Below are 137,603 nucleotides of genomic sequence, written 5' to 3' on the forward strand. Positions count from 1 at the left end.
TTTAATTGAGCTTTTCTTTCTTTCTTTCTTTCTTTCTTTCTTTCTTTCTTTCTTTCTTTCTTTCTTTCTTTCTTTCTTTCTTTCTTTCTTTCTTTCTTTCTTTCTTTCTTTCTTTCTAATTCTACCCACTGATTTGTTTTTGGCTGCATTCATTACAGTTGTAGTTTATAGGAAGCGTAAGAGTCCCGGGACCACCAATCTGCAACTGCTGGGCCTTAGAAAGGAAGGCCCGTAACCCTCAACTACTCAGTTGTCAAGTCACTCTGGATATAAATGTACATAAGTGCCAATTTGTAACCCAGGTCCTAATTATTGCCCCTTTATGTAAAATCTCTAATGTTCTATATATCCTGACTTTACTCATTTCACTAAACAACATTCACTGTAGTATTTAGATCGATGTGTGATTGGGTGAAGACATATTTCCCATGTAGCGCTGTATGAGTCCTCAGGTTTCCTTGAATTCTTTTTTTAATAGGTTTCAATCCAGAAATTATAAAAATTAAAATGTTCCAGGAGATTTTGGACAAACTGTGAGCCACAACCTGTGTAGAATCATGACTGATTTGTTTTCTGAGGTGTAGGAATGCATGCAGGGTGCTCCTGATGACAGAGTACCACTGACTTATTAGTCATTAAAGTGTAAACTCAATAATGTATCACAGATAAGACATTTATTATTATTATCCACTAGCACTAACTCTGTAGATTTCAGGAGGAAGGCAACCGGTACTTTCTTGGCCAAGCTGGAATTTGGTTTATGACATTTATCAGTTTCTACACACACACACACACCCTAGCTCTAGAATCCTTGACCATGATCTGCCACGTAGACCAACACTTTTATCGTCCTGTTTTAAAGCACTTTTACTACCGTAGAAGATTAGCGGATTAGATGAGTTCTCATGTCTCAATATATTTAAAATAGGACTTTTCTAAAAAAAAAGAAAAAAAAGGTTATAGACTGACTTTGTCACAGTTTAAAACATTTTTTTTGCAGTTGATTTGCCACTTATAGAAATCAGAAATCTTGTTTAGATGGTGACATATTAATTAAGTAACTGTTATAAATAAATAAAAAAAACACCTAATGGAAATAAATGAATAGCTGAATATTTTTATGTAAAAATATAACCTTGACATTTAATAGCAGTTTGCAAGACCCAAGTAAGCTTTCATTTCTTTTTTTCACCAAACCACAAATTGTATCCTAACACACTGTTTCAGTTAAACACATACACACTTACACACTCATACGGCTGTCAGCTACGATGACTAGCATTTAAAAACCTGTCACCAGTAAAGTGTGATCAGTCTCATGGACAAAATGAAATTGCTTCTTAGTAATGGAGTAACGGGTTATAGCAGGACAACACTTAAAAACACGTGGAACTTGTCATGACAAATATATCATCGGAAAGCAAAAACCAAAAGCATGAGAAGTACATTTTCCTATGATACATCAAAGAACAAAAATAAATGAACAGCTCATGATGGTCACATTGTATTTATGCACATTGTAAGCTTGTAAGGCACAAACAGTGTCACCTATTCCTAAGTACTTTAAAAATCATTCATATTAACTCATTAAAATACTGTACAACATACACACCTGATTTTTTTTGCCAGATGAAAGGCCTGTTGTAACATTTATTTAATCTTAATATAATAATATTAATATAAACTTTACTAATTCTCTGTTGACATGTTGAAATATGAATTTCTCCTAGGGGAGTATAAATATGAACCACTGAAAAAAAAAACATCAGCCTATAAGTCAGGTTGATTGAATAAATTTAAAAAAAAAGGATGAAAGAAGGGGGGGGGAAGCCTATCACAGTACATCTACTGTACAATCCTGAGGTTTCTGCTCTTTAGGTTTCTACATATCATTATCTATGACTGGGGGCTTTCATTTGAAGCTCACTGTAATGTTTAAACAAAAATAAAAATTACAAAATAAAAATGTACTTTATACGACACCACTTGCAAGCGCTCCTTATCCAGAGCAAATGGTTTACCAATAGACCAATGGATTTTTAATGACTGCCTCAAAATTATAACTAGTCAAAACATCTTGTACTACATTTTCCAGGAATCTTTGAAGTAAGCCAGTTGTCCATGTCTAATTTGTTTCAGGATGTGGATTCTTTTTTTATTTTTATTTGTTTTGAGATAGTCAGATACTTTCTTGCTTGGTGATTGTGGGTTGAGGGATGGCTGATGGCTGTTTAGGCACCGTGGCTATGACGCCCTGAGCCAGTTTGTAATGTTCAGAGCTGGAAGCTGGTGGAGGAGATGGGATTGGAGTTTCAGGTGTGGCTGTGTGCACATAAAGTAAGAAGATGCATTAAAGACATGCCATAGGTTCAACAGAACAGCATTGCCAACATACAGTACGTAGTTAGAGGTGTGACATTTCTGAAGGCATTAGAAATTGTAAAAGAGAATAAGGGCTTTTTGGACCGAGTAAGCCTGATTAATTCATAAAAAGGATTACTACAGGAAGCATGTTTGGCTCTACCAGACACAAGGGGGTAAACTGTAAAAACGTGCTAAGGAACCTAATAGTATAGGTATTGCCTCAAGAACTTACACATTTGTCCGTTGTGAATTGGAGTGGCCATGCTGGTGGTCACAATGACATTGTTGCTGAGGTGCTCGTGGACCAGGTGTGGATGCAGAGATGGGGGGGCATGGGGGGCCTCATTAGCAGAACCTACAATTAGTACAAGAAAAAGTCAAGGCTCAAGAAATGTTTCAAATCAGTCCGTAGTCATGTTTTTGTTTTGTTTTTTTATTTCATTTATTTTTTATAACCTCCAAGAAGCATCTCCTGCAAGAGGTTGTCAATCTTGGCCATCCCAAACAGCTTAACAAACTGGATTTGCTCAATCATTTGCCAGGTGATGCTCTGAAGTGTGGGTAACAGAAGCAGCAGCTCGCCGAATCGCCCCCGAGAGTCATACTGCCGGTCATTGATGTAGTCTTCTAAACTGACCTGCACCTGGTAACGCATCCGCTTGATCTTGCTTGGATCACTCAGACCTTTAGCATCTACCAATCATGAGACAACAGGAATATACTCATGGCTTTATATACTCCAAGATCTGGAATATACATCTAGGTAAATATAATTTCTGGGATCATATAGGTACCTGGATCAAAGAAAACAATGGCCTTCAAGCAGGCATATTCATTATCATCTATTTGGAGCTCCTGGAAAGGTAGGACCAACTCATCGAGGATCCTTACAGCTACCCGACTCACTTCCAACTCAGGGCAATTCCTAGGAATTATATGGTCATTACCTATGGAAAGGAGAATCCAACACAACCATTAAAATGTGCAGAAAATCCAGTACCAGTATAAACTGTCATGGTTCACTGCTGAACACCTTACCCAATAGCAGAAGGTCCTTGTAAAGCATTGAGCGCTTGGCAGCTCCGAGCAGGAGATGTTCTCCAGCATGAGCTCGTAGCAAGGCTACCTGAAAAACAGACAAAATATAAAAAATGTCCAAGTCATATAAATTCCACATTCTCTTCACACCTCCTTTAAACCCTGTACATACACTTTGAATGAGAGTTGTGTGTCTGGGGGAGGAGGTCTTTAAAAGGTTAAGGTTTATATCATCAAGCCAGAGGTTCTCACAGATTTTAGGCAAGGAGCTGAGAAAGTATGTTTGCAAGAAGATGCAGTGTCATTCATGAGCAACGTCCACAAATCAGTTACCACATTCTGGTGCTTACATTGTTAATGATTCTGTAGGTCTTAAGGAGCATGTAAGTTTTCAAACCAACTCATCACTTTCTAACCAGAGACATCAAAACACATTAACCTCTTAGCATTCAGACCACCCCCACCAAATCCCCCACCCACCCCAACTCCCCCTCTCATTCTATTTCACTTTAAACCTTTTAAACATTGTAGACATATTTTTGGTTAAAAAATGACAAGAACCCACCTGAATGAATGCTCATTACAGTGCCTCACTGTTTCTATCATTACATTACTATCAATTAGATGAAATTTTGTGATAGAACCCAATAGAACCCCTTGCCCTGAAGACACACCAAGTCTGCGATTTAAATGCTTTAAACTCGATGTTGCAGATTCTTGCTTTTAGTCTTACCTGGTCGTCCAATGGAAGGTCACAGAAGGCTGGAATATATTTGGCCCATTCTACCAGTACCAACAGTTGCTGCTTCATAGATTCACACACATCTGTAATGGTGGCTATCTTTTTTGTTCTGATGTCACCGTTCATGATCGGAACCGGAGAGGAGATCTAAAGCATATCAAATGTTTCGGTTAAAACCTGCATAGAACAAATGGAATAAATAGCTTATGATATATCAAGAGTATGGGCCAACCTGTCTAGAGAGGACATCAGCCTGGATGAGTGCATTGATAGAGGGAAAGCTACTGTCCTCATAACTGGACCTTCTGGTACTGATTCGGTCTCTTTCATTCTGTACAGCTAGGGTAAATAAGAACAAAGTAGTGAATGACTTGAGTCTTCCCTTATTTGAAATGAGGAAATACTCATCACATAAATTCAATCGCTGTAACCGAGTCGCTCTCGACCAATCAGTCACACAGTAAAGGGAGGCGGATTGCATTAACATTGCCACTATTAGTCAAAAGGGGAAAATTCTCAAGGTTGGCCTGTTTATCAGTGTGTAATTATGATGCCTCTGAACTGTTTGCTCAGCACGAGTTGGCCATAGGCTTCACTGCATTGTAGAGTGAACATTAACAAGTTGTCTGTCTCGCTCTGATGTTGCAACATGCTCTGCACAGCCGACTTCTCTCAGTCCGATTAGGCACATGAGCTTGCTTTCAGTCTTGCTTTGCCATCAGAGCCTCATTCATAAGTCATGAAACAACATGAAAATGACATGTACCTTCTTTTTTCATTCCGGCTCGAAAGCATTTCTTAAGCCTACAGTATCTGCATTGGTTTCTCTTGTCTTTATCCACTATGCATTGTCTGTTAAACCTGTAAACACATAACATAAGACACTAGATTTAATATTCTTAGTTTGGAAGCATTTGAGGATATAACTAAAAGAGATCTGAGAAATGGTGATTATAAGACGATGGTAATCTATTGCCAACCTGCAGGAGTACATGTGGTTTTTGCGAACACTGCGTCTGAAGAAACCCTTGCAGCCATCACAGCTGGAGGCTCCATAGTGTTTTCCTGTTGCCCGGTCACCACAGATGGCACACAGTGTCCCTGTGCCCAGGTGATTGGCAGCATTTAGGTTGGCACCCTCAGCTGGCGAGGAATCTGAAAGAGAAGATTGATTGCTTATAGACATTTTGCAAAATTGTAATTTCTCCAATACTAAGATTTGCTTTTGCTTTTGGCCTAAACTTTAATACCATCTGCAACCATAGTTAGTTTGCAAGAACAGGGTGGCATTATACTTTCAGTATTTAGACCACAAGCATTGCTTAAGGAGCAATCATTTTATTATGTGTTGTATATGTGTTATATACTTAAATACAAGTGATGAATTATTCAGAATTCTTGTGCATTGATCAGACATGTCTGTTTCTTACTACATACTCAGCTAGGGAAAAAAAAAGATTTTGTTTCTCAGCTATAGAGATGCAATGGACAAAAGGCAAAATGGAGTAAAATGGTTTTTAAAAAAACTTATGCTACAGTTAATTAGGAATAAATCATTTAAAATAAAGTATTTTAAAAATATAGTGCTTGCTTCAGTCATCCAGCAGTGATTATAGCTGAAATTTGTACCAAGCAAATAGACCTTTCCAAAACAAACAAACAAACAAACAAACAAACAAACAAACAGATAAATAGATAGATAGATAGATAGATAGATAGATAGATAGATAGATAGATAGATAGATAGATAGATAGATAGATAGATAGATAAATAAATAGGCAAATAAATAAATAAATAAATAGGCAAATAAATAAATAAATAAATAAATAAATAAATAAATAAATAAATAAATAAATAAATAGTACTCATAGATGCACAAGTGGACTATACATCTGATGTGGACATTTTTCAAAGGTTTAGGAAAAACAGTTTAAAGAAATATTTTTGTAATTTACAACTAATTGGTCAAATGGACAAAAAATTTTAATAAGTAAATTATTAATCATTAAAAAAATATATTTAGTTGTTTGCTTTTGTGTCAAATAGTCAAAGGAGCATTGGGTGATTGCATTAAAGCCAAACAGGGCAAACAAATTTCTTCATTTGATCAAAGGAACTCATGCTACATGATAGCTCTGTTAATTGGCTCCTTTTGAACTGATTCATTATCTGAATGGGGTTAACATGTGACAGATTTGGAAATCATTTTCATCAACATTTAAATGATGCTCTCATAAATGCAACTAATCAGTTTGGTTAAATGCACCATTAAATAGCTATTTAAATACACTTAAAGCTGTATTCAATTTAAGTGCAGAAAAGATGTTCAAACATGACCCAGATTAAATACAGAATTTAAATTAAGATGCCGGATCAAGTTAAGGGTATCAGTTAGATTTCTCATAAAAACAAGCCATGGGAGACTAAACCACTGAACGGTTCAGTGACATCTTTAACAGTCTGGGTCCATTTATCTTGTATGTCAAACATCCCTGGAAATACTACTCTGAACGGACATCTTATCCTCAACCGACCAACTTCAGGTAAGAAGAGCTGGATGAAATCACATTGGGATTTCTGCCTATGTAACTCTTGGGATGAAACACAATCCTAGCTTGCCTACAAGACAGAGCTTGTAGCCATAATCTCTCTGTAAGCTTGTTGCATTTCAGTCTCATGTATGCTGGCTGCCCTGCTGTCACAATCGCAACCAGTTGAATGTGGAACTTTTAAAATAAGCCAATGCTGGCACACCATGAATCACTCTGAAAAGTCTATAAACGAGTGTGAAACCCATTAAACCTCATCATCCCACACTTGACCAAACATTCACTAACTGATATAAACTCAGAGGACTCAAAGTTCAGCTGGGAGGAGGACTCACCTGTGCTCATGGCGAGCACTTGCATGTTCTCAAACTCCAATGTGGTGTAGGCCGGGTCCAGGGCCTCGCTATAGTCTGCCATCTCCATGTCTGCTAGTGCTTTGGACAAACGCATTCTCAGCTACCTGACACTGGGGGCAAAGACTTGTGCTCTTCAGTGGAGTTTGAACCCCCCCTTCTCTTAAAGCAAGCCCCGCCCCGTTTAGAGAGGTAGACACCTCTGAGTGACATGTCTTCTGGAGCAAAGATGAAACTGAATTTGATTGACAAGTCAGACCTCCCCACTCCAGGCCACGGCCAGTTGTGGAGTGGGGTGGCCCTTAAGTTAATCATTTTCTTGCTTTTCAAGTGCTAAATCAGAATTGTTTTTCTTTTAGATATGGACAAACATATCTCTCTCTCTCTCTCTCTCTCTCTCTCTCTCTCTCTCTCTCTCTCTCTCTCTCTCTCTCTCTCTCTCTCTCTCTCTCTCTCTCTCTCTCATTATCATGATCCGTAAAGGTTTAGCAACTTGTGATGGCAAGTACATTCCGTCCCTGCCATTTTGCTCTACTTACATTTATTGGCCTATTACACAAATCTGATCCAATTTTCAAATAAATACCTTGTATTTTTATCTTTTTATCTCAATATTGTCCTTGTCAAATTCGAAGAACACTATCACAGATAAATAGATAACTGATACCAAATATCGTTTTTAGTATTATATTATTAAGTCATTAATTTCAGACTGAGAGGCAGCCAGCCTTGTTTGCAGTTTTTGGTAAGTGTATTAATTCTCACACAATAAACAACAGCAGTAACTCTTGCAAGCAGCAAATTCTGACCTTTATGTAAAAGAACTCATTGTTCACTGAAAACCCATATGCACATGATCTGTTAATTTGGGTCCAACTTTGGAGAACAGTACACTGAGCTCAACATTATGCATAACTTCATCATCATTAATATGTAGTGTTCTAATGACTGGTCTGTTGGTCTAAGATATGGGACGACTAGTGGCAACAAACCCAGCGAATTATTTCCCCAAAAAATATTGTAGCAGAGATGCTAAATGTATTTTTAGGAAAAGTCTGTAGTTCTTTTAGTCTAGTTTTCTAAACATGAACCAACATGGCTTCCCTATCAGATCCTTTGTTTCTGTTTATCCAGTCACATGTAATTATGGAAATTAAATGATTTACCTGAAGGCAGCTCATCAGACCAGAAACTAACATTTAATTCGCTCTCTGTGGTTGGATTATCAACAGGACGACATGTTTGATGATGGTACTGTACCTGAGTGTTTAAACACAAATGAACAGAGAAATACTGTATGTTTTAATCTCCACTTCAAATTAAAAATAAAAAAGATGTTTGCTCACACACCATGGTGCTGGTCAAAATTGGTAACATCAAGCAACACCAAATGAAAATAGAAACATTATATTTCACTACAATTGTCTGATTTTCAGTCATCATTTTATTGTTAGTGGTTCAGAATGAAAAGCGATGCAGTTTAGATAAAAATACCCCTGATCTGTGTGGTCTTTTAGTCCTTGTCTGTTTGCTAAATGTAAAGTGATATGACGGAGTCAATTAACATAACAAGACCAAAAAAGTGTTAAAATTCAACAGCTCCTTTACTATTCAGGACACAGTTTTTCAAATCCAATATATCTCAATTAGATAATATTGTGGAAAGTATGACTTGAATCAATAGTGATACAATCATACAACAATCCTTTATCCTTAAACTAGTTTGCAAGTGATCGTTATAATCTGTTTGAAATACATATGCATGGTAGTATCATTACATTTTACAGGGATGTGCTAATCCAAAGGGAGAGTATTAGTTGGGCAAACAAGCACAACGAGTACATGAGTGTAAGGGCATGGGCAAACACAGAGGAGGGTATATTTGTAGAAGAGAAAGTGACAGTACAAAGCGATGGGTCAATGTTCCCCAGATCAGAGAGTCAACAAGGGCAGTAAATGTACTTTCATGAATCTCATCTCTCTCTCTCTCTCTCTCTCACACACACACACACACACACACACACACACACACACACACACACACACACACACACACACACACACACACACACACTCAAACAATGTCACAATCCCCACGGTCTACAGTACATGCTAACCAATGGAACTAACAAAATGCTCAGTGAACTTGGCACCAACTTTGGGACTCCCCGGTCATTCTACACACAACTAAGAACTCACATCATTGTTTGGTTAATATCAAGATGCATATGGGCATCTCCAAATTGCTCTTAGTTATCTATGACTCTGGTATGGATTGGTAAAAAGATCTGGTAAAGATCTTTATCTGTGTGGGTTTTTTTTTATTTTTATTTTTTTATGATCTTTGTATTACTAGCAAAAATGATGCAGAACTGAGGCAGACTAAATTAACTGTGTTGTTTGGAGTAGCCTGGAAAACACCTAAACTTACTAGGAAACTGGCGATTTAGATATGGACAAGGAGCACATGATGTGGTATGGACTGTAGGTTCAGAATCGTACTGTGAGTTATGCATTAAAAAGCCAAATGAAGTCAGAATATCAGCATAGGTTATTAGTAGAAAATTAGTAGTAAAATTTATTTTACTTTTTATTCTATCTATCTATCTATCTATCTATCTATCTATCTATCTATCTATCTATCTATCTATCTATCTATCTATCTATCTATCTATCTATCTATCTATCAACACACACATTTAATCCCATTCTATCATCTCTGTGCCATGTTAAAAGCACATTTTCTGAAATCACTTATTTGCTCAAGAGCTTTCGTTTAACCACACTGACAAGTAAATAACACTGCAAATCAGTGACTCACACTGTGCAAATCTTATCTGGCTTACCATTACAGTTTTTATCATATCTCACATCTTCCAGCGTTGTGTGATCTCTTCCTGCTGGCCCTGAATGCCTCTATAAAATCTAATCCACAAGGTTATGGCTTTCTCCGTCACATGCAAAGTCAAGGTGTTTAAACCTGCAAGTCTAGATCGCTATCATTAGCAATTCACTTGAGGTGGGAAAGTAATCCTAGTAAATCTACATTCTTAAAGTTTTGTTAAAATTGTCTAATTAGTAACCCACTCAGGGAGAACTTGTAAAGATCAACGTACTGTAGGCAATAACCTGAACCCGAACCCGGGGACCCTTTGAGGAAGCTTAATACAAGATGAATAGAATATTCACAATTTATACTTTGGCTACTGCGGTGATGAACGCACATTCATGGAATAATAATACAAGGAAAAAAAAATGTTTTTATGGCTACTCGTATGCTTTCTGATTGGGGCTTTAAAAGAATAATTAAGCTAATTTTTAACTAGTCAGCTAACTATAGACATGTAATGTTCTTATCTATTTGAAGCACTACAGCAGGGATTCGCAAACCTTTTGTAAACCTTATACATTTTTCTATTCCCAAAGTTGACTTTGGAAATTTACTTTACTGGGGCTGCCGATTGCCTTCATTAATAGTCCATCAACCGGTTAACAAGTGAATTATCCACTCTTTCATGAATCGATCACTTAAACGATTCCTCGTTCTCAAGGAGTTTTTAAGCAGCTTAACACCCTTGAGTGAATGTAATTGATTTAACTTTCACCTCATTCTTCACTGATCACATCACTCCAGCTCAAAGCACTAAGAGATACTCTGACTCCACTACACAGCTTTTCTATCTTAAAATATAAATCACTAGTGCTGCCCTCAAAGAAAGATGTTCTCAATGCGTAACATCTTATGTTTTCTGTTCCATCACTTTTGATTCACATGCAGTCACAGCGTGGAGATGTACTTTGAAACTAATTATGGAGGACATCCAGATGATCTCTCCTTCCCTAATAGTTCCCATGTCCATGTCCTATAATCAGTCACCCATGCCGCCCGGGGCTAAAAGTCAAAGGACGGCTCCGAACTGATGTAACTCTGCTGCCTATTTCCCCCTATGAAACTTCAAACTCCAGTTTGTGAACAAAGTCCTGTCTATCTTCACAATAGGGATCTCCGACCACTGACCAAACTCCATTTGTAACCACTGCCTATTTGTACCTTCTCTTGAATGCGTCTTTTTCATTTCCACCAAACAGGACATGGCGATCAGAATCGCCAGCTTTTCGGCCTACATGGAATAACGTGCTCTTGGAATAATTGTGGATAACTTTGGAAATACATTGGTTACTCGTCTCTCTTTGGATGCCTGAAAGGGTTTTATGGTGCTTGGCTGCGTTGATAAGAATGACAAGAGAGTGGAAGATAGAAGGAAATATGCTTGCTCCAGCACATCTGAAGCCAGTAAAAAAAGCCAGCGTGGACTCACTGGGGTAGATGGCACAGGTACGTAAGAATAGTGACATGTGAAGACCTTGTCAACAGATTGCTATCTGTTAACCACACAGCTTATGCAAGCCCCCTCTGTGAAAAACTGGCTGTCAGAGTGAAAGACCATCAGAAGAAATGTAATAGGATGTGCTGAAAGTGATTTGATTTTAGTTTTAATCCATTTCTCATGTATAATTATCTCACAAGACTGAAAGAGAGCATGATCAGATCATTCATATCACTGTGTATGCTATGAGGACTGATAAGCATGGTCTACGCTCCTCCTCTGCATTAAAACCAGATTAGTGCACTTCAAAGCAGTCCTATATTCGTGAGGGCTTGAACAGTGAAATCAATGATAGTGAAGAAAAAAAGAGCAGACTCAGCGAGTATTCAGGTCAGAATAGGTGAGACTGATAAGACTTTTGCATGTAATCCCATCTGTTCAATGATTTTCCTCCTAAAACCTGTTTTAGCGGGCAGCATGTAATGGTGTCTTGTTTGTTTACTGTCAAAAGTGTCATGAAAGTATGTAAGAAAATACAAATCCATAATTTCAAATAAACTGATTAATGTGTTGTAAACAAAAAACAGAAACAAACACAGCTACTGTACTTATGATAGGTGTAATATTTGTGCTGTTGTATTAAAGGTAAAAGGATTACATGGCATCTGGCCACATGATTGGGAAGTTTTAATTCCATGGGGGTCTCATATTTAATTTAGTGTCATATATTTCAAGTGGATTGATCGTATGACAGATGAGATACGATGCTCACGGGACAAAGAAAGAACACACTCATTAATGCGAACATGAGCAAGGCCAAGGCATTTAGCGACATTCATAAACAGTGTTAAATCATTCATCCTTAGTAACTCCCTGGACAAAGTCACAGTGATTTAAATTAGACTGCTAGACTTTTGTTTATATTTTGTGGAACAGAACCAATTAGAAATTGAAACTATTATGTACAAAAACAGCCTTGTGTAGATATTTATTTAAAAACTAGTTTAGATCCTGCTTTCTTTGAGATTAAATATGAAAAAACGTAGAGCTACAATTAATCGGAGTGTTAAACAGATACAGTAAAAGATATCATCATTGCATTTTACATTTAACAGACTTCTATGGACACTGTCTTTCTGTAAACAATAGATAATGATTTTATATTAAAATATCAGAATGTGAAAGCATTAATCAAATCAAAATTTATTGAAAACGTTCATCAATAATTACAAATCAAATTCACACTATTATTTCTAAAAAAAAAAAAAAAAAAAAAAAACCTCAGGTAACACTTTACAATAAAAGTAGATTAATAATCCTGCACTAATACCTGAATTAATACTAACAAAGCGCTAACCTTAACTCCGACATGTGTCTAATGAATTCATGTGTGAACAACGGCTACCTTAAGTGAACCAAACATGCTCTAGAATAAAGAATATGAATGAAATGTGTATCATTTCAAACAATTTGCTATAGCTGGATAGCACTGGATTACTTTCATAATTTATACTGATCTTTCTTATCGAATGTGAAAAGAAGCATTACTAATATACACCAAGAATTTCACCTCAACCCACTTTATGTCATTCTCCTCCATCCATTTCCCTTCACATCTCATTGTAGTACTAGTACATGCTCTGATGCTCTGATTGGCTCTTTAACCATAAACCATCTCCTTCTTTATCCATGTGTTTAAATAATGCTTGTTCACTGACAATCATGTACTAACATGTAAATAATGTGGTCATTATTCACGCATGAATTCACAATACTCATTTTAGGTTAGCTCTGTATTAGGCTGTGATAAATATGTGACTCAACTCATCATTAGTTCATATTTAAGTACTTATTAATTCAGGTATTTTTGCATGATTATTATCATGTACTGTTATTGAATTTAAATTTAGGCCTAAAGTCACACGTCATTCAATTATTACATCACTAGATACCTCTGACGAGCAAAAAAGGCACCTTTGCTAAGCCCCTCTAAGAAGCATCTCCAAAAAATACAAATACACTGTAAAGGGGGAAAACATAATATCATGCCCAGACATAACATAATCCGTGCATAGACATAACATCAGGTATCGTTTGTGAGCTACCAATACAACTCTTAAAATTATTAGAATTTACACCTGCAGAAGCATCGATTTCACAATGTGGGCAAATATAAAACAGAATTTTAGATATGATTGGTGATTTTTCTAACAAATGACCACCTAAGGAAATATTGGCTTCCAAAGATTCATCCAAGACAGAAGCAGCCTTTTCCATAACAATTAACAGTTATCTGTGAATTTCCCAAAGTCCTTAAACATCTTAGTATTTGGAGTCTGGGTAATCATAAACCTCTAGGGCTTAATACTGCACCATAAAGTATTTCTGTTTAAGCCTCAACATCACAGGGTTGTAGACATTTGTAGGTGTGGGGGAAGAGAGGTGAAAATGTCAGGATCATCCATCCCGCTTTATTGTTTCTGGAATATTGCAGAGATTTTTATTTTTATTTTTCATTGAAGAGATAAAGATCATCCAATGTCAAGTTCCTTTAAAAAATGATGACACAATTTGCTATATGTACTGCAAATAAGATGCGTCCTGACACCTTGATTAACACTTGAGTTGTATTAAAATCTAAAATCTATCTGTTCTAGTTATTTTCTCATAAAACCATAAACGGCCCAAGAAGCTACCTGAACATCAAATAAGTAAACAATTGCATCAATACACATTTAACGCAATGCTCTTTGTAAATCAATCATGGCCTCTGATAAGGTTCTTTCAATTATTAACCATTGTTTTGCTGAGAATTGAGTTGGCTAAATCTAGTTTGCTGGCTCAGGAATACCGAGTAGACACTTATCACTTTATCACTTTTTTAAGTCATCAATGAAAGAATAATCATTTCATCTGAACCAATGGATAACCAACCTATGGATACAAGTTAAGCAGTTGTTATAGCTGACAATGATAGAGTCATTAAAGTACAGTATCATTTGACTCATAAGTGTAAGATGTTTATTCATTTTACTATAATCATTTATGATTAACCAACAAGTCCTGTGTCATTCTCAATCTCTGACCATGTTATGCAATGCAGTTTACAAATATTAAGCAGCTTGAAGTTTTTTTTCTGAATTTTTGCTTGGCCAAGGAATTGCTTTAGCAAGGAGTTTGCTTAATACATTAAATTGCACTCAAACCTTAACTGTCAATATTAATGGAGCATCGGTTCTACAGGTAAAGTATTAAAGGATGTAAAAAAAATTAAGAAATAAGACACATTTATGAATTGTGACTATTAACCACAACAAATATGATATTGGTTGCTATGAAAAAATTTCTATTTGTGTTTTTATTCCTAAATGAAAAATAATTTTCTATCTTGTTGGGTCAATTAAAAAACAAACAAACAAACAAACAAACAAACAAACAAACAAATAAATAAATAAATAAATAAATAAATAAATAAAATACTACTACTACTAATAATAATAATAATAATAATAATAATAATAAGAAGAAGAAGAAGAAGAAGAAGAAGAAGAAGAAGAAGAAATTGCATGATGATTGATGACTATTCGCTGCAAAAATGACAGCAAGTGAAAATATCTTGAAAATGAACAAATTTATCTGATATTTCTTATCATGATTTATTTTATTTTAAATCAAAGAGAGTTTATTTTACAGTCAGATTTTTCATGTTTTTTTATGAATTGTTATGGATAGTTGGACACTCGAGTTGTCGAGCAGCTCCACCTTGTGGTCTTCTTGTGTAAGTGTTTACAGGAAAAAGTGAGTTCTACACGTAAGGTGGACATTGGTTCATGGTGGTAGTATTTTGCAAGTTTTAAAAATAGTGTATATTTTTTTTAAAAAAGAAAGAAAGAAAAAATGAAGAAGAGAAGAATGTGGTGTGTCCCCTTGGATGAACCCTTAATGGTTTTCATATTCCAGTGACAGAAATCATGAAAACAATGAGAACTTGCACTTCTGTTATACTTTAAAACGGTTGCTAAACTCCTTAACCCTCCTGCAGACCTCGTCTGAATTCCTATGCAAATTAGGAGCTCCGAGTCAACTTGACCTTGTCTGTTTTGACTGCTTATAAAAAATTAAGTATATATGATAGCCTTTTTTTTCTTCACCTTTTTTCTAACTTGCTTACAACATATTAACATATATTTTGCAAAAAAATTTTAATATTTGGTATAATAAACCTCATCAATATGCAAAAATGCCTAATTTTCTAGTAAAAAAAAAAACAAACAGAAATTTTTAATTATTTTCACTCTAGAGGCACAAAAATTAATGCACAATTACAGGCTGGTATATTTCAAAGCCAGGAGATTGTTTTGAAACCATTTTGACCATTTTTAATGTCAGTAAATAATAAAACCTGTTTTTTTCCAGGTGAAATTGACTTGAATGCTTATAAATCAAAAATTCTACAATGATCACCATCCTATGTGATCAGCTTACATTTGTGAACATTTTACACTTGTTATGTCTATTTTGCCTACCAGATGCCATCTGATCACCCAAACTCGGGCTACAAACACACACACACACACACACACACACACACACACACACACACACACACACACACACACACACACACACACACACACACACACACACACACACACACCACTCAAAAACATGGCATAATATGATTTGAATATGAAAACACAACATGTGTGTGTGTGAGAAGATATTGTCCCCAGCTAGGCAAAGGCATATCAAAAGTGTGAAATATTTACAAATGTGTGGCTTTGTGTATGCAAAGGCCTAATGAAATGCAATGCCCAATTTGTGTGTGTGTGTGTGTGTGTGTGTGTGTGTGTGTGTGTGTGTGTGTGTGTGTGTGTGTGTGTGTGTGAGTGTGTGTTTTGGGTGCGTGTGTTAGTGGACATTTTGTGTGTGCATTTTTGTGTATGTGTGTTCATTGCGCTGAAAAGGGCAAAAGTGTGACCTATTGCCCCACTAAATGTGGCCGAGTCAAATTGACTCGGGAGGACTTGAGGAGGAAAGTATTTCTTTTACGAACACATAGTTCAACAAAAATAGACAAAATTAATTTTTCTTGCAAAATTCATAATTTGGAACAATCCTGGTAAATTTCAGGCATGTGGAAGGAAACCGAAGTTATGACACATTAAACTTTCCAGATGAGTCAAATAGACCCCAGGTCTGCACAAGGGTTAATACACTCACAACAACAAAAGCACAAATGGATAACTACATAAACACAAATCACCCCCATTTAAGTCTTGAAGCTAACACACAGACACATGTATTAAAAACACAGTATATGAATGTAGAATTCCTTGGACCCATATGCAAATCCAGTGCTTAAGCCAAACCCCCTGCTGTTATTATTACACTGCAGAACCCTAAAACAGAGGGTCGAGCTAAGATCCCATAACTAATCACGAGAACCCCCAAGAAACCCTTTCCCAGAAAGACTGTGTCACTATTTATATGAATGACAAAAATATTTGTTATGGAATGGAGAATACAGGAAAGCAGCTGAAGTGCTTCGTTCTCCTGAGTAATACGAGTAGGTAGGAGGCGAGCTGCAGCACTCCTACATGATGCTATCTTTAAAAATCCCACAGGCACAAAATATTCATTTAACTTATCCATATTCAGTTCTCAGACACTTAAACACCTTCTCACACTAACCTAGAACTTTCCTTAAAACTGCCTAACAGCAAAATGGCTTGTAAACAAATCCAGAACAACAACAGCCTGTTAACTATTCAGGCATCTCCGGCATCTGTGAATATGCAGTGTGTAAATGGGAGTGTGTTCCAGCAAGTCAGTACCTGGATTCATCGAAATGCCATGTTCTCCGTACATCCTGGGCTCTAGGTCTGCAGATGCGAGCCCAGCGACTTCAGGCTCCTCTATGGAGCAGGTTGCCCATTCAGGCCTCACGTTGTGTGCGTGTGTGTTGGGGGCGCAGAATGTGTGTGTGTGTGTGTGTGTGTGTGTGTGTGTGTGTGTGTGTGTGTGTGTGTGTGTGTGTGTGTGTGTGAGAGAGAGAGAGAGAGAGAGAGAGGCTCTGACTCCCTGCAGCACATGCACGCTGACCGCCAGCGATCCTAATCTCTTAATGCCTGTCACATTGAGATTTCATAGGAGTCTTGGGTTCACAGCTAATACTGTCAATTGTGTAGAGTTTGTAATTCCACTTTGAACACCTCCACTTCCAGTTCAGGTACAAGTCTATACAGCATCAAGGCAAAATGTTTTCCTTGTTATTTCCCATTTTTGACCTTGGGAAATTACCTTTTTTTTAAATACTCATTTTAAAAATCAAAAAGAAACTTAAAAAAAGAAAAAAGTTCCTTAGCAAAGAAAAACAAAAGCGTTAATATGGTCAAGTTTCTTATAAGTAGCTGTTTGTTTAACATTTATAGAAGGAGTCTCCGATGTCAGCATTTATCTAATGGTCAGAAAGTTCACGAAAGAGAAAAGAGAGGATCATTTATAGCTGTTAAATTATGGATGGCAACATAATCACACTATCTGTTGTCACCCACATAAAATGGTTCCATAGAATATTGTAATGCAAATTGAAAAGGTCAAACTTTTTATACACAGCACTTATTATACTATTTATTATATTACAGACCTTCAAATTTTTTACTAAAGGTTTACTTTAGAGTCATGGTCCTTATTAAAGTGTTTAAGCTGTATGTCTTTGAAAAATTAAGCAACAAAGGTGACAATACAATACAATACAATTCAGGAGAAGGAAAGAACAGGAATTTAATGGGTTAAACAAAAGTTTCAAGAAATACCTCACATAGATGATTCTTTCTTACACACATCAGATCCGTTAATTAATCACAAAGGAGAATTAATGTTTCACCCATGAAAGCAGTGATAAATGATTCATAAAAAAAAAAAAAAGATGACTAGTCACCACTTAATCACAGACAGGCAGTTGTATCACATGAAACAATGCAGAGTTTCCTCTCACAATATGCTATCTAGCTGCTAGCAATAAAGTAGCGAGCTGAATAGCTAAGATTATGTCTTTATAGATATTATAAATGCATTATATGACCATGTTGATTAAAATAAATTGGTAAATTTATGGATAAAGTGCTTTTGCACAGCTAATGCATTAGCCTAATCTTGTTCTTAAGACTAAAAGGGCTCACTTCAGGCTACAGTTAATCTCTCTGCATTAAGTGGGCCCTCATGGTCTTAAGAACGCATTAACTGTGCTGCAAAAACACTTTATCCATACATTTACAAATATATTTTAATCAACATGGTCATATCATGCATTTATAATATCTATAAGGACATAATATTAGCTAGTCAGCTAGCTACTTTATTGCTAGCAGCTAGCTAGCGTATTGTGAGAGGAAACCCTGCACTCGCTGCTTTAAGAAGTGTTTCGAGAATATCGTCATGCTAGTATCAATAGGCCAGGGTTTTTCAGCAGACTCTCGAGCTAAAACCTGAACCGAAAGGCGTTACTACAGGACGTTTAGCGCTTTCACTTTTGCTAAGATGAGAAAATGAAAGTTTTTAAGTGACACTTTCACTTTTGGTGTGTAATTCTGACTTAAGTCTTACTCTAAGAGGAAAAAAAAACAGTACTAAATTGCACTTTTGCTTGTCACTGGAGATTTTGTACCCTTTGTTGTACCTTTAATGTGTAACTTTCACCTGGAAATGTGGAGTACTGTAAGTGTACCTTTAAAGATCATTTAATGCATGTAAATGGACCAGAATTATTTTTTAAATGTACACTTCTTTAGTATAAGATGCATACCAATTTTACAGAAGGAGTTAGTGTGATGAACAGCACAGTTCAGTACATCTATTCTGAAACTGTTCTTCAATATTTAAGATAATTGTAATTTAAGTTCTGAAATCTTAATGAATTGCAACATGACTACACTTTTATTCGGGATTGTGAGCAGACCGAACAGTACAGATTATTTATGGCTCTAATGACCAGAAACAAATATTTCAAAATCTTAAAAGCAAGGCATTTAGAATTTAGCAATCAAAATTTAGCAGCATTGCTCAGGCTTTTCTCAGAAATCCTGTGATTTAGTTGTTTTGTCTTCTGACCTCGTAGGTTAAAGGTGCTTGAAGTGTCGATCGGTAGACCTTCTCTTTAGAGTAATTTGACTTTTTCAGGGTAAATAGAACTTCTCGCTGCAGACCTGTTCAACTGCTCGAGTTGTGTTTACTTTTAGCCAGAGATCCTACTAGGTTTGCAGTGGGGAGGTATTTGTCCAGGTTGTAAAGGCTGGACATTAAATCGAAGATAGTCTTTGTAGCCGGAATCTTGTTGCAGCAGCAACAGTGTTATGTATTATTCTGTTTTCAGAGACATCTTTTTACACTCATATTTAATTTACTAACGATTAAAAAAAAAAGTGAAGTGACATACGGCTAAGTATGGAGACCTATACTAAGAATTTGTTCTCTGCATTTGACCCATCCAAAGTGCACACACACACCGTGAACACACACCCGGAGCAGTGGGCAGCCATTTATGCTGCGGCGCCCGGGGAGCAGTTGGGGGGTTCGGTGCCTTGCTCAAGGGCACCTCAGTTGTGGCCAACCCAAGACTCGAACCCACAACCTTCGGGTTACAAGTCAGACTCTCTAACCATTAGGCCACAACTGCCCAATTTATTTATTACCCTTTGTGATTTTTTAATGATGATTGATTATTTAATCGAAATTTAATTCTACTTGGGATTTATTTTAATGGTTAATTTATTTCCCCATGTGATTAGAATTTTTCATCCATTTTTTCCCCAAAGGAATTTAAAGAATGTTATATTATTTTTCCATTTTCCATTCATGTTTACAGGAAATTATAGACAGGTTATTTTTTTATTGAATATAGGTGTCCTAAAGGCGTACCATTGTACTGCATCATCTCCTGTACAGTGAAAGCATTCCAGTACTCGACTGTCTGGATTCCTCTAGAAACTTCTTCCGGTTGCTATTAATGAAATTTGTCTGACCCTCAGGTATAGTTCACATGATGCCATTTGTTTAATTGATGTCACACAAGCAATTCCAGTGCATTTTCTACACAGGATCAAGTATCATCTCATGTTAAATGTTTGCTTTGTATTTTTTCCTGCTGTTGTTGTTGCTGTTTAACAGCAGGACCTGGCACTAACACTAATCTGAAGCATTCTTTGATTGTGAAACCAGTGTACAGTACAATGCAATTATTCTTAGTTTCTCAGTGCCAGAAAGAGGCTTAAAGGGCATTCAGCCAAAATGTAAATGTTACAATTACTTATTTGGCAGTTTCTTTTGTCCAAAGGGGCTTACAAGTGAAGCAGAAACCAGTCATGTAGCTGAATGGTTAGGATTAAATTCTCCAATCAAGGGCCCAAATGCGGCTCCTGGAATTTAAACCCAGAAGAACAAACATATTTAGGCTTAATCACTGTAATAACTCTTCTATTATAACTCAGTATCCTTTCAGTTAAGTATGTCATATACGCATAAAGACAGCCTCAGATTCTGAGGAAGTGTGTTCTTCTGCCTTTGCACATCCAGCTCAAGCTGTGTTTAATGTGTTCTGAAATGCTTTTCTGCTCATGACATTTGTAAAATGTGGTTATTTGAGGTTCTGTTGCCTTTGCATCAGATGAACGCTGACTTCTAGATGTTTCTATCTGCTGAACTGATGCTTGATTGCTGATTTTTGTTTGTTGATGTGAACTGTGAACAGCGACCGAAGCGCTTGACTAAATAACAAACTGCATGAATGAGAAGGTTCTAATAAACTGGATAATGAAGAGGTATAATGACTGCTTCAAATGCTGTAAATGTTATATGTAAAACAGAAGTAATATCAAGTCTCACACACACACACACACACACACACACACACACACACACACACACAGAGAGAGAGAGAGAGAGAGAGAGAGAGAGAGAGAGAGAGAGAGAGAGAGAGAGAGAGAGAGAGAGAGACTTTTTTTAAATAGATAAAATTGTCTAAATATTATGACTGATCTCATATAATTCAAACAAAATTTTCCAAAAAGATGAAAAGGTGATTTTGGTGTCAAACAAAAGACGTCAAAGTTTTGTCTTGACCCACTCATGACAGCATACTGTATATTAAAAATATATAACAAGGAGAATGGGTAAGGATGGGTGAAGCGATCTGGCATGGGTGCAAAAGGTATGTCATGAACAATGAGTCTTGTGGGTATACAAACTTTTGCACCCATACGTACTATTGACCACCCAAGCACATGGTGCATGTTTTGTCCAGATCACATTCACTATGTTAGACTGTGTAATAATCCACATTAAATCACATCAAATGTCTCATGGTTTTAAATGTTAAAAATGGAGATTCGCTTCCATTAGGTTCAGGTGTTAAGACTCGATTCAGGTGTCAAATACATTCTTCTTACAATGAAATACTGATCAGCTGTGTTTATGTATAAAAGATCTTTTCACTCTATATTTATTCCTCAACCATATGCCATATTTACTTTGTGTAAATATTTTCCATCAATGGTTTGTTAAAATATTACACGTTCCTAAGACAGAAGAGGAAGTTCTCTTGGCATCATTCACCTGTAGCTACATGAAGGCCCTGTTTACCAGCCATCATGGCTCTGCCACACCTCCCAAACACAACAAACCTCCACAAAAAGCTTTCACGACGCCAATGGCGGTTTTCACGCCGACTCTAACAAGTCCCACATGGCTATGTTTCTCTACCGAAATTCAACGGGGAAACATCTGAACCTGTTCACAAATACACAGACGTCCTCACCAAGCTGTTATGACGGAGTGAGAGGAAGATAGATAGAGAGAGAGTGAAAGAGAGAGAGAGAGAGAGTGAAAGAAAGTGTATCTACTCACCATACGGAAGCTCCATATTAGTGCTGGTCTGATTGTTAACATTGACCATGCCGATCCTGGTGTTCTTCAGCTCTCCTTTTTGTTGTTGCTGTCCTTTTTCTGAATACGTATGAAAGTTTAAGATGTGGATGGAACAGTTTGTTGTAGCGTACGGCTTATTTTTTTAGAGGAAGGTGCTGTCGGCGCGCTGTAAGGCCGGTACTCTTGTTATCTTATTGATTCTCCTAATCTGGGCAAATGTGGGTGGGGAGGTTAAACAGTAACCAAGCTCATATAGAGGAGCAATCTATATGACAGCTGTAGCCATAGCAACAGGATGATAGAAACTCAAATAGACAATTTGTGTTGATTTTTTAGGCCATTTTTTTTCCTTAAAAATGTAAATTTTTCAAGGGTTGTCATAACTATTGACCAAGAGAAAAAAGTTTAAAAAAGAAAAAAAAAAGAAAGAAGGGGTAAATACAGAGAAAGAGTTCTGGTCTAGGATCTGTTTAACTAAAAAGTACTAAACAAACAAACAAATAAATAAAGGGGGGGCACGGTGGCTTAGTGGTTAGCACGTTTGCCTCACACCTCAAGGGTGGGGGTTTGATTCCCGCCTCTGCCTTGTGTGTGTGGAGTTTGCATGTTCTCCCCGTGCCTCGGGGGTTTCCTCCGGGTACTCCAGTTTCCTCCCCCGGTCCAAAGACATGCATGGTAGGTTGATTGGCATCTCTGGAAAATTGTCCGTAGTGTGTGAGTGTGCGAGTGAATGAGTGTGTGTGTGCCCTGTGATGGTGTTGGGCACCGTCCTGCCTCGATGCCCGATGACGCCTGAGATAGGCACAGGCTCCCCGTGACCCGAGAAGTTCGGATAAGTGGTAGAAAATGAATGAATGAATGAATAAATAAATAAACCTTCCTCAGCATAGATTCATTAAATAAATACTTAAAGAAAGTATTATTATTATTATTGTTGTTGTTGTTGTTGTTGTTATTAACAACAACAACAACAACAATAATAATAATAATAGTTTTTTAAGTCACTCATGGTCACTATGCAAATGCAAACAAGTAATAAATAATAAAATAACAGCAAACAACAATAAAACAACATTAAATAACAGTTATATGACATTAATATTGAATATATGAATATTACTTCCCACTTACAGAACACACCAGGTCCAAGCTGACATAATTTATAGAAATATTGGTCTGTGATTAACTAAGGTGTAGAATAAACCAGTTCAAGTCAAGTGACCAGATGAATTCAGAAAATTCCCAAATTCCAATCAATATAATTCCTTTTAAAAAGCAACATTGTCTACTTTTGCATTATGTTTCATGCAGGGGTTTTTATTCGTTTTTCCTCTCGACAGGTTCGGTTTTCAACCGACATTTAGATATAAGGAATGTGATATTCTCATTAAGCGTGTGGAAGATGATTCAGTGTTTAGTTTCCCATGACTATAAAATGATGGACTCGGTTAAAAGCATCCAATTACACAACATGGGTTTTCACTTTGGAGTGTCTACATGAAACTAACTACTATTTCTCTCTCTCTCACACACACACACACATATTCTCACACACACATATTCTCACACATTCTCACACACTGTCACAGTGAAAGTGATGAATGATGAAGTGACATAGTAATCGTAATCATCTGTATTCATCAGGCAACACTTGTTAACTTCTGTTTCCTTCTCAACACTGACTTAAAGCCTACATGAAAACAAATAATAATAATAATAATAATAATAATAATAATAATAATAATAATAATAATAAAAAAAATTCAGCCAGAACAAGTATATCCTTCTAACAAACTGAAAGATTCAGTGTTTGTCCTCACTGCTCAGTATTACACTGCTGTCAACACAATACTGTAGCTAATTCAGTGTATGAACAGGAAGTGGTCTTGTTCTCGCAGTTTATGGTTTTAAAAGCCATTTTCCTCCTGGTTTATAGCACAAGTGGTCCAGCTGGATGAATAGAAAGCATTATGAAGGTGATAAAAGCCTGCTTTCACTCTCTCCCTAACAGCAGGTCCTGGATCAGACAACACTATTAACTGATCGTATATATGTATTGTATTGTTTCATACGTAATCAGTTAGGATGCACTGCATGAATTCATACAAACTTCATAAAATGTAATGTGTAAATGTAAAATGTAATTTTTTCTGTTAATTGCAGTTCGAGTTCATTCTTGAGTAAACGTGTTTGTGCACTAATGCATTGACAATGTCAGTTTGTCCGTCCCTCTAATAAAAAAAATAGAGTTAAAATCAGTTTTAAAAGCAGACAACATACCAATATGTTGTTTTTTCTGGTTCATTTTCTCTAATGTAAATTTTTAATCAAAGATTTTTAATGACATTTTTCTCACACTAGTCTTTAAAAATTTCCATAGCAAGTTTGAGGTTTTATCCAGGATTTGATCACCAAACAGAAGGATATATATATATTTTAATCAATGCAATTATAACATTATAAAATTCTATATATTTGTAATCTAAACTCAACACACTTTTTTATTTATTTTTTTAAAAATTAATACACAAACACAACCATGTTCTTTCGACGAGTCCCATTTGGATCACCTTTGGAGAAGACAGTAACTTAGATACAGTATGGTGAACTCCTTCAAAATTTATTGGGTGTACACAAACCATAAAAGTGCTTAACTCTCAACACGAACCTAACGGCAATGCCACTCTTACAGTAATGCAAACATAAAAAAACAGTGCAAACAGTCCAGGGACAGGACAAGAGACAACAACACAGCAGTCACAGGACTGACTCTTGGGACGACTACGACAATGGTTAGGTGTTAGTTCGACTGCTGTATAAAATGTGAAATAATGCAATATTTTACAAAAGCAATCAATAGTGGTGCAACACAAAAATGTGCTTCCACAAAAAGTTCTTGTGTCAGTCACAATTCATTCGTTTCCATCAGCGTGACTAAAAGCGTTCAAGCTTTTTTCTGGGTCTTGATGTAACACACTGATTCTTGTTACAGGATCCTCCGTAAATAGAAGGACAAGCCGAGCACGGCTTTCCTGTCTTGTATGGAGCTTCTCCTACCCAGTTACCTCTGCAAAACGAGCAACAACAAGGCGTTCACTATAGATTTAATACTTAATATGATGGTTTTGTAAAATGATGCTGTTTTGGATCCGTTGGATTTAATCTTACTTGATAGAGTAGTTGCAGACCAGTAAAGTGGCCTGTTTCCATGTAGCACCAAACACGTACATGTTTGAACACCTGTTGATGGCACACCCAATCTTATTGGTGCTGGCCCACACCATCTGCAATCCAAAAAGCAGCAAGATGCACTGTTTAATAACATACAGCTTATAATCCAGTTCATACTTCTATCTAGCAACGTCTGCCCATGTTTTTTTGGTTTTCTCTTTTTACACTACCTGCAGCCGATGCTACAGACCGGGGGTCTTTGGACAGCGAAGCACGTCACGTGACATACATCACACATACACGTAGAAGTTTGGTGCTGTTTAGTTTATTAGGTAAGGAGAGAGTGCCACCCTGTGTATTTTTGTTCTGGCACTTAGCGTAGCATGAGATAGCATACTTTTTGTTCCTCATCCTTCTCTTCTTTCACAGTCTGATTAGGATAAATGGGTGGCTGAAGTTAGAAGAGTTTGGGTTTGTTGTTTTCTTTGAGTTAGCAACACTCTTGTTGTTTGAAGATTGTTTTTCCATACATTGTGGTCAGATTTATAATTCCTTTCCAGTTTCTTCTATACGGTTTAACTGATTTTAATTGATTTAGTATCCACTTAAATATAAATAGGCTACTTTACCAAAATGCTAATTAAATAATCAAAGCATCTTTTACTCACACAGTAACTTTTACCTAGTCTAACTAGTGTTTAAGCCACATGTGCTCCAAAATACACCTTAAAGGACATACACCCATCCTACCTCCTGAGAATTTATACAAACCCACTGTAAGTCTACAATTGTATTACATAAGCAGCAATATCGATCCTGTGCTATACAGTAGAACCAATAGCATCAACAGTCAGTTTTGCCATTCACATGCGACCAGATCATGTCTCTTGAATCTTTGCAGCACTTTCTCTTTCACATGACCTTCTCTATATAATACTGATGTTTATTTAGGCCAGCTGCCAAAAAAAGATGAACTACACCTACAGTTGGATTTGTGTATATATATGGTGTGAGACACATTGTCGAAATAAAGCTCTTGGGTACACGGCTTGAGCTTTTTACTGTTTCTGATTTTTTTTAAAATGGTATCAAATGATGCATGTTCTCCTGTATGACTCTGTAGGTTTCCTCCTGGTTCTCTGGTTAAATTCTACTTCCCATATACATGCCAGTAGGTGTATTGGCTCACATTTGGCTCAAGGTGTGAATATATGTATGTGTGTGTGTTCACTGTGACCCCTAGCAGGACTCACAGGGTTACTAAAGATGAACGAATAAAAAACATGTGTTTACCTGTAATGTGATCAGACATTTATATTCTTTGTAGTGAAAAACAATGAAAATGTGCACACAGTTTCTAGGTTATCACTTCTATGCTTTTGGGATGTTACTTTACAAGTCGTACCTGTGTGTAGTGAGTGCAGACAGAGCCGGTACATCTGTTGGGGTAGGAGAAGGAATACTTCTCATCGTGCCATGATTTCACCAGCTCAAGGACCGATCTATACCTACAGGAAAATAAAAATCAGCACCTTACTGTCTCCTTTAGCTTTTGGGAAAACAATTTCTTTTACTAAATTAATTTAGCAAATAAATTTATTATATGTGGGGGAAAAAATATATGTTTTTTTAAATACAAAACCACCAAAAATTACATTTACATCATTTAGCAGATGCCCTTATCCAGAGAGACTTACCTTTTTAATACAACTGAGTAATTGAGGGTTAAGGGTCTTGCTCAGGGGCCCAACAGTGGCAGTTTGGTGGATGTAGGAATCGAACTCACAGCCTTTCAATTAGTAGTCCAACACCTTAACCACTAGGCTACCACATCATGTCGCACATCATGAGTTCGAATCCCAGATCTGCCAAGCTTCCATTGCTGGGCCCCTGAGCAAGGCCCTTAACCCTCAATTGCTCAGTTGAACAAATTAAAATTAATTAAAAGTCACTCTGGATAAGGATGTCTGCCAAAAGACAAAAATGTAAATATTCTAAAAAGCAAAAAATGTATAAATAACTTCTATTGTTAAAAACTATATAAACTATGTTAAATGTTGTTTATTAATAAATTGAAATATATATATTAAAAAATGTATTCTATGAAATGAATAACATCCTTTAGTCATAGGCTCAATTTTTTGGGCCAGTCCTTTACTAAGTGGTGGAGAAAAGAATCAACCATGACATGAAAAAAAAAATTTTTTTGTTAGAATTTTTTTTACATGTTGCCCTGGCTTAGATATCTTGATCATATTGTATATGAGTCTAATTTTAATTGACCCCAGCAAGGTTTTCATACCTTCCCGTGGTGATGGACAGGTTCTGGCCCATGTACCTCATGACATGGGATGGGCCGTGATCCCATATACACTGTGATGCCCAAGATTCAGCTGATCTCGCAAGCTTCTCGTTCCACACCTTTCCAAATAGAAAACAACGACTTTTTAAAAACGATTTTTGGAGGCATTGTTTGAAACATTTCATAAGGAGGCGCATTACCATGTACTCCATGTTCGCAGCAGGTGGGTAGACCTGAGAGCGCACAAGGTTATGGTGTTCCAATAAAGCCATCATATCCCTGGAGGAAATATAGCGCTTTCTCCGGCTGTGAGGCGCATCGCTGCTGTTCCTCCAGTTTAGTTCAATCCCAAACTCAGGCACAGTGATGGGAAAGGGCTCTGTGGTGTTGGTCACAACCACAGCCGCTGTAGTGCACGGCATCGTCCACAAGATGGCAGCAAAAACCATGTGACTGCAGCGCGCACGCATGGCACTGATGTGGAATAGGATTCTTAGGGAAAGTCTTGATACTGTGGAAGAATGGGTTCATTTTTTTTTCATTTACATAATGTTTGCATCCATGGATCTTATTGCACAAAGCTTCAGACAAAAGGTAAACATACAAATGCAAATGCATAGTAATAAGGTTTATTCCAATTCAAAACACAGCATCACTAGTAATAATCATATGTCTATAAAGAAAAATGTTCATATACAGTAAATAATATGATTTTTTTTGTAATAAATTAAAAGCTCTTACCAAAGCACTCAAAAACCTTATTACAGTACAGCAAATATACATGCAAGTGTATTCTCACTCATGCACACACACACACACACACACACACACACACACACACACACACACACACACACACACACACACACACACACAGAGAGAGAAGCAGAGAGAGAGAGAGAGAGAGAGAGAGAGAGAGAGAGAGAGAGAGAGAGAAACAGAGAGAGAGAGAAACAGAGAGAGAGAGAAAGAGAGAATGTGTGTAATTATAAAGTATTTTTATAAGTATTAGTAAGTATAAGTATTAGTATAATTATTAAGTAATTATAGCAACATTGTATTAATTAAAAAGTTTGTTAATAAATCCGTTTTTGAAAACACACACAAATGAACTCTGCAGCTAGACGAACCCCAGACGAACCCTTATCATCAGCCATTATCTTCAAACATACAGAATGTGAGCATCAGATTTAGGTTTTTCCATATAATTAAGCCCTACAATCCAGCTAGCAAAAGTGTGAGGGCTCCTCATTTTGCATACCTTCAGTCAGGATTCCAGCACTTTGGTGCAGCTGAGCCTGGCAGTGAGCAGAATTCTGAGCAGCCTTTGCAAACAACACACCGCTTGACAGTACTTAACAGGACGTGTGGTGACTGAAGCCATCTGACGTCGAGGAGCAGAAGCTCTGAGCTTCTTCAGCCCCCACTGGGATGGTCTCTGAGTTCACAAAACACAATGATGGGAGTTTTTGCTTTTTCAGCACACATGCTCGGCATGAGCGCCAGGCTTCCTGAGGTTCCTCAGCCAAAACCCACAAATGCTCCTTTTCTTCTAAACAGAAGTAATCGATAGGAATGTAAAACTTCACCTGGGGGGTTTCTGAGGCACCAGTTGATTGCTTTTTAACTGGTGGATTTAAATAGCTTTTACCTCTTATTATAAAAAAGCAATGCAATCATTTGTTACTTAGCAGTAAATCCATAATTGACAAAAAATGCACTATTATGCACTATTATGCACTAATATGCTAATTTCATTCCTTGATCATTTTTTTTTATCAACATACCATATTGTGCACAGTTATCCTAACACCTCACATATAGTTCTGATAATAGAGCATGATTTCTAGTTTGATTGTGATTGTTGCAGGCAAAAGAATTTTGCTGCCACTTTTAAAATGTGCAAATCAACTAGTGAAGGTTTTTTTTTTTTTGCTTTTTGTGGAAAACGTCTTGAATTTGCAAGCACATGATTCTTCCTTTAAACTAGAACTACTGAAGCCATATTACTTTCTATGCTAGCTGTACTCATGCTCGATGCATGTGTAACAAAGAGGGCTTCGGCTGAATACCTGTTGTGATAATGTCACACTTGATTTTTGTGTTAGGTAAATGTGAAATAAATAACCACTATACCTTTATATGGATCTTAATCTAAAGCTTGAGGTGGATTAATTCTCACTCACAGCTAGATTAATAACGTGAGAAAAAAGGAACATGTTAATCGCATGGTTTGGATGAAACAACAAAGAAGAAGAAACATCTATCAGAAAAAAGCCAGTGCACCAGATGTCCAGGATTCCAGGAAGACTTGAAGGAGTCATGCCATGTGCAACACATCTCACACTAGACTGCTTACAGTGCCAAGGAACTTGCCATGGACTGGCACAGGTCCACTGCATGGGGTCATTGAGAGCATCTGTAAGAGAACTGTAAGAGAATTAGCTGCTGGAGATACAAATACTTATGCATGTATTCATGTTGTGAACTCGGTCATCTTTCCCTTTATGATTACAATAACATTACTGACTAAAGGTTTTATTTTCTTCTATAATTTCTACAAAATAAACGGACTGAACGTATAGCAGAAGTATGACATCACTGAAGGAGCACATAGTTGTAAAGTGCATTCTCCACCGCTGACACCCCTGAGGATTCCTCTAAGGCTTACGTTGTTTTAGCGTTTACTGCACACGCTGTGAACCTTTATGGTATTTGCTAAGGCTGTGTATTGCCCCACTCACTGCCCCATTCGCCCCTCTGTTACTATAGTGAAATGACAGGTTTTAGTTTCTACCAGACAAACAGACATCCCTGTGGTTCGTGTAGAGCTAGCGATAGGCCAATAGGATTGAAAAAGGAAAATCAATCCTATTGCTGAGGTCATGGATTTGGGTTTGCTTATAAGTGAAGCCTTGCAAGGTCTTCTCATACAGAACCTCAGTTACAGTAGAGCTGGAATAACAAATACAATATACAGCTTGGGGGAAATGTAAAATCTTTGAAAAAAAACCTTGAATTAATAACATAATGATGCTTTAATTGAGCTAGCATGGCCTCCACATGTTTGTGCAAAGTCCTTACAATACAATTTAGAACAAACATTATATGACATTCTTTAGTTAAAGAGATTGTCCATGAGGACAATCTGAGCTTTTTGTACAAAGCAGATAATAGTGCAGAATATTCAAAATATTCAATGTTTACTCTCTTTCTTTGAAAAATGTCAAAATTCTAAAGCTTTCTCTTTATTTCCAATAGAATTAATGGAATTTTTCCAATTTTAAATGGAAAAAAAAGTGTGATTTCAGACTTTTGGACTCCACTGTATATTAAAAGAAGAACACAAAAACAAGGATGTGGAGCAGCATTTAAATCGAAGACACACCAGTGGAAAATGGAATTTATATATTTTCATAAATGGCAAAAACAAGAATTCCACTCATGATTTTTTTTAATCTTACATGCACCTCTAATGGGATCCAGTAGGTTGTAGGAGGAGTGTTTAGCGCTACCTCGTGGAAAGCTGCTATTGTAATGTTCACCTGATCCCTTAAATACTGTTAAACTACAACACTTTTGAATTCTCAATTCTGATTGGTCAGACAATGTTGATTAATTTTCTATAAACAGCAGCAGTGACAATAATGGGGGATGTTGTTGCCTAGTGGTAAAGGTGTTGGACTACTGCCCGGAAGGTCATGAGGTCCAATCCCAAGTCCACCAAGCTGCCACGGCTGGGCCCCTGAGCAAGGCCCTTAACCCTCACTTGGTATATAAAATAGATATTTGTTGAACAGATAGTGTCAATATGGTGTCCTAAACATTACAAAGAAACCTGATTGTTCTACGGACGATTCTCCTTCATAAAAAGAATCGTTTGTGGAGCAAAGTTCTTTCAAATATATTGCATTTTGCATTAGAAGCAGGAGGCTGTGAGCGGCTTCACAATGAACAATACACACGTACACTGCCAGAACTGGCACGGAGTATTATGGGAATTATTTAACCACAATATAAACTGTTTATAATGAAGATGAGGTTCGTTTTAACCAGGGATTCTGTGTCTGATGGACATGCTGTAGCCTGTTAGAACTCATTTTCAGATAGATGGTTCAACGATCGACATTTTTATTGCTGTACGATGATCTGAACGCAATCCAACTCAATTTTATTTGTATCAGCTTCACAAAAAATATAAAAATATTGAATAAAATGACAAAGTGTAAAATTTAATGAATATTTATCTCCTATGAATCTCTCATAAATCTCTCCTGTGCACAAGAGTGTATTTAACCTCTTCATCCCTAGGCCTATTTTTGTGCCTCATGCTCGATATAAAATAGGCATATCTCCAAAACTACAAGGTGTATATGGATGATTCTGTTACCAAAATAAAGGTAACGTGTGAGATTGCTTCAGAAATGGAAATAATTATAGAATAAAGTATATATTACCAGGTCAGACTAAGAGAAGTTGAAACACTCACTCACTCACTCTCACTCATTTTCTACTGCTTATCTGTAGATGGAACACAGCAAAATAAATAAATAAGTAATTCCACCTGACGAAATTTTTACAATTTTAGAGAGTACATCTCTTTGAATTCATGCAGAAGCAAGCTAAAAACTCAAGAAATCTATTTAACATCTCACTACGAACCGATTCAAGATACAATATCGTAATTAACAATTGTATCGAGATTGAGATATTTACATGATCAACTGAATAAAATAGATGAATGGATATCTGGAATTATGTCAAAATTGAACGCACTCTTTTAGTGATTTTTTTAAGCAGATTAATTTATAATTAGGGAACAGCAACATTTGGATTTCTGTCCAGCTGCTATATTGTTGAAAGTTTCATAGAAATAAATCTGAAATTTAAAATGTAGTCAAAACACCTTAACAAGAATTACTTTGCAGTTACAAGAACCCCGTCTCTTTGTGATTTAAGGTCTAACATTCGTGTTGTTTTCTCAAAGACTTTACTGAAGTTCCCAGAGTCAACCTATAACTCCTGGGTCAAAGCTCAGGAGCAGCCTGGTCACATCTGTTTATATACTGTAGCTTAGTTTTTGTGCGCTTACAAAGACAAAAGCACTTGGAAGTTATCGGGTTTGCTCAGAGATTTTTTTTATTATTGGTCTCAGTAAAAATCAGCTCCTAGCCTGTTGGATGTGTTAACATGACGGATGTGTACGACAACCTACTGTACAGTACAGTGCTCCACATTACAAAGTGCCCTTGTGAAGCATTTATATTTAGCAACAGACACATCCATGTCAATTCTGCCACATACTTAAGAGTTCTGTCATCACATGTAAGCCGATAGGGGGAAAAAAGTTGTGAGGAAAAATATCAAACAATCCGTGCAGCCAGAAAAGAGGACGTCTAGAGGACGAGTGAGAATTTATAACCAAGGGTGAAGACAAGGCTAATCGATGAGTTTGACTCAATGGAGGAAAGCAATCAATAGACAGCTTGACAATGAAAGTATTAGATATGATCAAAATAAAGTTATATTGACGTTTTAGACTAATGAAAAGGCTGAATGATTATTTATAATCATACCCTTCAGTGTCACCCAAATAAGGATGAGGTTCCCTTTTGTGTCTGGTTCCTCTCAAGGTTTCTTCCTCTTCCATCTAATGGAGTTTTTCCTCACCACAGTCACCTCAGTCACCTCAGGCTTGTTCATCGTGGATAAATACATACACATTTAAATATAAGTCCAATATTAATCTTGACCTTTTGTATAATATTAAATTTTTTTTTCTATGTTTTTTATGTTTTTTAAAATTGCTTTGAGATCATTTCCATTGCGTTACATAAATAAAATTTAATTGAACTGAATCTATATTGCTTTTTTTGTTACAGAACAAAATCATCCACACATGACTGCCACTGATAGGCTGCATGAATCTACACTCTTAGCTAGAAAGGAATCAGCTCCAGCCTCAGTTCCTGCTACCTTTCAATAGTTTTTCTCTGACTGAGGGTTGTTCTGTTGCAAAACAATCCACTTTCAGACATTTCATTTCTTAACTATAAAATCTTAACAACACTACGGTTCAAAATAGGGACCTTGATTACTACAAAAAATGATGTAAAGCACGAGGGAGGACAAGACAGAGCAAAAAAGTATAAATGGGTTGAAAAAAGCTGCACAGCTGTGCAATTATCCCCTTGGAAGAAAAACTTGGATGAGGTTAAAAGGTGCCTACAGTAAACTGTATATCACTTCACTTTACATCTGAACTTTTCATTTGAACAGCACAAAGAGAGCTCACACTTCAAGAAAGAGGTAGGAAAAAGGGCAGAACGGGCTGAAAAAGGTGCACAGCTGTGTGATTATCCCCCTTCACTGCAAAAGAAAACCAAAAGGAGATGAAGCTGCAGTGTGTCTTTTGGTCTCTGTGTGAAGTGTGTCATGAAGCACACACACACACACACACACACACACACACACACACACACACACACACACACACACACACACACATACGCACACACAAAGGTCTCTACTGTGCAGTGATCCATTTCTCATGTCAGCAGTCCAAACTTTGTTTTGGCGGCCCAAAAAACAAATTTACTGAGTAACGAAGCTGCTTGCTCTGATGGATTGTTTGAAAGGATCGCAGACAATAGGCTCATATTGATCGACCATTCCTGGAAGAAAACTGCAGATGAGACAGTGGAAGGTTTGATTGATCGTAGGAGAGCCACGAACACACTGTGTCCAGGTAAAGAAAAGTTGGCGCAAATATTCAGCTCTAAACTGACATTTATGTTCGACTTACATAGTGATAGTATTGTAGTTCCAGCTTAAAGTGTACAGAGATTCATTAAAAGCTTTGGTTAGGATTTCTATAAAGCCCATATTCATGTATATAATCTGTATATAAATAATGCCTCAGAAAGCTCTTATAATAGTCTATGAATTATTCCTTTATGAGATAGAAGTTTACACAAATAACTTAAAGAACCCGTATGACTGGACATTCAGAAAAACGTTCAGTTGTAATAAACCTGATAACACAAATACACTTTTTCTTCACTGACAGGATGGAACCCCATGTGGTCGTCTGTATCTGTAGTTCCACCTGCCTCAAAATTTGACATGCTGCACATTCAGAGATGCTTTTTTGCCCACCACGGTGGTACAGAGTAGTTCTATAAATTACTGCAGCCTTCCTGCCTACCTCATCCTATTGGTGCTTTCTGGTGGGTGTTTTATTTTTTATTTTGTTTTGATCCCAGGATATTAGCTGTTTCTGAAACAGTCAATGAGATCAGATTTTATCCTTTATCCTGTTGTTTAATGTGAAGCAGCTTTAACCTGTGATGTCATGATTTTAGGTATTGAGCTGCTGCTACATGATTGGCTGACTTGTTAATTGCATGAATGAATGAATAAATTAATAAATTAATGAATGAGCACAGGTGATTCTTCTGGTTACTTGAAGCAATGCTACTGTATCTGTCCTAAAATATTCAACGATTTTCTATAATCTATTTATATATATATATTGCTTCATAATGATTCACATGTCATCATTATTAGTAATAAAGGAGGGACAGAAATCCACATGGTGTTCAAATAAACAGTGAGGAGCATGTTTATGTGTTATAAAGGATTGTTCATAGCACTAAATTATAGTTATCATTATGTAGATTTAAATGCTTACAAGGATTCATTACTAATCAACTTGCAAAGACTTATAATTAAATTTATAAGGATTTATAAATAAGGGCTTTATTATAGGTTTTATCAAATATTTTTCATTACCCACTTTTCATTTTTCAATACATGTTTCACCCACATATATTTATATGGATATTTAAAAATCTGCTTTGAAAGCAAGCTGGATTTCCACTCACTAGAAGTCTCATAAATCCTAGCAGGCTTTAGTGCAGGATGAGGCTAGAGGAAGCACCTCAAGCCAGAATCAATCTCACTTCCTCTGCTACATGACATCACTCTGTCTAGACACAAGAATACAAAAGCACACTGTAACGCGGTAGCTCTCATGACTTTTCAGCAACTTTAGGAGTGAGATATTGCCTGCTGAACTTGGAAGGCATTAATTAAATGCGTAGTGGAAAATTATTGTTTGCAAAATGCTAATAAGGGTTTGCAGAACTTTATTGGTGAGAGAAAAATTTGGCAAAGGGACAGGTTTTGAGAAATCTGACACACTTAAAGACATTCTGAAACATGAATGTATCTAACACTAGATACATTTTTTACATAAATTGCCATTTAGTTCTTATGTGCTCCTCGTGTCTGTCTAGGTTTTCTCAAAAACATACTTGAAGATGAGAAGAATGAATCTCCCTTAGCAATAGCCGAACATTCTGAGTACATTTTAAATCTTTGCAGTTAGAATGAGTATTTTGCTGAAATCTGGCAACCCTAGCTTCATAATCAGCATTTAACTAAAAAACTAATGCTTGTGGGACTTTTTGTTTAGGCCCTTGGGGTACACTCAATGTTTAGCTTTCTGGCAAGCTTTCTGAAACAAACAAGTAACATAGATCAAAATGGATTAAATGTGAATAGAGCACCTCCTATCTGAATCTGGATTTAAAACAAATGATCAGTTCAAGCTGAATAAGGAATATACCTTTATTCATATTCGTATTTAACGTGCATAATGCTTATTTTCCACTATTATTATTTTGCCAAATCTTTTAAAGGGTGCCAAAAATTCTGCCACATAAGCCCACCTTCAGCCATTTAAAAAATCAGGGATACAGAATGGATTCTTTCTTCTGACAGACTTATTTTTTATTGTCACTCCATCAAATATGGTGAGAGGAAATATTGTGCCTCGACTGCCACGGTTCTAACAACCAGGACAAAAACTACACAGTTTCTTCAAGGTCCAACTAAAAACATATGCACTGCTTTCTCTCTGAGCCAGACAAACAAATGTGTTCTTGTTTTTTTAAACAAAAAAAATGGTCCATTGGACTACAAAAACCTCACAGTCCCAAAATCATAAGAATCACATTTCTGTGCTTTAAACCCATTTATTAAAAGAGGCAGGTGAATGAAGACATTTAGATAAAGGAAGTTGTATCAATCTAGGCAAACATAAACACAAACTTTCCAAACAAGCTTTGGATTGGACATCTTCATTTTATTTTACCACTATGCTTACGTCTTTTTCTTAAGACTCAAGTAAATTGGAAACCGTGCTTTCCTTGAAATGCCCAAGCAACATAAATGTACATTAAGAAAAGAAGGGCAAAAAAATAAAAGACAACGAAGAAGATCCAAATGCACCCTGTGCACCTTCACCACATCCAAAGTATACTCCCAGCCAGACAACAGTAAAATTCATGGCCATCTCTTGTTAAAATAGAGCTACTTCAGACAGCACCATCTGGCACGACACTGAGAAGAGCAATGGAGAGACAATGAAGCCAAATGTGAGAAGTTTTCAGGGAACCAGACTCTGAATATCCACATTCTCGCCAAGAAAGAGTGCACTGAGGGCAAAGCGTGCTTGCATTTGCAGCAGAGAAAAGAATTTGGAAAATATCATCCAGCCAATATAATTTTGTTCAAGGTTACTTCCACATGCACAGTGAAAGTCTCCCTTATCCAAAAATAATATTAGAAAAATGTGGAAATATATTGGAAATATGTACCAATATACAACTTTAAAGATAATCACCTGAGTTAAGTCAGTAAGGTGCCGTGTGCATTGGGCAGACATACAATCAGTCTAACCATCAGTTGGAGTGATGGGGTGTGATGGGGTTAGTGTTAAATTCCTCATCTTGGCACAACAGATTTCATTTTATTACAGAGGAGCCTTTACATGGCCCTGGACACTTTTCTCTATATCAATGACCTACCTTGTGTTGATTATACTGCCCTCTACTGGATATTATAGACTTATGGAAGCTTTTGTCTTTAAAAAATTATTTATTTAATACATTTAAAAACTTGGTTTAGATTATAGGTGAGGCTGCTTTCATGAAACTCTTTTAAAGTGTGTGTGTGTGTGTGTGTGTGTGTGTTAGAGAGAGAGAGAGAGAGAGAGAGAGAGAGAGAGAGAGATGATGAATTAACACAGGTGTTTTCAATCACTAGCTGTGGACTGAGTCAGTGTCCACATAACCATTTTATTTAAATGTATATTTGCTGCCACAAAAGACGAATTGTAAGATCTGTTTTACTCCAATAAATCTCCTTTCAACAAGTGTTTATCTACCTGCATTAATATATAAATAGTTAATATATTTGATATAATTTTATTTATATATGTAAATTGTTGTCTTCTCTTTGTTGTTTTTTCTTCTTCTTCTTTGCAGGTCATATCCATGGAAGTTTATTTATTAAATGTTTAAATAGTCATGAATATTTTATGGCAGTGGTTCTCAAGAAGTCAAGTCAAGAAGCTTTTTTTTGTAAGTAAGTTAGTCCTAGATACATGAAGTGCAGGACAAGACAAACAAGACAGACAAGACAGTGCAAACTAAAAATATAAGCCAATAAAAAAAAAGACAATGCAAAAAATCAGGGCTAACCAGTGTACATACTGTATGTACTGTATCTCTCCGCCCTGTGAAGAACTCGGAAGTGACGGTTATGATCTTTCTTGTCATTGATCTTGAAGCTGGTTGTAATTGTTTGCTCTTTAAGTAAAATGTCTGCGTTAAGTTTCGTCGTGAATAAATCGCTTCCTTTGTTGCCATTTAACGCTACTTATAGCCGCAGGTACTTGGCGTTGTTTTTCTTTGCTGTTTGTTGTGTAGGATCTTTATTAAAGGACCTGGATGTTGTTCCTAAGTCGCACTTCAGCAGCAGTACAAACCCGTTAAATGTGTGAGTACAAACTGCATTAACACACTGGGGCACAATAAACACACGCTGTATCTACCTGTCTATCTGTCTCTGTCTGTTTATCTGTCTATTTATCTATTTATTTATGTCTATCTGTCTGTCTATCTATCTATCTATCTATCTATCTATCTATCTATCTATCTATTTATCCATTCCTAGGTGAGTTTATTATCATTCAAGAAGTGCTCTTTGAGTTATTAATTTTTTTATTCTGCTCTCTCTCTCTCTCTCTCTCTCTCTCTCTCTCTCTCTCTCTCTCTCTCTCTCTCTCCCCACCCCCAGCTATTTTGTGAAAGTCTCCTGGGGATGGAACCTGGTCCTGTTGATACCGTTTATATTTCTGTCCAACTCCCACTACAGAAACCTCACCTTCGCGTCCAAACGCCTCACATCTCTTGTGGTAGCCACAGCCTATTGGTACATCTGCACTGAGATTTTTTTTTACATTGAAAATGTCACAGGTGAATGCTACGAGTCACACGACATGGAAAAGAGCCAAGAGGGTTACGGCACAAAGACAGAATGCAAAAATGCTGGCAACTATTGGGCAGGTTTTGACATTTCCTGTCATTCCTTTATTTTATCTTACTCAACACTTCTAATCATGGAAGAAATGGTTCCAATGCTTCACCTTGTGAAACAATGCAGAACCAGAACCATAATCCTTGATGCCCTGTACCTCGCTCTTAGTGCTATTTCACTTATCTGGGTGTGGATGTTTGCCTGCAATTCAGTGTATTTCCATGACATGATCCAGAAGCTTCTGGGCACTGGGATCGGTGTGTTTGGTTGGTTTGTGACCTATAAGCTTTGGTACTTGAAACCTTTTTCACCTGGACTACCTCCTACCCTGAGTTACCATAAACTATATGACTAGACTGAAATCTTGAAATAAGCACAGTGGAACAAACTGATAGTGATGGCGAAGTGAAGCTTTCTTGAAGCAGTGAAGCTTTCAACCCAATTGTATCGGAAAAAGGTTTATTACTCGAAGCTTTTCAAATCAGAGCTCGATGAGGACCTCTGCTGGTGAAAGCTCTATCACAGAATGTTATAAACAAACAACATATTAATTTTAGAAGCAAAATGAATGGATTGACAAATTAAGGATAGATTAATAAATAAATGAATCAATATATTAAATACATGACCAAAGCATGTTCCATTGCATACGCATGGTAACTCCAAACAAAAATGTAATAAATATAACCTTTTGTATGGTGATTGTGGACATTTTGACTGTTTTTAGAGAAAAATCAAACTCATGAATGTTGAAGGTACATAAGTGCAGACACACTTTTACACGATTATAAATCTTTAGCTCTCCCTTTCCCCCCCATAAACTTTTTCTACACTATTGTCTTGTGTTGGCCTTGATGGGAGTGTAATGCAGGTTTTCCGGTAGCATGTTTGAAACATTAGCTAAATACCTACATGTAAATATCATACATTATGACACTTTATTGCCGCATTTGGGACTAAAAGTATTGAATGCTCTTTTAGCTATTTGTATGTAACCTAAGTGGTTTGTCTTGATTGATTAAAACTTTAAAGTTGCAGTTGTTCATTATTAAGCATATTATTTGGTCATTATGAATTATTCCGCTGTAGATAAAAGACATGAGATATTAGATATGTTCCTGGGATGTACAAGGGTTAAACTATTTAGATGCATATTAATCATAATCACGAAGTGTTTATGAGGACGTATATTGGGGACCTGACTGATACAACATTGCCATGTAAAATCTGCACATGCATTAAAAATCATCTCTTTTTTTTGGCTTAGTGCATTGTTTGTTTCCTTTACTTCTAAACTTTCTGTACTTTGCTTCTCTCTAATTTACCCTGTATGTATTTAATAAATGCAGTGGGTGTGAAAAGCTCATGGTTTGATATCCTATACAACACAACCTGTCCCAGGGGACTTGGAGTACAAGGCAGGGAACATCTGGGATGACCCTATTTAGGTCACACTCACACAATATGGACAATTTAAAGATAGCATTCAGCATACAAAGCTGTCTGAGGTTTGGGGAGGAAACCTGGGTTTTATATATTATTGATACGTTAACATTGAGACTAAAATTACAACCATCTAATTGGACAGCATTAGCATTTTATCTACAGTATGTTCACAAAGCATGTCAGATAAATGGGATAATCAAGTTATGCTAAAAAAAGATTCTGTTAAGAACAAAAGTCCTGGGTTTGTACAGTAACCGCAACCTCTTCACTTTCTCTCTCAGTGCTGCTTGATCATTCCATATCTCTCTTGACCATGACCGTATCAGTAATTCACAGCTGTTAGATGTTCCTGTGACTATAGTTGCACATACTATTCAGAAATTTAAGATCCATGGGACTGTAGCCAACCTCCCTGGACATGGCCGCAGGAGGAAAATTGATGACAAATCAAAGAGACGGTTAATCCAATATATCAACGATTATACTGCTCTCTACTGGATATTATAGTCTTAATTTGTGTTTAAAAGATTATTTAAAATAAATCAGAAGCTCTCAGACCAATTATAAAATGAGGAAGACAATTTTTTTTGCTCAAATTGTAAATAAATACATTTAAAAACTTTGTTTAAATTACAGGTGAGGCTGTTTTCATGAAGTGTGTGTGTGTGTGTGTGTGTGTGTGTGTGTGTGTGTGTGTGTGTGTGTGTGTGTGTGTCGCGGTGCATGCTGGGCGTTTGTATTGCAAAATAACCATTTCATTTAAATGTATAATTGCTGTCACAAAAGACGAATTGTAAGATCTGTTTTACTTAAATAAATCTGCTTTCAATAAATGTTTATCTACCTGCATTAATATATAAGTAGTTAATATAATTGTAAACTGTAATAAGTAAATTGTCTTCTCTTGGTGTTTTTTCTTCTTCTTTGCATGTCATATCCATGGAAGTTTAATTATCAAATGTTTAAATAGTCATGCATCTTTTTATGGCAGTGGTTCTCAAGAAGTCAAGTCAAGAAGCTTTTATTGTCATTATAACCATATATAGCTGTTGCAGTACACAGTGAAATGAGACAACGTTTCTTCAGGACCCTGGTGCTACATAGAACAAAAACAGGGCTAAGGACTTGGTAAGTTAGTCATAGACACATAAAGTGCAGGACAAGACAAACAAGACAGTGCAAGACAAAAGACAGTGCAAACTAAAAATACAAGCCAATACAAAAAAGCAGCGCCTACCAGTTTAAATACTGTATGTTCAGACAATATTGTGTGTGCAGAAATACTGGAATGAACACAGTATTATAGCAGCAGCTACATGAGGTATTTTAAAGTATTGTGTAAAACAGCAATCAACTGAACTTTTTGACAGCATGTGCAAAGTGTGTGTGTGTGTGTGTGTGTGTGTGTGTGTGTGTGTGTATGTATATGTATATGTGTGTGTGTGTCCCCGTCCCTAGTGGACTCCATGATTCATGCTGTTTGTTTGTTTGTTTGTTAGTTTATTGTACAATGCTGTAACCCACATTTTCCCAAATTGGTCTATGCAACAAAGTCACAGTAGAGATCTGATGTTATCATGATATGCTCTTGTGTTCTATAAAAAAGCGTTTCTTATATTTATAATATTACTTCTGCTTCTGTTCACTGTACTTTCAGTAATTTTGAGCTTTCTATTCTTTTTTTGTTATCCACGTTTGTACGACTTTACTTTGTACTGACGGTGCTCTTTAAAAGTGGGCGTGGTCTGCGGTCGCTCCGCCCAGTGACGAACCCGGAAGTGACGGTTATGATCTTTCTTGTCATTGATCTTGAAGCTGGTTGTAATTGTTTGCTCTTTAAGTAAAATGTCTGCGTTAAGTTTCGTCGTGAATAAATCGCTTCCTTTGTTGACATTTAACGCTACTTATAGCCGCAGGTACTTGGCGTTGTTTTTCTTTGCTGTTTGTTGTGTAGGATCTTTATTAAAGGACCTGGATGTTGTTCCTAAGTCGCACTTCAGCAGCAGTACAAACCCGTTAAATGTGTGAGTACAAACTGCATTAACACACTGGGGCACAATAAACACACGCTGTACTTGGTGTCTGGTTCAGTGACTGAGTATTTATTCAGTAAAGTAACGACCTGCATCAGGACATCAGTCAAGTGATCACATAGATGAGTTGCGTCTCTTTTTGTTTTTAAATAAAGTTTCTAAATTCAAAAGTCACCAAATCCCCAGACACCTCCTCTCTGTAACATGTGCAACTTTATACAGCGTTACTGCAACAATATGTGCTGAGTTTGCGTATAATCTGTCTGTCTGTATATATAACTGTCTGTATCTGTCTGTCTATCTGTCTATCTATGTCTGTCTCTGTCTGTTTATATGCCTATTTATCTGTCTGTCTGTCTATCTCTGATCTCTGTCTATCAGTCTGTCTATCTATCTCTGATCTCTGTCTGTCTGTCTATCTATTTATTTATCTATCTCTTTGTCTATCTGTTTATCTGTCTGTCTCCATCTATCTGTCTGTCTATCTATTTATCTATGTCTGTTTGCCTCTGTCTGTCTCTGTCTATTTGTATCTATCTATCTCTCTGTCTATATATGTATCTGTCTGTCTGTCTGTATCTATCTATCTATCTATCTATCTATCTATTTGTCTGTCTGTCTCTGTCTATTTATTTATCTATCAATCTAGTTATTCCTAGGTCAGTTTATTATCATTGAAGAAGTGCTCTTTGAGTTATTAATTTTTACATTTTTTCCCCCCTTTCAGCTATTTTGTGAAAGTCTCCTGGGGATGGAACCTGGTCCTGTTGATACCGTTTATATTTCTGTCCAACTCCCACTACAGAAACCTCACCTTCGCGTCCAAACGCCTCACATCTCTTGTGGTAGCCACAGCCTATTGGTACATCTGCACTGAGATTTTTTTTTACATTGAAAATGTCACAGGTGAATGCTACGAGTCACACGACATGGAAAAGAGCCAAGAGGGTTACGGCACAAAGACAGAATGCAAAAATGCTGGCAACTATTGGGCAGGTTTTGACATTTCCGGCCATTCCTTCATTTTATCTTACTCAACACTTCTAATCATGGAAGAAATGGTTCCAATGCTTTACCTTGTGAAACAATGCAGAACCAGAACCATAATCCTTGATGCCCTGTACCTCGCTCTTAGTGCTATTTCACTTATCTGGGTGTGGATGTTTGCCTGCACTTCAGTGTATTTCCATGAAATGATCCAGAAGCTTCTGGGCACTGGGATAGGTGTGTTTGGTTGGTTTGTGACCTATAAGCTTTGGTACTTGAAACCTTTTTCACCTGGACTACCTCCTACCCTGAGTGAGACTAAACAACATGACTAGACTGAAGTCTTGAAATAACCGGAGTGGAACAAACTGACATGTAAATCTAAGACACCAACCGTTTGACCAGGGTTATAAGCAGGTCCACTACATGTGTTCATGTCTGTCCTTTTTAAAGGTCGGTTGTGACCGAGGGATTTGTGTGTTTTGTCTCATGCAAATGGTTAGCAGCTGATGATTCCCAAACTGACTCTGTAATCGGAGAGTGTAAAGCTTATTGTTGCTATTTGATAAAAGTGGCTTCAGATGGAGGATTTATGAAATGTTCTCAGTGTGTCCCCCAATTTAAGTGTGTCCCAATGCTACGCTGGCTATTGTTTTCTTATTGGTCCATCAGACATTCAAAAAAATCTCTAACACTAGAACAGTTTCAGCTCAAGCAGAATTTGTAGATTATAATGATGCTTATGTTGTGTAGTATGCTGTTGCTGTGTGTTACCCATAATGCACTGGGAGCAAAGAGTTTTAAAGGAAAAAGTGTCAATTTGGCTAGGTTTTATATATAGCAGAGCTAGAGGTTCTATTCGTTTATCTCCAAGTACTGTTGAATTCTTGATTTTGATTGGTCAGAAGGAGTTCATTACAGGTTCATGTCAATGTGCTTGTTCTAACAGGTTATCATTCTTATAGCAACAGCTTATATAAACATAACAAACGCCTGTGTCTCAGACCTCCCATTTCCAAAAAAAGAGTGATTCATTGGGTAATGTAATTTTTTTGGTCCTATATAAATTTTCATTAAGGAGAATGTTTACTTAAAACTATAAAAAGTATTAAAATGAACCACGTTTGGCCAATTGCTGATGTAAGAAAAAATAAAAGACTTTTGGGACTTGCTGTTAACTTCAAGCTTGCACTGTATAATCATCTGCATCATTGATTATTCTCCATAACAGCGAGCTATGTTAGGATTTAAACTGTTCTAAATGTCCTTCAGTGGCTCTGTGTCAGTTTGAGCCCAGCCCATTTATTGTTTTATATACAGCACTATTGTGCAGCCTAATATTTGTTAATTATCCTAATAACTACCTACAGAACCAGTCACTCAGTCAATCATAAGTGTTCCTCATTACAAGATTTCTATCAAACACTAGCTTTTGGGATACACTGTAAATATCATCTCATTGTTATTTTGTTATAACTTAACATGTCATATGCAACCGTTTGCCCTTATAATTATTTATCCTGCGCGGTTAGTTTTTCTTATTGGCTGAATATTATTTGTGTCATACCTTAGAGATGTTTGCAAATGTGTCACACCTCATAAAATTACCTCTGAGTGTAATGCAGGTTTTCCGGTAGCATGTTTGAAACATTAGCTAAAAACCTACATGTAAATGTCATACATTATGACACTTTATTGCTGCATTTGGGACTAAAAGTATTGAATGCTCTGCCTTTAGGATATTTGTATGTAACCTAAGTGGCTTGTCTTGACTGATTAAAACCTTAAAGTCCCAGTTATTCATTATTAAGCATATTATTTGGTTATTATGAATTATTCAGTTGTAGATAGAAGACATGAGATATTAGATATGTTCCTGGGATGTACAAGGGTTAAACTATTTAGATACATATTAATCATAATCACGAAGTGTTTATGAGGACGTATATTGGGGACCTGACTGATACAACATTGCCATGTAAAATCTGCACATGCATTAAAAATCTTTTTTTTTTTTTTGGCTTAGTGCATTGTTTGTTTCCTTTACTTCTAAACTTTCTGTACTTTGCTTCTCTCTAATTTACCCTGTATGTATTTATTAAATGCAGTGGGTGTGAAAAGCTCATGGTTTGATATCCTATACAACACAACCTGTCCCAGGGGACTTGGAGTACAAGGCAGGGAACATCTGGGATGACCCAATTCAGGTCACGTACACACAATATGGACAATTTAAAGATAGCGCTCAGCATACAAACCTGTCTGAGGAAGAAACCTGGGTCTTATATATTATTGATACATTAACATTGAGACTGAAACTACAACCATCCAATTGGACAGCATTAGCATTTTGTTTACAGCAGCGGTGTCCAAAATTATCTGGAAAGGGCCGATGTGGGTGCAGGTTTTCATTCAAACCAAGCAGAAGCCACACCAGAGTCTACTAAAAGCCAAGAACGACTAATTAAACAGGTGGAACCAGGCGTGGATTCTACTTGTTTGCAATAAAAACCTGCACCCACACCGGCCCTTTGTGGATAAGCGCTGGTCTACAGTATGGTCACAAAGCAGGTCAGATAAATGGGATAATCAAGAGATGCTACTGTAAAAAAATATTCCAGAAAGAACAAAAGTCCGGGGTTTGTAACCGCAACCTCTTCACTTTCTCTCTCAGTGCTGCTTGATCATTCCAGATCTCTCTAGACTATGGCTGTATCAGTGATTCACAGCTGAGTGCATGTTAAATGTGGAGGGGGAAAAAACACCCCTGTTTTTTTTAAGAGGTTTGGTTCAGTCTAGGCTTCGGTAGATTCTCTTCACTGCTGGATGTTGCTAGAATGTGCGAATCTAAGGAAGGGAGGGGGAGCAGTCTGATTAACAGAGGTGCTCTGCAGGATTACAGTATTACACTTGTGCATGAGGTTTTATCTAAACATACCGCGTAGAGCACCTCTTTATGTGAAACATGTTTGTGGAATAGACACAAGAAGAAGAGTGAAGAAATACAGAACTATACCGGGCTATTGATGAAAACAGACACCATGACTCAAGGAAAGGTAAGATCCTTACACATCTTACATCTTACCTGGGGGTTTAGATGATTGTGATATTTCACTCCATCTGGGTTCATTTTCAACTCCACTATAACTGAGTCGAGATTAAAGATGAGCAGCGTCATTTTTTTTTTTTTTGTACACAATTCAGATGACCTAATTTCAGCACAAGCCTAAATAAAAAAACATTTTAAACAATTTTAAAATAAATTTGCAGCTAATGCAGAGGGATATAATTAAATTTTCATTTTTGTAAATAGATAAATTATTCAGTCACATGCTTTGTGTGATAAAATAGAATTGAGATACTTATAGCTACAGACACTTAATGAAAGGTTACATATCTTTTAATATTATTCGGGTAAAATAATGTTTCTGATTGTAATAATAACAACCTTCTATCATAAAAGCTCTTCTGCTAAATTCTTATAACTCATTACTTATTTCTTACCACTGATCATTTTATGACTATTAAATAATTATACCTCTGACACTAATGATGATTCACAAACATAACTCTATGATACTTTGTATATTTTGATCATTTGATTTTAAAATACATATATTATTTCATATTGTTTGATGAATGACAAACATTACACAAAAAGATGTTTAAACATTTGTCTTCTCTCTGCATCCCTTCTACACAATCTCTGTTGTGTTTCTTTATTGTTGGCATGATGAGTATTGCTTAGTTTTAACATGGTCCACAATATAGCTATAGTTTATGAGGAATAAAACATGACAAGACATCTTATAGGAAAATAATCAACAACGAAGTGTTGTGACGAGGCCCAGAACAAAGTGGACCTCTTCTTAACACCTGATGTTCATCTGTAACAGCAATAACAGAGCATGATCTCAAATGTTTTGCCTTATAAGCTGACATGTTTTTATTTCCCAGAAACTTTAATGTTGTCACTTCTACTATATAATGTGTTGGAATACTAAAAATAATAGCTTTACCTCTGATTGTTACATAGCACTGACCTTGGACTCTAAAAATACTAATACTAAATATCCTCACAGAAAATGCCACCATATTAACAATTACATGTTTTTACCAACTGGTTGTGTTGAGCTCCATAATACAAGCCTATTTAGGATGTTTTTTCCCAATTTGTTTGTAAGTTAAACGCCCCAAAGTGATAAACCACCACCTCTATCACTACCAACAACAACACAACCAGTCATACACTGATGATGCTAACAAGCTAAGCTAACAAAAAAGTACCTTTAATTATATACTGGGGCAAGTTAAATCACTTCTAAATATTAAACATTTATAGATCATGTAAACTATCTGAAAACAGCTCAAAACACTGCTCAGCTTTTATTTAGGAGGCTGAAGATCAACTCTGTTGGATATCTTACTGTTAAAATAATTGCTGAGTAATAATAACATTGTGTATGGATGCTTTTGCAACTGTTTCTTCAGATAATAGTGATAATTTGTAAGCATTCTTTTTTCCGGGCATGATAAACACTTTATTCTTTTGTAATTTGCTTCTTTTTTTTTTTACAGCTTTCAGTGGTAAACAAGTCGAATGAAGGTTCATTACAAGCTCCTCAACCTCCAAGCTATCAGGAGGCGACTGCAGGTAACGTCACAATCTCTTCTCCTCAAAAATGTGTGGTGTTGCACTTTTCTGCCCTCTTGTGGCTATACGTTTGAATGACGTGTGAAATAGAAATTCATACATTTTAATATTAACTCAGGTGAAATTTGTTAACATGAGGTCAGTGTAAGTCTAATGCAATATCTTTGACCAACTAGTAAAACATTGTTGGTGGTTTGGTTTATATCTGAATACAAAAGCAAAAATAAATGATAAATTCTGAGTAACTGCATCCTCTGTTATGGAAAACCTTTTTAAATTTTTTATTCATATGTGATTTAGGATGTGAGTAACAGCTATCTACATATTATGCATGCGTGGACTCAAGTAAAACATGTGACATAATGTGATCAAAACGCAGAATGCAGAAAAAATAGTGACAATAAATAATGTGGAGGGAAAATCAAACGTCAAGATTGTGGTGGATCTGGAGCCAATCACAGAAACACTGAATTTAAAGAAAGAATACGCTCTGGCATCACATGTGCTCTATGTACACACACATTCACACACCAAATCACACTGTCTTTTGGTTTCCCCAAAGGATCAACACATATTTGCGTCATGATAATACAATTAATAATACTATAGCATCTGTACCTGAACTGCTTCATCATGTTCCAATTGCTTAGTGAAAATGATTTCAGCCCACAGCACCCTGAGTCGATATTAGCAGGGAACTGAGTGGGTTTCTGATTGAATTTGTTATCTTAAAACAGTTATGGATAAAGCTGTAATTAAACAAATCTTATTAACGCCATATGTGATGTTTAAGGTGAAAGCCCCAGTTACAGTGACACTTATCTTAATGAGGAAGAAATGTTCACGCAGTTCTGCTGGGACGATGTGAACGTACGGCGGATATTTATACGGAAGGTAGATATTCTGGAAAACACACAATTCAGACAAATGTGTTTAACGATTTATGTTTTAGTTTATTGTTTCCTGATTTGGATGTATATGTGCAGGTCTATGCCATCCTATTACTCCAGCTCTCTGTCACTCTGGCCATCGTGTCTCTCTTCACTTTCTGGTGAGTGTGTTACCCGGATTAACAGCTTTCTCTCAATTCAAATTGGTAGATTTTTTATTAAAAAATGTTTTAAAATATGGAACAACGAAGACTCCAAGAAGAGTAGGTCATCCACCAAATGTGAGTGACTGGAAGGTCAGGAAAGTATTAGTCAGTGAAGCAACTAAGAGGCCAAGAATTACTAGATGAAGAGGTCCAAAGCTCCATAAATTCCTGCTTAATGAAAAAGAAAAAAAGGCATACGGGTTTGCCAGAAGGCATGCTGGAAAAAGGGTAATAAGACAGAAATGCAACTTTTTAGCCTTGGCATGAAAGTGCTATGATTGACAAAAACCCACCCTGAAGCATGGTGGTGGTAGCATCATGTTTTAGGGATGCTTTTCTTTAGCAGGCACTAGGAAACAGGTCATAGTGTAAATCCTTTTAGAGTTTTCAAGACACTGATGTTTACCTTCCAACAGTACAACATCCCTAGGCATAATGCCAAAGCTACAGTACACCAGAGCACAAGAAGACATGTAGGAAGATGTGAAAATTGTCTCCATCCAGGTTGAAACTTTAGAAAGTACAAATTGTGAAAAATACATAAACATGACTATAGTTTTAATGTCTTTTCCCTTTTCATTCCTTCTCAGTGAGCCGATAAAGGATTACATTCATTCTAATCCTGGATGGTACTGGGCATCATAGTAAGTCAAAAATGGTGCAAATAAGTTTGAACATGATGTTTCACCTTAATCTGAGCTACTTGATGTCTGTGTTAAGATGGCTCGATCTTTCAGAGCTTTATGTCAAAAAATGTACTCTTTGAACGATAATGGATGATGCTAAAAGTTTAGTGCTGAATGATTGTGTTTTATTTTCACATACAGTGTAGTGTTCCTTGTAACCTACCTGACGTTATCTTGCTGTGTTCAGCCAAGGTGAGACTGAGGCCATAACGCTGTATGATCAAATCATACACTTGGTACATTTAATACTGTGCTTTCATGAATAAAAAAAGCCCGCTAAGATTTTCACTTGCAACTTTCTTTTTATCTGTAACCGTAGGAGACGTTTTCCATGGAACCTGATTCTGTTGACCGTCTTTGTGAGTCTTCCTCCAATTTCTTGAAAATAATCATTATGTAGCAAATATCTATATTTTATTGAGTCCTCTGTGAGAAACAATTAAGCTGTATAAGTGATGAGAGATTAGGCTAAAAGTCTAAGGCAGGAAATTTCCTGTGAACTCCTGGAGAAATGATCAGAATTGACTGTATTTTTTTCCCATTCCAGACTCTGTCACTTTCATATATGACAGGAATGTTGTCCAGGTACAGTATCCAACTTGTTGAATGTCCTTTTGTCTTTGTGTCTCTGATTGTCTCAGTGTATAGCATGCATATTTGTTCTTAGTTTTGTTTTTTTTAAGGTATTTTAACATGGTTTAATTTAAGGGCTTACACTGTGACTGAACTTCACACTTGGTCATAAATGTCTCAAAATCTCACACATTGATGCAGAATGTGTCTCTGTCTTTCTTCTCTTTTCTCCCCACAGTTACTACAACACCAAATCTGTGATGATCTGTTTGGGTATTACAGTCCTGGTCTGTTTCACTGTCTCAGTGTTTAGCTTTCAGACAAAGGTGAGTACAAGATGAGTCACAGAAACTCTGTAGGTCTGTTGTTAATGTATGTCTGTTCTAATATGTTAGTTTGTCAAGTTTCATTTGACGATGAAGATGCTGCTGTGTTTTTTCCCCCATGAATTGAGAGGTATGAGTTGCAAATGGGATTTCTTAGGTAAAATCACAGGTGTTTTTTTACTGTTATGTGAGAGGGAATAAGTTGGTCATAAAACGTTAAAAAAGAGCAAATAAAGAACATGGGAGTGTATTGGGTATTCCCTGTGAAACTGAAATGCTGAAAAGTAGTATTTTAAAAAGTATTTAAAAAAAAGTCAAATTAGAAACCTCAAAAATTAAAAATTCATATTTTTATTTGAATTAGGTCAAAGATGATGAATCTGGGATTTCAAATTAAACCTGAATATGAATTGCCTCTGAGCATGAATTGCCTCTGTGCTCAAAGCAAGGTCCATGAAGACATGGTTTCTGAAGTTTAGAGTTTATTGCACCAGAACTCTCAGATTTCTATTTTTTTTTTTTTTTCTTTTGAGAAAGAGCTTTCTTCCTTGACATGTTTCTATCTGGTCCTTTCATCTATTTTAGAGGCTCACCATGTTCTGGGTTCTTCATATAAACCTGTCATTTTAATAGGGGTGTCTTAACTTTTTATATCCACCCTATTTTGGGAAACAGAGCCAATTAATTCAGTAGAAGAAATCACAGGAAGGTGCATAACTAAGAAATAAACTTTGAGAGGTGGCAGGATCGGTCAGTTTTTCTTTCTTTCTTTCTTTCTTTCTTTCTTTCTTTCTTTCTTTCTTTCTTTTATTTATTTATTTATTTATTTATTTATTTATTTATTTATTTATTTATTTATTTATTTATTTATTTTGCAGATTGATGTGACCTCATGTCAGGGTGTGCTATGTGTCATATGCACCTCATTCTTCATATTTGGACTGGTCCTGGCTTTAATTATTCCTTTTGCCCACGTAAGTATCCATTTTCTTCACCATCCTGAATGATTCATTTATTAGCATGCGGTACAATTCCAGCTGCTATATTAAAACTTCTATCCATGCAGGTTCCTTGGATGCAGGTCGTGTTTGCTGCACTGGGAGCGATACTGTTCAGCATGGTAAAGCTCTCCCTGGAGCAGAATGTTATTGTAGCTCAACATTAATAATATTAATATACTGTATGTAATTCAACATTGCTGATGGTGCTATCATTTTCTTTCAAGTTTCTGGCGTTCGACACACAGCTCCTGATGGGAAAAAAGCGCCACAATATAAGCCCAGAAGAGTACATTTTTGCAACGCTCAATATCTATCTGGACGTTGTGTACATCTTCTCCTTTATCCTCCAGCTTTTTGGAATGCATAAGGATTGAGCCCAGATTCTCATTGCTCTCCTAATTAATGCACTTCCAGGGCATTTGGGTTTTTTTTCACCTTGCTGTATTTTGGAGTGATTTGCCATCTTGTAAAGATCGCTGTGTGTATTGCTGTTCACTTTGCATGAGAATTCTGTAATGCTCGAGTACTTTTAAGCTAATCTTTACCAACCAGAGCTTTTAGTTTGTTGAATTTTTGGCCCGTTTCCCCAATACTGAGAAAATAATTGTACACTTGTAACATAGTAACACTAACATTAAGGTTTTCCTAAAGGGAAAATTGAATTACGTGCAAGAAAATACTGCGTAAAATACAGCAACAGTGCTCATTAATCGGTCATAAAATATTAAACTATGTACAATTAAATTATGTACAGTTTCAAAACCACATAGTCAGAAGTAAGCCAGTGAGATAAAAACAGAACAGAAATAACAGAAATAATTAAAAACAGAAAAAACTGACTAAAGTGTAATAGCAGTAGGGCACAAATGATCTAAAATATGTTAAAATGTTACCGTTAATGTGCTAAAATGTTATTTGTTCCACTATATCAGAGATAATTGTATTTGTATATTGAGAATCATCCAGGAGCTGGATCTAAAAAAAAACAAGCAAAAAAAAAAAAAAACACAATGTGTAATGCAATGTGTATGAATAACGTGTAATAAGAAAGACTGTGAACCTCACAAGATTCATAATCTTGCTAGGTGATTTTCACTTTATAGAAAAGTGTCAAAATACCAAAGTAGTTTTGATGGTGTATATATTTTTGACAGAAAGTAACAGAAAAACTGTGAAATGTGATGATATAAATAATATAATCTTCAGTGCCAAATGTTTATCATACATAAAAGTCTGATGCCTGATCACTAAGACACAAATAAACAGCTCCATACTGGTGTGTTTTATTGAATGGTCTCTCTTAAAAAAATCTCTTTTATTTATCACATTGTTAATAATTAATTCATAAAAGACATTCAGTATTACAGATGACATATAATGCTTTATGGTTTACAGAATTATTGGCTCCCTTCAGGAAAATGGGCTTAACTTGTTATTATTATTATTATTATTATTATTATTATTAGTAGTAGTAGTAGTAGTAGTAGTAGTAGTAGTAGTAGTAGTAGTAGTAGTATTTTGAATAAACATTACACACATTGGGTTTTTATTTATTTATTCATTCATTCATTCATTCATTCATTCAAATAAATTACCTCTTCTCTAACAAAAATCATTCTCATGGTATTATTTTTAAAAACGGAACTTGCAAAATATTAAACACCTAAGAAAAACTTTATGATAAAAGAAAACTTCCAACCATGTAGAAATCTTCGACGTACTTTTAGTTGAAAAGTTGGTAGGTAAAGGTGAGTGTATAAAGCAATACATGAGTGTCTGGAATTCCTGAATTAGGGTAAAGTGGTTAAAGTAAATTTAAAAAAAAAATCTTGAATTATGGTGGCTCCAGGGTCTCTGGATCAATCCTGAGTTTGGTTACTATTTCTGTGGAGTGTTTCTTATTCTCCTTGTGTCCGTACGCTCTACCTCCAGTTTCCCTTGTTTCTTTCCTTTTATCAAAAACCACCTGATAGGTGAATGCAGTATGCAAAATAGCCCCAAGGTGTGAATAGGAATGCACAGTGCCTTGTGTATGACATGAATGGCCTTTCATCCAGGGTATCATAGATCCATCATACTTCATAATATTATTTTATATTCCTGAAAATAGTTTCTGATTCCTGAAGAAGCTCCAATTCATCACTAAGTTTGTGTATATTCATTTAATTTCAAAAGTACTCGAATTAACCACACACACACACACACACACACACACACACACACACACACACACACACACACACACACACACACACACACACAATATTATATGCTTTATTCATATATTATAATATTCATGTATTATATGCTATATTATACATGAAGAAGCTCCATCATAATTAATTTTCTCTATCATCATTACTTTCCATTAACTATAAAGATGGTACAATAATTGCTTCTTTTTTTTTATCCAAATGAATGGAGGTTTTTATATATATTCCACATTGCCATGCCATACCATAACACTAGCTGGACAATAGACACTGTTTGTTATCATAATCGCCTCCTTTAATTGAATGTTTAAAGTAAGGGGCGATGACGCAAAATAGCGTTTCGCAATGGATTGGGCGAATCACGTTGAGGAATACTGCACGGACGCGCCGTACGTCGCCGCCGCTGCGCCAATGAAAACGCTTTATGCAGAGATGCTTCTTTCAGCCATGTTGTGGTTTTAAATGAGGAAGAAGCGGGAGAGGTTATCGTGGAAAATAAGTTTACGTGCTCGTTTTCATTCAGAGCGTTACGTACGGCTCTCGAGCCGCTTCAATAAAACTAACCACAGACAGTCACAGACGCAGAAGCCTGTTCGAGGGAGTTAAGATAGACGAAATATATCCGTGCGTTACTTATCGGTGGTATTAGCATCGCAAGCTAAACTAGCTAGTTAGCTAGGTAGGTAGTTGTGAAGACGTTAAGCTTGGTTTAGGTTAGCGAGCTAGCTAGCTAGGTCTAGCGTTTACTGGAAATGAGGATTAGGCTAGTCAGCTAACAAAGCTAGTTAGCATTTGGTAACTCCGGCTACTAGCATGCGAGCTGCGGGCGGGAGTTCGTTGGCGTTAAATGTATCTGACTTGTGTGGATTTAGGAGTTTCATCTAATGAGCTTCAACATGTTCAATAAATTCTACGAATGGATTGAAAGTGGATTAGCAACTCTTCGTAACGGAGCGCCGGCTGCTGGAGATCCGACCGCCAGCGTCCGGGTTCAACAAGACGCTCCTTCACAGAGAAAAAGACCATTGGAGAGGTAAAAGTCCCAGGATTACAGTTTGTTTAATGTAGTATAAGAGAAAGGGGGAAAGTTAGGCGCCTGTAGGCTGGGCAGTGAAGCGCGAAGCTTGAAAAGTGGGCGGAAATTTGTGTGTGGTTAGTAAAGTGGAAAAGCAATCAGGCAGTCAAACGTGTGGCTACACAAAACCGGTGCTGTAAGATAGTGTAGGTTCGTAGTTTACTCACTTTACCTGTTTCTCTTATCACTGCAAAGGGATCAGATGATGATGATGATGATGATGATGCCCAGCCAGGAACCACATTATATGTGTGTGGTGGAATATTATTTTCATCAATGGCATGTTGTAAAATCTTGTAACACCTGATTGATACAGACTGGGCCACAAAACGTAGTCAACCCCCAAATAACACAGGGAGGCTATGGATTAATCTCTCTAGATCGTAACTGCTTTATGGAATGTACCCGTAATAGCACTATCGTGTCTCGGCCGTGCTGTGAACGTTGTTTGTCCATTTACACTAATGAGCAGGACAAAGGCTGAAATAAGGCAATACAGTCAGTTACTGATCGTACGCCGTGGTACGTCTTGATGGTAAAATGATACACGAAGGTACGGAGACATCTAGGTGATAGAGTTGAGGTACTCTAGGTACTTCACCGAGACTGAACCTTTGTTCTGTCCAGTCAGCTTCACTAACCGCTCAATCACAAGTGTGTGTTTAGTGCACAGGTTTCTTAGACCCAGGAGAACCCCGTCTGCTCCCAACACTCCTAATAGTTCTAATCAGCTAATTAACAGATCTTCCCGAATTGAAGTTTTTGTGCTGGAGAAGGATAAACTCACAGGGCTCTTAAGGTCCGGCATCTTGGACCTTGTAGTCTAGTGTTTCCCCCTCAAAATATTTTTGTTTTATTTGATTGTAAGCACCTTGTAGCCAGCTTTGGCCAGTGTTACACAACCTCTAATGTGTATGCAATCCTTTGCTTGCTTGATTTTTGACAGTTTGGAAGATGGGGATGCCATTTACCATGAAGAGGGTAGAGCTGTCAAAAAGTTTAGAATGGGTAAGACATTACGTAGTTCAGACTGTACATGCAGATAACAGTGTTTAAACAAACTTTGATGCATGGGCCCATTGGTTATTTGTGTTAGGAGATATTATGGACACAATGAAGAATGCTGCAGAAGGGGTGAAGACCCATGGTTCCAGTGTTGCTTCGTGGATGTGCAACAGCGTCAGTCCAACATTGAGGAACATGCTACCTGCTTCTCCTGGCCCACCTCAAACTCAAATATTATCATCTAATGCAACCAATTCATTGGGAACCATGTGGACTGAAAACAAGGTACTGTGCTGTTCATAGACCCTATGTTGTGACCTAAAGTATAGAGAACGTAGAATTGTGTGATATTGATTATACTGAATTTTATGCTGCTCTATAAAAGTTGTTTACATGATGTTTAAAAGATATATTTCATATTAATGTCTTAAATCAGGCATGTTGTTCCTCTTAGTTCGTTGAAAGACCACATGAAACAAGCAAGAACACATTTGTTGTTCCAGAGGCAGCTTCTGAATGGAAGACCATTAAATCAGGTGACAAGACAAATCTCTTCTCCAGCTGTCCTTCATGTCTGTGCATCTCTTTTTAAAAAAAATTTAATACCTTTTTTATTTAATTCAGACTCTTTAAGAACAGAATCGTCAGTGACCTTCTCAAAGGTCAGCAAACAACACGTACCTGCAAGCTTTCCATCCCATGAGACACACAAAACCAATGGCCATCCAGTTACTATCTGCACTTCAAAACCCTGCCCGTCTCTTCGACTCGGCCGTCCTCTTTATGTCAGAGCTCAGAGATCACCAAGGTGTGTATTGGATTGCAATATGACTTCACATATGCTGTACAATCTATTTTATAGTATAAAAAAACTGCAAAGAGGCCGTGTTCTGATATAGTAAAAAAAGGAATAGGTGTTGAGCAAAAGGACCTGGGGACGTTTGTTAAATTAAAACAAATCAGTGACACATGGTAAAGTGTTTAATTTTCATAGTATGAAAGGGAACCATGAGCATTATAGAGTATGTATTATAGAGTTGCGATGGAGTGCAATTTTTGCAGCCAGGCAGATGAAGTACTAGGTTTTGCTTTAATAATTCTTGCTCTGGTAGGAATATTCTAGTAGCATGATAATTCTGAAGTCAACGTCTGGTTCAAATTGCCGTATTGTATGTTTTTTCTTAGCAGACCTTACAATGCAGTATGTATCTGCTTAAATAGATTATGGGTTCTGAAATGTATGAAGAATAGTTTCTATCTTTATATACGTAAATGTAACTGTGCAACTTTTTATTATTTTTTTCTTTCAAGTCGATTGTCAACGCCTGGGCCAAGCACAGGGAACATATCTTACACCAGCATGTATGAGAAAACCTTTCCCATTCGAGTAGTGCAGAATCCTTCACCTGGCTCCACCAGCCGTCACTGGAGAGGCAGAACTCGCTGCACAGCACAAGAGGTATGACTCAGTTTAAAAAAAAATATAAAGCTATGTCATATAAAGCTATTGTTAATGTTCTTATTTTGAGTTTTCTCTCTCTCTCTCTCTCTCTCTTAGTCGGTCCGTGAGGAGGAGAAGGAGGTGTACAGGCAGTTACTAGCCATGGTGTCCGGCAGCCAGTCATCATTCTTCCATGATTGTACTTCTAACCCAACGATCCGCTCACATCGAGATTTGTGAGTGTCTAAGTATTTATTACATCATCATTCTACAGTATTACATATATTTACTGGGATCCTTTTGGCAGTTCCAGTTTCCTGACATCAAGTCGCAGGTTGCAGTGTGCCTCACCAGCAGGCTCAGGAGCAGGGGAGTCCTCTCTCGGTTTATCCAGCCTTTCTCCTAGTCCCCAAAGCGTGAGCGCAGTTCACAGCCCTTCTGCACTCTCCAACGGGCCTGAAATTCTGCCATGGGATCCTGATTCAGATGGCAAATACATTGCAAGAAAAACAGTGTTAGCTGAGCAATCAGTGCCCTCACCAGCAGCTCTTCAAGATACTACTTCTCAGGACACACAGTCTTCTGGTGTGCACTCGGGTACTTTTCCATTTCATACAAATAAAAGTAAAACCCTTGCTCGAGTTAAGGCATGCATGCAGTATACTTTAGTTTTACAGTATTTTCATTGACTGCTAAAATTTCATCACTGCCTGATTACACTCTGTTTGGGAGACAGCTGTTTAATTTGCTGACACACTGACACAGCAACCAGACAATGTAAAATGACTAGTAGTTATTTAGCCCTGTCAGACAGCTTGTTCTCTGATTTAGCTAAGCATTGTAAAAGTAAAGGGTCTGGTGAGGGATTCAGAATCTGTATTTTGCTGTGTATGGATTTTCTGGTGAGGAAGAGCAACTCCCAGAGACACCCATTCATAATGCATGATGTGCACTGAGCTCTATGTACAGTGCCTGTACAGAGCTCTATGTACAGAGCCAGTGCTCATGTACAGTGCAACACACTGTTACGGTAGTCTAAAGTAAACCACGATAATTGTCTAGGCATTCTAAAAAGTAATACTGGCACATGTCTACTCTATTTATAGATTGACCTACATGTTATTCAGTCATTGTAAGAATTGGCTGCTTTGTTTGTCTTGTGTGGTTTTCCATTCACAGCTCATGATGGGGATTCTGTCATTTTTGTCGAGGAGCAACATGGCAAAAGACCAGAGGGCTCTAGGTAATGATTTTCAAGCTGATCCTTTAACCTCTAAGACTTCTTGAAACATACACAGCATATATTTTTGCGGAGATATAATTATTTTTGGCAGTGCGGTTATGGTAAATACTAAGCAGCGAGTGTGATCCAGCATGACTCTATAACATAGATTTTTTACATTGTTTTTGTTTTGTTGTTTGTTGGTTTTCCCCCAAAATCCTTTATGCTGCCTCACTCAGTCAGTAAAATGTCTTACTCAGTATTACTCTTGGTAAATATTGTTAATAATAATTACTACTCAGTGAAAATGTATCCAACATATTTTCCATTTATAGATAATGTTTAATTTGTGTATAGACAGACTTGATATGAATTATTTGAAAACTGTATTTTTCGGAGAAACACTGTATCAAATACTCACAATTTGTCACGTGTACTAGAAGTCTCGGGTCTAACGAAATGTACCCGACCCGAAGTGACCCGAATCACTTTTTACCCGAACTCGACGTGCACATTTATTTTATTTTATTTATTTATTTATTTAAAGAAAGACCCGACCCGAGACAAACCCGAAAAAAATTAGACCTGACGTGTAAAATTAGACATAACGTGTACTGCTTTCTTCTTTGGGGCACATAGCAGCTAAATGAGTTTTCCCCAAAAACAGTGAAAATGTAAAAAAAACAAAAAAAAAAAACCAGTCTTGGCAAGGCTGTGACTTGTGAAGACTGGTGTCTGTGAAACAGGCTGTCTAAATTAATTTTAGGAAGCTAATGAGTTTCCTCTCTTTTATTGCAGCATGCCGTGTTTTCAAGCCGAACTGTGGATCAAAGAACTGTAAGTGCTTTTCATATCCCATTTCTTCAAATATGTTTTTTTTTTTTTTTTTTTTTTAAACTATGTTAAGGGGTAACAGTGTTATCACCAGAACAGCTTACGTCTGTGTTCTACCGGTTTGCATGCAGGACAAGCCTTTATGATGCTCGTGCACGGGAAAGACGGAGACTAATCGAGGTGCAAGAGGCTCTGACGTTTCAGCTTCTGCATAAGGTGAGCTTGGAGCCTATTGTACACCTACTTCTTTCACTGGGTCTGCTTCATCTCTCTTTTCTAACACTCTTTACCTGGTTTTGTGCATGTGGGTAACAAATTAGCGTATTTCCGGTGAGGGTAGACCAGATTTAAGAAGTGTGGAACTGCGGGTCCGGGTCCCTCTAGAAAAGGAGGTTCCTGTGGCAACTGTTGAGGTACCAGAGCCTGAAGCAGAGGAACAGGAATTCCCAGAGTTGACTGAGGTAAAAATAAAACTGTATTCAGTCTTGTTCAGAAGATCTAGCAAATATATCAGAATAATCAAATGACCTTTTTTACATCAAACAACGCAGCCAATTCGAGATTGGAGCAGTTTGGTGATCCCCATTCTAAAAAAGAAAGAATTCTGAAATGTGTGTGTGTGTGTGTGACATGCAGGCCATGGAAAATGCAGTGAGCCTGGCACTAAGAGGAGGAAGTCAAGATGATGTGCTCAGTGAGGGATTCCGCCTCATCATCACCAGGAAGGATCTACAGACCCTCAGCAGCCTCAACTGGCTCAACGACGAGGTCAGTGCAAGAAGATATTCATTAAACCTTTATTACAAAATTGCAGGAATAATGCTAATCTTGCCATATTTTGTGTTGCAATATTGATTTTTTTTTTGTATAAACCAATACTTAACTGTTAAAGAACATGCTAGCAATGAAATCACTGTGCATCCACCACTTTTTCTACAGGTGATAAACTTCTATATGAACATGCTGGTTGAGAGGAGCAAGTCACCCCACTTGCCCTCTGTCTACACCTTCAACACCTTTTTCTTTCCCAAGCTGCGTAGCTCTGGATACTCAGCTGTACGGCGCTGGACTAAGAAGGTCGACATTTTTTCTGTGGACATTATCCTGGTACCTGTCCACTTAGGAGTGCACTGGTGTCTCTCTGTAAGTCTTTGCAGTCCAGTCAGTGTTTCATAAACCCACCATATAGACACATGATGTTCGGTAGCTTTGACAGTGCACCAGTGCAGAGCCATCAATCTTAATTCCGGTGTCTTGTTTAACACTTAACCAGTTGTGTGGAACTTTAGTACAATGTGGTTTAGTACAATGATCAAAACCTATATTTTTGCACTGGTTTATGGTATAGCACCTCTTGATTTGCTCTGGGGTTTTTTATGCTTTTGCTTGTTGCATTACTGTTTATATGAGGTTTAAAAGTTAAACATTTTTCTTTCTGTGGTTTTAAGCCATTTTTCTTCTTTCTCCTCCCTGGCAGGTAGTGGATTTCCGCAAAAAGACCATCACATATTTTGATTCCATGGGTGGGAGCAATGACGAGGCCTGTCGGATTTTACTGTAAGCACTATTCCAGAGTGAGAAAAGGAACTGGGGATGCAGCCAATGGCTCGTTTCACCCAAAACCTTTGCTTTTATATGTTCAGCCTATGCAATTGATACATTTTCACTCTGGAATTTTTTATTTGGAAATAAACAGTATACCCCAATTCCACAGAAATTATTTGAAGCGAGAAAGTGAAGACAAAAAGAAGCAAGCGTTCAATACCTCAGACTGGATCCTTCATAGTAAAAGACGCAACGTGAGTTAAAGTCGCACGTCATTACTGTTATTGTTATTATATGTTTAACGAACATCAAGAGTTTAATTTCTGATAAAGAGAATACCAATGGCAACTTAAATGTTATTCTCTGATTCTTCCAATAAAGCCACACAGAGCTTGCCATACTTTTCATGTTTTTCTTTAATACTAACACCACCTTGTGATGGTGTATTGGCAGTCAATACCTGCGGTTTGCTTTTATAACGCTGTCCTTCAGATCTCAAAGCCAAAATCAATAATTTGCCTCAACATATTCATCGGCAATATAAACCACACTTCGTTAGATGTATATCTGCTAATACACTTTATAGACCAACATTCAAATAGTTGTGGAATTGTATTTTTAACCTTTCAGGAGATTCCTCAGCAAATGAATGGCAGTGACTGTGGGATGTTCACATGCAAGTATGCTGAATACATCACCAAAGACAAACCGATCACATTTACACAGGTAGGCCTGCTCAGTGAGGCTCAGAAATGTGTTGGGAAATAACTTCTCTTTGTTAGACCTGTTGTAACATGTTTTGTTTTACCCGCAGAAACACATGCCGTATTTTAGGAGGCGGATGGTGTGGGAGATCTTGAACCGGAAACTTCTACGATAATATTGTTACGTGAACTCACCCAGGAAAGCAATGACATGAGCCTCATATCTCAGAGGGTTTTTTAAATTGCGCTTGATACCTCAGATTGGAAACTTGTGTGAGAAACAAACAGAAATGGAGCAATGACACCTGCTTGAATTTTTTTAGGATGCCTTCAAAAGCCCAAGTGTTTTTCCTCCTAATAATTTTGCCATTTTCCCCTCTGCAACATTCAGCATCTCCCTGGCATGCTTTTGGTTCTGAGTTTTGGAGAGATATATATACTTTTTATTATTATTTTTAATTGTAACTTTTTTTTTCTTTTTTTTTTTTTATAAACATTTTATTTTATTTTTATTTTTTTCCTTCAACTGAAGTGCTTTTTTTTTTTTTTTTTAAATTGAAGTCAATTATTAATATCTTATCGTTCTATATTTTTCCCATCAATACAAACTTGAAAAGAAACTTGCTTAATGCAGAAGGTGGCAGCTTGGGACCAACAGCTGTTTGCTTTCAAACAGTAAGCAAACTAAATCTGACAATCTCAACTTTTGTAAACTAAGGAAACAATGTACACAAATACACTATATTTTTGATGTCAAGACATTTGTATTTTGCAAAACATTTCTGACTAAACGTGCCACAACGTTTTTTTTTTTTGTTTGTTTGTTTTTTTTATTACAGATTAGCCTAATTGAATTGGGCTCCTGCTTCTCCAGAGGTCTAATTTACAGCAGTTATGATTTCAGTCTGATTATTTTTTTTTATATGAAGGTTCGTTCAGCTGAGACTCCACATTTTCCTATGGCTATTTTTTGCTGCAGGATGGGACGGGTGGCAGCGTGGCAAAACAGATCGGCATAATTTATCTATACAGAGGTTAGTGTAGGGCAACTTGAACTGTAAATAGAACCAGCAGTCTAGCATCCTCCCATTTTATATCAACCCCAGAGGATATTCGCCTCTCTTTATCTAAGTGTACTATATTTAGATACTTGCAGCCGTTTCTAGTTTTGTCTCCACTATATTTGCAATTATTGTACATAACGTGTCTACACAGATTAATTGAAGTCATATTTAATACATTTTTTTGTACCTTTTTATTATTGTTTTGTATGTAGATCTGGTCTTTCCAGAAATAAAAACCCGAGGCTGTTTGTTCTGGCTTGACTTGCTGTGCAAAATTTTTTTCTTTTGCTTATTGATTAAAATTTTAATTGCACGTGTATTTTGCCAGAAGCAGTGCGAAAAGGGCTTAATTGCTTAAAGCGACTCCAAATTGGACACTAAGCCAAGCACATAAATGCTTACAAGTAGAAAGTAGCAATTAGAAGCTTTAGCTCTGTAATGATTTTTCACTTACCATAGAACTTCTTATAACAATGAAAGTAAGTCGTAAGCTGAGAGTTTTGTTGTTTTTTAGTCAAATTTTTTTTTTTAGTTCCCACTGCTTATAAAACAATAACTCTAGTACCATCATTTGCCCTCAGCATTTCCATTTAAACCTCAAATTAATTATTAATATAATTAACGATACATAAAGCGTAGACTTAATCGTACTCATTTAATATGGCTACCGTTATGGTTTTTAGTTGCAGTGTTTAGTGTTTATTTATAGAAAAACACATACAGCACTGGTACCATATGTGTCTAAGATTATTTTATTATTAATGGTGCTTGCAAAAAAACATTCTTACTATCGTGCATACTCTTCCGGACAAAACTTCAGCGCGTAACTTGTCCCGCAGCTTTTGTCTGTCCTAGACCCATGAATGAGGTGTCAGATTGACTGGCTCATTGAGGAGAGGTGTGCTATGACTTTTCTAAGCGATCCGAGTACCGGTACTTCCGGTACCGGGTCTCAAAATGGCCTTTTTTACCATAGACTCCCATTATAAACTTTGGAGGTTTATAACTCGGCAAGCTTTTGAACTATCTACACCAAACTCGGCCAGCTCCTTTAGGATGATACTCTGAACAAAGTTTTATATTGGTGTACCGATTGGCCTTTCGGTTGTCCCGCAGCCCCACCCCCAAAATATGCTAAATCAAAAAACTTTTTACAACATGCACATGTGACATTTCAAAACACTCAGAACAATGAGGGGAACTTCCTCACGTGTAATTTGATGACGTCACGTGACAAACAAAATTTAGCACAACATGGACATGTGGCATATCATTCAGTAGTAGGCAGGATGCTCATTGTTCTAGTGGTGTAGTGTATATGTGAAGAGTGGAATCTTGCAGGATTAAGTGGTTTATCCTCATATATCCTCCGTTGGTGTAGTTTCAATTATTTGTGTATTTTGTGGGATAGCATAGTAGTTCGAAAGGTAAGCGTGATTATGAAAAGTTGGTGGGTTTTTTTAGAGGGGCCCCATAGAATCCAGTTTATCCAAACATGGCAGTATCTTGCTACCTCGGGCCATGAGAGGTGACGGGGCCCCTGCATACATCTTGAGAACAGCTGTGGCACTAGAGAGAGGTAAGAGTCTGGGACATTTGAATGTAGTTGCTGTCCTATGAGCAACAGGGTAGATTTGATGAAAAGTTTCAGGCATCTATTAAGCAGTTTTGTTTTTTTTTTTAACCCTGGTGTGTATGTAGAGTGAAATAATTCAATCTCGCTTGGTATACCATCTGAGAGTTTTGCATTTTGCCTGTGTGATGGTAGACAGATTAACTACATACAGTTGAATGGCGTGCCACCCAGAATGATTACCCCTAACCTGCCCCCATTGTTGCTGGAATAGGCTCTGGTTCCCCACAACAATCCTGATAGGATAATCTGGCTACAGACACTTTATGTTCATTAGAAAATATCACAGGATTGTCAAACAAAAAAAAAAACTGGGGTCAAAAGTATTTGGTTATAGTATAACCGTTATACCATTAGAGGGAAATGGTGGGATTGGTCAAGAAAAATAGAATTCTTCACTTTATAACCTAGACATATCACTTCCCAGAGATTCAGTTAGCCATGGCATCACAATGAAGTTGTTCCAGGCCTGTAGGAGGTGGTGGCCTTGGGGATCTGGTGAAACAGTCCCATTTAATCAGTATTTAATTGGGAAAAAACAGGGTTTGTCCTGGCCTGAGTGTAATCCTATGAGTGTTTTATATGAAATGGATGTGAAATTTCACAAACGTATGCACACAACCATGCTATGCTGGCATTTAATTATTTTAGGAAAGTTTACTGTCAGTTTTTTCTGAAAAAGACACTTTAAATAAGAAAAAAAAAATCTCAAAAGATTACGACCTCGGTTCTGAGACAAAGCAGCATTTTAGGGACAGAGGCAGAACAGTATATGTCTGTGATCTTGATTCCGCTATTAATAAACTCTGACCTTCGTTAAAAATAGCAACAGTGAGTCATACTGCTACGTGACGTGGACGTTTACAACAGAACATATTTTCCACCAAATTTTTAACTGCTTTAGACTCCTTAAGCAAGATGTTCCACATTTAATTAAAACCGTTTCTTTGATATTCAATAAAAAAATGCAGCAAAACCTTTAAAAAAAACATTGTCTTTTGTCTATGTACAAAAAAAACCTACGTCTAAAACAGACTTTTTAAAGCAGTCACATTTAAAACAATTGGGAGAATTGGAAAAATGAACAAATGGTTCAAAATTAAACTACAAACTAATGCTCTAAAGTGTCTCTGTTTCAGGACCAAATGACCAAAATAAAGCCGTATATTTTTAAGTGCCAAAAAAATTGTTAGAGAGAGAGAGAGAGAGAGAGAGAGAGAGAGCATGTATGTTTGTACATGTGTGAACGTTTGCTAGGTTTCTTTGCCCTCCTTTTGAGTGCATAGCTTCCTTCATGTTGTTTTTAATGCTGCTAAAAGAGCTTAAACTTTCCATTGCTTGGTCTTTTGCACTCTTGAAAGAGTCTCCAGTAGAATTAATGTCTGTTTCATTGTATTGACTAAGGGACAGGCTCCTTTAGATGTCAGTGTCTCTCCTTTGATGTCCACAGCAGCAGAAAGTGGAGACACATTGACCGCTGATTCCTGCATGGATGAGCTGCGAGACAAGAGAGAAACTCTGTCATTCGAAGTACACAAGGAAGCAATTTTTTTTTTCTCACTGGAGCTTTAAGGCTTTTAGATCTGGGTTGAAAATCTTTTTTCGATCAATGATTAAACTTTTGAACAACATGATGTTAATATTACCTATTATAGATTAAATGATAAAAATGAGTGTTTGATTTGCAGGAAATTAATCATCAACTAAGAATAATCACACTGAAGATTTCAAGAGTGCTTTGCTACATAATGTACATACACGCACTGGCCATACATACAGGAATACATTCGTTTTCAGAATGTAGTTTACAGAAATTGGACTATGGAATGGTTGTTGGTGACACGCAGGCTGATTCGTTGTGCCAAACTTTTCACTTCCTGTGATTTTTACATAAAATATATCTCGAATGTCTACAGAAAAGAAAAAAAAAAACATTCGGAAGGAGCGAAAGTCTCCTTTCTCGCGAGAGACATCAAACGAGAATGGCCTGACTGGTCTGAAGCTACAGTAACTGAAATAATCACGCTTTGCAACTGGTGAGCAGAAAAACATCTCGCAATGCAGCGCAAAAGGCAAATTCTGCACCCTTTCTTAAACTTATATTGGCTTATGTATGGTCATGTGTTGTTGATAGCGCTCTAGAAATGTGCTCCCACCCACCTTGTCTTCATTTGCCATGCTGGTAGGAATATGCTGGATGCTCTGAGGTTGCCTCAATAGTAACCTGTTGCTGCTGGACACCGTTTTCCTACAGTTTCATTTAACATGTGAGCGACAAAACATCCTGAAAACTCTCAACAATTTTTAAATCTTGGTTATTGTTTGCTGCTTTACCTCAACCGAGACACTGGCAGGAGGCACTTGGGTGTACTGGGGTATGTATGTCCCTTGCATAGCTGTGTTTGCAGGTATATACTGAAAACAGAGAGAAAAGTGGTGTAACATTGATCTAAGGAATATAAATGTTAAGGCACACTGGAGTGGTGTGATGTAGCCAACTCAGTTACCACCCAGAAATGAATTGTTTGCCCAATAAGAGCTCAAAGTTCTTGAAGACTCTGGTATGACTCTCATAAGTTTCCATATCTCCTTCTAGAAATGTTAAATAATGTCTCCTCTTTTTGAGCTACTGTTATAGAATGTTATAGAATCGATGTTAATGAATTAACACCATCTCACCATGGTGTCAAGTACTGGAGACTCACCGTGCCAGTGCTGCCCAGGGAAAGATGGCTGAGCTGCTGGGTCAGTGGCATCATGGTGGGCTGGATGGACAGAGTGTGATCCATAGTAGGTGTTAGAAGTGTTCCCTGTGGATATGCCACAGAGAAAAGGGAGAGCAAAGCTGATGAGAACCATGCTGTATGAGCATTTAATGGATGATGTGCTGCTTTAAAGAAAGACCTACCGTGGGCTGCATGAGGTACGACTGATGGTGCATCCAGGATGGATTGTGTACCTGTGGGAAAGGGCTCACTGAGTTTATCACCGAGTAGCACATGCTGGCACTCATTCTTAGCAGCATTATAATTAATACGTATATACACACCCACAAATTACAGCCATGACATTAAAACCACTTTCAGATAAAGTGAATAACATTGATTATCTCAGTACAGAGGCACCTGTCAAGTCGTGAGATATGTTTTATGCTGGAAATGAACAGTCAGGTCTTGAAGTTGATGGGTTGGGAGACAAATAGTGATGGCTAGAAGCTAGCATCTCCAGAACAGCAGGTGGTGTGGGGTGTTCCTGGTAGGTAGCGTTGAATTCTTAATCAAGAGCAATGGAAGGAAGTCGTCTGGTCAGATAAGTCACGTTTTTCATGACATATTGTGAATAGATGGGGCCGTGTGAGTCAATCCTGTGGGGAAGAGATGGCACCAGGATGCGCTATGGGAAGAAGTCAAGCCGGCAGCGGTATGTTACTCTGTATGATACTCTGGGCAATATTTCAGCTGGGAAAGCATGCGTCCTGGCATTCATGTGGATGTTAATTTGAAATATAGGGCCTACATAAACATTAAAGCAGACCAGGTAGACCTCTTTCAGCAGGATAATGCTCCCTGTTGTTCAGGAATGGTTTGAGGAATATTACAAAAAAGTTCAAATTCCAAATTCCTTAGATCTCAATCCGCCCGAGCATCTGTGGGACGTGCTGGACGAACAAGTTCAATCCGTGGATGCCCCACTTCAGGACTTACAGGACATAAAGGATGTGCTGCTATCGTCTTTGTGCTAGATACAGTAGCTCGCCATCAGAGGTCTTGTGGAGTCCATGTCTCACCAGATCAGAGTTGTTTGCGGTCACAAGATGGACCGTCACAATATAAGGCGGGTGTTTTTAAAGTTACGGCTGAGATATATGTGTGTGTATAGATTTATCAACTGACCTATAAAAATACACATGAGAACAGCCCTGACCTGGTATGTTGAAACGGGGGAATGCATGTATGGAGAGACAGAGGTTTGTGTTATCATTCTGTTTGGAGCAATGCAGTAGGGAGAGGAGTAGAACCTGTAGGGGGAGACACACACACACATATACACACACACATATACACACACATAACATCGTTACAGGTCTGTCCGTCCTGGTGATGAGTGATTCTCCAACATCTCAGAGAGGAGTTAAGTTTTCACATTGGTATAGACGACTGCTAAAGCGCAAGCTCACCCATTCTGTAGGGCAGGGGTGGGGTCATAGGTCAGCATCATTCCACCCTGTAATGAGGAAGAACGAGTATAAGAAATTCAGATGGGAGAGAATGAGTGACATGAAAATGTCTGAGAACAAAATCAAGAATTAAGCAAGAAATGCATTGTATGAATCGAAAATATGTGTGCAGTATATGGCCAAAAGTATGTGGACGGCTGACCAGCACACATTTATATATAGAATGCCCTTGCATGACAATTCAAAATCTCTGGAGTTCACTGTCCAAACAAATTAACTGGTCTCAATGATGCTCGTGTCACGCTCCACAATCTAGTGGAAAGAAAAGTGGAGATTATTACAAGAAATAGAAACCGTATGAGTGCTATGTGATGTGTCCACAAACATTAGGCCATATAGTGTGGAGCTGCGCACTTCCTTCATCATTCTGACAATTGTGCTGTCAGGAGTGAAGCATAATGGTGCTGTTAATGCTGTTGAAAATAATTAGCAATGGGATAACTCTGAAGATTATTTTCCAAAAACAGCACATCCTAAAGTGTGTACATACAACAGCACAGCAATTTACTAGCACCATTTATCCAGTTACATTTACTACCATCACTTTCTGACCAGTCAGAATGAAGACGTCGGCATGCTGATGCATGTATGGTACTAACTATTAAGCCCGGTTATCTCTGCCCAACGTCACCTGTTGTGTTCAGTAAAAGATATTTGAAATTTGATTCGAGACGAGAGTGCTAGACTTCCTTATCGCTATATTAATTATAAGTATTTCTCACAGTCTCCCCATCTCTCGTCCACGGCCGACCGTTTAGAAGATATTTGCCCTGATTCTGACGTTTCCTCTGCCCTCCGTCTGCAAACTTGCACAACAGAGGTTCTGTAGGCACTGTGAAAATAACAAACCGAGCATTATTAATACAAATGAAATGCACAACTAAGTAGCAAATTCTGTAGCCAAACTGAAATTGTTGTGTACCTGCCACTCCGGGTGGTGTCTTGATGTATTTGCCGTTGAAATGCTGAATAACGGCCTCGCATTTCTCTGTCGATTCCATTCTGTTAAGAATTTTAGGTTATATGACGACAAAGCATGGCAAAGAAAAAAATATATTTATTTATTTATTTATTTTCACAGGATTTGGCGGATGTACCTGGCAAAGCCGACTCCTCTGCTGGCACCGTTGGCATCGCGGAGAATGCGTGTGGAGATGACCTGGCTGAAGGGCTTCAGCATGCTCTCCAGCTCCTGCTCGTCCATGGACAGGGGCAAGTTGGAGATATACAGGTTGGTAGGATCTTGCTCCTGTTGCTGCAGAAAGAGATGAAGTTTAAGGTCTGTCCTTTTAGTGTGATTTGAGCATTTTATAATACCACAGAAATTTTGCCAGTGAATGTGTTAAAACCAAAGAAAATGTGAAAGAATAAGACATCGAGGAAGATTTTAGGAATAGTGAGAGTTTGAGTTTTGGGTCTTGAATGAATATAACGTGATGGGAGAAAGAAGAGTTTAATGAAATGACAGAGTTGAAGGTAAGAGTTTCGGTTGAATATACTGTAAGAAGAGGAAGAGCGTGAAGAGGGAGTACCTGACTGACTTAACACAAATGGGCATTAAGGTATGTGTAATTGTGTCTGTGTGTCTGGATATGTATTCCTTTGGCATGGTAGACAACACTGAGTCCAGGCAATTATGCAGTGACTAATAGCTTCAACATTTTCTACATAAAAAGGTGTCAAACTAAACTGGCTTGGAGATGTGCAGATTGTCAACTTATTACCATATGCGCATCCTAATTGGCTCTGCAATATGACAGCCCATAGCATAACATACACCTTCACTTGCAAATACATTCACAATGCATGCTTATTCATGCCCTCAGCCAATTAGACCTATTTCCACAACACACCGCAACAGGAGATTGCTTTTTTGCGACACGCACCCAGAATAATGTCTGTACACCTTTCGTTTGCATTATGCGGCTTAAATGCAATTTGTTTGCTGATGTCTCAGCTAGTCTTGGTGTCACTTATCCAAAAGTAACTCGAAGAATTGTAACGACAGCTGAGACATGGTGGACCTGTAATTCACCCCAGCACGGCTTTGCATATTAATTATACTAGTGTAGAGATGAAATTAAAAAGCTGTAAATGCATTGCCGCTTCATCTCCATGTCATGAATAATGGATGCGTAACTGCAGTGACCTGCAGTGAAGGTGATTTTTAATTTATTTATTTTTTATTTTTTTCGCAGAGATCTCATTGCATCTTGAGCTGATTTGCTTTTTCTTATGCAAGAAAATGGGAGGCGCTAGAAAGCCTGAGGCAGTTGCTTGCTTGTTCCTAAATAGGTCAGGGTGCTAAGAGACGCTAAAATGGTTGTAATTAAGTCTGGAGTGGAAGGTAATAATGAGTGTTGCTTTATTTACTTATTTATTTTTCGTGAGACTGATAGAGGAAAGGCTGCACATCCAAAACGTCTGGAATGGTGCGCTTGAATCTTACATGTACATACTGAAAATAGACATGGACAGTCATGGGACAAGATTCAATGAGAGAGAGAATCATTAGAAGTTGAGAGACAGGAAGAGAGAGAGAGAGAGTGGTGTAACAATGGAAATGAGAGAGAGGGAGAAAATAAGAGAGGAGTAATAGAGTGAGAAAAGCAGGCTCTTAGTGTGGAAACAGGACCCTCTGGCACTCCTTGTTTATTCTCAGCAAGTTCAGTGCTGAACATGCTCGGGCCTAATGGAGTTGATGACACTATTTTCATGGCCTGGCACCCTCACCCACACACACACCACACACACCACACACACACACACACACACACACACACACACACACACACACACACACACACACACACACACACACACACACACACACACACACAGGCCACGGACTAAAGAGCAGCCTCAGAAGACATTTTAGACTCTTTACCTATTATTTCTCTGAGAGAGAGAGAGAGAGAGAAAGACTCATCAGTATATGGAAATTGAGAAATATTCTTCACTTCATTATACTCCACAGATGCAGTGAGTAGAAGTCAGGATGAAAACTTTGGATTATTTATTTAACGTATTCACTGACGGCTAATTCAGATTGGAAAATTGTGGCCTCTTACCTTTGCCATCTGAGCCTGAACTCCGGTTGCCTTCAGTGCTGTAACAGCTTTCTGTGCAGATGCAGGACTGTCAAAGTCAACGAAACCGTAGCCTACGCACACACACACACACACACACACACACACACACACACACACACACACACACACACACACATAAATTACAAACACATTCCGAGTGCATACATCTACATAATGCATGCTCAACTACTGAACATGTCCTGAATAATTTCTATGTCATTCAACAGCTTCTGGTTCAAGTCATTAGGTTAAGCTTCTAGTGTTTCCTGCTTTCCGCTATCGGCTAAAGCTGGCAAGCTGTATCGCATGGACAAAGAACTGTGCTCACACACACACATGCATACACTTAGTAATGTTTCAGGTCAACAGATGTGGAATTACTCAACAGTGATCTCAGTGCTGTTACATGATGACGCACACACTTGGCCCAGATGACGCAAGGTGTCGAGGCCAGCTCGCATGAAAACGCCAAAACGAGAGCAAATCCTACCTTTGCACTTGTTGGTGGTCTTGTCCAGGATGGCCTTGGTGGACACGATCTTGCCATACCTTTTGGGCACGAAATAACAAAAGACAGTGAGGACTGTTAGCTGATTTTAAACACTACTTTCCACATTCCTGCAGTCCTTCCTCTGCATCATTGCTCAAAGTAGATGTTTACCATCATACCTTTCATCTGTTCCTGAATAATCTGTCGGAAGAGTTAAAATTACAGGCAAAAATCTTTTACCCAGAGTGTCACTAAGTGGCTAAGAGGTTGCTTTGAAACTGTCTCCTTTAGGAGAACAAACAAAGGTTGATGAGGGGCTGCAATGTTGTTGTGTCCTTGTGATTGGTGGTTTCTTAGCCTCTAAGGCAGTGGCAGCTCAGTACTTATTTTACAGTGAGGAAAATCCCATGGCTTTTGAAGAACACATTTGAGAACACTTGAGCAAGGGGCTTATCTCTCAACTGCTTAACATATATCCAGTTGCTTTGGATAAACGAGCATTTTCATATCCAAACTGTTACATAAGGCTGATGCATTCTGCTGAGGCAATACACCCTTGTGGTAAATAATTAGCTTCAAGATTTATCAGTTTTGGGTCTAAGCTCTGTCCCCATATAACTCAAGGAAATGACTGCTGACTTAGAATCAGTGTTGCATGTCATGCTGGATAATGCTGCCCTGTTAAAAACAATTCTAATTTACGAGTGTACTGTTTAAAATGTCATGGAAGCAAAGATTTGACCAAATTGAAGACAGAATAATTTGTATTACTTGAACATTAGACATTTTGATGTCTATTAATATACAGCAACTATAACTCATCACTTGGCAATGTACATAAATCTTACACTTATTAAATGACTGATTAAAAAAAAACTTATCAGCTATCAAACTACAGGCAAATATCAAACCGCTTTATCTCCAAGACCCTGCATTCAAGGTCGTACCTCAGAAGCTAAGGTTGTGCTTGCATAAGGATCATATACAGTACGTTATTTTTTTACAATGGGATTTAAACCTGATCACAGTACTGAGACAGCACGGGTTAAAGTAGTAAATGACCTGCAGCTGGTTTATGTTCAGGGTTGTGTTTCCTTCCTGGTGTTGCCTGGTATGTGCTATCTCTGTGTACAGTTATGCTGATGACACACTAATGTATGTATACTATCAGTCAGACCTGATGAAAAAAAAAAATAATTAAAGAATGTGCAAAGAATATTAGAGATTGGATGCCGAATAATTTCTTCTACTTTTTACGTTTTACAGTGTAACGTTGGTTGGAATTTCAATTGCAGCATGTGCAGCAGTAAAAGCCCTTGGTGTAATACTTGACTTCTGTATCTCATTTGAAGCTTATGTGGATATCATGCAGGCAAAACTAAACGACATATTATGCAGTAGAAGAGAAGCAAAATGCGTAGATGGTAAGTTTATACTACAATTTGTTAGCATTAGCATTAGAGGAGCATTTTGCAACAGTGGCTTGTAGTCTGTTGCCGTTCCAAACGTGCACATGGATAAGAATATGTTTCGTTATTTAACGTATTCTCTATTAAAATCAGTTGTGTACATGTTGAGAGAAGATATGTGAGTAGGAGGAGCCTGAAAATAACCTTTCCTGACTGGTTATGTAGCTTTTACATTCTACAGGAATGGGCCATTTATTCAGGCATTCAATCAGCATTTTGTGGGTGTATACTTATGTACATAATAAGTAATATAGTGCTTCCAGTACACCAGTATCTCCGTCTCAAGTGTACTGAATTTTAATTTTTGGCGATTTAAAAATAACATTAAGAAATAAACTTCAAAGTTATACACTGGGGTTTGAAGAAATGTCCGGGCATTGATATTGCTTGGCCAAAAAAAATATCTGTTTGTTGTTTTTTTTTTTTTTTTCTTCCACTCATCCCTGCCATCATTTGCATTGTCTGCATGAAGCATTTATGAGGGTCACCACAATGTGGAGAAACCTTGCTCTCAATAATGGATGCTATTGTGCACACAGACCTGCTTTGCATATCTTGGGGGTGCTGAGATATAAAAGATATATGGCCCAAGCTGCTTATGTGTGTGTTGATTGGATGCAGGAGAGGAGATCTCCTGGGAGGCCAAGAAAGAGAAGGGAAGGGGAGGATGGGAGAGAGAGAAAGGGATAAGTGAGAGCGAGGCCTCCTTTCCCCTGGCATGTGCTTGCAGTGTAACCTGAGAGTTTTCCTTGTCTGCCATGCACCACAGTGCTGATGACCAACTGGGTCCTAATGCCCCAACCTGCTAAGAAACATCACGCGCTACAACATATATCTAGCAAGTACAACATATATATCTATGATGGCATGATTCAAAACTGCCATTTGTACATCCGAAAGTTTAGGATACATCTTTCTTAAGAAAAATAGAATGATTACATCTTGTTACACCAAAATGAAGAGAAAATCTGCAGTGCAGGAGCATCACAGATATTTTAACAACTAGTATCTGATTACAATCTGAACTGATTATGACTGTATCTCAATGGCACATAAGTATCCAATAACTTGATCAAAGCCTGACTTAGTTTTTACTAATGTTTTTACCAGCACATTTGTTCAACTGGCTCCTTTACTCAACATGATCTTTGCAGGAAATTTATTTATGGTTTCTTAAAGTTTAAGTGTTAAAGTACACTCACTGCCCTCGCGATTGTTCGCTAAGCCAATCACGTGTCAGCAATGCCGTGCATAAAATCAAGCAGATACAGATCAACAGTTTCAGATGATGGTTTACATGAAACATGGGCACTGGATGAGGGAGGGTGGGTTCAGAGGAGAATTACCACTGACAGGAAGGCTACAGTAATTTAAGTAAGCATTCTTTATACCCATGGTAAGCAGAAAAACATCTCAGTGGTATCACTCAATCATACAACAGTGTAAGACCATGCTGGGTTTCATCCACTCACCCCCACTTTAGGAAGTTTTGCCCCTTTATGCCACAGCAACCATCCAAAGAGGGTGAAGGCCGGGACATGCTTCCTCTGAGACACACAAAGCCAGCAACCACACCTTTACAAACTGCTGGTCAGGGAACATGATTGGGCAGCTGAACAGACTAGGAAGAAATGCTAAACGCCCTTTTCTTATATCCCATCCAAGCTTTCTTCTCTGTACATGATGTGCCATTTGAAGAGGTTTCATAACCAAGAGACTCTGGAACATCTTGCACCAGTGGCCCTTTAATTACCTAACTAGTTTGTCATACATTTGAGTGAAATTGCTTCAACTACCCTTTTTGCCTACCTTGCTAGCTAGTGTAACATTAATTATTTGAGCACGATATTAACTGATTTCAAGCAACCCCAACACGGGATAAAGCACTTTGTAGCAATTACATGCCTGATGGATTAATTAATGACTTTGAACAACATTTGGCTTTAAGGGCTACACCTTGAGAGTGCAGACTTTATTTAACACCATTGCAGATAGTGGAGTTTGTATGTGTGTGTCAGCCAAGATCATCCAGGCTTTGTGAGACACTAGACAGACCTGGATTAATTAAGAATTAGTGTTTAGTTTAGTGAGCTTTAATTCCAAATTGAAAATTGCTTGTGAGATCCAAAATCTTTAAAAACCTAAAAAAATAATAAAAAAAGTTTAAACCTAGCTTAAACCTCTGAGCAAAGATGATTAGTGTGGACATCAACAGACGTCAATACCGTCTAGCTGTTGCTATGATGGTGCTAAGTAAACCTGGACTGACTAAACACACTAAACGAGGTTTATCCTTAACACTGAATGATTTGCAACCCGATTATGCTTCCAGACAAAAGTCACCTGTGGTTAAAACTGAGAAATGACATCCTCACTAGCAACTGATGTAATGCCATTACGACTAACGGGAGTCGACAACAAAATTCTGTCGGTGTCGGAACATTTTGGGTTAAATTCTCAAAATGGAACCGCTATTACAACACTTGTCATAATGCCACCAATTAGAGTACAGCATATAATTACGCAGGACTTTTGGGATAGTTATATATACAGAAATGGCGATGACAAATAAAAAAAAAGTGGCGTTTAAAAGAAGAACAGGTTGTGGCGGCAGAAAGAACATCGCTGTGATGTCTCATCAGACACCAGGCATTTTTCTGAAAACTTTGTTAACGCAAGCCGGTTTTTTTCTGCATGAGCCCATACTGTGTTGATTGATGATGTAAGTAGAACTGAAATATTTAATGGGAGGCATATCCATAGAAGATCTTCATCATATTGTCTGACACACAATCTGTTATATAATCCTGAGAGTACATTGGGTTCATTTCAAACAGGGGAACAAGTAATAAGCTTCAGACTGTGATTTCAGTGACGTTATTAATGTTAAGGATTAAACTGTTTTTCAGGGGGTTTTTAGGAACTCTCCGGACCACAATAAGAGTTTTATGTAAACATCTTTCTTATAGAATATGAGTATGATGGTGAGCACTGCTCAGGCTTAATTTTTTTAAGTAATTATCCTTGCAAACGTCCCCTATACCAGCTGCCACCATTAGCCTCAGGAACACCTGACAGATACATCTCTCACTCTCATTCTCCTTCAGCCTCCAGTCACCTTCCCTCACCTCTCTCTTTCTTTTCTTGCCACACTCTCTCGTTCTCATCCCCTCCTTTCTTTTTCTTTCTCTCGGTTTCCTTTCTCTCTTACCCTCCCAGTTGTTGCCCTTGTTTGTCTTTCTCTTTCCCCTTGGGTTTGCAGTTTCCTGTAGGGCTGGGCGGCCACATCAACAATGTTTCATCCAGACTGCTACAGTCAAGTGAGAGGGCCTCTCTCTCTCTCTCTCTCTCTCTCTCTCTCTCTCTCTCTCTCTCTCTCTCTCTCTCTCTCTCTCTCTCAGTCTCTCTCTCTCTCTCTCTGCTTTTCCTTTCTTCTTTTTTTGCTTTCTTCATCTCTTCATCTTTACCAGAAATTACCATTTTAACTTTTGACTCTACAGTTTCCGGATAATGCATGTCCATAAAAAAAAATCTGGCCTGAGAACAAAATTAAAGGACAACCTTTTTTCACAGAAGAGTATCTGACTTTTTAAACTTGATACAACCCCTCACTGACAGACTTTGATGAGGTTTTTTTTCCCCCGCTGAGTGTGTTTAATAAAGCATGATTAATAATAAACCTTTTGAGACGAAGAAATGCATCATATAGAAACAATGTATGGCTCAGATAAAGTAAAATTCTTCCGAACTCCTTGACTGGGAGAGAAGAGAGAGACCCCTCCTTCATTTTCTAGCCGTAAAAGGAAGTGAGGCTTTGGAAGGGAGGAAGGGAAGGAGAGGAGGTTCAGAGGAGCGCAATCATGCCTACTTGTTGGAAAGGCTTAGTGCTGCCAACTAGAAAGTGCTTTGTTTGAAACCCAAACCCCTGTTGACTTTACCACAAGTTACAGCCTGCTGCAGGGTTTCATTCCACAGCGGGGTCATCTAAGCTAAAGATAAGGGAAACGGGTTTACTGAGTTCACCATAACGAAAGTAAAAAAAGAAAGAAAGAAAGAAAAAAAACATGAGAATACACATCTACAAAAAGTGTATGCACACAAATGTAAAATCTATCATTCACTCAAACAAAGATGTTCAGTTGTATTTCATTAACGCTTTGGCTCAAGATATCTGTGGTGTTTTTTCCCCCCTCACTTGTATGTATTAGGTAATTTCAGGACATTTGGCATCTCAGTCTCTACAAATGTCTACCTCTATGCAGCCTGAGATGACTTACTATTAATCTTAAGACCTGCGATGCCAAATTCTAGCTGCAATAATAGAATTTGTTTGAGCAACTCAAACGGAATGGCAAGTTCTTGTTTTGGGATTACTTCACTTTTATTTGTCGTTACATTTATTTGTTTGGAGACTAAGTACACTGTGTATTTTTAGTGCTGCAAATATTTATGTCTGTATTTATATTTGGATTAAACCCAGTTGCTTTGACTTGTTCTATGATTAGGAATAATAATAGTGCACCGTCTATTCACACAGGTGATACTCACGGCTGACAGAGTTTAACCAGGTCTTGGTCTGTGGTGCCTGGGTGGAGACCGCGGATATAGAGGTTGGTTTTGCTCAGCTGGTCCCCTCCACCGCTGCTCCCATTACTGCTGGTTGTGGGGTTGGGACTGGGAGGTGCCATCTGTTGGGTGGAGGACACATATGCCTGCTAAAAAAAATGTAGAAAAATAAGCTGAGACTTGGTTCCACCCATGAGATACAGTTAGACTGAAGTACTCATAGGAAACCAGGAGAATTCTGATATTAACTTGAAGGTGTTTCACTTTTGAGAAAACTTGAAATGGTTTAGTACCAGAGAAATTGAAAGATTGTAAAAGTATGGGCTTGTCTCTCCAGTTTGGTCCTGATCCCTGAATTCATGTTTTCTGCGTTCATTTGGGTTTCTTTCGTGTTCTCACTGTCGAAACGTATACCAGCAGGTTCGCTAGGTGTAAATAAGTGCCTGAATATGCATCCCATCCAGGGAACATGCCTCATGTCCAGGAATAGGCCTCATAACTATCGTGACCGTGACCCGGGATAAAGCCTTTTCCAAGATAAATAAATCCCAAGTGTTATTTTGCAACATTTTTAGAACAATAATATACCGCCTTTCACATGCCAAATTCAGTCCATCTAACCTTCACAAACTCCAAGATAAGTGTTTTGGTTTACGTCCTTCAGCAGGTGCAGGAATCACTCAGACTCTCAATAATCAGAGCACTACAGATTGATCTCATGTGTAGGGCTGGAAATGGCCTTGCCCCACTTCCCCCCTCTTTGCAAGGCTCTGCTTACTTTTCCAATTAACTCCTCATCAGTCACAGGGGCAGGCAAGGATGGAAGATTTCATTAGAAAGGCCTGTGAAATCAGACCACGGACAGGGAACAATGGACCGGTTTAATGCAGGCTCAGAGATCCCTAGTGTAGCTGTTGATGGTTGAAATTTGGGAAGGGTGGCTTCCTGGGAATACCTGTCATGAAGGTTAAGTCAGGGCCCTGGACACATCTGTAATTAATGGGTTGAAAACATGCTTGATACAGTCTTTCTAATCCTCTAAAAACCCAAAGTAACCTTAATTCTGGTGTTTTGTAGAGGTGGTGGGATTTCATCCTCATGAAATTTCATCCACCTTAAAGCTATTTCACTGTCTCAACTAATTGTAGATGGTTGTTTTGCTAACACTAGAGTATAAAATGAACTTTGAACCACACGGATAGGAAATAGTCTCTTTTGTTCTTTGTGTAATCAGTCTCAAATTCACATGTTTTCCATCGTGTCCTCAGTTTTACTCTGAGCGCACCTGCGTCCTTTGGGGCGTGCTGTGTTTTAGGTGGAAGAACATCTGATTAAAATGACTGTCCGTTGTACCAGACACTTTTTCCCACCGGACCATACATGTATTTCCAGGTCTGTGATCTCTAAAAGTATGCTGAAATGTCCACAGCTGCCATCTCCCACCCAAGAAAAACATTTATCTGCACTCACATTACCTCTATCTAACATTTCTCAGCCTCCTCTTTGGAATTGGCAGGGATTATGTTTAAAGGGCTTTGAAAGCCTTTCAAAAACCGTATTCCTATTCCAAGAGGCCTTGTTCCCACTCGGGGAACGCTTTTGACGTGCGCGCTGTATGATCCGGTACTCTTTGCCCCATTCTGCTCCTCTTCAGGTCGGGCTTCGCCATTGAGGCTTGTCTAATTGGCGGCTGAGCTTGTTAGCATCCGGCGCTAATCTCTCTCATGTGCTGGGGGGCAGTGAGAAGTCACTGTCTCGTTAAGGCCGCTCCACTCTGCTCGCTTTGCTTCGCATGAGAAAAGCAGATGACTGAAAAGCACCTCCTCTGCCAAGCCCATTCGTCCTGCTCAAGGTGAGACGCAACTCGACTCCCGCCTAAAGCCATCAGCTAAACAACTAATATGCAAAAGAACGCACAGAATGTAGTCCTTAATATTGTACACACTCTGCCATGTATTCTTTTCCATTTAAGATGATTTAAATAACAAGAGCATCTTTAGCAGAGTCTTTCAGATCAATGTCACTGGTGTTACTTGTTCTGCCCGCAGCTTATATATCGTTAAAATGCCGAACACATGTCAGAAGCATTCTTCACAGTCTAGAGATACTAACCCTGAGATTTACACCTGCGTTCTCACATTCCATGAGCCTGTCTCGGCTCAGCGTTCCTGCCGATCTGATCCTTCTTGCTTCTATTGAGCGAGGCTTTGCTCGGTGTGACAAGCTGCAGAGCAAACACCCCGGTCACAGAGAAATCAATATGAGCAAAGCACCTCACGGTACATCTCGCTTTCTGCCTGATTCAATCAGCAAGGCTCTCCTTCACTGCACCATACACACATGCAGGCTCTATCAGCACTCTCAGAGATATGTGGTCTGATAATGAGAGTCTAGTCGAGAGAACATGCGACATATATCTGCTGTAGGATTACAAGCACCAGGAACAGCATCCTTTTGGCTGGGATAGAAGAGTGTTTTATCAACTATGCAAAAAGTTCCAGGCAAAAATCATGCAAATCGGGCACCAGGTCTTTAATGAAACCAGACGCATTTAGCAGGATGTGTACACTAGGGTGATTTGAATATGAAATCATGATCAGTGTATCTACTGGGATTTAATGGGAGGAAATGTGAAATGCTTCTCTGATGACTTGAAAATTATTTATTTTGCAGGAAACCCAATTTCAGTTAAACAACATGAGGTGTTTGTAAGGTGTTTGTCCATAACGAGCCACAATCTTCAGTGTATCTTGGCAAAAATCTTGAAAGTCCCTGGACCTGTCCTGGAGGGATAAATGTTCCTGACGATAATCTTTTTAATCAAGGTGGTGGACCTTACTCCAAAATCTCTCCTAAATGTTCAATTGGTTGAGATCCAGTGACTATATAAACCACTTTGTGAGCCCTTTCGTCTGGTGGGTATGGCCGGTGTAATCCTAGAAGAGACCACTCCCATTACGGTAAGAATTTTGTATTGATTTTCAGTTATGCTTCCCTTCAGTTATGCTCCCCCCCCCCCCCCAATCTTATCCAGAAAGAGCTGGTGTGGGTTCAAGTTTTCATTCCACAATGTATGCTGAAATTCTAGATCAACTAAACAAGAGGAAACAGGTATGGCTCCGGCTGTATTGGAGTGAAAACCTGAATCTGCTCTAAAAAGATAAGAGAAACTCGCCTTGTGTGACACAGTACCACAAACATAACACTGCCACTTGCTTTTCTCAAATCGGTCTTCATAGACCAAGATATACGTTTAAAATACCTTCGATTGCATAACTGGTTACTGCCTGCCTCAAAAACTGCCCTAAATGCATGAAATTGTTTTCAGCTGTTATAACTATGCATACACCAGAGCATTCTTTTAATAACTTCAGCTTGGGATGCAGCTTCTGGATAATTGTGGTGCTTGTGTAAAAATTGATATGGTGTGAAACGTATTGCATGTGTGAAGTTAGTAGGAAACAAATGCGATTTGAACATTTATGAGCTACATGTCTACATAACCTACGTAATGCTGTGTGACTACAGACCAACACCACACTGACAACTGGACATGAAGAAAGCTAGCAAACATTAGAATCCAGACCAAACTACAGTTTCAGATTCTCCCTGCTCCAAAAACAGACCTGATCCAACTTATTGAGTGATTCATAATTAGCTCTTGAGGGGGATCAGGTGTTTTGGGGTGGGGGTGGGGGGTGTTGACTGTCTGCTGGAGGACTGTGGGCTGGATTCAAGTTCCTCTGATATAGAATGTGTTTCATTTCGAAACTTGTGCAAATTTTGAAACCTCACCACTCTGGTGGAAAAGAAACACTGAGATGTTGATTTAATTGAAAGCAACAGCAAACCAAGAAAGAAGAAATATCACTCAACCCCTCGGGGTCCGCCTCCCTCCTCCCACATTTTCTCGTTAAACCTACAGATGATGGGTTACGCTGTACTTCTATTTCGACAGCCTTCCCCTCCCTGCGACTTATTCGCGTATGAAGCCGTCAAGCCGTCCTGATATCTGCCGAAAGAAAAGCTTTGACGCCGACACCTCCAGATGTGAGCTTGTTGCTTGAGCCGGGAATTCCAGGAATTTCAACTCATTAATCTGTGTGATCTGCATCCCTGCCAAGAGTGCGGGAAGGAGCCAAAATTTTCTCTGGGACTCATTTCAAAACTCAACCCTATACACACATCCACTGGTGCTTTCTACTAGCTCTGCGTGGGGAGTGTACTTTTTGTCCTCTCCTTGAGTTTTCTGTGCCTGGAACAACAAAACCAAACCCTTCTCTCTCTAAGAAAAAAAAAAAAAGGACAAAATTTTTTACTTATTTAAAGTTCGTTTTTTTCCGAGAATCGTCTGGATGATCTTATTAAGGATGTGGAGAAGAGATTGTTAATGCGTAAGCTGATGAGTCAGCTTTGTTATTCAGGCAAGCGAATGAATATTATTGAATATTTGCAGCTTTTTAGCAAAATAACAGAAGTCGCTTCCAGAAGGGGGATACAATGCATTCAGATTACTGATTAGAGTTAAGTATTCATGTTTAATCATTTTCTGCTCCCTCTATAAACTATTCCAGTGCCGACGTTGTCACCGTACACAGACTTTATAGCACTATATCTCACTGTTATAGTTGCACAGATGCAGTGGTTATGATGACACTTCGAATAATGTTCTTAAAGCTACAGCTGATGCACTCTAATGTAATCCAGCATCTGCAATATAAGGTAGCAACAAGGATGCGGTGTAATTATTCCTCCAGCTCAGTAAACTCCACATACTTTTGCATCATCATCAAAACATGATTGGCAGCAATCTCCATTCACTATTAAAGGTCACTATTAAATTCATACACGCTAACCCGAGTTCGAAACTGGAATTTTGCTCTAGCCCACACTGAAAATAAAATTTTTCGTCATTTCCAGGCATGCAAACGCAAGGCGCCAAATGTAAACTACCAATCCCCAGAGCCTGTACTCATACACTTTAGCCAAGTGAGTAATCCACAGGTCTGGATTCTGGGACTAAGCCAGTGTTGTTTGGCTGTCCTTAGTCTGGAAGATGACCTTGCCAGGGCGTTCAGCACTGCGCTGATCATGCAGCAGTTTCTCTCGTCCCGAAGTGCCAAAACAGTTGCTCGGGGTTCATCCTTAACATCTGGATATGTACTAGGCAACAAATCATTTGGTTTATCCCATACTGAAAACGGGACGGTTTCAACCCTCTTCATGATTACAAAAAAGTAAACTATAGAACGTTTCCACTCTAAAATGATACCAAACTGAACATTTCTTTATCAACACCGTCAAGTGTATGCACTTTATTAGCATCTTGCAGTATGTCTTTTACCAACAGTACAAAGGTGTGAACCCTTAAAGTGGCCCATCGCCTTACACATTGAACAGGTGTAAGCTACGTATTAAAGATACAAAATGTGCACCTTTGGGGGAGAAAAAAGAAGAGGTACAGAAATGTAGACTTAATAGTTTTTCTAAGAGGGTAATAAATATCTGAGACTAACTATTATAAGGTTATTATCGTTATTATATTATTACTTATAAGTACTTAAGGCTAAATCAGTTAAGGCTGTTTAGGGTTAAGACACAATTCTGTTTTCATAAGAGGAACACAGAAGACTTTTTAAAGCCCCCCTTCCCCACCAACCCTTAATAATTACTAGCCATTTTTTTTTTGCATCACGCTGAGTATTTAAGGGTGGGGAGAATTACTCAAACTTGGTTAAACTCATTTACTATTTGCCCCCCCCCCCAAATAACAACACCCCCTCCCCCTTATAACAACAACCACCCCCACCCCCCATGTCCTTTGCTATGGAAACGCAGATCAATAAGTCATCCTAATTAACGGCGCGCTTTGATGTCATGGCACGAGCTTTGCCGTTTCCCTTTAAACCGCGAGCACAACTTCCCCGACAGCTCAAAAAATTACCCGAAACCTTTAACACACTCCCGGACTTCATCCCTGTCCCGCTACACTAGCGGTTTACGCTCTCCGGTACCGGATAAACTCCCGTTCACCCCGTACTCACCGTTCCCCCTCCCCACCCCCCTACCCGTCCTACCAATACGCTCCACTTTCAAGGACACTGCAGCTCGCGGCCGCGCAAATTTAACGCAAAGCCGCGCTGATAAGCCACGCAAAAAAAAAAAACAAAAAAAAAAACAGCGTTCACGCGCGAGCCGAAGCGTCTCGCGGCTCCGTACAGCGGTTACCTTTTTGCCGGTCCGGTGAGTGTAGCCGTTAAATGGGCTGGTTCCTGTCCTTGGCGGTGCGGAGAGCAGCATTTTATTTTCCCGACCGTGTGCCGTACGGAGCGGCGAGCTCAACCGAGGCAGCCTGGTGACGTCACACAGCGCCGAGTGTGGGAAGAGATTGGAGCCGCGCGCCGCGATCACACCAACCCGAGCGCGCGCGCCACTACCGCGCAAAACTGTTTATTCATATAGTATCACAGGATACACGCAAATGAACAACAACAACAATAATAATAATAATAATAATAATAATAATAATAATAATAATAATAATAATAATAATCTGCCATTCTGTACTTTTTTTGCTCATGAGCATTTAAACGTCATACGAATTTCATGTCTAAACAATCACATGGGGATTTTTTTTTCATGTTTCTCACGTGTTTTTACACGTGCGTGTGTTTTTTTTTTCCTGATGACTTTTTTGTATCCAGCAAAAACTTCAGGTTATGTTTCTCATCTCACTCCCCCTGTATTTTCCAAATTGACACGTGACTTTGAAAGTTTTCTGGTTGTCTGTCCAATTTGTAGAATATGTGATTTTCGCATGTGAGTTGTTTTAGACACATCACCTGGTGTCACATATTACAGGAAGCTCTGAGCTTCATATGGGACTAAGGATATGATTCAAAGGTTAAATCTACGCATGATTTAAGATGCTTCACGTATAATAAACGTTTCAAGTTCAAGTATATATATAAAATGTGTTTTTTCCTTAACATTTATTTTCATGTATTTTCCATGAGTCATTTTAACATGTGATTCCCCCCACACACATGATTCATTTATATACCAGGTGGTTAATCCATGTGATTTTCCCTTTAATGTCTATTTTTCGTTTATAATTTATTTATTTTCAAATGTGATTTTTCCTCCAGTGCCATTCATTTATTTTCAAGTGATTACTCCTATATGATTTGTTTCATGATTTTCATGTTTATTTTCCACACAAATATTTTTTTTTCCATATGAATTAACCATTTTCCCATGTGATGTATTCCACATGATTTTTTTCCTTCATTTTCTCCCCCACTTGTTTTATTATATTCACATGTGATTTCTCCCCACAAGCTTCAGTTATTTACATGTGATGATTTCCAAGGCTATTTATTTCCACGTGTATTTTTTCCACATGATGAATTTTCTTGTGATGCTTTTTCCACATGATTCGTTTGTTTTTATACATTTTTACGTATGTAAAAAAAACACCAGTTTTGTTATATCTGTATGTGATTTTCATATGTGAGATTCATTAATTTTTCCATATGATTTTATTCACACACTGCTTTTTTCACATGGGATTTTCATCATGGTTTTGCAAATATTTTTTCACATCTCATTATGTATGGGATTTTTCTGTATGGAGATTTAAGTTGCTTATGGTGTGTTACATCTCTTTATGTATCCTGTTCATGTAGGTACTGTGTTGGTACGGAGAGTCTGAGTCTGTTTGAAAGACATAAGCATAAACAAAAACATGCTGTAAGTTATAGAAAACTATAGAACGAGTTTCCTGCCTTTTCCAATTCAGTGTCATCCCCTCGTGCATTCGAACACGAGTTGAAAGCGGTTCTGACGGTGATGAAGGTAGCAAACATGTCATGTAGGCTACAAATCCAGTTTTACAAGTTACAAGTCAAAACAGCACATAAAGTAGTAATATGTGAACCTATAAAGTATGACCATTAAACACAAACCTGTCTGAATGTTTCATGATTGTCACATTAAAATGTAAATTCAAACCTGGCGTTACGCATTGTACGCTGAAATATGCTTAGATCACATTCATATATGATTACTTTTGGCATGAAAATAATTCCAGATGTTTGTATGTTCTTTGCTTTTATTTATGCCAAAAGAAAGTTTGTACCCATTACTTGTAAGAAAAAAATAACTAAATAAACTAACATTACAATTATCCTTCTGTCCTTTTGGCTAATTTGTACTTTGGACAATGTGAGTGTCATTTACCAGTTTAATTTAATTTATCCACCTTGTTTATATTCCATTACATTGCAATCCCAATCACTGCTGTGGAGAGTGGAGTTTATTTAAATAAAGATTAAAACTCTGTGTAATTTCCTGACACAATTATCACTGATAGTCTGCATGAATCTAAATCCTGACTGGAAACAAATCAGCCCCAGTCTGTAACTCCTTCATACAATTCTGTGTTATTTTTGTGGCCATTGGTGGTGCTGTTTCTCATGCTTCAAAACCAAATTCAATATATTTGAGAGCAAATAGAAAAAAATAACTTCAAATGAAACCTTAATTTGATATTTGTTTATATATTAAGGGGATTATATATCTGGTAGAGATTAGAAATCGCTACCAGATACTTAAAAACACAATAATAGATACTATAGGTGGGGGCACGGTGGCTTAGTGGGTAGCATGTTCGCCTCACACCGCCAGGGGTTTGCATGTTCTGGGTTTCCTCCGGGTACTCCGGTTTCCTCCCCCAGTCCAAAGACATGCATGATAGGTTAATTGGCATCTCTGGAAAATTGTCCGTAGTGTGTGTGCGTGCGTGAGTGAATGAGAGTGTGTGTGTGCGTGCGTGAGTGAATGAGAGTGTGTGTGTGCCCTGTGATGGGTTGGCACTCCGTCCAGGGTGTATCCTGCCTCGATGCCCGATGACGCCTGAGATAGGCACAGGCTTCCCGTGACCTGAGAAGTTTGAGAGTGAGTGAGAGATACTATAGGTTTAATTTCAAGGTTTATCTAACTAGAATAACTGGCATAAATACAGAGTGCCAACCCATTGCCCTGATGCCCAATGACACCTGAGATAGGCACGGGCTCCACGTGACCCGAGAGTTCGGATAAGTTTGAGTAAATAGCACATTACTAAAAGACGAAAAAGAAATGTTATACCACTGGGTATTTAAATGTAATGTATTACTTAAATGTAATTTAAAAATCTGCTATCTGTTTTCCAGGGAAAATAATCTTTGATTCTATTATTTCTCCAGGTGGAAATAAATAAAGTTGAACTGACAAAACTTTATCACCATTGGTAGATTCATCCAGAAATCAATGAGGAACATTCTTTTTAATAGTATGTAATATAATAGCCAAATGTTATTATACAAATATGGAATATGAAATGGTGCATGCAGATAAGAGTGCTTTGACTAACAATTATAATTAGTGGTAGTCTTTATTGCATATATTTATAGTCTATCCAATATCATGGTTTTCGTTCACCGAGTAATTTTCCTGCTAAGACTAATCAAAGAGCCGATGAAGAAATACATCATATGCTGGAGTTGAGGTCGTTAATCATACAGTCATCATACAGTGATCAGCACTGCTGGAATGAACTTCAGAGGATCTTGAACATGGAAACTAGTATTCCACTGGAACCTTTTCAATCTGTAATCACAACTGGGATGGTGAATACTTGACATTATTATGTCTGATATTTTATGATTGGTCTTATGTCTGTCTTTTTGTTTTTATATGCAAAGTAAATCTAAATGTTTTATTATTTTGTGATAACCTTAAATCATGCAATCGTAGCCTGTCTGTATGTGTGGATGTGTAAGTACATAATAACCACGTATCCATCCATTTCTAATCCATATATGTAGATGTATTCTCAACCCATAGCACACAAATTAAGTTCGTTCACCAAAACTGGAAGATGGAGGACTTGAAAACCTTCCATTCCTAGTGATAGGATTAACTACTTTACTCAAACTCAGAAACTTCTTGATCATTAAATCTCTGCCTTGGGAACATGGGGTAGAGAGCTAGATCCAGAATTGGGTTTCTTGCTCTGGACCACCTAGAATAAAAGAAGAGAATCTTGGCTAGAGACTTTGGACCTTGCAGTATCATCAATTAGAGGAAGTAGAACTGAAGCTGAATATGGCAAAAGTCTTAAAGTGTATTATCTGGGATGTTTGTGGAACCAAGCACCATCAGTTAATCATTACACTTAATGGTGTAAAGGAGGTGAGGTTGAGGCTGATTTTGTTCTAGAGCATCTGTTGATTCATACGTCCTATCACTCGGTAACACAGTGTACTCTATCAATCTCTTTTGGAAAAGAAATTAAAATCCGATAGACTAAGCAGACATTGTCCATTTAAAGCCCAAGGAGATCAGAACCTTTCTTAATAATTCAGCAGTGATCACACTGGGATTTGAACTTAAGACCTTTCACTTAGTGGCCCAAAGCAATACACCACAGAGCCACCTCTGGCCTCAAAGCTGCAGGAGGGTTCAGGAGGTGGATTACAGGAAATAACTGGTTGTGTTGAACGTCCGCACCTTTTATACATGCCTTAAATTCCTCAGGTGCAATTTAGTTTGCCTCTGCATGCACCCATCACAATGTTCTACCCCTGGCATATATGGGAGATTGATATTACGCTTTATTTTGCGTATTATTTCCATAATCAATGATGGTCCTGTAGGCACAATTGTATCAGTATTGTCAGTTCTTCATGTCTAACTATGAGATTAGGAAGCTGCTGTTACAACGTACAAATTTATGACCATGAATTTTGGAGCACGCACCAGTTCCATGTCAGTCTAGTGGTTTAGATGCTGAGCTTTTATCCTTGTGGCTTGGGTTCAAATCATGGGCAAGGAACCAGCTCAGCCATTGGGGGTTAACTGTTCAACTTGCCAGTCCTGAGCTGGGAGAAAATGTAAGGGTTGTGTCAGGAAAAGTATTTGGTGTGAAACTTGTGCCAAAGCAAATATGTGGATCCAATAAGCCGCTGGGGCGACCCCTAACGTAAGCAACTTAAGGAAAACAACAGTTTTGGAGAGTGCAGTTGGAGAGTTCCAGTTGGAATAAGCTTTAGCCACAAAGCAAAAGGAAAACCAGAGAATTACTATGGATAAGGAGATTTTTAAACTTCTGTGTTGCTTGTTTTTAAAGACAAAATTTATCACATTTGATTTAAGGACTAATCGTTCTAATATTCTTTGATCTTCAGTGGCTGCTTCATCCTGGTCAGGGTGGATCAAGAGCCTGTGCTGGGAATGCTGGTGGTGAGCCAGGAATATGTGGATAGGATGCCATTCCATCATTTCCACACATGTTTCTATACAATCTAAAACCAGAGTGTACAGAGGAACATGAGAAGAACTTGTAAAAATCCATACAGACACTAAACCAAGCTCTGAACTGAACCAGAAACCCTGGAGCTGTCAGGCTCACTGTGTGACCTTTCACTTTCTACACAGCAGCATGCATTTCTCTTAATTTCCTCAAAATATTCTGTGTGGAATAAAGAACTCCACTTCACCCTCAGGCACCCTCAGCTATCTCCAGGAGTCCTTTTGTTTTGTGGGTCCATGTTTTATTCAGTCGGCCTCTCTTTTCTTTCCTTGGTGCCAGGGAGAACTATAGCAGTTTTAGGAAGCTTCCTTATTCTTGTGATGTTGTCCTTGTGCCTGATGTGCTGCAAATTCTCAGATACTGGTCTACATACTGATGGGAAAAGGAATGTAGAACTCTTTCCAACCTCCCTTGTAGAAAAAGCAATAAACAAATGAAAACATCCGTGGTAAAACATCTGTGCGAGCGCATCCTGTGGGCACCATTGCTATAGATGATGCTAATAAGCCTTGCTGGATGTTCTAACATTTCCAAAGAAAAGCTTGATGAGCCATGAAAAGGCAGAGGGTAAAGCTGTCTCATGTGGTTTTGATCTATGGTGTACTACATATGATTTATGGGATTGAGGTTGCTCTAAGACCAACAGCATGCAGTCTGTCCTTTACTGTCCTGTCTCTCATGTGTCCCTATTGGCAGTTTTGGGTTGCTGAAGCTGCAGTGAACCTCAGATATACCAGTTTGATGTCTCATTCGAGGGCAGATCTTGGAGGTTTATACTCGACCCTTGATTCAATGCACCTGATTACTGAAGATTTGCACTGCTGCTGTAATCATCCTATGACTCTTTTCCTTTCAGCAATCTTAATTCTGTTTATCTTTATGATTCTACCCCTTTATACTACAATGCTATCTGCTGACACCCAAAAGAGGACGTGTTCCCTCTGGAGTCTGGTTCCTTTCAAGATTTCCTCTTTATGATTTCCTATCTCAAGACGTTTTTCCTCACTACTGTTTATGTCTGGTTTGTTCAAAGGTACACACACATTTCCAGCAAGCTGTATATTGTTAAATTTTATTAGAATTTATTTGAATTTATACAACAGTCCTGATTCACACTAAACTAGAGTTTCAATGAATGCTGGTACTGAATCTGAGTAATTATCAATTCAATTCAGTACTAAATAACCTTTTGCTTACACTACTGTATATCTATATCCTGACCTTTTTTACTGTACCTTTTTTTTGTGATTTTATTGTAATTACTAATCAAACGGAGGTACTTAACATTTTACAAAAGTGCCTCTTTTCAAAGATTCCAGTAATCAGTTCAATTATAAATAGATCAAAATTCCATGCTTGATTTCTCTTGCTGTTATTACGCCTGTTCAATTATCCTACATGATTTATTTTTCGTTTTAACTTCACTATAAATTCATCATTATTTCCCCATCATGATCTCATCATACTAAGATTGAGCTACCCAAAATATCATCATTACTGAGATCAAGATTTTGGCATGCTAAAAACATACCAGAGTCTTTGGCAATGTCGGACATGACGCTGTCTCCTGCCTGCAGCATGAAAACAATCCCCTAATCTTCTTCTTATGGCACGGGAGTTGGTGGTCTTCTGCAAAGGAATGCACAGGAAACTGACTAAGCTTTGAATGAAAGGCTTTTTAAAGGTGACTTGGCGGTACATCACCACCTGGACCTCATTAAGGCAATGTGCACTCAACAACTTTATACGTGTGAGCTGCAACTTACTCTGCCTCGTACAGTTTGTATTACCGGTCATACCAAGGTTAACGATTAATTCTGTTTTTCGTCTTTGTTTTGCTCATGGTGTTTCTCTGTGAGGTTTAGTTTTTAAACTTTTACAATATTGGAATTCTTCACATTAGTTCAGATGTATTTGCCATTTCATACATTTTACTATCACATGAGTTGGGTGAAAATTAAAAGAAAAAAACAACCTATGGTGTAATATGTTGCACTTCCACAAGTTGCCAAAGCAAAATACCTTGGCACCGATTCTACAAGTTTCTGGAACTGTTCAGGAGAGATGAATTAACGAATTAATTGGTCGTGAGATATATGTATATATAAATAGCTCCCAAATCTCACATAGGTGTTTGATCAGGTTGAGATCTGGTGACTGGGAAAACCATAACATATGATTGACATGATTTTTATCCTCTTCCTTGTGCACTTTAAATGGGGCAGAGTCATCGTGGAAGAGACCATTCCCATTTGGATATAAATGTTTTATTACAGGATTAAAAGAACTATAGTCAGAAGGACTATCGCAAAAAATAATGCTGTAATGCTTTGGGAAGCATTACAGTTTTTCCCCCTTTAATTTGCAACACATCTGTATATGATTTATATTATCATTTGGTTTCTTTTTCATAGAAACACTGCATTATTCCATTTCTTTATGCATAATACAATGAGCCATGGATATTTTTAGCATTGTTTGTTAATTCTATCACAGAACTGAATTCTCAGATTTGATTGATCAGAAGATGTGACTCTGGGAAGATATTTTATTGTCATTGTATACAATGCAGCGAAATTTAGTGTGGCATCTCCCAGACATCAAGGAGGACATTTGAACATAAAATTTTAATAATAATTGAAATTATTATTATTTTTATCATATAAAAGAATGAAAAATAAATAAATATAGTTCACTGTAAAAAATATATACAGCAAGATTTACAAGATTTTTATTTCAGTAATTTTAAATATCATTCATTTATTCATTCATTTTCTACCGCTTATCCGAACTACCTCGGGTCAGCAAGGCAGGATACACCCTGGACGGAGTGCCAACTCATCGCAGGGCGCACACACACACTCGGACAATTTTCCAGAGATGCCAATCAACCTATCATGCATGTCTTTGGACCGGGGGAGGAAACCCCCGAGGCACAGGGAGAACATGCAAACTGCACACACACAAGGTGGAGGTGGGAATCGAACCTCCAACCCTGGAGGTGTGAGGCGAACTTGCTAACCACTAAGCCACCGTCCCCCTAATTTTAAATATAGTATAATATAATATAATATAATATAATGTATGTTTAATGCCTTGTTCCACAAGACATTAAACATTAAATGTGATGATTAAATGTAACTTGGACAAGATAAAATATATGACTCATAACAGGCTTCATTAATAAGATAAAAATAGATAAAGGTAAAAATAAAGAATGTTGTCATTTGAAAACTGCTGTATCTAGCTGTATCTGAGCTGATCGGAAACTGCATCAATCCATCCCATCTTTTTCCTATAACAAAATGTTCTGTTGTTTTTATTCTTTCCTTATGCATAACTCACAGTCAACAAGTTTTTGGAAAAGCACTGTTGTACAGTATATCAATGCTCTTTATTATATATAAAACGCACGGCTGTAACAAGTCCGAATGTCATATAAAAGGCCTGGCAATAGTGTTCATTCTTTTGTAAGCTTCTGGAGTTGCAGATGAGGGAGGAGGAAGGTGATGAAAGAAATGCAGGCAGAGCTCAGTGCCATATGCAGGCCAGAGGTGGAGCTTCATGAACTGATTTATGAAGTTATCGGTCTTGTTGCAAGACTCAGAGCCAGTAATCTTGGCTTAGCCCAGACCTTCACCAGTTCCAGCTAAGTGCTGTGATCCCGTCTGGACATTTACACAAGTGTGAGACACACACACACACACACACACACACACACACACACACACACACACACACACACATATCACTTACACTAAAGGAAATGACTCAATTCTGCTTCTGTCTTTCCTTGACCATACACACACTTTACTAATGCCTTAAAAGTGAAGTGAGAGACGATGCAAAACCTTTTATAACACACTTTGCCCGTGTGTAATAATCTGAGTCGCTGTGGTAAATTATCTACACACTCACACTGTGAATCACTGTAAATCACAGCCTGTGCATTTTTTGGGAATTTGTATGTGAATCTCTTGCAGTTTGTGGTGTGCTGTGGTGTTCCTGGATTGCTACAGCAGGTTGAGGGAGTCTGGGAAAGCTCTACTTCTCCTCCTCCTCCTCCTCCTCCTCCTCCTCCTCCTCCTCCTCCTCCTCTTTACTCCAGCACTGGGTTGGTGAAGGCCGCACGATTGTGTGCAGATGTGCTTGGAGGGTGGCCAGATGCTCTGCCCTGAGTGAACATGTGGTCTGGGAATGTTTACGCTGGCACCGGCTCAAACCAACCCCCGCACGACACACTAACACTTATGGAAACTACACACACACACACACACACACACACACACACACACACACACACACACACACACACACACACACACACACACACACACACACACACACACACACACACACACACACACCATTTACTCATTAGTGCCAATGTCTAGAGTTAGGTGTTATTTTCAACCCATTGATCCAATAAGGAAATGTGCCTTTGTCTGTTTCAAAATTATTGGCACCTTGTGTCTAAATTAACCAATAAAAGAGACTATGTTTTTTAAAATATATATATGGCATAATTAGATTTCTCTCTGTATCCATGAATCTTTGATCATGTCTTGTTTCTTTCTGCTATATTCGTCACCATTCAACCAGAACAGTAACAGTACTAAGGGTGTAAATCATTTTAAACCAATATATTAAAACATTCATTATAAATGCTAAAATTAAAGAAAATTATTTCCCATACCTTGTTTTGGTTTTATGCTGATACCAGCAAAACAAATGGTCTATAGACCATATAATAAAGAAAGAAAATTGTGTATTGGTAGGCTAATTGTTAAAAAGAAACAGTGGTATCATGACAACTGAAAATAATATAAAACAGCTTGTATTTTTCTCTCTGAACTGTCTAAACTGTCTGTGGTGTTTGTGCAGATTGGTTGGCATCCTGTCTGGGGTGTCCCCTGCCTTGTCCTCTGAGTCCCTTGGGTTTAACTGTACAGAAAATGAATGGATGTTTACTTCTTTTCCATGAAGGGTGCCAATACTTCTGGACAATATGCCTACGGACTTTTCTTGTGAACACTTTCTTTTATCTATGTTAACCATTGTGTTGTTTCCACCAAATAACTCAAATAACAAAAAAAAAACTCTACGCCATCAAAAATGACAAGTTGAACTTTTTTCCCCGAGTATTATAGTAGAAATCATCCCAATATATTTCACTCATGTTGTGCTGGGGCTGTGGGGGTTTTATTAATTAGACCGTTATGCTGGAGTGTATAGGACAGGTGTTAATTAATAGCCGATACTTGGATGGCTTTTACTTGGCTGGGCAGCAGAATGTTGTCCCTAGACGTGTTTCACAGAAAACATTCTGTCATAGCAGCCTGGGGCCAGAAGGTCATTACGCTCATATAGCTGCCATATTTAACTGTGAGCTTGTTTGTGATGGATAACCAAATCATGAAGGCCTTCCACCACTCATCTGTGGAGCTTCATGACATCTACAGTATAGGATGGAACCTTTCTGCCATTTATATTACAGGTAACATCTATGAAATCTGTTTTACGATTCCTTTCATTCCTTCATTTCGGTCATATCTTTTCTTTCATTCGTTGTGTATTAAACCCAATAGATTGGATGGATTCGATTGACTTTTATTTGCTAGCATTCTACGCAGAAAACTCACAAAGACAAAGCGCTATGTTTTGTGCATGCTGAGATGCTGTTCTGCTCACCACAGATGTACAGAGTGATATGAGTTTCTAAATCTTTCCTTACAGCTCTGTCCATTTTCTTCTGATTTCTCTTCTCAATATAACACTTCCACACACAGAACTGTCGCCCAATCAGTGTGTTTGGTTTTCTTACCATTGCCATTCTGTGTAAACTCTAGAGACTGTTATGTTCATTCATTCATTCATTTTCTACCGCTTATCCGAACTTCTCGGGTCACGGGGAGCCTGTGCCTATCTCAGGCGTCATCAGGCATCGAGGCAGGATACACCCTGGATGGAGTGCCAACCCATCGCAGGGCACACACACACTCTCATTCACTCACACACACACACACTACGGACAAGTTTCCAGAGATGCCACCATGCATGTCTTTGGACCGGGGGAGGAAACCGGAGTACCCGGAGGAAACCCCCGAGGCACGGGGAGAACATGCAAACTCCACACACACAAGGCAGAGGCGGGAATCGAACCCCCAACCCTGGAGGTGTGAGGCGAACGTGCTAACCACTAAGCCAACGTGCCCCCCAGACTGTTATGTGTAAAAAATAAAAAAAATTAAAAATTTAAGACCTCTGAAATATTTCCGAAATACTTCTGGAAGCAACGACCATTCCAAGTCACAGATATTTAATATTTTCTAGTGTTTGATGTGGAGATTATGTCTTGCATTAGGATGCTGCCATGTGTTTGGTTGATTGGATAGCTGTAAATGAAAAGGAGTTCCTACTAAAGTGGTCAGTGAGTAGGTGATTTAAATTAGCAATTACAAACAATATAAAGCTTAGTTGCAAGTTAAACAGTGTGTATACATATACAGTACACAGATTGGTGTAGTAGGAACCCCAAACTCTATACAACTTATACACGAAATAAGAGATAACATAAAATGTATTTTTATGTTAATTATCAGTCATAGAGTGAAAAAAATGACATACTGTATTAGCAGGTCATTTCAAGCTTTTATTTTAAAAGAATGCATTTAATTTTGAATTCTAAACTGAAATGATTGCTAAACTCACCCCATTGTAGTGTAGCAGGAAGAGTTGCATAAAAGTATAAGGAGTAAATTGTAAAGTTTTTGAGTTCTAATTAAGATTATACTTTTTCATGTATATTTTTACCCCAGACCTGTGACTGGTAAAGGAACAGTTTAGATTTTCTTTATACGTATCCGTACTACAGCTGTAGTACCAGCTCTGATATACTGTACAGACAGTATGTTCACATTGGCAGGAATTTCAAGCTGCTCTGATGATTATGGGGTCGCATGATCTGCCAGACATCCCTGTCCACACATGCTCCACATAGCTGAAATTCTCTTACTTAACGGAGTCTTCATTCACAGCATCTGGAGGGTGAAGAGTCCCATACACACACAGACACACACACACACACACACACACACAGACACACAGACACACACAACACCCCCTCCGTCACATGAATCTTCTCAGACATGGATGTTTTCTCTTCTCCATGTCCCACTGGGAGTGTGTCTCTGGTCCACCGAGTGTTCAGAGGCCCAGATGAGGAGCCTCATGTGCTCCAGGAAGAAGCATTTGGGTCTTGTTTTGAAATTGTTCTGCACATAAACCCACATCTGTGTGATATGTTTACAGAGGACAATGTAGTGTTATTTAGACTTGTGATTTTTTTTTTATTGTACGGTGATTTTAGTGTACATTTTATTGTTCAATATCTTTTGTTCGTCTCTGCTGTCAGGAATATATAGACAGTGTGGGTAGGAATGGAACACAACCGTTTCACCTTGCTAACATCACGTCAATATGACATGAACGCCATCTGTGTAACCCAATCTCTGTCATTTTAAATCATTCCTTCAGCACAAAATAGACCAAGCACATAAAAGCAAGCGAGTAAAAGAGGTCATTTTGACCTTCTCGAACATTTCGTATCCAGGGACACATTTAAATGTTAAAAAAAAATGTATTCCACAGGACTCGTCGTTTTTTCATTATTAATAAACACAAAAAAAAAACAGTTTTCAAACAAAACAGACATTTCATCTTTATATGTAAATATTTCCAGTTCCAAAAATATATTTATTTTCCAATTCACTTGCTCTATGTTACAGGAGATGATATCCGATGTGCTTTCTCTGATATCTGAGCCAGTTGATGGTACTGGCCTGATACCAGTACTGGGTATTGGATTGGAGCCATTTCTATTAATGAACATAATCCATCTATTTAGAAAACTGGCTTCTTATTTCCATATGTACAATCATATTTTCACTATTTATCAGAGCCATTGAGGTTTATTTTAATTCCTTGTTTTGTGTTATTGATGTTTGGATTATTTAATTCAAGCGACAAACCAAACACAGAGCTTATTAGAATAATACCTTATTATTTCAGGATCGTTCACCAAAAAAAATAAAAAAATCACAGCCTTCCTGTCATTTACATCTCAATAGATCCTGACAACCATGCACAAGAATAGATCATAGAAAAAAAAGAAGCTCCCCTTGCCTTCAGTGATCTGTATGATGTAAATAAGGTTTCCATTGTGCACAGATGATGCAAGATACCATCATAATGACATAATGACTTAGCTCTGTTTATATTCTTGGTACAGATCCAAGCACTGTTCCAGGACATATATCACACTTGGCTGGGTTTTCACGGGAAAGTTTGGATTCTCAGCCTTCTACCTGACAGTCTGATCAGCCGGCGCTATAACAACCCTCACTGAGAGACAACAGACACCAGAACCTTCCAAAGTCTCTGCTTTATAGTCATACTGTGTAACTGAGGGATCTGGTCTGTCACTGCATATGACTCTGGGCTTATATATATAAGATCATCTGGCAGATTTGACCTTTTTTTTTCTTTTTTTAAATTATGTAAATCTCTTAAAGTGCCAACATGTTTTCTTTCGTTTGGTTTTAGGTTAATATATAAGCATGAGATTAAACTTTTTTATATCTTAGTAAATATCAAAGAATAAGGATATCTGGAGGGGGGCACGGTGACTTAGCGGTTAGCACGTTCGCCTCACACCTCCAGGGTTGGGGGTTTGATTCCCGCCTCCGCCTTGTGTGTGTGGAGTTTGCATGTTCTCCCCGTGCCTCTGGGGTTTCCTCCGGGTACTCTGGTTTCCTCCCCCGGTCTAAAGACATGCATGGTAGGTTGATTGGCATCTCTGGAAAATTGTCCGTAGTGTGTGAGTGTGTGAGTGAATGAGAGTGTGTGTGCCCTGTGATGGGTTGGCACTCCGTCCAGGGTGTATCCTGCCTTGATGCCCGATGACACCTGAGATAGGCACAGGCTCCCCATGACCCGAGGTAGTTCGGATAAGCGGTAGAAACTGAATGAACGAATGAAAGAATATCTGGAGAATATATATTGTGGGTTTTTCTTTTTTAACAAGAAAAAAAGGTTTTTATTTAAAAACTAAAATAGCCAAAGTGTTTTCTTTTGGTTCAATGTTGTTTTTATGTTTTTTATGTATAAACATGCCATTAAATAGCAGCAGCATTAACAATTATGTAAATAGAATTTAATTTTGAAAAATTTGTTTCTGTCCTAGCACTGCATCAACAATAAGAGATCTGCTCATTTCTGTGCCGTTAATTATCAGCCAGTAGACTGAAAGAAATTGGACATTCCGAACATCTTTGCACATTTAAAAACACTAGACTTGTAGAATACTGACTGATGGAACACTAATTAAAATCAAATTTGAAAATGTGTGATGTTTATCACTTTAATTTCTGTAAATTTGTTGGTAGTGAAGTGCCTTCTCTGTACATACTGCAGAAAATCATGGGACAGTTAAATGAAAAATCCAGGAAGGATGTACAGCACCACCTGCAGGACAGGAGGGTCAGTGGAGGAAAAAGTATATACAGGACCTACAGTACTATTGTCTTAGAAAAGTTCCTGTTCTGAATAACTACATTTTCAATCCAAGGTCAAATAATATAATGGAATATACCTAAGAAATGAGGACATAAGGAGTAAAAAAAATCTGAGAAATTATTACAAAGAAAGAAACAAAGAAAGAAACATCCATTAAGATGTTGAAGCCATTTGTGTGAATCTTAAATGTTTAGTCTGAACGTTTAAAAATGTTTTTTTTTTTTTTTTTTTAATCGTTTTATTGTTTTTAATGCACAGGAAAAGCTGAACTAAGCCTGCAGTCAGGATGGAAATGCAGATTGAAAGGATTAACTGAATTCAAATAATCGAAAAGCCGTAATTAAACTGGCCTCATGTCAAACCAACAAACATAAGATACAGCTCAAATTCTGGGAAACAAGCAAAGAGGCTCATAAGTGAGCAAAGGGGTTACTGCAGACAGGAACATGGGAGCGAGTGTGTCTGGTCCTGCTGATGAAAATCCATTGTGTTTATAATGAGGGACTCTATTTAGTCTGTGGCTGAGATAGAGGCCCATTAGGAGGAAAATGGTTGCGACATACAGCTGGACTAACACACACACACACACACACACACACACACACACACACACACACACACACACACACACACACACACACACACACGTTCATGCTTGTATTGCTGTTTTATAGGGGTTTTCCACTGAACTATATACTGCTCTTCCTACACACCAACCTTAACCTCAGAACCCAATTGAAATATGTTTATAAATGGCATTTATATACACAAAAAAGTTCCCTTAATGTCTAGAAGAATTCATAGTTTATTGGAACATCCATATACATATATATTCATTAATCATTGACATATGACCTAATGCTTGTCATTCATGATATTATTTAAAACACTTGTTTCTTCTATGTAAAGTTTTATTTAGATAAACTTATAGACTTGGATCTGTTTTTGTCTGCTTTTACGCTCTCTCTCTCTGTCTCTCTCTGTCTCTCTCTCTCTCTCTCTCTCTCTCTCTCTCTCTCTCTCTCTCTCTCTCTGTGTGTGTGTGTGTGTGTGAGGTGTTTTAAAGTATTGTGTAAAACAGCAATCGACTGAACTTTGAGACAGAATGGGCAAAGAGTGTGTGTGTGGGTGCACGTGTTTGTATTTGTGTGTGTGTGTGTGTGTGTGTGTGTGTGTGTGTGTGTGTGTGTGTGTGTGTGTGTGTGTGTGTGTGTGTGAGTGTGTGTGTGTGTGTGAGTGTGTGTGTTACCAGTATATGTAGCCGAAGGACCCATTAAGCCTTGTTCTTTTTCTCAACACAAAATGAAATGTCATGTGAATGACGTGAAAGCGTCCTCAGACCTGGCATGCAGTTGATCATGACTCAGTCGCTCCCCATTAATCTCAGTCTCCACATTTCACCTCAATTACAGACCAAAATGAGTCATCATCTGTTGGTAAAATTCCATGTCTGGGCTTTCCCAGGACACACCTGTGTCTTTTAATCTGCCTGCAGGACCAGTTTCAACTTCTACACTGTGTAATGGGGTTGAATTTGTAACACAGCTTAATGTAATAACACAAAATGTCTCCCGAGGCATTAGTAGGTGGCCATGAAGAAAAAGGTGATATATGAAGGAGAAGGTCATGTGATCGGTCCCTTTACTGTTCTGTTCGCTGAAATACTATAACCGATGGCTCATTTTTCTTCAAATCATGAATACAGTTCTAAACACATCAGATTAGACTTCAAGGCACTTTTCAGTCTAATGTCAGTCATCTGTTGCTCATGTGGGATTAAAACACACCCAGTACAGACAATGTACACACTTAACAGTTTTTTTGGATTGCTATGGGTTTTTACAGTTAAACGTTATATCTAGAAGCCCTAAGGCAAAACCTAGGACTGGTGAGCTTGGCTCTCTGAGGAGTCTACTTCCAAAACATCTGGCTCTGACATTCAGCTCTTTCTAAAAGTTATGTTTATCAGGACCGACGCTAAACAGGCCATGGAGGTAGACCACCAGGACGAGACTTATGGCGTCTTTATTTGTCCCTCTAGAGGAGTCCTTAGAAATTTTATGTAGAACTTGGTTCTATGGAGAACTTGGAGCACCTATCTCGCCAATACTGTCTAGCTAACTATAAGAAAAGACACTAGCCAACTGTGCAAAACCTTGACTAAGTGTACAGTTTGTCCTTTCCAAGATAAGCATATGGGGAATACTGTATTATAATGTAGTGCATATTTATTTATTTGTTTATTTCTTTGTTTGTTTATTTACTGTAGATTCGATTCACTCTTTTAATGTCATTGTTTGTATGTAGTCATAGTTTATATCATTCTTAAGCTGGTCACATAATTAAGACAGATAAACAGATAAAATCTATGATAGCGCTGTAATAAAAAAAATGTTTTGCAGAATAAAACACTACAGAACGAGCTGTTATAGGGAAAAGAGCACCTGGATTTCTAGATTTCTAGAATATCATGATACTTCATGTTTTATTCTTTACTTAGAAACTGATTTCTGGATTCCACTCAGAATCCAATCTAAACTGGCTAAGTAAGGTAGGAGTGAAGACTGAATTCGTATAAGCAATTTAAATAATGAATGTGATTAAAATAAAAGCACATTCTGGAAAATGCAGTTTATATTGCATGTATAGGTTCATTACGTTACTGTAAATATTGAAAATGATTGTAGTTGTAGGTTATATCGACATCCTGGGCATATGTAATCCTGTATCACAACAGGGAAAAAATAGTTTCTGTGTCTGGAACCTTTTAAATTGACTGTCTGGTATCTGACATAAAAAAAAACAAGTGCTGGAAAAGTGACTAAGTAGGATATGTGTGGCTTTTTGGATGTGGACATTTATGAAGGTGTAGTCTAGTCAGTGTGCTTTACCAGCAATCTTAAGTGCCTGGATCAGGTTTATTAGGCATGGGATATAAATATATATAAAAAACCGTGCGGTTTGGGGTTTCACCACTAGACGGCAGCATTTCCTACATGTGCAAAAGACAGGAGAAATATCCTGAAGAGTCCAGCCAGCTTCACTGGACTTTGCCTGGTTACACAGCAGACATTAATGCTCCAACCAGACTTGTTTGGAATATTGTGTGTTTATTTATTGGTTTTATTTCTCTTGCACAGGATGTGATTGTGGCTATTTGGAGGGAATACATTTTTAATTGTCCCTAGGAGGATAAGAATTTTGGAAAGGTTTGAACTTAACTTTGATCTTTTTTAATAGTTTTTTTATTTGTTTTTCCAACAACTGAAAGAACCCAAAGTGTTTTTTGCTACTGAGGTTAAGGTTAGGGCTAGACTCAGGGAGATTAAGTTATTAATTAACATATGCGTACGACAACAGTGTGTGTGTCTGTATGTGTGTGTGTGTGTGTGTGTGTGTGTGTGTGTGTGTGTGTGTGTGTGTGTGTGAGAGAGAGAGAGAGAGAGAGAGAGAGAGAGAGAGAGAGAGATCTACTGTTCTAATGAGCCAAACTAGAGACACACATTAAGACCATTTCATTGTTATTTTTTGCTACATCAGCTTAATTTTTTACAAGTCTCAAAGCAACTTTGATGGATTTACAGACGACACAAACTACATCAATTTCTCAGTAAAAGTTCATTCCACATCTGTAAAACATCATGCAAAATTCCACAATGCATTAGTACAAGCTAGGAATGTACAGTACCACTCCCGAAATGTTCACCCAATTTAAAGTGTTTTTTTTTTTCTGTAGCATAACCCCAACTATGACTGACTTTACACTGGAGTGAAAGATTGATTTTTATCCAAAATATAGAGAAACAGGTGAAGGAGTTTCCATAAACAGATCTACAGCATTTTAAAAGGGGTCTTTTAAAGGGTATGAACACTTTGTGTGAGGTATATTTACTCATTCTTACTCATTTTATCATACACAAGTTCAGAGATCTGCCTTTATCTTGTAGTCTGTCTGCCTCTTAGGTTGTTTTACTAATATATTAGTATTAGTAATCAAACTGACAATTACTGTATTGTACTGTATTCTACTTTACTCTAATATTTTCTACTCTATTCTAGTCTCTTCTGCTTTACTCTACTGAGACTGTAAACCTTTTTAAGCTGCATTTTAAATGTGTGAAAGGTGCTATAATACAGTTGTTTGTTGTTGTTATTATTATTATTATTATTATTATTATTTATTACAAGCAGTAGTAGCAGACGTATTGTGATTCTATACTTTAGTATACAATACCTTTTTCTGTTCCACATTATTGTACTCTACTGTATTTGTTTCTGCTCTATTCTACTATGCTTTATTCTACTGAGACTATAAAACATTTTAGTTCTAGTTTAAATGTGTGAAATGTTCTATATTAATAAGGTTGCCTCATGTTATTCATTCATTCATTTTCTACCGCTTATCCGAACTTCTCGGGTCGCAGGGAGCCTGTGCCTATCTCAGGGATCATTGGGCATAAAGGCAGGAAAGACCTTACACACTCACACACTACGGACAATTTTCCAGAGATGCCAATCAACCTACCATGCATGTCTTTGGACCGGGGGAGGAAACCGGAGTACCCGGTGGAAACCCCCGAGGCACGGGGAGAACATGCAAACTCCACACACACACAAGGTGGAGGTGGGAATCGAACCCCCAACCCTGGAGGTGAGAGACGAACGTGCTAACCACTAAGCCACCATGCCCCCCTCTTGCTGTTACTATTATGATTATTATTAGTGTAGTAGTAGACATATTGATATACAGTATATTACTCTACAGTATATTACTCCATTCTACTTTATTATTTTCTGTATAATTATGTTCTCTATAAAGTATTCTGAGCTGCATTTTAAATGTATGAAGTTTGTTATCCAATCCCTTCTGAAAGTATTGGAATGATAAGGCCAGTTCATTTTTTTTTTTGTATATAGTGAAGACATTTGGGTTTGAGGTCAAAAAATGACTATGAGACAAAAGATCAGACTTTAGATCTAAATGTGTTAAATAACTAGGAACATGGTACCTTCAGTGGCAGTCCACTCACATTTTAGGCAAGCAAAATACAGAAACAGATTAACGTTTTAAAGTAAATAACCCTCGATATCATATTGGTAGCATATCCCTATAAGATTTGCTGATTTCAGCTTCTTTAAATTGTTTTTTGTTTGTTTGTTTTTTCCGGGTGGCTGGGTTCTCACTTCAGTCAACTCTTCAGGAGGTGAAATGCTGAACAGTTGGGTTCAGGTTTGGTGACTGACTTGACCAGTCTAACACCTTCCACCGTTTCCCCTGATAAAGTGCTTTGTCGAATTGGCAGTGTGTTTTGGATCGCTGTCTTGCGGAATGATGAAAGTCCTCCCAATGTATTTGGATGCATTTCTCTGTAAACTGGCAGACAGAATGTTTGCTGCTTCCATCATGAGTTGCATCACCAATAAAGATTAGTGAGAATGTTTCGGAGGTGGCCACGCAAGCCCGAGAGCCATGACGCTACCACCACCATGTTTCTCAGACGAGCTTGCCGAGTGCTTTGCACCGTGCTGAATAAGTCTTTTACATTTCTGTTCTCTCAAAACAGATTGTGAAATGTTCACATCTGCCTTGTGGAGGTTGTTGGTCCTGTCATCACTTCTTGTTTTCCACAGGCACTCTGTGTGTCTGTTTGTTAGACCACAGTTTGCATAGGAGCCAACATGGCCGCCTAGTGGAACAGTTTCTTTTCACAGACTGACAGAGTCATTCGGGAGCTCGAAACTATCTCACGCATGCGCAGTCTGCTGAATGCCGCGTCGCTTTTTTTTTGGACATAGGAGGTGGGTGACGTCATAGCCGTGGAGAGACCCCGCTTTCTCACCGGGTCGTGTGTTTTGTGTACGTTCGTGTGCTCTCAGTGCATCAGAGGCGGTGCGACTCAAATGAGTTAAAGGTGCCATTTGTGTGTGTTTTTTATTTTTTTATTTTATTTTTCATTTTATTGGGCCGGGTTTATTTTGCATGCAATATTACAATTCTTGGTGTTGAACCTCGCCGTGTGTGTGTGTGTGTGAGAGAGTGAGTGAGTGAACGAGCGAGCGAGCGAGCGCGCGCGCGCGCCAGCCAGTGGCCGGTCCTGATTTGTTAGAAGGCAGCGCTGGTGAGCGGTGAGACTCGGAGACTGTAGCCTACATGGCCGCGTTGTTTTGCAACGCGTCGCCTTTCTAGGCTTAAAGAAAAGCCCGCATTCTGTTTATTCCCCCCCTCCGTCCTTTTTTTTCTTCTTTGCATTACACCGACTTGGTGTTATTTCTCCCCATCGCCTGCCAGCCCTGCTTCCAGTTTGCTCGGCATTTGGAGAGCGTGGTGGCGGATCGAGGAACAACGGAGCACTCGGCGGATTTGATGAACCTTTCGCACGTTTCCATTAACACTTACATCCCGCAAGGCGAACATGCTGCCTACCGGACTGCTCGCCCTTGGATTCATTTTCACACTGGGGATTATTCCTACCGGAGCTGTTGAAGGTAAGCCGATAGCTATTTGTTTGTTTTTGTTTGTTTGTTTGTTAGCATGCGTTTGCAAAGCGCGCGTGCCTGCGTGTGTGTGTGTGCTCGCGCGTGCACGTGTGTGTGTGAGTATATTCCTAATGCTGGGTTACCTGGACCTGAAATGTCTCGACACCCTTAATGCATTAAAACGCCATCGTTCTTTCTCTAAACACAACCCGACACCGTCCCTGTAAGGCGTTATAACCGCTCAGAGCTCAGTGGACTCTGCTTATTTCTCATTTTGGAGCCATTTCCATTTCATTGGGCGACATTGTTACCTTCTTTGATCCGCTTGTTTACAATGAAAACTGAGGTCCAGGGAAAAAAAGATGAGACACGTAGAGAATCGGTGCGATTATAATCGTGCTATTGATTAGAATGTTATGATGATGATGATGATGATGATGATGATGACTTGTGTTGGGCCACATTTAGATCCTGTCGCTGTTGCTTGTCAGAAAGCTTCTTCCAGGCCGACATTTGATTTCTTCCATAATATAACGCGACTATTGTCAAAAAATCTTGTTATTCGATTTATCACCGACTATTAGACAATTCCAACAGCCACGAGACTCGATTTTTGTTTTGTATTGTCGGTAGAAATGTATATAGAAATGTCTGATATTTCTTTATTTTAAATATCACGTGATCCCCCCCCCCCAGCTGTTGACTCCACTGTCGTAAAAAAATGTACAAATACAATAAAGATGGAGAAAAAAGGATATTTGCCAGGACGTGCATCCATTGATGCTGCTCTTAACCTGCAGCTTTTCTGAGTCTCATTGTAAGCCAGCTGACATGTTTCAGGATGCTGTGCTGTTCCTGTCCATTTTTTTCCTTCTTTTTTTCAGGTTTGTTGATGATGAATTGAATTGTGGATGCCTCAGTTTACGTGAAAAGGGAAAAACCCCCACTGTGAATTACTTGGGTCGAATTGATGTTGGCTCTAAATAAATAGTTTTCCAAACTATTTTCATTGAGATGTTTGATCTGTTTGCATTTAATGCTTTCACACAGCTACCTGCTAATAGGAATTAAAGAAATGGGGATGGTGGTTAGTGGTTAAGGTGTTGGGCTACCGATCGGAAGGTTGTGAGTTCGATTCCTACGTCCACCAAGCTGCCACTGCTGGGCCCCTTAGCAAGGCCCTTAACCCTCAATTGCATAGTTGTATAAAAATTTGATAAAAATGTAGGTTGCTCTGGATAAGGGTGTCTGCTAAATGCTGTAAATGTAAATGAATTAACATTTGCTTCATCCTTACCTAAAGAGATTGCTGCAGCAGCACTTTAATCTTTTACCTCATGTTAAATGCTGTAGCAAACAAATCACTCATGCTAATCTTTTTTTTTTTGTTACTTCCTCTGAGAACCGGTAGTAGTTTTTATATAGGTATATATAAAATGTGTGTGTATATATATATATATATATATATATATATATATATATATATATATATATATATATATATATGTATATAATATATATATATATAAATCTGACTAGTTAAAGAGAAATCAAATCATGCACTAATCAATGTGATCATCGGTTGTTTTTATGAGGTTTCTTTTGGCAGATTAGCAAACAGTACTAGCTACGTACACTTGGTGATCTGTTATTTCCTTCCAAGCTGTACGTCAAGCTTTGTACAGATATCATGAGTCATATATGCTATGATGATTAATGCCGATTTATATATTTTTGACAGTAAATGGGAACTTTAAACAGAATCGCAAGTTAGTAGGCGGGGAACTAATGAAAAGTGTGACCACATGAGCTATAGGATTCAAACCTTCCAAATTTCCACAGAAAGGCGAAATCTTAATTTAAATGTTGCTTGATGCTTTGTCGGTTATCGGTCAGTCGCTGGGTTGAAGTCAGTCCAGCTCTCTTGCTTTCTCATCTACACACTCAAACTCTGGTTCCAGAGCTTGACCTTTCATTCTAATGCTGCCATCAACACTGCATTGCATTACATTGCTTTGAGTCATCTTCACTTTCTGGATTTCTCATTAATATGACTGTTGGTGGTACACAGTGAAAGAAAAGATGCTTGCTGTTTTGCTTTTCAGTCTCCAACAACAAAACCTGAGTGTTTATCCTGTTATTTTTCTCCTCTTAAAGTCTAGTGTAACGGTGCTAGACCCCCCAACCCCCACGTGACAAAAGCAGCACACAACTGTTAACTTCTCACAGGAATAATGAAAATGCAACACCAATCAACAAATTAGCACCAGAATTACTAAACGCATCACAGACATTTCAATATAAATTAGATAATGGGCCTTTTAATAGTTAAGAGTTGAGGACACAGAAAGACATGAATCTTTTGCCAATGACAAGCTCATTGTTTTTCGGATGGGCTTAGTTTAAATTTGTGGCTCCACAATTCAGGAAACTTGAGCTTAAATACGTGAAAGTGGACCCACTAGACATTTCTGCTGAAATACTCCAAATTCTTTTAGTGACAAGAGCATAAATTATGCATTAGTTTTTCTTCTGAGGCTTTTGGACAGTGAATAGTGGCCTGCAAATGGCTTGGCTGACTCCAGATATGATGAACATCTTTCTCTGCGTTTTTGAAGTCTTGTACAAAAATTCAGTCTCTCTTTGCACTCATCGTAGCTGATGTTTGCTTTGTTTAACCGTAAGTCTGTTTAATAACTTTGCTTTTTGTTGCTTATTTAGATCCTTGTAATTACGTGCCCCTGTAATGATAGAGTCCGTTTTCAGTAAATACAGGGAAAGGAAGGTGCATTAAAGTAAACAATACGGCACACATTTTCTAGCGTCATGTTCACTTCTTATACGTTACAGCTAACTCTGGGGGGGGGGTTCGGACTCTAGAAGGAAATACACCACAGGGTCAAAGGTCAGTTTGAATAGAATGGACATAAACATTGCTATCAGCAAGAGCTGATTTGGATCGCTCCATAAACACAGTTATCAAGGTGCCACCTGAATGTAATCTCTATTACACGATGCCAGGTGAAGGAAAATAAGTCACACATGCATCTTATTTGCTGACTTGTGTTAAAATCAGATTAAGATTAAGACTTTAATTTCGTTTGTTAACTCAAAAAAAAAGGGTGTTGTGTAAAATTGGGTTTCCCAACACATTGAAAGCAGTAAAAAGATGATGATGATAATTTATCAACATGAATAGTTTGCCATTTTTTTTGTATCATCCTTCCAGATATCCATAACAGATGATGGTTTTGCTGCTCTGTTCTTTTGGCACAGGTTGCACCTTGGGGTTCAGCTTAGCAGCTCACACCTACATGAAAATCTCAAAATATCCAGCTTCTTCTCTTCATTTCCTGTGGTTGGCTTATTCAGGGCTCGAAACACTTTTACTGCAATCTCGGACCAAAGCTTGCATCCAGAACGATGTATTGCACACTGTACACTTGAACCATGCACTATGTCTAGTGTAGGAACTTAAGAATGGTGGTGATATTGTCTCACCTGGAACACTTCCTCTTTTTATGTTGCTTTTTCTCCTCACTACCCGAATGTACAGGTGCATCTTAAAAAAATAAGATGCCATGTCATGGAAACATAAATGTATTTCAGTAATTCAACTCAAATAGTGTATTATAGAAGTAGAAATAGAAGTAAAGTCTTTGTTTTTTTTTTTTGGGTGATGATTTTGACTAATGATTTTAACAAAAACGCACCAATTCACTATCTCAAAAAACTAGAATACTTCATAAGACCAAAAAAGAAAAAAAATTTAGTGAATTGTTGGCCTTCTGGAAAGTATGATAATTTACTGTATATATACTGGATACTTGGTAGGGGCCTTGCTCAAGGGCACATCAGTCGTGGTATTGCCGGCCCGAGACTCGAACCCATAACCTAAGGGTTAGGAGTTAAACTCTCTAACCATTAGGCCACGACTTCCCCCTTGGATACAGCACTCTGGCAACATTTAACAGCCAGCTTCTTTGGCATCGAATGTTTGTGGCTTACCCTCTATGTGAAGGGTGTCAACGATTGTCCTCTGGACAACCTTCAGATCAGCAGTCTTCCCCATGATTGTGTAGCCTAGCAAACCAATTTGAGAGACATTTTAATGGCTCAGGAAACCTTTTTTAGGTGTTTTGAGTTGATCGGCTGATTGACAAGTCACCATATTACATTTTTTGAGAGAGTGAATTGGTGGCTTTTTGGCCACGTTCACACTGCAGGTAAAAGTGGCCCAAATCTGATTTTTTTGTGGTCAAGTGACCAGGTCAGACTTCTTCAGGAGTAGTGTGAACACTCAAATCTGGCCCAGATCTGATTTTTTTCAAATCAGATTTAGGCCACTTCCATATGTGGTCCTGAATCAGACCCAAATCTGATTTTTTCCAATGTGGCTGCAGTGTGAACAGCCAAGGCGGATTTGATGCTATTAAGACTTGCAGTGTGAACATGGCCTATGTTAAATGTGAACCAAAATCATCACAATTAAAAGTACCAAAGACTTAAACTACTTCAGTCTGTGTGTACTGAATTTATATAATACACAAGTTTCACTGTTTGAGTTGAATTACTGAAATAAATGAATTTTTCCACGACATTCTAATTTATTGAGGTAAAAGCCATATCTTAGATGAGGGTAATTGATTTCAGCGAGTCTGTCGCAGGGTTGTTGGCCATCTTGAAAAGATTTTTCTTGTCCATTGTCAGCGCCTGGCTGCCTCCCAGCCTCACAGCCTGTCCAACAATCCACACTTATTTTTTTTTCAGATGAATAAGTGCATCATCTGGGTTCTTGATGTGTGTTTGTTTTTGCTGGAATTTGTCATGAACACACCACTCACATATATTTATATTTATACTACAACGTGCCATAGAATAAAGCGTAAGTAAGCAATTTGCACATACAAGAGCAATTGCTGTGTTTTCACCTGCTTGAAGATCTACACCAAAGGTGGAGCACCGAAATGCACAAGCTTTCGATTGTGAACAGCTATACAGGTTTGAAGTCTTGAGGTATAACAAGGATGATGTTGGTAAGAGTGAGGGATAAGAGGTTTAATGGATGCATTTTGCTTCTTGGATTTGCTTCGATGTGGCCTTCTTTTGGTATTTGCCAGTGGTATTCACCATTTGGAAGTGAGACAAAAGGAGAGCCCTTTGTGGTGCTGAAAGTCTCCAGGTTTCCAGAACTTAACCAACAATGGTCTTAGTAACGTGCTGATGAATGGCTTCTTTTGCTTTCGGACAAGTGATGGAGGAGAGGAATGTTTTAGTGGTACTGTGTTGGCTGTTGTAGAAGCTGATGAAGCTACAGGAGATCTGATGTTGTCTTTGTATAACGTCTGTAATGTAATTTGAGGCATAGAACCGAAGCTCTGTTTTGGTTTCTGTGACCAGTGTACATGATAGTAAATGGTGTGTGTGTGTGTGTGTGTGTGTGTGTGTATGGGGTGCATGCTGGATTTGGAGTCTTGGGAACCAGTCTTTTGGATATGGATTTCGGCAATGTCACAGACAAATCATAGAATTGCAAGTCCATAAACAATGATGTTCATAAGAAATACATCCCTATTAAATAAGAGAAGAGTAATTCCCCTTTCCAGATCCATGACCCATTTTAGTTGACCCTTAAGGAAATCTGTTTTCTTCCTAAACTTGGACAAACCAGTCTAGCGAAATACGATTGATCGGTTCTTTACAGGAAACCATAACAATAGCAAAGGACCTGTGGTGGGGTCGCACCTTTCTATTCTTTTTGTTAAATATATATTTAATAACGTTTCCTTTTCCCGGTCTGTTTCCGTAAAGCATTTTAGCAGTAACATAATGCTGATCACTGGGATGCCAAAAACATTCTTTTCTTTCTTTCTTTCTTTCTTTCTTTCTTTCTTTCTTTTTCTTTTTTTTTTTTTTGAAGAAACCTTTCCAAGAACTGTCTTGCAATAACCTTGTTGTGTCATTTTCAGGAATACTTTTAGTCAACAACTTCATCCTGGTCAGTCAGGAGGCTGATTCTCATCATGCTGACAGGTTGAACAGCAGGTCATACCACAGTTCTGCCTCCTGTCAGCGAAAGACAAATGGACAAAGTCCTTCACAGCATCCAGCTGATGGTGATTCATTAAGAGATTGCGGCACCGCTATAGCCAAGCTAGTGCAAGAAATGATCAGGAATTATGAGGTTTGGCACATTAGCTCGGAAGGGAGAAAGGAGAAGTTTTGTCGTAACATGCAGGCGTCTAGGAAAGTGGAATAATTTTACTGAAGGCCAGAAAAGGTTTCTGTGCATAGAAAAGTCTCGGAGAAGTCAATGAACCGTTTCTGAAAAACTAGTTGTGCTTTTGTCTAGTCCCATTTAATAAATGGTTTCAGTTTTAATTTCCAGGAAAATGTCTCTAAGCTCTAAGTGGTATGTTTTACCATACAGTTTGGCATGCTGTAGCAGTATCCCACATGCCTGGTACAAGCGTTTATACTATTAATCGATTATTTGAAATGGTATTAAGCATCTAGAACAAAGAACAAACCCTATTCTTCATGTTGGTTGTGTAGTTAGTTTAAAGATAACTCGAATGCGTCACAGTGCTATGACGCATCACGTTGCTATAGACGTTTAATTGGCGGATCCTTTAGCACAGATGGCGGACAAATCATTTCAGGATCAGGAAACGTACGTCGGTTTGTGGAAACCAAAGCAAAGCCTTTATATAGCTCTTGCTTACTATGCTACAATTAAATATATCAAGACAGAATAAAGATGCTTGTCAGATTCTCATGCAACGTGAGGCTTTTGATGAGGCTTTGACAAGGGCTTGCTGACATTTTTAATTAGCTTAGCAGACTAGATCACAGTACATTATTACAATCCAGTTTTTAATTTCACCAGATTTCTGGAAACCAAATTATGGAACCGGGTAGCTTTCTTTTGTATGTATACTATATGGCTTGATATTTGTGGCCACTTGATTATCCTTGATTATCGCACACCTATGTGGACCTTCTCCACATAGGAGAATTCTGTTGCCACAAAGCTCACAATTGTCCAGAATGTCTTTGGATCCTGTAGCATGAAGATCACTAGAACTAAGAAGGCTGGTGTGGAAGAAATCCAATGTCCTGACCTCAACCACACTGAACACATTTGTTTGTTTTTATGAACTGGAATGCCGACTGCACCCCAAGCCTCCTCATCAACATCAGTGCTTGACCTTACTAATGGCTAAGCAAAGTAATCCCCAAAGCCACGCTTCAATTTAGTGGAAAGTCTTCTCGAAATCGAAGTTCTGCAAACAACAAAGGGGGTTGAATGCGTTCAGAACACATGTATGGCTGTAACTGCCAGGTCCACACACCTTCAGCAACGGATTCTTATTCGTAGTTTGCTTGAAAATGTTTGTACCTCAAAAATTTCCGAAATATTTGCTCCCTGTTTCGGACGTGACCTTTTATTACGAGTAAACACTGCACCACTCGCGTCACTGGATGTGTTACTCAAGAGCTAGTGTCAATTAGAGTAATCGCCGCAGAGTATTAAGACATGCATTCCATCTCATGCAAGCGTCTCTAGAATGACTGGTGATCTTTTGAGTAATAACCCGAGGAAATAACAAAAAGCAGGCAGTAAACTTGCCAGATAAATGCGAACCAGATGGCTGTGGTATAACTGTAGTGTCATTTTGCTGAAATCCTGGCTTGAATGGAGAATCCGGTCTTCTGTTTGTTTATGACACATGGGCGATATCATTACAGTGTTTGGAAGCAGGAACCTGTGCCGCCACACCTTAGAGCTTTTCTGCATTTACCATCTTTCATTTAAAGCAGACTGGGGGATTAGCGTAAAAAAAAAAGAAAAGAAATGCATGTCTTTCAGCCGGCTTCTCGTTGGTGAGCGCGACTACTACCAATGAAAGGCTGTTTGTTGATGGTAGTAGGCAGGACTCGCCATAATTGGTGTTTTCTGCCCACTGATTCAGTGTTTACCCCGTCACAGAGCCGAGGGCAAAAGGGGGAGCAGATTGTTACATGGTGTTAGAAAGAGGAAGGTGGGTGGTGTTGATGTGGCAGTGGAAGGAAACATGTAGGCTCTGGACACACCTCTTCTGAAGAGTTTCCATCTCCGAGTGTGTGCTAAGTGGCGAGTTCAGATGAGTGCTGCAAACTGTTTGGTGTCAAATATAAACACGTTTTAAAGACCGTGTCAAGTTGTGCCACTAATAGGTTTTGTTTCCTTTCTTCCGTTCCAACCCGACCGTTTGTCGTGTTCGCTCGGCATCTCGCACAGACTCGTGAACACGCGATTCCGTTCTCTATCACTGCATTTGTTCCCTCTGTCTGTCTTTTTATCTCTCTTCCCCCTCAACCCCCCCCCCCCCCCCCCCCCCCCCACCCCCCCCCCCCCCCCCCAGGTTTGGCCCCAGTCTTCCACATGAACTCTGCACCTGAGTCGAGGCTTATTTAGATTGTGGGAACATGAAGGCGGTGTTCTCGTTTGCATGTAACTCTGTAAAAGCTTCCTGAACCTCTACAACCAAGGACATGATTCTCGACCGTAACGCTTCCTGTTCGCTTGCATCTTAGTCACACCTCACTTCGGATGATAAGATTTCACGGAGCTTCAGGAAAACACCATGTGCTATAACTAGACATCACTGAAACATCATCTGACCCTGAGCGGTAAGAGGCTGTACGATGGCATGCAGCCACAAATGGTAAAGACAAACCGGTGGTGGAATTCCAAGGGGTCACCTATGACACGCCGTAGTAATCCAGACGATAAAACCCCCGGGAGGTAATTGACAATCCTCTCAATACGGCAATTACCCGCTCTCAGCAGTAACATGCAACTCTTCAGTAATGCTTAGATGCAGTGCACGGCTGCTTTGTATCCCTCATTAAGCTGTCGTTTCAGGCAAAGAGATGACCAGCGTCAGAGAGAAAGCAGGTGTGCTCTGGCCATCGTTATCCTCTTGAACAGTTTCCAAAGATGCATGTCTGGGCTGCTCCACCAGCTGGAGAAAAAAAACCTCCTGTTACTGCTGGTCAGGCTTGGGTCTGCTTTGTTATTAGTCCAATCTCAGACCTCCTTAACGTCTTGTGGGTCCAGGATGATGCTGGGAACACTAACAATGGAGAGCAATTTGTGTTTGTTTTTTGTTTTTTGTTTTATTTATTTATTTATTTATTTATTCATTCATTCATTCATTCATTCATTCATTCATTCTGTAATTGTATTCACAGGTTCTTCTTAAGGCTGCTCTGTGTGGAAGTCCATGTGATCATGATTGACCTTTTAATGAATGCAGTATTTGGAATGGACAGGTGTGTGTGTGTGTGTGTGTGTGCGCGCGGGATCTGAATAATCCAAATATGAGTAGGATGTGTACTATTCTTTTCTCTTTTTTTGCTTGCCACAAATGTTCCCACAGCATTCAGTTTTTATTTTTGTCTTTTTGTATTTTTGCAAACAAGAGTTCAGATATGAAGCTGGCAGTAGATACAAACACCAACAACATTCGTCATCATGCTAACATTTTACAGCATTCATTCACTCATCCTTAGTAACGTACAACCGGCCGAATTTGCTAGGAAACCTTGCATGAAGACACAATGATTAATTTGATAAAATATCTATTATCTATTAATAGCTTTATAGCTGAGCCCGAGGATCTGTGCACAAACCCGTGAGATCTTTCTACCTGTTTCTGACCTCCACTTGTGTTTTCCAGTGTTTATACGGTTCGTCTGGTTTTAGGCCACACCCAGGTACAGCTACTTGACAAATCCAGACAGAAGCATTGTGTTAAACCTGCCATATGTGTTGTGCTCAGATATGAATCTCCTCTTTCAGTTAATCAGGCTTTTCTTTTCTAATGATGAGCTAAATAAACATTCGCGACAAGCACGATTAAGCCACACAACAGGGCGTGTCCAGACTCGCAAAAACGCATGATCTTTTTCACGTCTAGATCTCATCGCTGTTTCTGTTAAAGGACACCGAAGGCCACGAATGTGTGCGACATTTGTAAGTGCCCCTTTCCAGGGCCCACAGGAGGCTTTGATCCCCTGCTAATGAGCCACTGTAACTTAGCCGACTCCAGCAAAATGCAGGTCTCATTAAGGCTTTAAAACACCTGAAGCCTTTGAAGAAGTTTTTGCACTGTGATGAAGCGAGGCAAGATACGCTCGTGTCTGGCATGTCTGTTTCTGGATTTGGTCATGGGGGGTAAACGGGCCATGAAGCTTGGCGTTCCAGATGTTCGTGGTGCAGAGCTGCTTGTTTATATAGTACCACACAAGTAGCTTTATATAATCCTTGTGCCCAACATAAAGCTTTTACTTTGAAATATTCTTTTATGAAATAGAGCCAAATTCATTCATGTTACTTAACACAAGCTCCGAATCCAACGACAGTTTGCTTGGTTGTCTATATTCGTTATGCGTTCTTCCTCTTGAACTTTTCACAAAGTATTTTGCTATAGTTTATCAATAATGGCAAGATAGATACACAGAATATTAGATCACAACGTTCACCATACTTGGGTCACATGCATGGAGTATTGCATGGAGTTTGGTATTGGAGCATTTTAACAAATAAAAGACAGAGAATATAATAATAGCCTAGTGGTTAGCAGGTTTTGCCTCACACCTACATGGTTGTGGGTTCGATTTCTGCCTCCTCCATGTGTCTGAGTTTGAATGTTCTCATGCATCGGGGGTTTCTCCGGGTACTCCGGTTTTCTGCCCAAATTCAAATATGTGTTGTAGGTTGGCAACTCTACACTGTCCGTAGTGTGTGAATGTCTGGGTATGTGTGTTTGCACCCTGTGATAGACTGGCATCCTTCCTAAGGCGAACCCTGCCTTGTGCCTCGAGTCTCCTGGGATAGACTCCATGTCCCAGGTAGAGCCCTTCAACAGCTTAAGGACACTTTACAAAAAAACAAAACAACAACTGCTAAACACAAGCAGATCAATAAATGCAGACAAGGGCAACAATGAAAGCAGAGACTAAAACAAACAAAAGAGGAATGATATTCAGGGAAGAGCCAAAGTACTGAAGAAATCCATGCGGTTAAAAGTCCAAATGTTGAGATCGAGCTGATGTGGAAGGTTCTGTGGGAGTAAATTCCAAAGTTTTCATTAGGGGACTGCAAACGGTCTAAGAAGAAGCAGACGCGTCTACTCGAGAGTCCGTGTTGGAAGGAAAGGACGGAGACGCTTAGTATTATAAGACTATGGCTTTAAATGGTAGAAGGAGGATTTTGTAATGGATCCTAAATGCAACTGGTAGCCAGTGCACATTGTTTGTTAGACATCTTTTGAAGATTATTATATAATTTCCTATCCATGCAAAGGACGTTTAATCCCGTAGGTGGCCTATTTTGAAGTGGTTCAATTCTTTTTGGGGTTTGTTTATTTGAATTAAGGATTGCAGTCACGTTCTTTCCAGCATATACCTTCCAGCACCTCCCGAGTCAGCCGCATGCCAGACTTTTTACGAGGCTCTGCGTGATTCTTTGTCCAGCACCTTGGAGCTGCGACAGGGTAGGGGTTAATGGATAGGAACTTTTCTTTAGTCATACATCAATCTTTAATTAAATCTAAATTAGTTTACAGCCAGAGTGAACACGTTCCAAAAGGAATAAAAGCTGTAATTAGATTGTAACCTCTGAAGATGAAGTTGGAAAGAATGAATAAAAATGAACGCAAATAAAAGTTCAACAATTGTGTGTGTTGCTATTTACATCTTTATGATACTATTAAAAGGAAGAATTGCAAAATAACTATATTTCATGCATTCCTCTGCGGAAACTTATTCCTATCCAAGTTTTTTTTTTTTTTAAGATCTAGACTAATTGCTGACTGCTTTACTAGCTTTACCTATCTGTAAATCAGATGAATTTCATGGATTATTGTGCCATGGCGTATGTATGTAATGTGTACAAAAAAACTGATGAACAGGAGGTAGCTTCTTCGCAGCTGCAGCCGATTCATCACTCACTTTGAACATGTCATGTGTCCTCAGGGGTGGATGAATATGAACCATCAAACCGTGCCCTGGTTTAAGGCACAATTGGGGCCTGCAAAGAGAAACTATAAAGGTTTACCATAAAGGGAATCTAGACCAGGGCCGTCGAACTCAAATTCACAGTGGACCAAAATATAAAACTGAGAGAAAGTCACGGGCCAAACTGAATATTTATTGAAAAATTAACTGATATGTAATGTTCAACCTTTTTCACATGGAAACAAACTTTAGTTTTGCTTAAACACAGGATTTGGAACAACAGAGTTATTTCCCGAGTCAATAACTCCTGAGCTAAACGCTGTTACTACACAAAACACGGTTGTAGCTGCCTCTCTACATTACTGTGATAGAAAAGAGGTGTTATTTGTGTAGTAACAGCGTTTAGCTCAGGAGTTATTGACTCGGGGAAACTCCAATCTGTGAATATGTGGCCAACTTCCTGCTCCTTCAGTTCTCTCCAGCGCTGGAAAGCTGATCCTATATTAACACGTCCTACTTCTTGCCTTATCGTAAGCCTTTCTTCGCTTTCTTTCTTTGTTTTTATCCTCCATGTCAATGTTAAAACCGCTTTCTGCTAACGTCACACATTTTCTGAAGCATTTCTCAAAAATCGGAGACCCCAACTTTAACGACTGTCAACAGAGAACGAGGGGCGCTTGCTGTTCGTGACTACACGTCAATACAGTGGCAGGACATTCTGGGATTTGTAGTATATGCGGCTAGCCAGCTGTAATGCACATTTGATACGATCTCGCGGGCCAAATACGGCCAGAGTTTGACACCCCTCTTCTAGACAATTGTGTGTTTGTTGTAGTAGTTTGGGAAAGGAACATTCATGGGTCACTCAGGTGCTTTTTCAGTCCTTTGTCATATTGAGGTCAGAGATTTGACCTCTGCAGCTGATCCAGATTGCAGCTGCATGGCTTGATTTCAGCCTTACTAAGTTCTACTCCGTCACCCCATTGCTCAACTCCTTCCACTGGCTTCCTGTGCGCCCACTTGCCTCAAAGCTCTTCTCACTCGTCGCACTGCACCACCACCACGCCAGTTCTCAAGCACTGCTCGAGTGATCCCACTGTCTCGGAGTAAAAGGAAGGAAAAGTATGCAATCCCATTGCTGGTGGAATTATCTTCCAATCTCTGGCTGTCTTCATATGACCTTTCTCTTCCTGAAGTTCTTAGCACTACTTCTTCTGTGTGCTTCTTTTGCTGCATCACATCCCAATAGAGATTTAGACTGACGGTATTCTTAGGCTGTGACCCAGTGAACCAGTATCGATGTGCTGACTGAGACCGACTTCAGAAGCAATTCTGTAAGTTGCTCTGGATATGAACGTCTGCCAAGTGCTGTAAATGTACGACAAATGGTTAAATGTGATCAGGTGTCTGCTTACTTTTGGGCTTATAGTGTACACTCATGCACAGTGGATATAAAAAGCCCTGCACTCTGCTTTTTAAATGGTGTGGGGAAAAAATGAAACCAAGATAATGTCAGATTTTTTTTTAATTCCAACTTATAAATAATTAAGTGCAAAGCAATCCAATATTATATGGGGAAAAATGAATAATCCGAAAGTTACTGTAGTCTGGTTGCAGAAGTGTGGGGACATGGCTATAAATAAAGATTAGCTGTTTCTGCAGGATTCTCTTCAGATCATCTTGGTTTTCTTTCGCTGCCGAATCCCTGGTCTTTGCAAAGAACTTACAAAGTATGGACATGATCTCACTCACTTGCGGAAAAGAGTCAGTCAAGAGTTGGATATAAAAGAATTTTCAAATTATTAGATGCGTCACGGAACGTTGTAAAGGTCATCAACAACAAGCAGAGAAAATGGAGCACCACAGAGACAACACAAAGAACAGGATGTTCCTCTAAAATCTCTAAAAGGACAAGGCAAATGAGTACTAGTGAGACTGCCAAGAGACCTACAGCAACGTTAAATGAGCTGCAGGAATATCTAACTAGTTCTGATGATTTACTCTCTGCGTGTGACTGCAGTCTCTTGTATTCTTCACATGTCTAGACTATGGGGTAGGGCGGCTCGACGGAAGCCCTTTCACAGGAAATCACCTCAAATATCGTGGCAAAATGTATTGTCAAATGAGCCCAATTCCATAATTCCAAAAAGTATGTTCGGCGCAAAAGAAAAAAGCTCATCACAAAGAACACCATAGCCACAGCACAGCATGGTGATGGTAGCACCATGCTTCAGGGCTCGTTTTCCTCTTCTAGAACAGGAGCTTTTATCAAATCCTGAATAGCTGCAAATACCAGTCCGTTTTAGTGCAAAAGGTGTCTGAAGATGAAAAGGAATTACACTAGTGACTTAAAGCACACATCCGAATCGACAAAGGAACGGCTTAACCAAAAGAAGATCAAAGATTTGTAATGATCTAGCCAGAGCCCAGACGTGAAAAACCTGTGGGGTGACCTGAAGTGTGCTGTGTTTGTGAAGAAGTGAAGAGAAAAACTATCATTAAGTACCACTCAAATCTCAGGGAATAGTGATTTATTAGCCGACTCGTCTATTTTATTCTGTAGTGCGAACTCTCGAGAAAATTAATGTTTGTGGATGTGTTCGTACTGAACCTAGGGAATTAAATTCGAGCATGAATTTTGGCCTGTTGTTTAATATAACATTTAAAAAAGCAATTCTAATATTCTGACAGCAAAATGGAGCTAATTGCACATAGAAATGTGGAGGATCGATTTTGGTGACGTTTAATCTGGATTTCACTGAAAGCCTAGACGGAGATGACCGGCGCGATCTTATCTGTTTCCCTCTTACGCCTAATAATATATCTTTTATTCTTGACTTATTAGTCCTATTATCCTAATATCAACACTTTATTCGAAAAAGCGTATTATCAGAAATTGGTTTTGCGGTGAAAATATTCAGCAAGCCATTATCCAATGAAGGAAGAAAGTGAATCATTGCTGCTAAATATTATTGGCACTATTATATTATTGAAGCAATAGATTGAACTGCAGTTAAAATATTGCACTCGTATGCGCTTTGGTCACACATGCAGGCCAAAACTCATTGGATAAATCTTTTTGTGTGATTAGTGGCGGCTTGAGGAGTATCATGTCCTGCAGAAAACTGATGTGTGTTTCAAATATATTATATTGTTGGTACAGATTCTAGATTTGTCAGTAAATTTTGCTCCCTGTGCTTCATTGGGGCTTTTTATGCTGAAAAGACCTCTCCAAAACAAACATGTCGAGAAGGTGTACATTCACGGAACAAAAGGATGATGCACGTATGTTAGTCAGCACATTCGTGTCAGTGGGTATGAATGTGCAGCGGGTGTTTTGAAAGCTGTGACTTTAACTGTGACATTCGTTAACGCTCTTTACCACAGTGCATGAGAACAACAGGTTTCTAAAAGGCCCACAGATCCTTGATCACGTTATCGACACACATATTTCTGCATTGAACTTATCTGTCTGGGATAGAGCTAAGTAACACTTTCAGTTTTTAAGTACGCCCTTATAAATAATTGAGACAGAGTTAAATATTTATTAAGTAAAAACTAAAGCAAGATCGAGCAGCGCTATTAGAAAAGTATGAACACCAGGGTGGTGGTTGGTCCTTAAAATGCCAGAGCAATTTGTTTGTAAATTTTTATTATTTTTTATTGCTTAAATTGCAAAAAATCATACACCTGCAAATCAATTTGGTTCTTTATATTACTTATGTTCTAGCAGCTAGAAACATTTTCTTGATCATGACATTGGAGACTCCTTACATATGTAAAAAAAAAAACAACCCTCTACCATTTCAATGATTATAAAACACAAATTAATTGACTCGTGTTAATATGTAGTGTGTATATCATTTCACAATTTACACTGAGAGTTATCAATTAATTGAATTCGCTTCATCAGTATTATACAGTATGGGTGGTTTTACTTGGATGCGGTAATTCAGTCTTGCTTCACAACTGCCGTGACTTATTTTCAGTTTTTTCGTCATTTATTCTGTTACTCTAACTCCATCCTTGTTTAATTTTATGATTTTTAGGAAACAGACTGGTGTTCACATCACTGTTGTTGATTGCATACAGCAAAATACAACCATGCTGTCTGCCTTTCTTTCTCCTTTCGTTTTTCTCTGTTTTAATTGTTGCTTTCTGAGGTAGGATTGCTCTCACACAAAGGAGCGTTCGAGTGGGACAATGAGAGATCGTTCTGAAATTTGACTTGAGTGGCCTAAATTACAGCCCGGCTCTGGCTGGCAGAGTCGGACCGCAGGCCCGATGTGGCAGGCAGACATTCCTCCTGCTGAGGAGAAGAGTAGAGGAGGAGACGAGTGCTTCATGATGAGATCCAGCTCTCCAGTGCTGCGCTTCATGCCAGCTCCTGCCACTTCGGTGCGCTTGGATTTAAACACAGCTGTCCTGCATCAAAGCCATCCCCAACTTCATCCGAGAATTGTTAACTGTCCAGGTTTATGGTCTGTTTTCGGCTTCCCTTAACACAGACCTTTTATATATTGTACAGAAGGCTGCTTGGAATGTTCTAGATTATTCAGTGGGGTTCTTGCAATTGGTATAGTTTCAAATTCATTATTGATATAAGTGCCATTCCAGAAAAAACTTTGGCTCTGTCTTTAAATTCCATAGTTGGTTCTAAAGGAAAGAAAAGGCCTTCGCTCTGCTTTATGACCAAAAGATGACTAGATCGCAGATGAAATCAATTAAGAGGTGCTGGAATGTGCAACGGTGGTCTGGTCCTGATTTAGTGAAGTGGTCTGGGGTGTTTTTTTTTTTGTGTGTGTGTGTTTTGGGGTAGTCAGAGGCTGAAAGTGGGTCAGGTCTGGGCCTAGCTGGCTTCAGTCTCTATTCTCTCTGCTCTTAAAACTTGGGAAGATGCAGGGACTTTGCTGATGGGGTTTTTTGAGGGGGTCGTTCACCAGAGTCACCCATGTGGCTGTTTTTCTTGACCACATCCTGTCTGGAGTCTTGTCTTTATTCTTTTCGTTAACTGTGTAAAATATCCGTGGTATGTTTATTCAAAAGAAAGTCTTTTTAAATGCCTCTTGGGAATTCTGTAGACTTTGACTTTTAGGTGGATCAACTCTTGACCTCTTTAGTGTTACTTTGACAAAGAATTTTGATGACCAGTATTGCTTTATTGCCACAGTACAGAGTTGTATCAGTTCTGCAACAGACATAAAAACCTGAGTAACCGCATGACTATAAGAACTGAACCAGATTACTATGGATTTATTTACATGCTTTTAGACTTCTAGATGTTAAGCTTCTTGTTACTTTAGGGGCTGTTTAGTGTACCCCTTTTATTCACAGAAGTGCTACAGTGAAGTAGGCATCTTCTATCTATCTAGCTAGATTTAAAAATTTTTTTTTTGAAAAGTAAGAAGTTTAGTTTCAACACTAAAATGAAATTTACATCCACTGAGATAGAGATAAAGAAAGATTATAAACTTTTATGAATATGGCTTAAATATCCTGTCAGGGTAGCTCTTAGTAACTATCTGGCCATAAAGATTTATGATTAAAAGTTTTTCTCAGAGTTTTATCAGGTTGGGTCATGTTAGCTAGCTGGGTAATAATAGCTATAAAGCTCAGTAACTTTTTTTAATACTTCAAAATCCGGTCAGAAACCCTTGTCATGTTAGTTCATGTTATGTTGCATGTTATATAAAATTTTCCTCACAAAACCTTGTCATGTTCGCTTTCTGGCTAACAATAGCTGTGAAGATGTAGCAACATTTCTAATTACTTTAAAATCCTCTCAGAAATTCCTTTCAGGTTAGTTTGTTTAGCTACCTGGCTAAAAATAGCAGCAAAGATTAGCAAAATTTATTACTTATAAATCCTTTTCCAAAAGCCATTTCATTTTCTGTTAGTTATTTGGCCAGTTCTTGTTGAGTATTTATTAAATAATCCTCTGATGGTGTCTGATTAGTCAGTCACCATTTGTCATTACTTAAACCTCTCTTGTCCCCCAAGCTAACTTGTGGTTTGTCAGTTGTTGTTGTCGAGCTTCTATTGTTTTTCCTATATTTTGACTAGATTTGTTCCGTTCTGAATGAGAAACTTTTTTTTTAAAGTTATGTTTCTCTTCCATTTTTGTGTGCCGAACCTTTAATTACATGCGTGAGCTAAAGAAACCTCAGACTCAACCATTCAAGCCAGTTGATTGAACACTTTTTACTACATTAAATCGATGTATTTGACAGAGTAATTCATAATTCGCAAGAGTATTTGTAATTGCGATATATTTATTTTATATTCCTTATTATTCGACAACTGATGAATTTGTTGTCTGACTGTAAAGTTCCATTGTCTCTAAGCTTAGATGACACAACCATCTGTCGCTATATTTGAATTTTGAGCCCTGTGTTAGCTTTCCAGTCCAAGATATTTTCAGCCTAGTCTACTGTGACTGATCGGAGCAGACATGCGAAGTGGCTTCTGCCGTCCAGGTATGCCTTGGACAAATATTATGGCAGATTCTACAGATCGGGTCTAGACGCTGTGTTTTTCTGGATCAGGATTTTTTATTTTTTTTTTTTTAAATCGGTTTATCTACATCTCTATTGACGTGTTCACCGCAGGGCTAAAAATATTAGCCATTTTACCTGGATGAGAGAAATTAGAATTTGATATTTGGGTAATATACTTGTAATCCTGTAGGCTATTTATTTATTTGTATAGTGCTTTTATCCATGGACATTGTCTAAAAGCAGCTCTACAGAACATAAGCAATTGTGTTATATTAAGAAATAGAATAAAAAAAATATTATACAAAGTTTAAAATTATACAAAAGTTTGAGGTTAATAATATATTTGTATTTAAAAGTTTTTATTTATCCCTAATGAGCAAGCCTAAGGTGACTGAGGTGACTGTGATGAAGAAAAACTCCCTTAGATGGAAGAGGAAGAAACCTTGAGAGGAACCAGACTCGAAGGGAACCTCATCCTCATTTGAGTGACATTGGAGGGTGTGATTTATAAATGGTTATAAATCTCATCCTCATTTGAGTGACATCAGAAGGTGTGATTTATAAATGGTTATAAACACCAGAGAATGTTTTTGGGAAGCGATTCTCAACAGAGAAAGCTGTTCTATAAATGTAGAAAAGGAGGCGACTAATTATAAATGTTTTTGCTAGTCTGACAAGCGAGTGGAGTCCCGCTTCCCCCACGGTGTGCCATTATTTTTGTATACCAGCAGTTTGCCAGTGATTATAATGTTTAATGAATTAATAAAAGACACACCATGCTTTTAACTGTTTATAGTTAGATTTAATGTTGTGGAACATCCAAGAGACAAATTGGTTCCTGTTCTGGCCTTAGTTATTAGCCGTGTTAAACATGCTTCCTCAAAGGCCAAGAAGCAAGGAGGCTTAAACTTTCCTGAGTTCATTTTTGACTACTGAACAAATATACTATCATGTAGCTTCACTATTTTCAATGCTTCACCATTCATATAGTGTGTAATAGATTCTGATTACTCTTAAAAAAAAAAGAGGTTTTTAAAAAAAAAAAAGTGTTAAAAAAAGTGTTACGGTGCATTACACCAGTGTGAACTTTGCTAGTTTATTAAGGTTTATCCTAGCTACAAATCAAATGAAAACATTTGTGGAAGTCACATAAGAGTCTGGTTTATTTTTGCTTCTGCAAAGAAACTAATAAATTGGAAAAAAAGAACCAAAGACAAACTAATAGCCTCGGCTACTCATTTGTCCACAAAGGACCTGTAAATTAACGACTTACTGACCGATGTTGTTCAGAGCCCCTGGTATATATGAATATTTCCTTCCTTTGGTGTTTCATTTTCCGTTCTGTCTTATTACTCGTTAACAACTGCCTGTTGTTCTAGCAGACCTGTGGTATCTCAGTAATGATATACTGTGGCTTAGCAGCTAGGTGCTTGTGAAGTTTTTGCCTGACTGCCTCTATTGAAATGCTCCTGATGTTTCCCGTTGGTCGCAGTCCCAGAGCGACAAATAAAGCCCTTCTTCAGTTCGTCCCTGGCCTCACTCCTGCGTCTCGTACGTGCCAGAATGATTAAGTTCACAAACACACACAGACTTCTCCCCCTAATTTTGCACCTATGCAAAGTTGCCCACGATTTGGCTCACAGCCGTCAGAAAACAGCGCCACGGCATCCAAATTAGATCTCGGTGCACTTGCGGTGTGGGGAAACGGCCCTAGACCTTGTCAGACCCCCCGACTCCGCAGCTTGCATGTCAGGAATTTACGGTCTCTCTCGTGCTCCCGTTTGGGTGGAGTATAAATATAGACTCCGCTATGTTTTCGTTTCGGTTTTTATTTTATGCAAAGTCATTGGGAATGGAGCAGAGAGAACGCAGCAGCTAGACACAAGGAAAGCAATTCAGCTCATTAAGATGGATTGCGGGGTGTGTAGTCTGTCCAGACCTGATGTGGAGCTACTTTGTGTTGTTAATAGAGCTTATAGCATTTACAATTGCTCCGTTTGGAAACCGCTAAGATGCTACAATCGAGGAGGGATTAGGGTTATTACGGCTCTGCCTGTCTGCTCATCTCTCCTCAAATTTTATTACTCTCATTTAATACTACAGTATTTATTAGGTTATATTTATACCAAGATAAAACCATTACCGTGTTGTTGTTTTTTTAAACTATTCTTTGTGGTATGTTTGCAAGCACTTATTTATCTATTTCTTTTAAACATATAAGGGAATTGTGTGAAATCTGCCAGAATCCATATTCATCAGTTTTCACACTGTACTTGTGAAAGTATTGGCACCCACATAGAAGATGCTCAGTAGTTTGCTAATGAAATTTTTTAAACATATATACCTGTGTAAATATACTCAATATAATGATATAGAATTAAGAAGGCAATGTTCTTAGTCTACTGGCAGATCTTTATCTAAACCAGACAGAGGGATTAAAATGACTCTAGTCCTCACCTGAGGAAAGTGTGTGTTTTTCCAGTATGATCAGTTGACTAAAATTTTACACAACACAGAAGAGCTTTCATTCTTTCCTTCTTTCTTTACCTCTTCCTTCCTTCCTTCCGTCCTTTTTTTCTGTCCGTTCCTTCTTTCTATTTTTTTTTCTTTTCCGGTCATTTTGAGCTTGTCTTGTTCTTCATCTTCTTCTCTATCGTCTTCGGCGGCCCGAGTCTTTGTCGTCTTCGGCGGCCCGAGTCTTTGTCGTCTTCGGCGGCCCGAGTCTTTGTCGTCTTCGGCGGCCCGAGTCTTTGTCGTCTTCGGCGGCCCGAGTCTTTGTCATCTTCGGCGGCCCGAGTCTTTGTCGTCTTCGGCGGCCCGAGTCTTGTTAGAGACTAAGACGGGACATTGGCAGATATACTATTAGCAGGAAACCCTGCAGAGACAATCCCCAAGTTCATACTTGTCTAAGGTGATAACAATTCTGTCAAAGATGAGATGAAATTAGCTTACTTCACCACTTTTTGTCCGATACGGTAGATTCTCCAGTGTCAGTGACTTGTCTGTTCTGAAATTATGAGAACTGCATTAGAGAACAACTTTGGCAGCCATTTTTAGGCTTGTTCCAAACCCTGAAGTGATAAATTATTTCAAAGAGCCCATCAAATCAATTGGTTTCAGAGAAAATAACCACAGGGCACTTTGCTAATGAGGCTCTTCTTTTTGCTCGCTCTATCTATCTCTATCTATCTATCTATCTATCTATCTATCTATCTATCTATCTATCTATCTATCTATCTATCTATCTATCTATCTATCTATCTATCTATCTATCTATCTATCTATCTATCTATCTATCTATCTATCTATCTATCTATCTATCTATCGAATGTTATATTTACTAAGAAATTCTTAATTAGGCACGCACATGTGGAAACAAGTTTTTGGTTAGATTTAAGAAAAAGTTGTGATTTTGTTGTTTATCATAAACTTCATTGAAACAGGTTTCATTATTATTAGATTGACTGATCTAGGAGACCGATCAGTTCAGATGGTATTAATCACACTTTAAAACCAGATATCTTGTGTAATGCCAGGAGAATGTTGGCGATGATCAAAATTACACAATAACGACAGTGTTACATTTGGGTGATTAAGACGTAAATGCTATAAAAGTGCAGTAGTAACGAGTAAATAAATCAATACCGTCTGACCAATCACACTTGAGTATTCAGCACTGGCACAACAGACAATTAACTAGTTAACTAATTAAAAAGTCTCTCTCTTTCCCTGTCTGCGAGACGTCACCAATATTTTGCTCTGATATCCTGAAGTTCTCTACAAAATATCCCCTTTACTGTATTAGAGCTGTTGTTTACAGCTGATAAGAGTTGGAAAGGAAATAGGATTTATCTGCCATGATGAGCAGCAGATTTCTGAATCCAGTTTTTCTTTCATCAGTTTGTGTGGGAGAGTCAAGGCAAAGAAAGTGTAACCAGAATAATAAAGATTTTTCTTTATTATTAGCATAGCATAAATAGCTTTGTTTTTGTTTTGTATTGTTTGGTGCTGTATTTCCGGTTCTCTTGGCAGAGCAGCTCCTTATCACTGCCTACATCAACGCATCCTTCTTTCACATCTTTATTCATCTTTTTATTATTTATTGTGAAAGATAGCATTGCAGTAGTAGAGAGCGCTAAACAACAGATCACACATGATGAAGCTGGTGTAACTTATTCGCTACTGCTACATATCTCCTCACTTCTCTGTAGGTAATCGTGCTGGTATATAAATGCTGATTTGTTAGAGAGCGATTGCTGATACGTCCGACCGCTTCTGTCCGTGTACGTGTGTGTGATTGTATAAGTTGGAGTTCATATTTTCATTGCACAGCTGTCTTTAACATCTGACGGTCTGCGTTTTGTGTTTTCAGCCCCGAAGACCTGCAGCCCCAAGCAGTTTGTATGTAAGGACGGGGCGACGTGCATCTCTAAAGGTTGGCGCTGCGATGGGGAAAAGGACTGTCCAGATGGCTCAGACGAGGCTGCCGATATGTGTGAGTAATCAGTCCACTTTATTAAACTCTGTCAGTGGGAGTTTCATGTAGACTGGATGTAAAAATTAAATATAAAATTAAGATCTCAGTAAATGGTATTTTGTTGTTTGATAAGACCACGGCATGCTGCTTCAGGAAACTAATCAGTGACTCGGTGGTGTAATGTGAAGCTTTGTTGCCGTTACTCCACACCAAGCAGTGTGATTGTGTTTATTATTTCACAGTAATACCATAGATTTGATCCATCTACGGTTACATTTGACACATGATGCTTGATCAACCGCAAAACAAGGTTGTTCCTGGTACCACTTTTATAGGGCTCCACCCTGAAGACTTTCCCATGACAGGAAGGCTGACACACATTTTTTTCCCTCTTTTCTTTTCAGTAGCACTGTGATTGTCACGGCAATCAACAAAACTTCTGATGACCGCTTACTCTATTAACATGACCTAATGAAAACAACTAACGTCTTAAACATCAGTCACTGGGGCTCTGCATCATAATCCTGACCGGGTTGATGGTCTGCATGGTCTCTAACTAATATCAAACGGTGCAGTTAGGAGTTGTTTTGTGGATGTTGCAGCCCAAAATGTTTTTTTTTCCTTTTGAGAGCATATCTATGGTCCATTATGTTCCATCTTCTGAAATTATTATGTGATTACTCGTTAACATCTAGAAACCAGCCCAAAGCAGGCATCCAGTCTGACTTGACCTGATGGAGCCCTTAACTTTATTTTATTTTAGAAGTAAAATAATGGAATATCCACCTGTTTTGTTTAGCATTGAATTGTCATGTCTTACTCCACAGTGGTGTTTAATTTAAGAATTTTAAGTATTTCTTTTTTTTTTTTTACGTGGCCTACAAGACGACAAGTTCAAGAAAAAAAAATTCCCACACAAATGTTTCTATCTTGAAAATAAATGATATCAAACCCATTTCTGCTCTCTGAGACGCCTCAAGTACTTGATCATAAGCATCTAAATTTTGAGCCGTCGTCTTCAGCCACTAAAATTCTGTGTAAGTTTATCAACAGAGGGGAAAACACATGGCTCATATCGAAAGCCGGACTGATGAGTCCTTGCGGGCAGAAAATGATTCATTTGTTTTTACTGGTTGAAAAGGTCTGAAAGGTCGAACGCCGGCGTGCTGGTGAAAAGGGTTAATGGCTGAAACGCACAGACATATTTTGGAACTGTGACTACAATTGAATAGCCATGAGCTATTTCTAAATGTATTACCCTCTTCAGTGCCTCAGAGTTTCTCGAACAATCATTATTCAACAATTATTTCCCCGAACTGAAGAGCACCACAGGGACATCTTCCTACACCCATACCACATGCTATTCTATACAGAGCACGCTATTATAACTAGTGAGAGTCTTCACACAAAGGTCTTATCCAGATCCAAGAGCACTAATCAGTCTTTTCAGGGAGATTGAGATTGCAGAATTATTCAGTGGGACTTTTTCTATTTAAAATTACTACAGATTTGGATCACGACGCTTCATGTGATATAACGCGCGTTCAGTCGAAGCCGTCTTCGATTCACATGCGTCCAACATGAGTACAGCTCTCATGTTGATCTGCACAGGTCTCCTAAAGTCATTACCTGTGTGTCTTCACTGGGAAACTGTCCAAAAAACTGCAGAAAAATCACAAACGCCACACATTCTTGGTCATGGCATTGTATGTACTTGACTTGCTACCCAAACCTTATGAAGGAACTGTTTTGCTTTTTGAGATTTATTCCTGCTTCATTAAACTCTTAAGTCTTTTGTGTTCATTTCATTCAGTTTCGTTTTTGCTCTTTTTGTTGAAATTAGAGGGTATGTTTCAGTAAGTGCTTTTGCTTCATGACTTTGTGATGAATGACAGCTGTGGGTCCTGAGGCAAAAGCAGTAACTCTCTGTATGATTTACAGCGTCGAGTTTCAAGGATGTTGTCATGTCTCTGGTTGACTTTTTGTTTGCTCTCAGTTTAAAGAAGACTGAAATTCAGTGCTGTGTGTGTGTGTGTGTGTGTGTGTGTGTGTGAGTATATTTCCATGAGAATCACAAAAAGGTGAACAACAAAATGAAGTGTTTCTGTCAATACAACAGAAGTCGATTATTAAAACGTACTAAATAAAATCAAAACAGGGTTACTGGAACTGATTGCAGTGTAATAATGGATTTAGTACTCAGTTTGCCTGCAACTTATTCCAGTTGTGTAACTCTTATGGACAGGTCGCTTTCAGTATTACTTATTTTGTGTTTGCTTTTGAATATATGAAATGTTTGGGGAAAATCAGTCGAGTTTCAGAAAGGTTTTCTTTTTTCACTCTGTGTTTCAAGTGGAGTGAGTGTGATGAGTGGAGTTAGTGGAGTTGTGTGAGGTGAGGGATAAGATTAGATTGGAGATTGGTGTGTTGGGTGGAGACAGGTGCATTGGGTGGAGGTTGGAGAATGGCGTATTGGGTGGAGGTTGCAGAACGGCATCTTGGGTGGAGGTGAGAGAACAGCGTCTTGGGTGGAGGATGGAGAAGAGCGCCTTGGGTGGAGGATGGAGAAGAGCGCCTTGGGTGGAGGATGGAGAAGAGCGCCTTGGGTGGAGGATGGAGAAGGGCGCCTTGGGTGGAGGATGGAGAAGGGCGCCTTGGGTGGAGGATGGAGAAGGGCGCCTTGGGTGGAGGATGGAGAAGGGCGCCTTGGGTGGAGGATGGAGAAGGGCGCCTTGGGTGGAGGATGGAGAAGGGCGCCTTGGGTGGAGGATGGAGAAGGGCGCCTTGGGTGGAGGATGGAGAAGGGCGCCTTGGGTGGAGGATGGAGAAGGGCGCCTTGGGTCGAGGATGGAGAAGGGCGCCTTGGGTGGAGGATGGAGAAGGGCGCCTTGGGTCGAGGATGGAGAAGGGCGCCTTGGGTCGAGGATGGAGAAGGGCGCCTTGGGGGGAGGATGGAGGTCGGGGAACAGTAATTTGGGTGAAGGTTGGTGTTCTGGGTAGAGGTTTGAAACACAAATGTATAAACACAAGTTATATTTTCTCTTGTGCTTGTGGCTCGACCTCTTCATCTCGCTATCGTCCATTTATCCAGTTTTGTTCCTGTTCCTAATCTCGCTCATTAGTTTTCTGATTCTCTGTTACAGGTTTTCAGACCTGAAGGACAAAAACAGCGCAAGTGCTGCTACTGGAAATGAGTCCGTGTCAGCTGTTGTATAATGAGTTTTGTTGTTGCTGTGACACACACACACACACGCACACCTGGTCGTGCTGTTTCCAGTTCTTTAGCTCTACAGGTATGCACACTCAAATTTGGGCTTTTGTCTCCGCAGTGGTGAAAGCTAGCACACCACAGCAGCGGTTCAGCTGGACGTTTCCCAGCACTGAGAAGCTCTTTGTGTCTCCAGTCATCACATCAGCTTCAGAATGTCCACTGCACACGTGTGCATGTGGCTTAGCCTTCATTAGGCTCTTCTGTTGTGTGATTGTGTTGTACTAATATTTAGTTGTGTACATTGTAGTCAGTCTGTACTGTGAGCAGTTCTATACACACTGATTCACCAAACACACACAGACTTTTACAGCATGAACACACACTGATGTGTCACACACTTTCGCTCTCTCGGTGTCTGTCGTGTGTATTTAATTTTCTTTCTTTCTTGCTTTCTTTCTTGCTTTCTCTTTTATTTTCTCTCTTGTCTGTGTCTGAATTTTCCTTTGTTCCTTTCTATTTATTTCTCTCCCTTTAGCTTTCTTTCTGTCTTTCTTTCAGTCTACCTACCTCTCTGTCTGTCTGTCATTCTCTGTTTTTGTCTGCTTTTGTCTACCAGTTTGTTTTTCTTGTCACTTTCGTTCTGTTGAGTGTGTAATGCACAGTAGAGTGATGAGTGTAAGGAAGAGGAATGAAGGAGATGAGTGAGATCCCCCCCCCCCCTCTCTCCCTCTCCAGTAGCTATAGTTGTGATGTTTGTTCAGTGTGGACGTGTGTAAGCCGGTACACTAGAGTGGTAGCGAGACTCGTCTCATCTCTTAATTACACACCTGTACACAGACACCTCACCTATACTACAATTACACACACTTCTTATCTTCTTCCTCCTTCCTTCTTACCACTGGGAAAAATCCATGTGTGCGCGCACAGGTGTATGTGTGCAAAAGTGTATGCCCCCCAATCTTAAACAATTTATGTACCAAAAAAAAAACTCATGAGTCTGTGTGTGTGTCTCTCTCTCTGTCTCTGTCTCTGTCTCTCTGTCGGTGTCTCCCTCAATTCTGTGCTAATAAGAACATCTGGGGAAACTAAGCTTGCATTTAGCTTGATGTATTTTGCACTTTTGCACTAACCTCTGGCACTCTGGCATTGTTCTACACAGTAATACACGGAGTCCAGCATTATCTTGCTTTATGTGTGCCGAAGGGATCGGCTATGTGTGTTCTTTAACCTGTAGACGTACACACACTACAGATGTCAGTGCATGTGTGTTTCGGGCTCGTTTAATAGAATGGCAACCCTGCCGATAATAATGCTCTTAAATGAGCTCTTAAATTTCCCATGGAGCACAACAGCACAAGGCCAAAGACTGTTTCTGAAGAGCAGCGTTCTCACATAGAGGAACCGTTAGAGGTCCGGAAATGGGTCTCAAATATAAGAGCGTGCTCACCTCAGACTCAGATGCGTGTAATTCTCTAGCAGGCGCTCTTAGCGTCTTTATTTTAGCACTGATTTGTGGTTAAGTGGAACATTAGCGGCGCCACCCACCGGTAAACTGTTATTATTATGGCCACCAGTAGTAGGAACTTCATAGTACAGAGACTGAAGACCTGCAGAGATAAAAATCACTGTACGTGTGAACATAGCATTAATCTTCATTCCTGTTCCGATGCCGATTGAAGGTGAAAGAACGAGCGCATTGTCCCGAAGCCGTTAGCAGTCATGACACTGAGCCGTTATAGCTTGCAGGAATATGTGTACCATTACTACAGTTTGTAGTTTTTAATAACACACGCTGACAGACGTGCTGAGGCAAGTCTCTGTTTGGATGCACTAACAGACCTTAGATGTACGTGTGTTATATCCATCAGTTATATAATAGATTTCACCTTGGTGAACTGATCTCTCTCGCACACACACACACGTGCACGCGCACACACACACACACACACACACACACACACACACACACACACACACACACACACACACAAACGTGTATTTTCAAAACACTCATAAAATTTTGTTATCCTGTTTTTGAATTAGGAACTGAAGATTTGGGGACATTGTCACCTTACACCTTTCTGACCAATCCAGTACGAGAATTTGTCAACCCTGTGGGATAACTTGTAATCATAATCGCTCAATTTGGACTGTTTTCTGACTGATGTCCAAGCAAAGCAAGGGAAAGAACAACGGTTTGCCAAATCTCTGTGATGTCTCATTCTGAGGCGGATGTTTCTCACGCCAGCCAGGCACCACTCCCTCTCCTTTCGCCTGTCTACTGTCTTACCCTATCTGTTTTCCTCTGGAGCTCCTGTCTGTGTCATCTCGTCTACAGTCGGGCAGACAGACTGTGCAACAATCTTTTTTCCCCCTTTCTTTCGTTCTTTCCACAGAAGTCCTTCACATTTTCATTTCCCTATCTTTTGGCATTCGATGGCCTCTCTAGCTTTTATGTTACCTTGCTCTCCACTACAGCTTACCGAGACTCAGTACAATTGCAGTACTAATCTTTAACAGTATACAAAACTCGTATCTGGAGCAAAGATACAATACATATCTTTGTTCATCCTTTTCGGGTCACTTGCTGTTGGTCATTCGTGAACCAATTTGCCAAGAGTTCCTCTATAGAAATGTGGGCTCTGATTTTTCCTGTCATGACGTGTAGGTGTTTTTGATTTGGTGTAGCAAGATCACATCAATAATTACACCAATTAATCAAAAAAAAAAATCACACGCATTCTGTACACATCCTCAGGGGTTCCCAAGCCTATGCTAGGGAATGCCAAGGGTGGAATGCCAATCCATCACAGGTCACAACTCATAACTAAGGGCAATTTAGAGTTGCCAGTCTACCTATTGGCATTTTTTTTAGGATATTGGAGGAAATGACAGAACTTTCAAGAAACCCACTCAAAATGCAAGAAAAAAAAAAAACCAAAAACTTCTCACTGGCAGTATCCCGAGCTCAGGATCAAATTGCCGACCTTGGAAGTCTGACCCTGGAAGTCTATCCAAGTGTGATGCCAGCCTATCACCAGGCACCATGCAAACACACATTTATATGTAGCGTTAATGTAGAGTGGCCAATCCATCGACATTTTGTGAGATGTTGGAGGAAATGGCAGAAACTTCAGGGAACCCACTCAAAATGCAAAAAAACGCCAAACTTCACATTGGCAGTATCCCGAGCTCAGGGCCGGCTGGTGACGCTGCAGCCGTGAGGTTACAACACCACCCCCTCTGTATGGATGGCTCTCCCATTTCCTGACAAAAGGGTGAACGCATTTGTTGCTCCAATCACCACACATTTGTTCAATATGCTATCCATTCATAGATGTAAAAGAATTATTATTATTCAATGTGTGTGATGCAGTCAGTTGTACACTGGTTTTACCCTGCACTACAGGGGAAAAAATGTAGTGCACTCTCTGGGGAATATCATTTCTCCACTGCAAAAGGTGTTTGTTGTGGTGAAAAGGGAATCCAACATAGAATTAGTGACTTGCATCTGTCTTTTGTTTGTCTGGTCAAAGGTAGCAGTCTATTTTGTGCACAGGTTAAAACGGACCTGGATTAGAGCAAGGTCCGATTTATTATCGTCCATGCGTGAGTCATGATCTCTCATAGCTGGTTCAAGTCTTACATGTAAGGAGGCAAAGCCTTTGGATGTTTGCTTTTGTGGCTTTTCTGAGCCAAGGTGTCATGGAAAGCGTTTTAAGATTTAGACACCGGTGTGTCTTCCAGAGTGGATTCCTACCTCGCATCCAGCGCTCCTGCAGCGAGCTTCCTGGTGTCAGGCTTTTCCTTTTGTACACCGTTTTGTCCTCAAGTTTCAGGAGCTTGCAGTTTGCTTGGCACTTTAATAAAAAAAAAGTTATTGAGCGGTTATTTGTGATTTATTGACAAATTTGGTGTGTTTGCTAATAGACTTTTGTGAAAGTACCGAAACTCCGAGCAGGATAAGGCACACAATCATAGACACAGAAGGTCCCCACGCCGGTGTCTGGTTTATCCATAATACAGAGCTTGCAGAACTTCTTTGCCTCCATTTTCTGGATAATAATACAATTGTAGCTATTCTTTATAAGAGGCAATGGCTCTCAGTGGTGGTCTCCCACCCTTACCACACTCACCCCCGCTCCGCCACACGTGCCTGTGAACAAAACACTCCTCCGCGCACATCTTTGTCTCAGCAACCCACCTTCACCCATATTTTGATCTATTGTGAACCGAGAGTGAGGCAGAATTAGGAACCTGGGAACAAGGCTCACGGATTTGCATCCTGTCGAGCTGCATTATGAAATCCTTGCTTAGTTTTTTGAAGGGTTCTTTCATCGCACGCTGATAGTCGATAGAGAGCGAAAGAGCTTTTCGGGAACAAAGAAAAAAGGTTGTGTCATGGCGAGGACGCAATGGATCAGATTTGAGTTCGGCACAGCTAAGGGATGGTTGATTTAGGTTTTGCTTCTTGTTAAATTTTGTCTAAGCTCTAGAGACGGTTATATGCGAATATCCCTGTAGATTAGAAGATGGTGCTCAAACCAACCCATCTAGTATCACCAATAAGCACCGAATTCTCCATTAATACTGTCGTTTTTTATTTTTAAAGACTAATTTTTAAAGGCTGGAACTCCTAGTAGGTGACGCATCATGGGAATTCATCACTGGCTTCACGACCGCTTATGCACTTAATCTGGAGTCCTTCAAAATGTTTTGCTAAATGATACACTGCATTACCCAGTTATTACAGACAGAGTGGCCGTTATCTTGATTTATCGCAGCAAAGCAAATGTGTTGAATTGCACTTCCTGTCTCCTGTGTGCCTGTCTTTCAGCCTGTGGTTGGAATTTAGCTGAAATGATGGGGCTACACCCATATAATTCAATTGCATTGGGCTTTATTGTGATTATACATCTTTCTGAGTAGTCAGTATAACAAAAGGCTTTTCCTGAAGATCACAGGGCACATGCAGAAATTACCCGTTGTCCAAAACACTAGATATGAGGGTGTAGCAGCCAGTAAGAGGACTACAGTTAACCTGTAGCTGAAAAGTGTTGAAAGTGTGACGTGTTGCTCAAAGGGACATGAGCTGTGGAGTGATACTCATCCTTTTGATGCGAGTGTGTGTGTGTGTGTGCGGCGGGTGCGAGTGTGTGTGCGCCCGGGAGTGTGTGTGGGGCGGGAGTGTGTGTGGGGCGGTTGCGAGTGGGGGGGGGGCAGGTGCGAGAGTGTGTGTGTGGGGGGGGGTGGCGGGTGCGAGTGTGTGTGTGTGTGTGTGTGTGGCGGGTGCGAGTGTGTGTGTGTGTGTGGCGGGTGCGAGTGTGTGTGTGTGTGTGTGGCGGGTGCGAGTGTGTGTGTGTGTGTGGCGGGTGCAAGTGTGTGTGTGTGTGTGTGGCGGGTGCGAGTGTGTGTGTGTGTGTGTGGCGGGTGCGAGTGTGTGTGTGTG

General features: G+C 38.7%; 8 protein-coding genes across 21 annotated transcripts in view; 5 read left to right on the forward strand and 3 right to left on the reverse strand.

Moving 5' to 3' along the window:
• Positions 1-657: 657 nt before the first annotated feature.
• hnf4a (hepatocyte nuclear factor 4, alpha) lies at positions 658-7,233 on the reverse strand. The gene is made up of 10 exons (XM_027144573.2): positions 7,030-7,233; positions 5,125-5,299; positions 4,911-5,005; positions 4,377-4,483; positions 4,136-4,291; positions 3,403-3,490; positions 3,159-3,311; positions 2,821-3,057; positions 2,597-2,719; positions 658-2,322 (listed from the first exon to the last, which is right to left on the reverse strand). Exons 1-10 carry the CDS (start codon positions 7,142-7,144, stop codon positions 2,180-2,182), a joined length of 1,392 nt encoding a protein of 463 aa, XP_027000374.1. The 5' UTR covers positions 7,145-7,233; the 3' UTR covers positions 658-2,179.
• Positions 7,234-24,899: 17,666 nt separating this feature from the next.
• Positions 24,900-38,444, reverse strand: r3hdml (R3H domain containing-like). Of its 7 annotated transcripts, none has more exons than XM_027144606.2 (9): positions 38,334-38,444; positions 30,058-30,201; positions 29,908-29,959; positions 29,033-29,209; positions 27,972-28,282; positions 27,772-27,890; positions 26,875-26,977; positions 25,467-25,582; positions 24,900-25,365 (listed from the first exon to the last, which is right to left on the reverse strand). In XM_027144606.2, exons 5-9 carry the CDS (start codon positions 28,239-28,241, stop codon positions 25,233-25,235), a joined length of 741 nt encoding a protein of 246 aa, XP_027000407.1. In that variant the 5' UTR covers positions 28,242-28,282; positions 29,033-29,209; positions 29,908-29,959; positions 30,058-30,201; positions 38,334-38,444; the 3' UTR covers positions 24,900-25,232. The 7 variants fall into 7 exon arrangements, with proteins under 7 accessions (XP_027000407.1, XP_027000406.1, XP_047662910.1 ...); XM_027144605.2 differs by lacking the exon at positions 38,334-38,444 and adding an exon at positions 37,647-37,803; XM_047806954.1 differs by lacking the exon at positions 38,334-38,444 and adding an exon at positions 37,647-37,803 and having other exon boundaries at positions 29,033-29,320.
• Positions 38,344-39,668, forward strand: LOC113641693 (acyl-coenzyme A diphosphatase FITM2). Its single transcript, XM_027144602.2, has 2 exons — positions 38,344-38,619; positions 38,920-39,668. Exons 1-2 carry the CDS (start codon positions 38,441-38,443, stop codon positions 39,512-39,514), a joined length of 774 nt encoding a protein of 257 aa, XP_027000403.2. The 5' UTR covers positions 38,344-38,440; the 3' UTR covers positions 39,515-39,668.
• Positions 39,669-42,365: 2,697 nt separating this feature from the next.
• Positions 42,366-45,647, forward strand: LOC113641694 (acyl-coenzyme A diphosphatase FITM2-like). Its single transcript, XM_027144603.2, has 2 exons — positions 42,366-42,629; positions 43,366-45,647. The coding sequence occupies exons 1-2, from the start codon at positions 42,451-42,453 to the stop codon at positions 43,958-43,960; spliced, it is 774 nt and encodes a 257-aa protein (XP_027000404.2). The 5' UTR covers positions 42,366-42,450; the 3' UTR covers positions 43,961-45,647.
• Positions 45,648-46,433: 786 nt separating this feature from the next.
• On the forward strand, positions 46,434-53,410 carry LOC113641692 (protein lifeguard 2). The gene is made up of 12 exons (XM_027144601.2): positions 46,434-46,681; positions 48,204-48,279; positions 49,073-49,173; positions 49,266-49,330; positions 49,966-50,019; positions 50,203-50,253; positions 50,381-50,420; positions 50,609-50,646; positions 50,873-50,960; positions 51,839-51,934; positions 52,027-52,080; positions 52,186-53,410. The coding sequence occupies exons 1-12, from the start codon at positions 46,652-46,654 to the stop codon at positions 52,333-52,335; spliced, it is 843 nt and encodes a 280-aa protein (XP_027000402.2). The 5' UTR covers positions 46,434-46,651; the 3' UTR covers positions 52,336-53,410.
• Positions 53,411-54,599: 1,189 nt separating this feature from the next.
• Positions 54,600-63,325, forward strand: senp1 (SUMO specific peptidase 1). Of its 3 annotated transcripts, none has more exons than XM_047806933.1 (18): positions 54,600-55,207; positions 56,196-56,257; positions 56,346-56,539; positions 56,709-56,790; positions 56,879-57,062; positions 57,566-57,713; positions 57,813-57,931; positions 58,009-58,292; positions 58,875-58,938; positions 59,716-59,754; positions 59,883-59,967; positions 60,072-60,212; positions 60,388-60,519; positions 60,691-60,894; positions 61,229-61,308; positions 61,466-61,550; positions 61,927-62,022; positions 62,111-63,325. In XM_047806933.1, the coding sequence occupies exons 1-18, from the start codon at positions 55,059-55,061 to the stop codon at positions 62,174-62,176; spliced, it is 2,214 nt and encodes a 737-aa protein (XP_047662889.1). In that variant the 5' UTR covers positions 54,600-55,058; the 3' UTR covers positions 62,177-63,325. The 3 variants fall into 3 exon arrangements, with proteins under 3 accessions (XP_047662889.1, XP_027000350.2, XP_027000351.2); XM_027144549.2 differs by having other exon boundaries at positions 54,601-55,207; positions 58,003-58,292; XM_027144550.2 differs by having other exon boundaries at positions 54,601-55,207; positions 58,003-58,280.
• Positions 63,326-65,319: 1,994 nt separating this feature from the next.
• rbms2b (RNA binding motif, single stranded interacting protein 2b) lies at positions 65,320-84,937 on the reverse strand. Of its 3 annotated transcripts, none has more exons than XM_027144582.2 (14): positions 84,780-84,937; positions 78,534-78,700; positions 72,517-72,575; positions 72,006-72,097; positions 70,032-70,189; positions 69,857-69,936; positions 69,657-69,766; positions 68,875-68,921; positions 68,622-68,715; positions 67,606-67,656; positions 67,403-67,462; positions 67,032-67,112; positions 66,858-66,945; positions 65,320-66,194 (listed from the first exon to the last, which is right to left on the reverse strand). In XM_027144582.2, the coding sequence occupies exons 1-13, from the start codon at positions 84,849-84,851 to the stop codon at positions 66,865-66,867; spliced, it is 1,152 nt and encodes a 383-aa protein (XP_027000383.1). In that variant the 5' UTR covers positions 84,852-84,937; the 3' UTR covers positions 65,320-66,194; positions 66,858-66,864. The 3 variants fall into 3 exon arrangements, with proteins under 3 accessions (XP_027000383.1, XP_027000381.1, XP_027000382.1); XM_027144580.2 differs by having other exon boundaries at positions 67,403-67,507; XM_027144581.2 differs by having other exon boundaries at positions 67,403-67,507; positions 78,534-78,697; positions 84,780-84,936.
• Positions 84,938-105,344: 20,407 nt separating this feature from the next.
• Positions 105,345-137,603, forward strand: part of lrp1ab (low density lipoprotein receptor-related protein 1Ab) — a 116,576-nt gene continuing 84,317 nt past the window's right edge. For 2 of the 4 annotated variants that reach the window (XM_027144513.2, XM_047806924.1), the window contains exons 1-2: positions 105,345-105,969; positions 128,839-128,961. In XM_027144513.2, the coding sequence (XP_027000314.2) occupies positions 105,897-105,969; positions 128,839-128,961 (196 nt within the window). In that variant the 5' untranslated portion in view covers positions 105,345-105,896. The remainder of the gene's footprint in view (positions 105,970-128,838; positions 128,962-137,603) is intronic. The other 2 variants (XM_047806925.1, XM_047806926.1) reach the window with 1 other exon arrangement.

Source organism: Tachysurus fulvidraco, chromosome 23, assembly GCF_022655615.1.
Source record: "Tachysurus fulvidraco isolate hzauxx_2018 chromosome 23, HZAU_PFXX_2.0, whole genome shotgun sequence".
NCBI classification, from domain to species: domain Eukaryota; kingdom Metazoa; phylum Chordata; class Actinopteri; order Siluriformes; family Bagridae; genus Tachysurus; species Tachysurus fulvidraco.

Coding starts and splice junctions, on each gene's coding strand:
- rbms2b (XM_027144580.2), bottom strand. CDS start 84,851: ATGCTGCTCTCCGCACCGCCAAGGACAGGAACCAGCCCATTTAACGGC. Junction 72,098..72,516: donor GACCACCAACAAGTGCAAAG/GTAGGATTTGCT, acceptor GTGTGTGCGTAG/GCTACGGTTTCGTTGACTTT. Junction 69,767..69,856: donor GACACCACCCGGAGTGGCAG/GTACACAACAAT, acceptor TTATTTTCACAG/TGCCTACAGAACCTCTGTTG.
- LOC113641694 (XM_027144603.2), top strand. CDS start 42,451: ATGTCTGCGTTAAGTTTCGTCGTGAATAAATCGCTTCCTTTGTTGACA. Junction 42,630..43,365: donor AGTACAAACCCGTTAAATGT/GTGAGTACAAAC, acceptor CCCCCCTTTCAG/CTATTTTGTGAAAGTCTCCT.
- r3hdml (XM_027144606.2), bottom strand. CDS start 28,241: ATGCGTGCGCGCTGCAGTCACATGGTTTTTGCTGCCATCTTGTGGACG. Junction 26,978..27,771: donor CTGTCCATCACCACGGGAAG/GTATGAAAACCT, acceptor ATTTTCCTGTAG/GTATAGATCGGTCCTTGAGC. Junction 25,366..25,466: donor GTCTGCAACTACTCTATCAA/GTAAGATTAAAT, acceptor CTCGTTTTGCAG/AGGTAACTGGGTAGGAGAAG.
- hnf4a (XM_027144573.2), bottom strand. CDS start 7,144: ATGCGTTTGTCCAAAGCACTAGCAGACATGGAGATGGCAGACTATAGC. Junction 5,300..7,029: donor AGTGCTCGCCATGAGCACAG/GTGAGTCCTCCT, acceptor CTTCTCTTTCAG/ATTCCTCGCCAGCTGAGGGT. Junction 2,720..2,820: donor GCAGGAGATGCTTCTTGGAG/GTTATAAAAAAT, acceptor TACTAATTGTAG/GTTCTGCTAATGAGGCCCCC.
- LOC113641693 (XM_027144602.2), top strand. CDS start 38,441: ATGTCTGCGTTAAGTTTCGTCGTGAATAAATCGCTTCCTTTGTTGCCA. Junction 38,620..38,919: donor AGTACAAACCCGTTAAATGT/GTGAGTACAAAC, acceptor CCCCACCCCCAG/CTATTTTGTGAAAGTCTCCT.
- LOC113641692 (XM_027144601.2), top strand. CDS start 46,652: ATGAAAACAGACACCATGACTCAAGGAAAG. Junction 48,280..49,072: donor CTATCAGGAGGCGACTGCAG/GTAACGTCACAA, acceptor GTGATGTTTAAG/GTGAAAGCCCCAGTTACAGT. Junction 49,331..49,965: donor GTGTCTCTCTTCACTTTCTG/GTGAGTGTGTTA, acceptor ATTCCTTCTCAG/TGAGCCGATAAAGGATTACA.
- senp1 (XM_027144549.2), top strand. CDS start 55,059: ATGAGCTTCAACATGTTCAATAAATTCTACGAATGGATTGAAAGTGGA. Junction 57,714..57,812: donor CTCGCTGCACAGCACAAGAG/GTATGACTCAGT, acceptor TCTCTCTCTTAG/TCGGTCCGTGAGGAGGAGAA. Junction 58,939..59,715: donor AAAAGACCAGAGGGCTCTAG/GTAATGATTTTC, acceptor CTTTTATTGCAG/CATGCCGTGTTTTCAAGCCG.